Below are 105,401 nucleotides of genomic sequence, written 5' to 3'. Positions count from 1 at the left end.
TCACAGATGTTACTGCTGTCAGATGTTTCAGCAATAACTTGTAATTGAGAAAACATTCTTGTTGAATAAAACATCCCAAAATGTTTAATGACACCAGGAAAACTATTTCAAATAAAAGGAGCAATAAGATATTGAGCAAAATCTTGCTATAAAGACTTGGGTTGTAAAGAGGAAAGTGGATTCAAACAGTGAATTGTGGAGCTTGGGACTTGAAAGCGGGATGAAGAAAAGTTTGGGATGCTTTTTACTTTCCTATACCTCAACAGTAAAAGGGCAGTTAGCATCCAATTCAAGCTCAACTCTTTTCTAAGTATGGAGATCAATGGAAGTTGCATAGATGGAGAGAGGCGAAGCTACAGAGGGATATCTTTAATCATGCTGGGACCAGAATTTGGGCAAATCAAATAGCCAGGGTTTTAAACAAAATTGGGGGAGAGAGGTTTCAGTTGTATGGCGATTTAGAAAATCAAAGTGTAAGGAGAAGGTAGGATTACAGATTGATTATGAAGCTAACTGTTACCAGATAATGAAATGAAGGGACAGAGTGTTCATATCAGGGAACTGTACAAGAGTAGGACAATTAATAATGGGACAAATGTGAAGGCTTTGTATCTGCACATAACTCATTAATTTTATTCCAAATGCTAACAGTGCAGATAGAGATAAAGGGGTATGTTTGGTGACAATTATTGAGGCATTGTAACAAGGGAATAAGGTCCAGGAGTCAAATATCCTAGGGTACTCCAAAAAGATTGACAGAAAGGAAAAGGAGGTGGCATAGCTTTGTTAGTAAAGGAAGGGATCAATGCTGTTGTGAGAAATCGTATTGGCATTGGAGGCTCAATCCGGATAGAAATGAGAAATAGCAGAAGTCATCCCTGGTGGGAGTAACCTATAGGTCCCCTAATAGGTTCACAGTAGAACACAGTATTAACCAGGAAATACAGGAGCCTGTAAGAAAGGTATGGCAAAAAGCATGCATGATTTTGTTATGCATATAAACTGGATTAATTAATTTGGCAAGGGTTGCCTCAAGGGAGAGTTCATAGCCTTTCTTAGAGCAATATATTGTTGACCCAACCAGGGAGCAAGTTATTGTGTAATGAGCTGGGATTAATTAATCGTATGGTAAAAGATCCTCTAGGGAAGAGTGATCTTTGCATGCTTGAATTTTAAATTCTGTTTGAGGGCAATAGAATTCCATACTAGTGTTCTGATGTTTAAACCAGGGTAGGTACATAGGCATGATAAGATTTAAAGTAGGACAGTTGATGGACAGTAGCAGATAATTGAAATATTCAATTCCTCCCAACTAATAAATTCCAGACAGGGAAAAAGCTTGTAAGAGGAGGGACAATGCATCTGTGACTAAGCAAGGAGGTTAAAGATAACATAAGGCAAAATATAAGGTATATCACATTACAAAGATCAGTGACAGACAGGAGGATAAGAAAACTTTTAAAGACCAACAAGGGGTTACTCAAAAGTAATTATGAAACAATTCTAGTGCAAAATATTAAAACTGATAGTAAAACATTTGATTTGCCCAAATTCTGGTCCCAGCATGATAACAGATATCCCTCTGTAGCTTCGCCTCTCCCCATCTGTGCAACTTCCATTGATCTCCATACTTAGTAAAGAGTTGAGCTTGAATTGGATGTTAACTACCCTTTTACTGTTGAGGTATAGAAAAGTAAAAAGCATCCCAAACTTTCCTTCACCCCACTTTCAAGTCAAAATTAGTCCCTGAGAGGGCAAGACTGGGAAATTGATAATGGGGATCTCAGAAATAACAGAGATACTAAATCAATATTTTGCCTCAGTTTTCAGGGTGGAGGACACTGGAACTATCCCAATAGTAATGTGTAATGCAGAGATTGTTGAAAAGGAGGAACTTAAATCAATTGCCATCACTAGGGAAAAAGTACTGAGCAAACTATTGGGACTAAAGGCAGACAGGCCCACAGGGCCTGATGGCATATATCCTAGGATCTTAAAGCAAACGGCAGCTGAGATAGCAAAGGCATTGGTTATAACAGTCCAAAATTCCCTGGATTCTGCAAAGGTTCCTGTGTATTGGGAAAAGGCCAATATAACACACTTCTTCAAAAAGGAAGAAAAGCAGAAAGTGGGAATCTACCAGTTAGTCTAATGTCTGTTCATAGAATCCCTGTAGTAAAAAAGGTCATTTAACCTGCATCAACAACAATCCCACCCAGGCTCTATCCCCATAACCCCACTCATTTGGCCTCCTAATCCCCCTGACACTAAGGGGCAATTTTGCATAGCCAATCAATCAACCTAACCCACACATCTTCGAAGTATCGGATTAAATTGGAAGAAACCCATGCAGATAGTGATCCAAGGCTGCAATTGAACCGAGGCCCCAGTGCTGTAAGATAACAGTGCTAACCACTGTGCCATCTGTTGTTGGAAAACAGTTGGAATCCATTATTAAAGAATACTAACCAGACATTTGGAAAGTCAAAATGCAATCCATCAACGCCAAGATTGTTTTATAAAGGGAAGGTCATGTTTGAATAACTTGCCAGAGTTCTTTGAAGATGAAGCGGGCAGCATGGTGGCACAGTGGTTGGCATTGCTGCCTCACAGCACCAGGGACTCGGGTTCAATTCTGGCCTTGGGTCACTGTGTGGAGTTCGCACGTACTCCCTGTGTCTGCATGGGATTCTCTGGGTGCTCTGGTTTCCTCCCACAGCCCAAAGATGTACGGGTTAGGTTGGTTGGCCGTGCTAAATTGACCGGAATGTCAGGAGGATTAGCAGAGTAAATTGTGGGTTATGGGAATAGAGCCTTGGTGAGATTTTGGTGCAGATTCAATGGGCCAAAGGGGGGCCTCCTGCACTGTAGTGATTCTATGAATCTGTTAACAAGCAAGGTGGATAATTGGTGTCCTTTAGATTTAGTGTATCTGGGCTTCCAGAAGGCATTTGATGAGGTGCTGCACAAAAGGTTAATACACAAGATAAGATCCCACAGGGTTGGTGGTAATATATTAACTTGGATAGAAGATTCTAACCAATAGAAAGAAATCTCACAACAGTAAGTTAAAGTCCCAACAGGTTTATTTGATATCATGAGCTTTCAGAGCGCTGCTCCTTCATCAGGTGAGTGGAGGGTTGGGTTCACACAGGGCATATATATACATATATATATATAGACACACACTATCGTCGAGTACTTTACTGGACTGGACAAGTTACAACATCTTTGGAGCCTTCAACATGTCTTGCCAAGCCCATCCTCAATTACCTGCAGTGGGCCTACCAGTGGAAAATGATAACCCTTGCCTACTGAGAAGGTTGGTACTGTTTTGCAACTTAATGAGTAGGCTGATGTTTTATCCACGGACTACCTGTAGAAGCTTTGCGGTCACCAGTGATCCATGGGCCACAGGTTGGGAACCACTGAAGTAGAGTATAAAAGTAGGGAAATGGTGTTGCAACTGAATAGGGTATTGGTGAGACCACATCTGGAGTACTGTGCATAGTTTTGGTACCCTTGAGGACGTAAATGCACTAGGGGTGATTTAGAGAAGGTTGACTAGATTGATATCGTGAATGAAAGAATTACGTTGAGAGATTGAGCAGTTTTGGCCTGTACTCACAGGAATTTAGAGGAATGAGAAGAGATCTAATTGATGACAAAGGGATAGGGTAGACATAGAGTGGATGTTTTCCCTTGTTGGAAATTCTAGAATGAGAAACTAGTTTTAGACCAAGAGGTAACAGATTTAAAACCAAAAGGAGGAGGAATTGCTTAAAAGGTCATTAATCTGTGGAACTCTCCACCCCAGAATGCAGTGGATGCCGGAACACTGAATATATTTCAGAAAGAGAAGGGTTTTTAATTAGTAGAGGGATGAAGGGTCATCAGGAGGGGACAGGAAAGGATTTGAGGTGGAGATGAGATCAGCCATGGTCATGTTGAATGGTGGAGCAGGCTCAAGAGGCTGAATTGCCCACTTCTTTGTGTCCTTATGCTCTCTCATTGAGACGTATAAGATGATGAATGGGATGGATAGGATAGAGGTGGAAAGACTCTTCCCGCTCAAAAAAGACAGTAGGACTAGGGGGCACAGCCTCAAGATAAAGGGGGGGCGGTTCAGAACGGAGTTGAGGAGGAACTTCTTCACTCAAAGGGTGGTGAATCTCTGGAATTCTCTGCCCGTTGAAGTGGTGGAGGCTGCCTCGCTAAATATTTTTAAGAAGCGGGTTGATGGGTTTTTGATAAGAGAGGGGATTAAGGGTTATGGGGAGAGGGCGGGAAAGTGGAACTGAGCCACGACAGATCAGCCATGATCTTATTGAATGGCGGGGCAGGCTCGAGGGGCCAGATGGCCTACTTCTGCTCCCATTTCTTATGTTCTTATGTTCTTATGTTTCCATTTAACTAAGGAGGTTTCAGGCCAATCCACATCCTGCAACCTGCTCTGAAAACTTCATCTGTCATATTCCAATTTTTTTTCATTCTTTTAATGAGAGCATGGCTAATACAGCCAGCATTTATTGTCCATCCTTAATTGTCCTTGAGAAGATGATGGTGAGTCACCTTCCGAGACCCCTATCCCTATCTGGTGTAGCACTCCCAGTGCCGTTAGGAATGGTGTTCCGTGATGTTGATGCAGCGACAGTGACAAAATTGTGATATAGGATGGGATTCTCCAACAAATTCATACTGGCAGGATTCTCTGGTCTCGCTGGCAGAGCATCCCCTGCTGTGGGTTTCCTGCGGCCTGAGGTGGCTTCAATAGGAATTCCTACTGACGGCAGCGGGATCAAAAGATCCCGCCACCGGAGAACAGTATGTTGCCTCCTGCCGCTAAGCAAAACACTGAGGAGAGGCCAGTGAATCTCACCTATTATTCTAAATCATTGTGGTGTTTGGCATAGATGGAAACTCATGCAGCTATTGGTGTTGTTTTGGATGTTAAAGGCCATGAGTTTAAAAGTTGATGCTGAAGGAGACTTGGTGAGTTGCTGCAGTGTATCTTGTATTTGGCACGTGCTGCTGCCACTGTACATTGTGATGGAGGAAGTGAATGTTTAAGGTGGTAGATGGGGTGCTGATCAAACCATTACAAATAGAAATTTGTATCTCTGACATCATTTGTCAATATAGTGTTGAGAAAAAGGAAGTGCATAGTTTCAAGTGAAATAATGCCCAATGACTTGCTCAGTGCTCTGCCCATTGTGACGTTCCTGCTCTTACTACTACTATGCAGTTCTTCCCTTTAGAACATAGAACATTACAGTGCAGTACAGGCCCTTCTGCCCTCGATATTTCACTAACCTGTGAAACCAATCTAAAGCCCATCTAACCTACACTATTCCAATATTAGCCATATGTTTATCCAGTGACCATTTAAATGCCCTTAATGTTGGTGAGTCCACTATTGTTGCAGGTAGGACATTCCACGCTGTTCCTACTCTGAGTAAAGAATCTACCTCTGACATTTGTCCTATATTTATCACCCCTCAATTTAAAATTATGTCCGCTCATGCTAGCCATCTCCATCCAAGGAAAAAGACTCTCACTGTCCACCCTATCTAATTCTGTGATCATCTTATATGCCTCTATTAAGTCACCTCTTAACCTTCTTCTCTCTAACAAAAACAGCCTCAAGTCCCTCAGCCTTTCCTCATAAGACCTTCCCACCATACCAGGCAACATCCTGGTAAATCTCCTCTGCACCCTTTCCAATGCTTCCACATCAAAGAACAAAGAACAATACAGCACATCCTCCCTCTAATGCGGCGACCAGAACTGTACACAAGCGCAGCCGCATCAGAGTTTTTTACAGCTGCAACATGACCTCGTGGCTCCGAAACTCAATCCCTCTACCAATAAAAGCTAACACACCATACGCCTTCTTAACAACCCTATCAACCTAGGTGCCAACTTTCAGGGATCATGCACATGGACACTGAGATCTTTCTGCTCATCCACTCTACCAACTATCTTACCATTAGCCTAGCACTCTGTATTCCTGTTACTCCTCCCAAAGTGAATCACTTCACACTTTTCCACATTAAACTCGTGGACCTTGATGAGGTGGAAACAGTTTGCTCGCTTGTCTCTGGCTACAAGTGGGAAGCATATGCTGGTCGCCCTTGTCATGGAGGTGCCCAGAGGCTACAGAACCATTGTGCTTGCAAGGGCAGCATCCATCACTGGGTGTTGCTGCACAGATGGCCCCTCAGTCAGAGTCAACGAGGGCTACGATGACACCTTATGAGGGGTGGCACCCTTGCCCTCTTAGTGACATCCTCAGCTCTTGGCTAGTGCTCCACATCAGTGCACAGTTCCTGTATTCACTGTTGCTGCATATGGCTCTGAAGTCGGCCACCCTCAGTGGAGGAGCTCAGGCATTCAAAGCTCTGAACCATTTTGGATTGCTTCATTCTCCATCCATAATCTCATGGCAAGGAACTTCCACCCAGAAACATACTGGTTGCTGCAGGTCTAAGTAAAACCTCTTGTGATTCTTGAGACCTTCCGTCTGTGCTCATCTAAGCATGGCTGTGAGTGTCCTCTTGAGGACATTGCTCACAGTTTACACTGCCATATCCTTGCTGAGAGGTGCTCATCATCCAATACCAGCATTTCTGTGCACACAAAGATCCAGCAAGAAGACTATCTGAGCTGGTGGAGGGTATGGGTATGTTTGGGAATGAGAATACTTGATCTAGTGCAGACATAAGAATCTCTTTTTGACTTTGACATTCTAACCTGTGGGAGACACAAGAAAAGATCATGAGAATGAGCTTTGTAGAGTAATCGCCTTGTAGTATTGAGACCAAAACTGCTGAGACTTTTGCATGCTGTCAGATGGGCTGGAATGCAATGCACACCCTTAAAAAAACACATTCCAATTTCTATGCACCTTCACCACCAGAGATGTCAGTGTTGCCTTCCCGATTTGCTTATGGTCCACTATCGTGGCAATCACCATTGTTCCTTCCTCCAGGGCGCTGAAATGTGTAGATGGGAACCCTTTCTTTCAAACAGACCCTTTCTCCTATGTAGACAAAAGATTGAAAGAGAAAGTATTCTTACGTCTCCCACAGTTGAAGAGCCAGAGCAAGCGCTGTCACACCTAAGCATACTCATATCCTCTACCAGCTCAGATATGGTTACCTTAGAGGATCTTTGAGCACATGTAGATAGGATGATATAGGATGATGGGTACCTTCCAGTGAACAAGAGGTGACAGAACAGATGTCAGAGGTAGGTTCTTTACTCAGAGGGTAGTAAGGGCGTGGAATGCCCTGCCTGCAGCAGTTGTGGACTCGCCAACTTTAAGGGCTTTCAATTGGTCATTGGATAGGCATATGGATAATATTGGAATAGTTTAAGTTAGAGGGTTATTAGATTTGTTCCACTGATTGGTGCAACATCAAGGGCCGAAGGGCCTGTACTGTGCTGTAATGTTCTATGTTCTATGTTCTAGAACCAACTGTGGACAATGTCTCACAGTGTATGTAGGAAACATGATCATGTGCCCAATGATCTGATTGTGATGGAAAGCTGCATGTATCAATACTGGCAGTTCTGTAAAAATGTTAAGGCTCTAAGTTTGCTGAGGAGTCAGATTGCGTCCTGAAAAAAGCAATACCGCTATGTACAGGAGCAGCACACATCTGCGGGCTCCTCAGCCCGCAGTCCTCAGTGTTTGCTGAGGTTGAAAATTCTGAGGTCTGTCCTGGGGCCTGATGTTGTATTCACTGGAAAGAGTGAACAAGATCAGGCTTTCGCCAGACTGAATCCAGTTCCTTCTGACTAGATTCCATCTGCTCATGGTTGTCTCCACTTTGATCCAGGCCAGCTTGCTTCTCCTGTCACCCTCCAGAGAAAAGATCTCTTTCACTTCCTCTAGAAGGTTCACCAAGTCTACATCTGCAAAGCAATGAGCGACCCTAGCCTTGGTTCCAGCATTCTACCTCTCCTGCCCTGAGCAATACATCAAATGGATCAGTAGAACTGTAGCAGCAGTAATGGCTACCTTGGTCTGTTTAAAGTGGGCCCTCCTCCATACAAACATAGAAAATAGAAACAGGAGTAAGCCATTCTCCTCTTCAAGAAGTGTTTTTTTCCGTGAAGACAGGCTAAAGTAGCCCAATTGTGGTGCCATCTAACTTAGCCATCTAGTCGAATCTAACCATTAACCTTTAATGTTCAGCAGTACACCCATCGTTGAATATCTCACCATCACCATTCTTGGGATTACTATTTACCAGAAACTGAACTGAACAAGCTATCAAGTTACCACCAACATGTCTCTTGTTCCACCAGAGGCCCAAACATCCTAGACCACTGCTACACAAATATCAAGCATGTCTACTGCTCCATCACCCACCCACACTTCAGTAAATCAGACCACAAGGCTGTGCTCCTAATTCCGGCTTACAAGCAAAAACTGAAGCGGGAGAATCCATCAAAGAAAGTCGTGCAACATCAGCCCTATAGGGCTGCTTGGAGTCAGTGGACTGGTCAGTATTTAAAAACTCTGCGACAAGTCTGAACAAGTACACCACTACAGTAACTGACTTCACTAGTAAGTGTGTAGAAGACTGTGTGCCAAAGAAGCAAATCCGTGTGTTCCCCAACCAGAAACCATGGATAAACAAGGATATGATGTGGATATGCCGGCGCTGGACTGGGGTAAACACAGTAAAAAGTCTGACAACACCAGGTTTCAGTCCAAATAAATTGGTTGGACTGAAACCTGGTGTTGTCAGACTTTTTACTGTGTAAACAAGGATATCCACTGCTTGCTGAAGTCCACGTCTGAGGTGTTCAAGTCAGATGACACTGACCTGTACAAAATAGCCAGATACAATCTAAGAAGATTCATCAAAGATACCAAAAGACAATACCAGACCAAGCTAGAGTCCAGGCTAGCCGCACCGACCCCCGCCGACTATGGCAATGTCTGCAAGACATAACAGGCTACAAGATAAAGGTATGCAAAATCGTCAGTTCCAATGCATCCCTTCCTGATGAGTTCAATGCATTCTACATCCATTTTGAGCACGAGGTCAGCGAGAGCATGCCCTCCATCCTGGAAGATCTGGATGAATCTGTATCTGGGGTCACCATTGCAGATATCAGAGCAGCCTTCTTAAAGGTCAACCCATGGAAAGCGACTGGTCCAGATGGGGTACCCGGACAAGCACTCAGATGCTGCGTGGATCAGTTAACAGGGGTATTTGCAGACACCTTCAGCCTCTCTTTACAACAATCTGAGGTCCTTATCTGCTTCAAGAAGATGGCCATCATCTCAGTACTTAAGAAAAACCAAGTAGCATGCCTTAATGACTATTGGCCAGTGGCTCTGACATCCATCATTATGAAGTGCTTCGAAAGGCTAGTCATGGTATGAATCAATTCCAGCCGTCCAGTCTAACTGGATCCACTACAGTTTGTCTACTGCCGCAACAGGTCCACAGCAAACACCATTTCCCTGGTATTGCACTCAATCTGGAACACCTAGACAACAAGGACACCTGTATCAGACTCCTATTTATTGACTATAGCTCAGTCTTCAATGCCTTCAGCCTTCAAGAAACTCATCTCCAAACTCATGGCCTGTGCCTCAGCACTTCTGTCTGTGACTGGATCCTGAACTTCTGAACAGGCTAAAATCAGTAAGGATAGGCAACAACACTACCTCCATGATCATCTTCAACAGCGGTGCCCCACAGGGCTGTGTTTTCAGCTCCCTGGTATACTCCTTATACACCTATGACTGTGTGGCCAAATTCCCCTCCAATACGATTTGCTGGCGACACCATTGTTTGAGATCCAACCCCCTACAATGATGAGACAGTACAGGAATCAGAAAGAGAATTTAGTGAACTGGTGTGACAACAATAATCTCTCCATCAATGTCAACAAAATGAAGAGTTTGTCATCGACTTCAGGAAGCGTAAAGGAGAACATGCCCTTGTCTACACCAATGGGGACTAAGTAGAAAGGGTTGAAAGCTTCAAGTTTTTAGGTGTCCAGATCACCAGCAACCTGTCCTGGTTCCCCCATGCTAACACTATAGTTAAAAATGCCCACCAATGTCTCTACTTTCTTAGAAGACTAAGGAAATTTGGCATGTCAGCTATGACTCTCACCAACTTTTACAGATGCACCATAGAAAGCATTCTTTCTGGTTGTATCACAGCTTGGTATGTCTCCTGTTCTGCCCAAGACCGCAAGGAACTACAAAAGGTCATGAATGTAGCCCAATCCATCATGCAAACCAGCCTCCCATCCATTGACTCTGTCTACACTTCCCGCTGCCTCGGCAAAGCGGCCAGCATAATTAAGGACCTCGTGCACCCTGGACATTCTCTCTTTCACCTCTTCCATTGGGAAGAAGATACAAAAATCTGAGGTCACGTACCAACCAACTCAAGAATAGCTTCTTCCCTGCTGTCAGACTTTTGAATGGACTTACTTTGCATTAAGTTGATCTTTCTCTATACCCTAGCCATGACTGTAACACTATATTCTGCACTTTCTTGTTTCCTTCTCTATGAGTGGGATGTTTTGTCTGCATAGCGTGCAAGGAACAATACTTTTCACTGTATGTTAATATAAATGACAATAAATCAAATCAAATATATCGATACAAAGCTACCAGGACAAGTCAGAGGTTGGAAATTGTGCAGTGAAGAACTCATCTCCTGACTCTACAAAGTCTGTCCACATTCTACAAGACTCAAGTCAGGAGTGTGATGGAATAGTCTCCACTTATCTGAATAAGTGATGTATCAACAACATTCAAGAAGCTTGACACCATCAAGAACAAATCAGCCTGTTACACCATGCACCAAATTAAACCTTCACTTCGTTCACTACACAGTATAGAATACCATCTAAGGAGGCACTGTAGCAGTGTGACAATTTTGACAGCAGGGTGACACTTGCCACCTAGAAGAACAAAGATGGAAGGACACACCACCTGCAAGTCTGAGAATTACCATTATTCCTTTACTGTTGGTGAGTTTAAATGCCTGGGCAATTCCTTTGTTTCAGCACCGCAGACGGTGACATTTTAGAAAGGTGGTTCATTATCTCAAGGTAATTGGGGGTGGGCAATAAATTCTGGATTTGCCAACACACAAATGCATAAAAATAAATTCTCAATTCTGACATCTTCAAGTAAAGGAGCTAGTCATCCACTTCAGGAAGTGTAGTGAAGGACATGCCCATGTCTATATTAACAGGGATGAAGTAGAAATGGTTGAGAGCCTCAAATTTCTAGGTGTCCAAATCACCAACAACCTGTCCTGGTCCCTCCCTGCTGATGCTACAGTTAAGAAAGCCTCTACTTTCTCAGGAGACTAAGGAAATTTGGCATGTCTGCTATGACTTTCACCGACTTTTACAGATGCACCATAGAAAGCATTCTTTCTGATTGTATCACAGCTCTGTATACAAGTCTGAGGTCACGTGCCAATCCACTCAAGAACAGCTTTTTCCGTGCTGCAGTAGACTTTTGAACGGACCTACCTCACATTAAGTTAATCTTTCTCTACACCCTAGCTATGGCTCTAACACTACATTCTGCATCCTTTCCTGTCCTTCTCTTTGAACAGTATGCTTTGTATAGTGTGCAACAAACAATATTTTTCATGGTATACTAATACATTGACATTAATAAATCAAATCAAATCAACACTGTCAATAAAGAAAAAGGTGCTGAACGGGTGTGAGGACCATCCACAGAACATAAACTGGCTGCAAAACCGTAACAGCCAGTGTTCTGTGCATGTGCAAACTAGACCAATGAGAACTATCTTCCCTGAGTCAAGAGCAGCAGCATTTGAGACCAACTGTCCTTCCTTGGAGACTCCTGCCAAAAGCAAGAGGAATAAGATCCCTAACCAGGACAGCAGGGAGAAGACATCAGAGATATCCTTCTGACTTCAGGTGGCATGATTCTGTGTAAGGAATACCAAAACCATAAACTAGGCCTCAAAGGTTCAAGGATAGAGCAGGAAGGAAATTGAGAAAATAAAATCTGGAAGAGCGAGATAGCAAATTGAATGGGAAGAACAATTAATTATTATAAATTAAAAATAGAATTTAAATGTTTAAAACTTTAAAATGTGCCTGTAAACTCCAGAGCCACCAAGCAATGTACACAATGTAATTTTGAAGAGCTACAGTGTCATCTAGTGTTGGATTGAGTGATACACAATAACACTGAATCATTTTTCCTATAAATAAACCCGGCTTTTAAAGATCCCATTTTAATGAAACAAATGACAAAACCTGACCTTTTTCTTCAATGCTAGTCAGCTCAACTGCAACAGAACGCTTGAACAGGATCTGCCCAGCTTGGCCTGGATGCAAGAAAGGAGCTGAAGCGAACTATAGGATGACGTAATGTGAAAATCCTGCTACCTATGTAATAGCTCCTGCCAAGAGTGCATGGACTGTGGTTTTAAAAAACACAGGTGTCACAACCCAAACAACATGGATATTATTGAATGGTGGCATTGGGATGAACAGAAGATGATGAAACTTTTGGTGACAAGGATGTGATAAGTACAGAATCTGTGACCCCTTCACTGGAAAAGTTTTGGAAATCAATTGCAACACTTTACACCTGAAACTGAAGATATCTTTGGACTGGTTAACAAAAATAAAAACAGTACAAAAAAATCAATATTGTTTAATCTTTTTACAGCAGCATAAACTATTCAATTTACATTGCTCATTTATTCATTTTAATGCAGTAAATTCCAAGCATGAGTATATTATACTGAACAACCAGGCATAATGATCCTTTCTATCATTCTCAATGTATTTGCCTTGACTCTGTGTTAAGTATCACCTGGTGTGAGTTAGGATCCCCACTCTGCCATGTCAGTCTCTGCTGCATTTGTTACAAAGGAAGACAGTGGTCTGAGAAGGTGCACAATTCTCTGGCCTCTGTTTTCTCTGGGCCCTCTTCTCAGCCGGCTGACCTTTGTGTTTCTGCTTCCCATTTCTAATGCCCATCAAAACAGTCCATCCTGGAGATCAGAGCCGTCAGTGACTGTCTCCCACAGGCAATGTCCACCATCATTTTAATCAGTAAGGGAATCAAGAGTTATGGGGAGCAAAACAGTGGAGTTGAGGATGATAATATCAGATAAGTCATGATCTTATTAAATACTGGAGGAGACTTGATAGGCCAAATGGCCTGCTTATACTCCTACATCTTGTGGTTTTATCTTCATATCGTGCTTACAGGTGGCCTTACGTTGGAGGTTGTGACTGGCTTCATGTTTAGAAGTCTTTAGATGTGTGGTTTTCTCCCAGTCAATGAACCTGTCTAGATGTCATTGTCTTAGCAATGAGTGTATACTGATGGAATTAGCACAAAATAACTTAGCAGTGAAACCAAACTGTATAATGTTTTATTTTATATCGGCTAAACTCAGCCGCTATTGACATACAGTCTTGACAGAATAGAGGATCAACTGAAATAAATCATGACACAAAAGTAAGATCAATGTGTACAGCAAATAGATGCATTATTCAAGACTTGTAATGGCTTGCTATTTGGCTTGGTAATTTGATAACAACAGGGATTTCATGGTTTTGCGCAATACAACTTGCAATGCATTATTTAGGTTATTAATCTGCGGTTATTAAATTGGACTAAATTAAACTGGTTATTGTCTGCTTTACACTATTACATGATAAAGGGCTCATTTTACATCTCCCACAATTTTATCTTTCCAAATGATTATGAATCCAATACATCTGATTTGGCAAAAGCAAAATACTCAAATGCTAGGAATCTGAAACGAAATCAGAAAATGCTGGAAATACTCAGCTGGTTAGGCCACAGAATTAATGTTTTAGATTTGGGATCATTCTTCATAATTAAGAGAAATTAATTATAGTTTGTGACCAATGAAAGAGAGGAGGAGAAGAGGAAAAAGAACAAAAGGGAGTTCCTGGGTGTATAGAGTGGTGAGCAAAAAAGATCAAATAAGATCAATAAGGGGTATGTTAAGGAGAACATAGGGGTATGGCGTTGACGTGGAGGGTCATACTATGATCATATTGAATGGTGAAGCATGCTCAAAGGGCTGAATGGCTTACTCCTATTTTCTATGTTTCTATGGGAAGGGTTTAATGGTGTCAATGCCAAAGGGAGTGGTAACAGGACAAGTAAGGAAACAAATAATGTATCTAGATGAGGTGAGAATGGCAGGTGAGCAGTTATTTAAATGGAAAGTTGCAAGATTAGGAAAGAAGAGAAAAACCAGAGAAACAAAATTGGGGCTGAGGTTATGATCTAAAACTGCTGAACTCAGTGTTGAGTCCAGAAGGCTATAAAATGCTCAGTTGAAAGGTAAAATGTAACCTATGGCTTTCTTTCCATAGACCTGCTGAGTCTTTCCAGCACTGTCTGTTCACTGTTCCAAGCTGACTTCACCAACTTCCAAGCTTCCACTCTCAATGAGTTTGAACTCATCTAAATTTGTGCTGTGCGTATCCTCACTCACATTGTGTTCTATGACCCACATCGGCTCATGGACAACAAAAACCCTGATGTTAAATGTGATGATGTCAGCCAAGTCAATGAGGTTGGCTTGTTAGAGTATGAACTACCTGATGAGTCCTAATTGATGGTTAAATCAGGGAGCTTCATGCTCCCTATTTAAAGCAGGTACGTCAGACTCCCAGCCTGCAGTTAGCAGGGAGCAACTGGAGAGCTGGCTGTGTACAGATGTATGGTGTAAATAAAGTAACTTGCTGACGGAACTTACGCCTCTGTGGAGTTATGACATTAAAATTCTCATCTTCATGTTGAAATCCCTCCATGGCCTCACCCTTCCTGTATGAAGTTTAATGTGTGAGCATTATGTGTCTTCTGAAATCAGCAGGCTATGTGCAGTGTGTATTCTAAACTCAGGAATGTGAGCCCTCTGCATTTCCTAAACTCAACATTCTTAGTGCTGTGTGTTCTTTGGACTTTATGGTGCAAGCATTATAAATTCTCTGAACTCAGGTTTATGAGCATGCAGTGGACATTTTGGAGTCAGGAATACTATGCATCCTCTGAACTCGGTAGTGAGAACATTGTGCACACTTCAAGTCCATGCATTCAAGCACACATACACTTTTAAAAGCAATACTGTGCATTGTCTGAACATCATCTGATCAAATTACACATTTCAGGAGGTAGGATCAAATTACATTTTCCTGACAAACAGTTGGGAGTGGCTTATCCATCAGAGGCGATTTTTAAATTATGTACGGCCTTAAAAATATAACTAAATTGCTTGTTGATGTGCCAATGACCCAAATAATACTTGTTGGAAGCAATACAATGCATGGAGAGTGTGATTCATGCAAGATGGGGACCCCTTTATTTTTAACTAAGTTTATACGGGCAGATTTAAAGCCTCCAGCTGAATTATTATTTTGAACTCAGCAGTTCAGGATTCTGTGATTACTGGCAGTACTTGATATAGAAAGATGTGTTACCATGGTAAACATTTGTTATTTTGAGGTCTCATTTTTCCTGCTGAGAAGTAAATTTAGACCATCAACTGTACCTCAGTTCGAAACCATGATTACCTGGCAGGAGTGTGCTTCTCAGCATTTTGGCTAACTCAGTGTCAGGTCAAGCCCAAGATGGGGTGCAAAGTCTTTTGTCAGCTTGGATTTTGTACGTCTCTCTTGTGGGAACCATGAATTGGATTCATTTTGAATTGGTTTTTGGAACAAGCAAGGAGATGGTTGGCTCTGCGCATTGGCTTTGTAACTTTAAGAATGGAAGAAAACATGGGAATGGTTGTCTCTATGGAAGACATCGGCCAGTGAGGAAGAGGAGGAAATTGAGAGAGAGACGAAGAAGAGCAGGCAGAGAGGTGCAGGAAGCATTGGTGCTGCACGAATGTGACAGAGCTATAGCAGAGCAAGAAGGTAATGCAAGCCGTAATGATACATCAATGGTGGTGCCGAGGGACTCATGCTGCCGATTAACTGTATAGGCAGAGAATAAACTATCTTCACATGCCAGAGACACAATGCTGGAGCAGATTCAGATTATCAAGAGCTACAGTTTGTGACATGCTCGCAGGGGAAATCTAATGAAGTTGATTGTCACCCAATGCCAGTTGCTGTAAAGGTGACTCATTGAATTTGTTTGTATGTGGAGAACTCAGTGACATTATGTAGCTTGCTGTACATCATTACCTTCACAGGTGCAATGTTCCGGAGGCCAGGCCATTATTTTTCATTCTCACTGGACTGCCTGAATCAACTTGAACAAGACAGAGGCGTTGCGATGAGCACAGATTTCCCAAGAGTCCAGGGAGCAATTGACTGAATCCACCTTGCCATGAAAGCTCCAGCTGGCCAGCTCTATATATTTATTGAAAGGAGGGGATATTACTCTTTAAATATCCAGTTGGTATGTGACCATAATAGAAAGATTGTGCTAGTGATGCAGAACACCTGGGCAGCATGACTCATACATTTTGTGAACTCCCAGTTCCAGCCATGTTCAACAGACCTGATGCCCTGGATGGTTGACTTCTATGTAACAAGGGTTACCCTTAAATGGCTCATGATTCTAGAGAGGACCCCAAGAACAGACACAGAGAGAAGTCAACCTGGCTAAATGTGTTGCAGAGAGAGAGGTCTCCTCTTCCCACCTGCTGGCATTAGGACCTGAAGCATAGTGGAAATAACCTGGAGGATGGTGCAGAGATTCATCATCATGGGCCTGATCTTGCCCTTCTTCCCTTGTCTCATCCTCTCACTCCCTTGTCTGGGCCATCCAAGGAGGATAATATGCTCAAACTAAACAGCTCCTCAATGTTAAGATCTTGAAACCGTTTCCAAGATCAGATTGTATGCCTAGTGTGCTCACTGGCAAGAAACAACTCAAACTCTGGACATTTCAAGACAATATACAGACAAATCACACTCACCTTCAACAATTAATTCCTGATGCTGTCGCCAAAAAATAAATCCTGTTTTGGATTGAAGGTTTCACGCATTGGCTGGGCCACCTGAAATTGCCTCCGTGCAATGTGGCCTTTTAAATGAGTGGCCATGATCTTCTTCCAGATCATGACCAGCTACTGTAGATGTCGGACAACCCGTCCTCCAGCTCCAATTGGGCAGACGGGAGAAAGCCTCGTAACCTTGTAAGCCAGTCCCAGCCCTGTAATTGGCTAATTGGCTTTATTCTGGTTTCCTTGGTGGTAGGGAAGGAAGTGGGAAAGCCACCCCATTTCTGAGTATGAGTCCCCTCCACCGTGATGGGCGCATATTTTTCAGCACTTGTTCTCAGCATCTTGCCCCTCTATCAGGAAATTAACATTTCACATCTCACCTAATTTAGTCACCCCACACGTCATGTTTCCCACTCTTTGGGGCTCTATAAAATCCTGCTCACAGCGCCCACCCCCCCATCACCCCCCTCACAAGAGTGCTTGCAGATTTGCAAATACTGTAGGTGCTTTGTAGATGTTTTTTGGGATTTGTTATGCTCATCAAGGTGAAAGATCTACTTCATGGGCCCAACATTGGCATCAAGTAATTTTCAAAGTCCACCACAGCAGCCCTGTCCTCCCATCTGACCCATCCAAACAACGGCAGAAGACCTCTCATTGCTGTAAGAAATGGCAGAAAGGGGAGCACGGACATGAGACTATGTCTGAGTGAGATATAGATTAAGTGAGGAATTTGGGAATTTTGTTCCGGTGGGAATTTCTGGTGAGCAGTCCTTAACTCTAAATTTGGATTAAGAGTTGGATCCTTACTTTCAACATTGTTAGTTGAATAGCCAAGTTAAACAGCAAGCTGCCTAAAGTGGCAATTATCAATCTGCAGGAAGTAGTTGCCCCCAATATGTGTTAATTAGCAGAAAGCTGAGGGAGCTTGTGAGTCATCAGAAGCTCCACATGTATTATGCGGGGGCTTCTCCAGGTGCACTAACTCTGATCGTGAATCGCGATTGGCCAGAGAATTGTGAATCTGCGGGTTTGGCGCCGTGTGCCAAATCTGCTGCGATTCCCCCAGGCTGCGCATTTGGTGTTGATTGGCTTCCCACCCAGGGCAAGCAGGAGACTATTAAACTTCAATCCTCAGCATCTCATTAGTGGATGAGGAGGCCGACTCCAGGCTAGATTTGTATCCATTGGAGTTTAGAAGAGTAAGAGGTAAATTGATTGAAGCACGTAAGATGCTGAAGAGTATTGATAGGGTGGGTGTGGAAAAGATGTTCCCTATTGTGGGAGAATCTAGAATGACGGGTCACTGTTTAAAAATATGGCGTCCCCTTTAAGACAGGGATGAGGAGACTTTTTTTTTCTCTGAGGGTCGTGAGTCACTCTTTTCCTCGAAAATGATGAAATCATAGTCTTTGGACAAAATTTTCTCAGACATTGGCAATGCCCGATAGCGGACGTTGAAGCCATTGACAACAATCGCAGCTTTCTCTGTCTTTTCATTCGGAACTTAGGCAGTAAAGCATAAAGGGACAAGTCCCATGACATAATGGTGATGAGGAGGGTGTTGTTGAGTCTGCCCTGCCAAAAATGTAGTCCTTCAATCACTGGGGAGCGATTTTTAAAGGCCATCCCAATGCACCGGGAACCATCCCCACAATGATGCACCTCTCTTGGGCACTGTCCAGGCACCCTCCACTGGCACTTCAAGTTGGCATTGCTCAGGCATGCCCACTCCCCTCTGTGTGATGCATTCACCTGAGCTCCTCTGGGAGATTTGCTCACCAGGTGCACAACTTGGGAAACCAGTCGAGCTTCATGCCATTCTGCCCTCAGACTGATGTAAATGAACATTCTTACTGAGGGATTCAGGTGTTAAGGTTGATAATGATCTGATAATATATGGAAATGATGTTCCCAACATTGAACTTCAGGAAATGTGCCACATCACTGGTGGTGGAGAGGCAATCAAGCCATGTGTCAATGTTAGTGTGAAACACAATTTCGAATCTCTCAAGATTTTCCACTAACGTCACTGAACCCGCCCTACAAGAATGCGAGCAGAAAATCCTTGCCTTTGAATATTTTTAAACTAGAGTTAGATAGATTCCTGATGAGCAAGGGGGTGAAAGGTTATCTGGGGGAGTTGAGGTTACAATCAGATCAGTGATGATCCTACTGAATGGTGGAGCAGGCTTGAGGGGCTAACCCCTCATCCTAATTTATACCTAGGTAACATCACAAAAAGTGGGAAGATTTCCTTGTGTCACTATTCCTAACAAAAGTAACAGTACACCCTAGAGTTCCTTTCCAATTTGTTAATATGGGTGCCAGCCTCTTTCGGTGTATATTCAGCTCAGTTTAAGCAGGATACTTTCTACTGAACCATTTCCCTGATCAGCCCTACTCACGAGTTATCTGAAAAAAACTGACAATATTAAATTCTTCCAATTTTTAGTGGTGTCTCACTGGAAGTCAGACAGCTTCTTCCTTGCTGCCATCAGATTTTTGAATGGACCTACTTTAAATTAAGTTGACCTTCCTCTACACTCTAACTATGATTGTAACGCTGTATTCTGCTCTCTCTTCTTTCCTCCTCTACGTAAGTTATGCTTTATCTGTATCGCGTGCAAGGAAAAAAAATATTTTTCACTGCATACTAATACATGTGACAATAATAAATCAAATCAAATCAAATGGATCAATATTCCTTTGGAACTGTATTGAATTGCTTTAATTATTAAATGATTAATTTCACCTAGGATCTCAAATACAAATAGAATGGAGACTTTTACCCCATCAGTCAAGACGAGATTAAAATCCAGGCCTTGGATACTTCTTATAAGCAATTCACCTGGAAGGAAAGTTTTTGTTTTAGTTGACAACCCAATCAACTAGTTGATAAGCAGGTTCTCCTTGTCCATTATTTCTAATGAATTTATTTATGCTCATTTTACAAAGAATATCACACCATATTCTTTACCTGACACAACTACCATCAGAGCTACACAGCTGATATTGGTAAAACATATAAACTTTAAGAAGAATGCTAAAATGTGTATTTCTCCTTCTGGACAGTATCCTGCTATTCCAGCTATTTTTCTTTCTCGGTTATTGAACCGTATAATATTTCCAACGCTCCTCAACTGGGCCTGGCCTTCACAATACTGTGAAATCGAGAAAGAACTTGCAATTATACAGCACCCTTCATGACCTCAGAACATTCCAAAGCACTTTACAGCCAATAAGTACTTTTGGCCATGTAGTCGCTATAATTATGCAGGAAATGTCACAACCAATTGGCACACTGCAAAGTTCCGCAAATATCAATAAGCTGTTTTATTGATGTTGGTTGGGGAGTATATATTTGCCAGGAAAATTTGCCTTTTCTTCTTCAAATTGTGTTGTTGGATCTTATACATATTAAGCTCCTGGGGTTTGTGCAGGAAATTTCTTAGCCGAGCCCAATGCCTAGATTGACATGAAGATTGGTGATTTGGACAGTGCCAATGGGAACATGCCTCAATGGGAGTCATTGATATGAAGGCTGGAAAGGAACTTTAAAGTGAACTTAATTATGACTAAATCAGCCTATAGTTGTCTCTTATGGTGATTGCAACACTAGTTCCACCCATTTGGTTGTTGCTATGCTGTGTTGTTCCTGGAAATGCATAGTCAAAGTTTCAGTTTCATTTTTGCCTTCTCAGCTTATACATTAAGAAACATTCTGTTGCCGTGAGTTGCCAAACAAGCTAGGGGAAGAAATGTCTCTGTCAAAGCTCTCTCAGGACATCATCAAGATTCTGTGTTCCAATAATGGATCAATGTATTATGAGGATCTCCGCAGAAAAATCTCTCTTGGGTATGCAGTGCCTGACCTCCAACTGACTACAATTTTGAGAAGTTCCAATCTTTTTACTGTTGTCCAAGGAACAGGAAGCAAAATACCAGGATCTGAGCTGACGTTGGACAGTCAAATCATTGCCACCTCTGTTATCAGGGTCTGCAAGGATTACCCAAACAAGAAATGTCTAGATTGTGGCCAACTTCATCTGTGCAGATTTTTCATTTTTGGAAACTGCAAATACACAGAAGAAAGGTAATCAACAAACCAGTTTACTAATAAGTTACTGAACAAATGTTAGACACTGTTAAGAACTAAGATAATGGAAACTCAAGGTCAGAGAGGCAAAATTTGAACCACTATTTATAGAAAAAGACAGTCAATAGCCTGTTTCGTATTCTATTATGATTGTTAAAGAAAAGCTTTTGTTTGTTCTTTGTGTCTATGAAATGTAAAATATAAGGGAAATATCACTCAGTTGTTGCAACACACATACATCCAGGAGGGCTTTGACACAACTTGCACCACACAGATGGGGTGTAGGTTTTCCAGTATTTGCTGAAACTTCTTCCCAAACCATTCACAGCGCTGAGCGGTGTTTGTGCTGGGAGCGTAGCAGCCACTTAATTAAGGAGAGGAAATCTCTAGGGCACAGGGAGGTTTATGCATACTCTGATACCCGAGGCATTCATATTCAAAACAATCTTTGATCATGGGTTTGAGTCAGCAGCTGAAAAATCAGGAAAGCAGTAGGGAGTATGCAGAAAAAGCAGAGGAAGGGCTCCCCGGGCGAAAGCAAAGATAAACCTATCCAACTGATGTTGCACCAAAATCTACTGGCAATATTCAGATTCATCTCATTATTAACTTATTGTTAATCTATATGTAACTGATGTCAAAACCTTTCAGCAAAGTATGTATTACTATTAACATTTTAATAGAATGAGTGTAAGTTCAAGTATTATTCAGGATAATAAGATAGACAACTCAGGATCTTTTGCTTTTCACCTTAGGGTATTAAGAGAAGCAGGTGAGAGATTGCAGAGGCATTAGTCATAATTTTCAAAAACTCCCCAGATTTGGTAATGGTGCCATTTAAATTGCAAGATTTGCCATTTTTAAGAATTTGTTCCTGAGAGATGGGCATCGGTGGCAAAAATAGGATTTCTTACCCATCCCACAAGGTCAACCCATTATTTAAGAACCGAGCAAAGGAGAAACCAGGGAAGTTGATGTGTCAGTTTAATATCAGCTGTGTGGAATTTATTAGAATCTATCATTTGGTATAAACTCACTGAGCACACCTGACCTCTGAGTGTTAGCATGAATCTAGGTCATGACTGACTTAGTTGGGTTTTTTTGAGGCAGTCACAGATGTGATAGACAGATGAACATTTATTTGTTAGGGGATCATTTATAAGTTATTCCACAAAAACTGGGCTTCAAAGGCTTTAGTTTTCATGTGACTTAAGCCACTCCAAAGATGTGTGGGTTAGGTTGATTGACCATGCTAAATTGCCCCTTAAGTGTCAGTGGGAATAGTAGGGTAAATACGTGGGGTTACAGGGATAGGACCTGAGTGGGTTTGTTGTCAGTGCAGGCTGGTTGGGCCAAATGGCTTCCTCCTGGACTACAGAGATTCAATGATTTTATGATTCTATCATAGCTGGTGACCACACGTACATGATATGTAATTATACATATACTTGAGACACAATAAAAGGAATTACCACCAAATGCATTGTCCTTAAGCTTGTGGGAAATAGCTGGCTCAACCGCAAACTTCTGAGCCCACTAACTTCTCAAGATTTATCTGGAGTTTATCCTGACACTCTCTGAATTAATGACATTTCTTGATTTCTCCATCTCCTCCACCAAAGCTTCCAGTGAATTGTTGAATAATTTTCAAGACCATTATTGAGTGTTTCCCCAGTCAAAAGGGCTTTAAGAACTAATTGTATTATTTCTTCCAGCCAAAGTACACTTCTCCCATAAGAGATGCATGCTCACCTTAAACTGTGTTAGCCTCACATTATTTGTAGAGCTAGCAAAATCCACAGTGTTGTAGCATAGCTCAGTAAAATGTGTTACAAGGAGCACCATGCTGATAAGGGCAACTGATTCTTTATTTTTCATTTAAGGGATGTGGGTGTTGCTAATAGAGTTGGAATTTATTGCCATTCTTAATTGTCTTGGAGAAGCCAGTGCTGAGCCGTCCTCTTGAACTGTTTGATGAAAGCATACCCACAATGTTGTTTGTGAGCAAGTTTAGAGATTTCGGTCCAACGATGATCAAGAAATGGTAATACATTTCCAAATCGAGATGGTGTGTTACTTGGAGAAGAACTTGGAAATTATGTTGTTTCCATGCACAGGCTGCCCTTGTTTTTCTAGGTCATACAGTTTGTGGGTTTGGGAAGCTTTGAAGGAGTCTTGCTGAATTGCTGTAGTATACACTGGTACAATTAGTTAATGCATATATAAATCATACCTGTCAAACACTTCTCATATTGAATATTATTCAGTACATTAAAAGTCACATTCAAAATTGCAAAAGCTATGTGAAGATTATTTTTAAAAATAACTGTGTGCTGAAAGAGTTTCTGCAGCACATAAAGGATGGAACAAAACATTCTTGGAAGCGTATTGTTGCGTAACCTTATGTGACTTTTTAACAAGGCCTAAACACCATTATTAAAATTGTATGCTCAAACATTATAATTTCCTCTCCCATTCTCATTTCTACAATAAAACACTTACCAGTGTTAACCTGAAAAGAAAACAGTAAACTTATTTGCCCCATTTTGACTTTAACTGTCTCAACAATCCTGGGGTCACTTTTCAATGTCTTAGACAGCCTTCCTTTGCTGTTTAGCATGCATCTAGTCCTGTATTGTAGGTTCACAAATGGACTATAGGGTTTCCTGGGCATCAGCTACATATCACACTGTGGCTCACACCAGCTGCAACAAGCATCAGGATATCCATACAGTGCAATCAGATGTAGAAACAGAATTAGAACAAAGAGCATTGAGTGAGTGGATGGCATGGTGGCACAGTGGTTAACACTGCTACCTTACAGCGTCAAGGACCTGGGTTTGATTCCCAGCTTGGGTCAGTCTCTGCGTGGAGTCTGCACGTTCTCCCCATGTGGCTTTCCTCTGGGTGCTCCAGTTTCCTCCCACTGGTTGAAAGACGTGCTGATTAGGTACACTGGCCATGGTAAGTTCTCCCTCTGAACAGGCGCCAGAGTGTGGTGACTAGGCAGTAACCTCATTGCAGTGATTTACGTGGAATCGCTTTCTGACTGCACTTCCGGTTCGCGGGGTTTGTGAGAGTGCAGTTTACTTCCGTACCGGAAGTTTGGTGAGGGGATTGTCGGGAAGGGGGAGCGGGGGGTATAAAAAAGGAGGTAGCGGCATACAGCGGGCAGCGTTGGGAGCGGGCAGCGGAGTGAGTGGGAGCTGAGTGAGAAGGGCTTTGGCTCGCTGGGCTTAGGCGAGAGCAGGCTTACAGAAGGTGAATGGCAGTTTTCTAACTTTTGCCACATACAGGAGGTTGGGACATGGCAGGGGCTATGGGGAGGAACATAAGCTGTGTTAGGTGCCGCATGTGGGAGTTCTTGGTGGCATCACGCCTCCCGAAGGTCCACATCTGTGCTAAATGTTTAGAGTTGCAGCGCTTGAGGGCCCGGGTCAGGCAACTCGAGGGGCGTTTGGAGGATGCGTTTCTGGTCAGGGAAAACGAAGAGATAATGTCTAAGAACCATGAGCAGGAAGAGGTCCCAAGGGCTGAAGAGCAGGATGGGTGGACAACTGTTAGGCGGAAAAAGAGGAAGAAGAAGAGTAGTCATGGCCCCCCGGCCTCCCCAGTGGCCCCCCAAGATTCATCGACAGGGGCACAAAAGGATAGGCAGGAGGGCCAGAATGACTTAGAGGGACAGAAGGGGGCTGGCAAGGTGATAGTGGTAGGGGATGGGAGGGTCCAAGGCATTGACAGGAGGTTCTGTGGGCAGAGGCGTGACTCCAGGATGGTGGTCTGCCTCCCTGGAGCAGGGGTACAGGACGTAATGGAAAGGGTAGAAGGAATTTTGAAAGGGGAGGGGACCCAGGCAGAGGTAATAATACACATAGGGGAGAGGGACGTAGGAAGGAGAAGTAGGGTAGATGTACGTAGGCAATTTAGGGAGTTGGGGTCCAAACTGAAGAGCAGGACCTCCAGGGTGGCATTCTCTGGGTTGCTGCCTAGTACCAGCAGGGCTAGGAATGACGAGATCATGCAGCTGAATGCATGGTTGAGGGATTGGTGTAGGGTAGAGGCCTTTACTTTTGTAGACCACTGGGAGGTATTAATGAGAGAAGGGCAACTGTGCAGGAGGGGTGGAGAGAATTTGAATGGGAGGGGAACTAGTGTCTTAGCAGGGAGGTTAGCTGGTGTGTTTAGGAATGGTTTAAACTAATAGGGAGGGGGGGTGGGGATGTGGCTGGGAGACAGTTGGGTGAAAGGAAAATTATCAGGGAGAAGGAGGTTCTGAGGGACACTGATGGGTTGAACTGTGTCTGTTTCAATGCTAGGAGTGTGACAGGAAAAACGGATGAGCTTAGGGCCTTGATATTTGTGAGGAAGTTAGATGTGGTGGCAGTAACGGAGACGTGGTTACGTGAAGGGCAGGACTGGCAGCTGAATGTTCCTGGGTATAAGTGTTTTAGGTGTGACAGAGGAGGGTTGAAGAGAGGTGGAGGGGTGGTACTGTTAGTAAAGGAGAACATCACAGTAGTGCAGAGGGAGGACAATATGGAGGAGTTAGGGATTGAGTCGCTGTGGGTGGAGTTGAGGAATAAAAAGGGAGAGATTACGATGCTAGGGGTATACTATAGGCCACCCAACAGCCCGAGGTCAGTGGAGGAAGGTATTTGCAGGGGCATTTTGGATAGGTGCAGAAAGAATAGGGTAGTTGTAGCGGGTGACTTTAATCTTCCTGGAGTGGATTGGAGGGGGCCTAGAGCTGGGGGTACGGAGGGAGATGAGTTTGTAAAATGTGTTTTGGAGGGGTCCCTAGAGCAGTATGTAACTAGCCCGACTAGGGAGGGGGCTATACTGGATTTAGTGTTGGGTAATGAGCCGGGGCAGGTGGTTGAGGTTGAGGTAGGCGAACATGTGGCTAACAGTGACCACAAGTCCGTCTACTTTAGGATAAAAATGGAAAGGGATGAGTGCCGTCCGAAGGGGAGGGTGCCGAACTGGGGGAAGGCGCGCTATAGCCAGATTAGGAGGGAGCTGAAGGACACTGATTGGGAGGGACTGTTAGCTGGCAAGTCCACGGTTGGCAAGTGGGAGGCTGTCAAGGGCAAACTGAAAATGTTGCAGGAAAGGCATGTGCCGGCAAAGAGGAAGGATGGGAAAGGCAGGTTTAGAGAGCCGTGGATTACAGGGGGTATCGGAGACTTGGTCAGGAAGAAGAGGGAGGCATAGAGTTTAGAAGAATGAGGGGAGATCTCATTGAGACGTATAAGATGATGAATGGGATGGATAGGATAGAGGTGGAAAGACTCTTCCCGCTCAAAAAAGACAGTAGGACTAGGGGGCACAGCCTCAAGATAAAGGGGGGGCGGTTCAGAATGGAGTTGAGGAGGAACTTCTTCACTCAAAGGGTGGTGAATCTCTGGAATTCTCTGCCCGTTGAAGTGGTGGAGGCTGCCTCGCTAAATATTTTTAAGAAGCGGGTTGATGGGTTTTTGATAAGAGAGGGGATTAAGGGTTATGGGGAGAGGGCGGGAAAGTGGAACTGAGCCACGACAGATCAGCCATGATCTTATTGAATGGCGGGGCAGGCTCGAAGGGCCAGATGGCCTACTCCTGCTCCTATTTCTTATGTTCTTATGTTCTTATATGTTAGGTCGAAACAACTGGGTACAGAGAGTGCGCTGGAGGAATATAGAGAGAGTAGGAGGGAGATAAAAAGGGGAGTTAGAAGGGCGAAGAGAGGGCATGAAATGGCTTTGGCTGATAGGATTAAGGAAAATCCAAAGGCATTTTATTCCTATATTAGGAGCAAGAGAGTAGTTAGAGGGAAAATTGGTCCTCTTAGGGACAAAAGTGGGGAGTTATGTATTGAGTCGGAGGGAATGGGGGAGATCCTGAATGAATACTTTGCGTCGGTATTCACGAAGGAGAGGGGTTCGGTGTCGTGCGGTGTCTTGGAGGGAGCTATGGATCAGTGGCAGGAAATATCTATTATGAGGGAGGAAGTGCTAGGGCTTTTAGGTAGCGTAAGGACGGATAAAGCTCCGGGGCCTGATGGTATTTATCCCAGGCTGCTTAGGGAGGTGAAAGATGAAATTGCTGGGCCTCTGGCGCAAATCTTTGTCTCTTCTTTGGACATAGGTGAGGTCCCAGAAGACTGGAGGGTAGCAAATGTGGTACCGCTGTTTAAAAAAGGTAGTAGGGATAACCCTGGAAATTATAGACCGGTGAGTTTGACATCGGTGGTAGGGAAATTAATGGAAAAAATACTTAGGGGTAGGATGTATGAGCATTTGGAGCGTTGCGATCTGATTAGGGATACGCAACATGGCTTTGTTAGAGGGAAGTCTTGCCTTACGAATCTGGTGGAATTCTTTGAGGAGGTGACAAAAACGGTTGACGATGGGAGAGCCGTTGATGTCATCTATATGGATTTCAGCAAGGCGTTTGACAAAGTCCCTCATGGTAGGCTGGTAGAAAAGGTTAAGGCGCAAGGACAGGTAGCTAGGTGGATTGAGAACTCGCTGGGCAATAGGAGACAGAGGGTAGTTGTTGAGGGGACCTTTTCGGGCTGGAGGCCAGTGACCAGTGGTGTGCTGCAGGGCTCAGTACTGGGACCTCTCCTCTTTGTAGTATACATAAATGACTTGGAAGAGAGCGTACGTGGTGTGATCAGCAAGTTTGCGGATGACACCAAGATGGCAGGGTTGGCGGATACTGAGGTGGAATGTCAAGTGATACAGCAGGATATAGATAGGTTGGTACATTGGGCAGATAGGTGGCAGATGGAATTTAATCTTGACAAATGCGAGGTGATGCATTTTGGAAGGAATAATGCAGAGAGGAGCTACGTGATAAAAGGTAGACCGATTAGGAGTATAGAAATACAGAGGGACCTGGGAGTGCAGGTTCACAAGTCTATGAAGGTTGCGACACAGGTAGAGAAGGTTGTGAGGAAAGCTTATGGAATGCTAGCCTTTATAGGAAGGGGTATAGAGTATAGGAGCTGCCGTCTAATGCTTCAGTTGTACAGAACGTTGGTTAGACCGCATTTGGAGTACTGCATCCAGTTCTGGTCGCCTTACTACCGGAAGGACGTGGAGACTCTGGAGAGGGTGCAGAGGAGGTTTACCAGGATGTTGCCTGGCATGGAAGGACTGAGTTACGAGGAAAGGTTGGAGAAACTGGGACTTTTCTCCTTGGAAAGACGGAGATTGAGGGGAGACATGATAGAGGTATATAAGATACTGAAGGGAATAGATAGAGTCAATAGTGAGAGGCTGCTCCCTAGACTGGGTACTATTACAAGAGGTCATGATCTAAAGGTGAGGGGGGAGAAGTATAATTTGGATATGAGAGGAAGGTTCTTCACGCAGAGGGTCATGGGGGTATGGAACGTGGTACCGAGTAGGGTGGTGGAGGCAGGAACGTTGGACTTGTTTAAGGTTTACTTAGATAGACACATGAGCGAAACAAGGATGGAAGGTTATAGTAGGGGGTATTAAATAGGGTCAGAGCCTCGGGAGACACCGGAAATGCAGACTTATATGTTAACGTTTTTGTCTTTTTATTCCGCAGGTGGAGGTCCACCTTGTTGTCAAACAAGGGGCATGCACACGGTGGGTCGTGCGTGGGCTGCTCTTGGAGGTTCCGGGAGTGGCCTAGTACTTCGTGTCGGTGTGTGTGCTTGATCCTGGACCGGTAGACGGGCGCCGCAACAGCTCAGTGACTAGCACTGCTAGCTGTGCAGATACATGGATTTGGGCCTGTGTCTGTGGGAGTTTGCGCATTCTCCCTGTGGTTGCGTGGGTTTCCTCCGGGCGCTCCGGTTTCCTCCCACACCCCAAAGATGTGCTCTTAGGCTGATTGGTTTTACCAAATTGACACTATTCTCCCCTGAATCTGGCTAAGTTAGGGGTTCCACTCGCAGACACGCAGGGCAGGGTAGGTGTAGGAGGATGCGGCGGCGCGGGCTCGTTGGGCCGAAGGGCCTGTTTCCTGTGCTGGGTTGTTCTTTGTTCTTTTTGTTCTTTGTTCAGTGTTAATGTAGCCTACTTGTGACACTAATAATTGAACTTTAAACGTGGAGTCGGCAGAAGAGGATCAGGAGAGAGATGGCTTGATGTTCAATGCTAGACTATCCTCAAATGCTGTGTGATGGACAGTAATGCCACCCAAGATCTGACAATCAAGTAACTCAACTTTCAGAAGAAGATTCATTTATTGAAACATTTGAAACTGCAAAATATTTAGTCAAGCGCAACAGCTAGTATGGAACAAGTCACTACTCACACATACAAATTAAAGTCTATTTTGTAACGTACGCAGTTCTATTGACATCTATAGTGATCGTCCTCCCTTCACCAATATCCTTAAGTTATCAGTTAATTCTCTGGAAAAGGTCACCTATCATGCAATAGAGATCTTGGCCTACAGAATTCATGATTTAGTTCTTATGTTTTTTGCCTTTCTGAGAAATTGGATGGTATTTTAGTATGTCCCAGGTAGTTGGCAGAACATGCTGAGTGAGGTTCGGCAATACGGGATGTATAATGGAGTTGCTTTTTCACTGCATCTAGTCACCCTGCACCAGTACAATCAATGTTATAACGAAACCACCCGTCACTAAGGGACAATTTAGCATGGCCAATCCATCTAACCCGCACATCTTTGGACTGTGGAATCACCCGGAGGAAACCCACGGGAGAACTTGCAGATTCTGCACAGATGAACTCGGGTCCCTGGCATTGTGAGACAGCAATGCTAATCACTGTGCCACCATGCCACCCCCATGGCCATCAGTAGATTTTTAATTGCAGATATTTCTATTGAATTCAAATTCCAGCACCTGCCAGGTGGAATGCAAACCCAGAACATTATCTGAATTTCTGGATTAATAGTCTGGCAATAATACCACTAGGCCATCGCCTATCCCTCCTTTGTGCTGTACACCCCAGTGTCTATCTAGACAGCGCTGTGCTGTGGGACTCATGCAACCACCCCAACAAAGGTCCAAAGTTCGACTGGGGTGAGGTGAGGCCAGCAGGGGACAAAGACAATGGGGGCAATGTGGAAGGAGGGCTGTACAATGAATGGGGGTGGGTGGAAGAGTGAGGGCTCAGGATGGCAGGCTGAGGAACAAAGAGGGGATGGAGAAGGCAAAGAATGGAAGGCAAAGGGAAGACCAAGGGACGGGAAGCTGAAGCCTGACAAGGCTAAGTTTAGAGCTTACAAGTAAGTTGGTCAAAGGAATAATAACATTGTTTACTGGAAACAGATGGATAAAGACTCCAGATGCAGTGGGTAGAGGTCTAAATGGGCATGAGTGGTTGGGTTCAGAAGGAGGATGGTTGAATCAGGGAACAGACTTCTTCTTAAAGCTGCTAATCTTTTTCCTTTGGGTTGCATGGTTTGGTGAAGACAGGTGGGTTGGAGAGACTGATACGAGTATGCTGGATTGGCGCTAGGACCTTCAAACCCACCATCCGAGAGTGGGAGGACAAATCAGCTGCTGGCCTGCCAGGAGACCAGGAGGGGAATTCACTTGTGCATAATTAATGAGGTTCTAAAAGCAGAACCTGGCCAACATTCTGGCCTTTGGGATAGGCACCGCTGGAATAGCCCACCACCGCACCTCTTCTCAAAATGGAGTAATTCCACCCATTGTTTCTTGCTAAGGTAGTAACAAAATTCCATCGTAAGTATTTTTCACTTGATATAGTTTTTTGTTTCATTCCTTTTAGCAATGCTTGCAAATATTTCCATACCGTCCATAATATTCACAACTGGGAAATCATTCAATTTAACCAGCTGCAGGAACTGAACATGAATCAACTGCGTATTCTCTTGCTTCAGAACGACCCATCTTTGCTGCCTGAGGTCTGTATTCTAAATTCTTTGCAACACTTCCTGTTCTTGATTAATAGAACAATCAATGGCTGATTTAAAAACCCCTGCATTTACTGCATATGCTGACATGAAAAAATTTTTGGATAATTAATTAGATGCAAATTGTGACTGTAAATTTTTGTTTAATTTATTTGTATGCATATGTGTATACCCATGGGAGAAAAGAGTGTAGGGGAGGAAGATATGAGACACTCACATCAGATAATGGTGCCAGAAATATAAAAATAATCATTGCAAACAACCTTGTGATTTGTCAGATGAAAAATTTAGGAAAGAGCATAAAATTAAATGTTTACAGAATTCCCCGGCTCCAGTTTCAGAGCACATGTAACATGTCTTCAAGAAATATCTCTTGTTCCTTGTTAAGATCTGAGCACTGTTTCTCACTCTTATGCACCACATCTTTTCTGAACCCAGGTAGGGAGCAGGATAGTCACGAGACTAGGATCAAGCATGATTTGAGTTCTGAGAAGTCACGTTGCAGCCAGGATGGAGCCTTGCTAGAAGGGAGTGCAGGCCAGAGATAGAGTTGTTACATTAAAATCCCCTATTCCAACAGCATTGGAGTCATGTTAGAGGTAGATACAGGCCAGAGATAGATGGAGCCATTTTAGAGGTAGGTACAGGCCAGAGATAGAGCTTTTATATTGAAACTCCCCCATTCCAACAGCAATGGAGCCATGTTAGAAGTAAGTGCAGGCCAGAGATCGAGTTTTTATAGTAAAACCTCCCATTCCAACAGCAATGGAGCCATGTTGGAGGTAAGTGCAGACCAGAGATAGAGCTATAATGTAAAAAAACCCATTCCACCAACAGTGGAGTCATGCTAGAGGTAGGTACAGGTCAGAGATAGAGCTTTTACATGAAAACACCCATTCCACCAGTGGCAGAACCATGCTAAAGGTAAGTACAGACCAGAGATAGAACTGTAAATTTAAAACCCCCATTCCACCAGTGATGGAGCCACGTCAGCATGGGTCAGAAACAGAGCCATAAAGCCCTGGGGCCTGAACTCATCACCATCACTGGAGCTTCATGAAATTACTGCTCTTGTTTTTGTTTTCATTTTGCTACTGATGAAAGTGCTGTTTATAGAATCAGGGCTATTCAATTATTCAGCTTCTCTGAACCACATGCCTGTTTTGTGTGTGGGGCATGCCCCTTCAAGACAATGGGTCAGGTGACCTGGGACTCAAGCCTCACCTTGGGTAGAGCTTGCCTGGGTAGCTGGGTGCTGACTGTGCCTAGCGAAAGATATTTTAAAAACTGCCTCATTAATTTATGACTACTGAACTTATGGTCTTTATTAGTCTTCAATATCAGACCACCAAACATAACGATGGCCATCTAGTGAGGCTCTGAGAGAGCAGTGAAAGTATTCAGAAAGAATAAAGTAATCCTCAGAACCCAAGTCATGTTTCACCCTATATCTCATGCCAATTTTGTCTTTGATCTAATTTTTAAAAATTACTAGGCAGTCCCTTCATTAAACAGGTTTAATCCTTATTCGTTTCCTATTGATTAGTTCTCAATATATAAACAATCTAGTTCCCAGCCTTGAACTAGGGCCCATTGCATGAGGTGGCAACTATTTAAATATATCAATGATCTTAAACTTTAATTGGAATTTGCCGCCTATTCCTATTTGGTGGTTCAGTGCATTTACCCTGTGGGCATGTGACCAATATTGATCTGAGCGGTCTCCAGCCCAATGCTGAGCCATACTGAATTAATCGGCCTGAGTAACTTGCTCAATGGTTGTCCTGCTAAGCAGGTGGCATTAGTTGTATCACCTGCATGCCCGTCTTGGGCTCCCATATTGGACGTGTAACATGTCTTCAAGAAATATCCCTTGTTCCTTGTTAAGATCCATCTACATATTTTGGGAGTTGCAATGAAGATCCGAGGTAGCCTGGATTGCTGGAGGATGGATATATCATGGTGGCTATCAGGGGAATGACATAGAGGAAGCTCTTGTTGTGGTCACAGGCACGTTGAGGGAAGGAGAGTTCTTTTCCTGATGAATCTGAGTGGGCAGCCATCAGACGTTTTGATGGTTACATGGATGTAACCAATGATGCCTTGCACCTGGAGAAATGTAGCAATAGGACCAATAGCCAATGTCCTCTATGCCTGCTGTGTCTTGTCTGTCCAGCAGAGGGCATCAGTGACCCGCAGTGGCGCACAGCCACTTGTGAGATTCCACCAGAGGTCAGGTGAGTCTCAAACTATAGCAAAGGTCTTGCTACAGTGACTTTGCCAGTTGCTATCAATGCATGTCAAGTAGTGTGGTGAGGTGGGAGATCTCAGGCAATGAGGGCACAGATGTCATTGACCTGGAGAGTTGCAGTTTTTGTCAGTACTGGGATTCAATCAGCTCCAATAAGCTGTCTTCAGTGGTAGGTCTTGTGTTGAAGGCATGTCTTTGGATCCTTCTCTCCTTTCCTGTGCCTTTCTGCTACTCTGGTTTCTGGCCTTCCTGTGGAGGGCATTGCCCCCTCATGTTCTCTAGACCCAAAATCTGAAAGCAATGTCTCCATTGCCTGCTGCACTGGAGACCTTCCTTCTGGGTTAGTGGCTACCAGATTCCCCTTGACCCCACAATGTCACAATGGATATTGTCAATACTGATCAATGCCTGGATTATGACTGCCTAGTCTCTCTGATATCTGCGCAGCACAAAGTGCTGAGGCCCCCTTTGTCCTGCTGACTCTCTTATGGGGCAGGGTGATTTCCTGACGCGACTATGACTGGCACCTCACTATCTGGATCAGCCTTCTAGCAGCAGAGTTGCTTGAGGTTGTCCTCCAAGGCCCTGCTGTAAGTTTGCAACCTTTTGCAGCCATACTGCAGACATATGGGTCACACTGTAGGAACATTAAGCCAGGCAAAGACACATTGAAGATAAGCTGTTAGAGGATGTACAAGAGTGAATGGTGGTCTTTTGTACAGTATATTTAATGGTTTTATTCATAAAATTAGTTTGGAATGGTTGGCTTGTGGTGATTTTTATTTTAGCATTGTAGGTCAAGAAAATATTGTGATGGTCAAAAGCAAAGCAGGAATGGCAAAATATGAGACGATTGCTGAACTGGGATTTTAGTATGCATTTATTGGTACCACAGTGAGATGAACCAATTACAGGACAGCCCCGGAGGAAAAGAGCTGCAGTCTTTGACCCTTCCCTTCCTCTCTTCTCTTCCTCTTCCTATTCATTCCCTCCCTCCCTTCCTTCCTTCTGTTCAGCTGCCTCATACCAGACCACAAAAATATTGTGAATTGTGCTCTGGTGAATTATGCAGAGCAATGGAAGCACCCTGATGGTGTGTTTAAGGACATTTCACGTGGTAACATGGCTTTCATTATATGCATGCGGCCCCCATGGCTTGGATTGTGCACACTGGCACCGTGAGGCATGGGTTAATGACTAGCTCTTACCATCTAGTAATCACTCTCTGAATGGGCGTGGTGAATTAAATGCTGGTAGTACAGTGAACAACTACAAAATAAAAGCAATGACTGTTGCCAGGGTACTGGGCATGAAGCAAACCAGCTGGACTAGTGGAGATTTTTGCAGTTGTGGTGTACCTCCTAGCTTACATGTAGCAGCATCACATGACACGTGCAATCATAGCACCCTGTGCTATAGGGAAGTTTCCAGTCTTTGTCAAGCTATGTTATTGCTCCTTTTCTCCCCTGAGGTAAGACAGAATGGAATGTATTCCGTTCTCTTTGAATAGGGAGTATCAGTGACCTTCCTAATGTAGCAGTGGATGGCAAACTATGAGGATGTTGCAACTATCCCATGCTCCAGCCTGGAAAGAACCTGATGCAAAAATTTCATAGCTGGGTCAGCTTTATATTCCTGGCAATGCCACCCTTTCCCTGATGCACTGTAGGCCTGGCTACAACAGGTGGCAGATTCAATAAGCATCTTCTTAATGAATCAGAGTCATCACACACACTGCTCCTTACTAAGGTTAAACTTGTTTGCTGAAGACTCTAGGTGGGTAAGGCCTCCTGCTGTTAGCTGTATTCCCCTCCTTGTCCCTCTTCACATTGCATGTCCTTTTCTGCTCTACCTCTGCTCATTCTCCCTGTCAGAATCCAAGAGGGATGCAAAGTGTAGCCCCTTTGATTGAGAGCAAATGGTCTGAGCAGAATAAAGTCGCCATAGTCCCAGAGGACCATAGGCTGTTCTCCCCTTTATGGGGAATGCTGACTGGTAGTGATTTAACCTGACGATTACCACAACTCAGGTATGGGGCAACATTGAGAAGATGCGATTTCATGAATAACCTCAGACGGTATGGGAATTGAACCCATGCTACATTATGAACCAGCCATCCAGCCAGCTGAAGTGGTCACACTTAGTTCCACACCACTCTCTGTAGACTTTAACAACACCAAGAAGAGTGAAAACCTCCTAACACTCCCACTAACTCAATAGAAGCCAGTAGAAACCAATCTGCTTGAAATGACATCACTTGTGTTAAATCAGCATTACACATTGACTGATGCAGATTGACTGATGTGGTGATCTGCCTGTGCTGCATACTGGTAGTGCCAACACTAATGACCTACTTGAAATGGTGTAAAATGCAATTTGCAGCAGAAGCATGCACACATGTTGACACCATGGGAGAAATTCTCCCATTCCGATCTGCTAATTTTTTGTGGATCAGGTCGGGCAATGTGCGCGTGTGCTGATTTGCACATGCATTCCTGACACATGCGCGTCTCCCACCACCAGAAATCCGGTGCAGTCTGAACCACGCAGGAAATTAGCAAGAAGACCAGGTAAGTTATTATAATCTATTTTTAATGTTATTTGAATGTAATTATCGAGCCGGGACTGAATTCTCCAGACCCGATTGCATCTCCCACCCTGCCAGTACAATTTCACTCCAGCGGGGTTTAGAGTCACTCCCCACTTTCAAGAAACTAGTGGGAGACCCATCTGCAGTAACTGGGGGGAATCAGGGCTCCCCCAGTGGGTTGGGTGGCAGGGGATGGTACCCCTTGGGCATGGGCACCCTGGCAATGCCAAGGGGAAAAGCGCCCATGCCCAGGGAGCACCTTGGCACTGCCCACCAGGCATGGGGCAGTGCCAAGGGGGTGTGGTCTATTGGGGTTGGGGGTTGGGGACAGGGCATAGGGTTGGGGCTTAGGGGCAGGGCTTAGGTGGGGCCTATTGGAGTGGGCCCTAGAGGTGGGGCTTAGGGATTGGGCCTGATGGGGGCAGGGCCTGAGGCAATCGGTGGGGTGGGAATGTCTTACTGCCACTCTGCCATTGGGATTGGTCAGGACTGGAGGGAGGCCAATGATCAGAGAGGGCTGGGGAGGGTTCTGCCAAGGGGGTCTGCCTCTCGCAGGGTGTCTGCTGGGGTGGGTGGGTCAGTCTGCCAGGGGGTGGGGGAATCATCACTGCTGGGGGCTGGGAGTGGCTGGAGCTCAGGGCACTCCAGAATGGGAAGAGATCAGGGCTGGCCTGGGAATGCTTGTGTGGATCGTGATCGGGTCATAGTAGGAGCTGGAGGGCCAGCACTCGGAGGGATCTGGGCTGGCCAGTGATTGGGAGGATGACTGATCGGGGCCACTGCACATGTGCAGAAGTCCTGAACTGCCAGCCTCTGCTGTGAATAGGCCCTCCCCCCGAGCTTTTAATGATATTCACAATTGTGACCTCTGCATTGCACAGAGTGTGGGGGCAAATTCAGCACTTAGAATTTTTTGGGGAGAATTGCCCCCCTCCCCCCATTTTGGACTTTTCATATTAATTTATAAAGTTTATTTATTAGTCACAAGTAGGCTTACATTCTCACTGCAATGAAGTTACTGTGAAAGTTGCCACACTCTGGTGCCTGTTCGGGTACACCGAGGGAGTGCTTAGCATGGCCAATTCATCGAACCGACACATCTTTGGACTGTGGGAGGAAACAAGAGCACCCGGAGGAAACCCACACAGATACGGGGAGAAAGTATAAACTCCACACAGACAGTGACCCTAGCAGGGAATTTAACCTGATGCCTGGTGCTGTGAGGCAACAGTGCCAACCACTGTGCCACCGTGCTGTCCCCATTTATTAATTTATGGGATGTGCGTTTTGCTAGCTAAACCAGGCATTTATTGCCCATCCCTAATTGCCCTTGTGAATGTAATCATTAAATCACGGAAACCCTACAGTGCAGAAGGAGGTCATTCAGCCCATTGAGACTGCACCAACAACAATCCCACCCAGGCCCTACCCCTGTAACCCCATGTATTTATCCTATTAATCCCCCTGACACTAATGGTCAATTTAGCATGGTTAATCAGCCTAACCTGCACATCTTTGCACTGTGGAAGGAAACTGGAGCACCCGGAGGAAACGCACGGAGACTCCACACCAACAGTCACCCGAGGCCAGAATTGAACCTGGGTCCCTGGCATTGTGAGGCAGCAGTGCTAACCACTATGCCACCACATCACCCATCCCTAACCGCCTTTGCGAATGTAATGATGAGCTGCCTTCTTAAACTACTGCAGCTCATGTGTTGTATGTGCACCCAGTGCTGTTAGAGAGGCAGTTCCAGGATTTTGACCCAGCGACAGTGAAGGAATGATGATATGTATATGAACCAGCCTCCTGTCCAGAGACTCTGTCCACACTTCCCGCTGCCTCAGCAAAGCAGCCAGCATAATTAGGGACGCACGAAACCCGGACATTCTCTCTTCTGCTTTCTTCCTTTGGGAAAAAGATTCTTCCCTGCTGCTTTCAGACTTCTGAATGGACTTAACTTGCATTAAGTTGATCTTTCTCTACACTCTAGCTAAACCTGTGACACTACATTCTGCACTCTCTCGTTTCCCTCTCTATGAACAATATATGTTGTCTGTATGGTGCGCAAGAAACAATACTTTTCACTGTATGTTAATACATGTGACAATAATAAATCACATAAAAAAACAAAATATTTCCAAGCCAGGATGGTGAGTGATTTGGAGGGGAACTTCCAGGTGATGATGTTCACACGTGTCTGCTGCCTTTGTACTTCTGGATGGGTTTGGAAGGTGCTGTCGAAGAAGCCTTGTTGAGTTCCTGCAGTGCATCTTGCAGATGGTACACACCATTGCCATAGCTTGTCAGAAGTGGAGGAATTGAATGTTTGTGGCAGAGGTAGAAATCAAATGGGTTGCTTTATCCTGGATGGTGTCAAATATCTTGAGTGTAGTTGGATCTGCGCTCATCCAGCCAAGATGAGAGTATTTCATCACGTTCCTGACTTGTGCGTTGTCGATAGTGGACAAGCTTTGGGGAGGGTCAGGAGATGAGTCACTTGCTACAGGATTCCTAGCTTCTGACCTGCTTTGACAGCCATAATATTTTTACGACTAGTTTAGTTGGTTTCTGGTCAGTAGTCACTTTTAGGATGTGATAATGGGCATTGAGTAATAGTAATGCCATTGAATGTCAATGGGGTGATAATTGTTGGAAATGGTCATTGCCTGGTAGCTGTGTGACATGAGTGTCACTTGCTACATGTCAGCCCTGAAGCTGCAACAATAGCATCAAAAATATGCTTGCTCTGCAACTATCATTCTGAGATCAATTCACTTACTTTTAAGAAATGACCTTGGACCCTTTGTTGTTTGCAAGAGTTTGTAACAAACCATACAGGGTGCAGTTAGGAGAGATGTTCCCTGAGTTTAACCTGCATTCTGACTCATGCTAATGAATTAATATTGCAAGGTGTAGGGAGCCTGTATATAAAGAACTCTCATTTCACTGCAGTAATTTCCTTCAACTGAGGAGTTCAAAATGTCCTCAGAAAACATTTGTTATTTTCCTCTGTTTTGTTTTTAACACTGAATTTGAAATCCCTCCATTTCTAGGTCTGCCTGCATTACAACAGGGGAAGTGGGGATCCTCAATTTGGAAGCTGTACACATAAACACACCTGCAATAAGCTCCACATTTGCTCATACTTCATTTCAGGAAACTGTAAATTTGGAGCTGAATGTCGACGTTCCCATGATTTCCATGGCAGCAATGTCAAAACGCTTCTCAAGAAATTGAGTTTGGATGAAAATGTGGTGCGTAATCTGCCACTGATATATAAGAACAGGAACCACATTAAACAAGCACTCAGCACCAATGGTGAGCATCAAATCCCAATTTATTTCTAATCTTTCCCATTTATATTGGCCCTGTTTACATTCCTAACTTTACTCCAGGCCCCGATGGTGCCAGACTCAGTCCTGGGCCAATGCTGAGTTAGTTGAAAGTTGAATTACCATCGTAGACCAGTATTCTTTCCCAGTTTTTACTGGTGTTCCATTATGAGGTATACAAGACTAGTTTGGACCGGTATCCTTATTTCCCTATTTTTATTGTTTCTCCCATCTGGGAGGGTGCCAGTAGAAATGCTACAACTGGCCTCGGTTTCCCTCTGCTGTATGTGAAAGTGAGGAGGTCTGGTGGGTTGTATTGAGCCAGTGAGTGATATTCCCTGTAGTTAAATAGCACAGTAAATGTACAATAAGTGGACACTAGGTAATTCCACATTAGTATTGTATCAGAAAATGCAACTTGTAGTGGACAATATTTGAAGAATAGGATCTATGTTTCCCAATATTTCCATTGCTGAGGTTTTCTTTGCCTCAGATCTGGATTAAACAATAAGTATTGATTGTTATGATTTGTCAAAAGCACCATTATCATTTTATCATGCAACTACCAGAATGATAGAAATGAACTCGACGGCATATACATGGGTGCCTTATACATGGGAACATCAGTGTGGCATATAGCCACACTGATGTTCCCATGTATAAGGCACCCTCTTCCTGGCTTTCCCTGGGGATAAGTTACTACACCCTATGGACAGATGTGCTCTGCTCACTGAGTTCTGTCATTTTGAACTAGCTGTTAAGGGAACAGGTAACAGTAGCTTAATGTTACTCTCTTTTCTATGTCCCCTGAACCAAATTGCAAAAAGATTCAGGGCTGGATTTCAGGGAGGAGAAAGTGGAGGATGAAGGGGATGCTCCAGGGGAGTCCAGTGCCCCTAATAGTTTAAGGCATAGCAGCGATTGGCAGGCTGGTATTGCCACAAGAGCCATGCTGATTTGGCAAAACTTCACCTGCCTGGTTCCCAGCCCTATGGCAGTTGACTCTCATTCTCAAATTACAGCATAGCACACAAATATGGATAATCTCATTGGCACCCACAAGTATAGAGCTTGGAATCTCCAGCACCACTATCACCCCACACAACTGACCATGAACCCCATTCAAATACAGCTCATCCAACCCTCTTCCCTCTCTTTCCCTCCTTCCCTCCCCGTTTATAGCTTTCCTCTTTATCGTCACCACTGGCCATAAGCACACAGATGTCTCATCTATGTACTCAAACATTATTATTAAATTTAGCTGAATTCAGTGAGCAAACAGAAAACAGATCCAGGTGATCCAACAAGTGTGACATGTGGTGGGGTGCCTTGCTGTCCCCCACAATCTTATGAGGTGCTCCAGCTGAAGCTCAGAATGAGGTTGAGGCAATTTGATCCATTCTGTCTACATCTGACTGAGATATACATGGTTTCTATCCTCATCATGGAGGTGTCCATGAGGGTTCCTCCACTGGCTGCTGTGCCTGTGCCATTACAGGGGCAGCCTCTGTCACAGGGCCTTGCAGCACAGATGATTTCTGAGTTTCATTGAGGGGCTGAGGAGGCAAGGGATGACTCCTGTGTCCCCCAAGAGGTGGCCTCTTCATCAGCCTCTTAATTGCCTCAGCCCATTCATGCTGTCCTTGATCACTGGCCGCTCCCAGCTAGCACCCTCTCCATGGATCCCTGTGCCATCAGTGACACTGAGCACTCCACGTCACTCTTTCTGTACATGTCTGTGCACTGCTCCTGTACCCAGATGCAGATTCAGCTGTCCAAGCAGATGGCCATTCTCTGTGCAGATACTCACTCATCAAATCCCTGAGCAATGACAGTGCACATGTACTGCAAGAACTCCTCCATTGACTACCACCACCATGCCTCAGGAATTGACGATATTCAGGAAGTTATCCACACTGATTTTTCAGATCAGCCTTTACAGTCATAGCATCATACAATACAGAAGCAGCCCTTCAGGCCATTGAGTCTGCATTGACAAAACTACATTAAATCTACACTAATCCCACTTTGGAGCATTTGGCCCATAACCTTGGATGTTATAACATTTCAGGTGCTCATCCATGTACTTTTTAAAGTTTGGGAGGTTTCCTGCCTCTACTATCTTCCCAGGCATAGAGTCATAGAGGTTTACAGCATGGAAACAGGTCCTTTGGCCCAACTTGTCCATGCCTCCCTTTTTTAACCCCTAAGCTAGTCCCAATTGCCCACGTTTGGCCCATATCGCTCTTTACCCATCTTGCCTGTGTAACTGACAAAATGCTTTTTAAAAGACAAAATTGTACCTGCCTCTACTACTTTGTTTCAGACACTCACCACTCTCTGTGTATAAATATTGCCCCTCTGGACACTTTTGTATCTGTCCCCTCTCACCTTAAATCTATGCCCTTTAGTCTTAGACTCCCTTACCTGTGGGAAAAGATATTGACTATCTAGCTGATCTATGTCCCTCATTACTTTATAAGTCTCTAGAAGATCACCCCTAAGCCTCCTCCGCTCCAAAGAAAAAAGTCTCAGTTTACCCAGCCTTTCCTTATAACCAAACCATTAAGTCCTAGCAGCATCCTAATAAATCTTTTCTGCATGCTCTTTAGTTTATTAATATCCTTTCTATTACAGAGTGACCAGGACTGTACACAGCATTCCAAGTGTGGCCTTACCAATATCTTGTACATTTCAACAAGACATCCCAACTCCTGTATTCAATGTTCTGACCAATGAAACCAAGCATGCCAATTGCCTTCTTCACTACTCTGTCCACCAATGACTCCACTTTCAAGGTGCAATGAACCTGTACCCCTAGATCTCTTTGTTCTATAACTCTCGCCAATGCCCTACCATTAACTGAGTAAATCCTGCCCTGATTCAATTGATCAAAATGCATTACCTCGCATTTATTTAAATTAAACTCTGTCATTCATCAGCCCACAGGCCCAATTGATCAAGATCCTGTTGTAATCCTAGATAACCTTCTTCACTGATCACTATGCCACCAATCTTGGTGTCATCTGCAAACTTACTAACCATGCCAAGTAAATTCTCATCCAAATCATTAATATAAATGACAAATAACAGTCGAGCCAGCACCGATCCCTGAGGCATATCACTGATCACAGGCCTCCAGTTTGAAAAACAACCCTCGACAACCACCCTCTGGCTTCTGTCATCTAGCTAATTTTGTATCCACTTGGCTACCTCACCTGGATCCCTAATGCAACAACCTACCAAGTGTTACATTGTCAAAGGTATTTCCAAAGTCCATGTAGACAACATCAACTGCACTGCCCTCATCTACCTTCTTGGTTACCCCTTCAAAAAACTCAATCAAATCATGTGAGACAAGATTTTCCATTCACAAAGCCATGCTGATTGTCCCTAAATGCCTGTAGATCCTGCTTCTCGAAATACCTTCTAACAACTTACCCACTACAGATGTGAGACTCACAGCCACTAGTTCCCAGGGTTTTCCCTGCAGCCCCTCTTAAACAAAGGCATAACTTTTGCCACTCTCCAATCTTCAGGCGCCTCACCTATGACTATGGATGATTCAAATATATCTGCTTGGGGACCCACAATTTCCTCCCTAACCTCCCACAATGTCCTGGAATAGAGTTCGTCAGGCCCCAGGGATATATTTACCTTGATGCGCTTTAAGACTTCCAGCACCCCCTTCTCAGTTATAAGTACGATCCTCAAGACATCACTATTTGTTTCTCCAAGTTGCCTAACATCCATGCTTTTCTCAACAGTGAATACTGATGAGAAATATTCATTTAGGATCTCACCCATCTCTTGTGGATCTGCACATATATGACTTTGTTGATCCTTAAGAGGTCCTAATCTCTCCCTTGTTACTCTTTTGCTGTTATGTATTTGTAGAAGTTGTTTGGATTCTCCTTTGCCTTATCTGCCAAAACATTCTTGAGTCCATTTTTTTTGCCCTCCTGATTTCTCCCTTAACTCTGCTCCTACACCCTCTGTACTCTTCATTTAACTCAGCTGCCTATGCATGTCCTGTGTCCTTCTTCTTGATCAGGGCCTCAATATCCCAAGTCATCTAGGGTTCCCTACTTCTACCTTGCCCTTCACTCTAAGAGGAATGTGTTTACCCTGAACCTTGGTTAACATACTTTTGAAAGCCTCCCACTTACCAGACATCCCTTTGCTTGCCCACAGACTCCCCCAATTAACTGTTGAAAGTTCCTACCTGATACCATCAAAATTGGCCTTGCCCCAATTTAGAATTTTAACTTTTGGGCCAGACCTAGCATTCCCCATAGCTATCTTAAAACTAATGGAATTATGTCAGTGCATTCCAAACACCCTCCTAGTGAATGTCCTAGTGACTCTCCTCTCACCCTCTCATACGCAATCACATCCTTCCTATAGTAAGGTGACCAGAACTGCATACAATGACTCCAGCTATGGCCTATTTTTTGTTTTCTGTGACACCTGAATCTCAGTATCCTCTCCCTGAGGGAGACTAGTCATAGCTGACTCTATCTTATCCTCCTGCTGCTCAATCTGTGCTCCCTGTTCTAATTTAGATCAGCACAACAAACCCCATAGATGAAAGCAAACAAAGAACCACTGGGCGCATTGGGCAAAAAGTTTCCTTCATATCCTTCAGTTGGAAATGGAATTATAAAATGATCTTGTTCTGTGGAATCTCCTGTCTCACAATTGCTAATGACCTACTGGACTGGCACCCACACAAAGTCCAGCTCCAGTTTCTCCATGGATGTAAGTTAGTGACAATCAGGCTCTACTTCGCCATCTCATCCGTGTTGAGGGCTCTCTTTTATTGCAGGATGAGAAGAGAATTAACTCTGAGTCGACTGTCCCCCTCACCTCTTCCTGCTTGACGTTGACATTGTGTGTTGTGCTCCTTTGTGGTGTCCTCTTGTCAGTGTTCCTCCGATATGGGAGAGAGTCTGATATCTCGGAGCTGCAACTGGGGACTTGTGCTGACAATGTTAGGACATTGAGTCTGCTCAGCTTGAGTACCTGCTGCTACAGAGTGAGTGACCTGCCACTGGAGTCCTGTTTTCCGTTCACCATTCAAAATGTTATCAGGTCATTGAACCTCTTACTTGCTCCATTGGCAGAAACAGTTGCAACTTTATCAGTACTTCTTTCATCATCATCCCTCTTTTCTTCGTTTGTGACATCCTCAGTGACATTCAGTCTTTGGGAGACAAGGGTAACTTTTTTTGAAAGAACTTAATTGGGCAGGACAACGTGACCTTTGTCCTTTTGGTGACACCGTGACTGCTGACTTCTGCTGCCTCCTCCAATTATATTCTTTTGGTATTTTGTGGGTAGGGTGAAGGCTAGGTTGGTGGTCTCTTCTGCCCAAGGCTGAGGAACAGAATTTCCCAACCCTCAGTGACAACCTCCTCAGTAACTCTAGAGAGACGTTGGGAAAATTGTGAGGCTATTCATACTCGTCTGCCCACACCAGCATCCCCAATCTTGCTCCCGTATAGCCGTGTGCTAAATGAGCAGCAGGTTCAGTCATGGCTGTCTTTTCAAATTGTTGATGTCCAACTCCCAGGATCTGCTTGAACCATTAACTGGACATCCAATTCAACTTCAGACCAATTACCTTGTTTGTATTTCCAGCGCTGTGCTGGGATTTGAAGATGATCCAAGCACCAGGTTCATGACCCCAAATGAAAGTACATCCCCTCATTGCGATGTGATGCTGGTTTAAAGTGTGATAGGACCAGTAACTCTGAGGAGGAGAGAATCGATCATTCAGAAAGAGAATAAGGAAAATAGTTTGGAAAGACCGAGGAGAACAAAAATGAAGAACAAGTTCATGTTTGTTTATTTATTATTATCACAAGTAGACTCACATTAACACTGAAATGCATTTACTGTGAAAATCCCCTCGTTGCCACATTCTGGCGCCTGTTTGGATACACAGAGAGAATTCAGCATGGCTAATGCACCTAATCAGCATGTCTTTCGTGCTGTGAGAGGAAACTGGAGCACCCGGAGAACCTGCAGAATCATACAGACAGTGACACAGGGTGGGAATCGAATCTGGGTCCCTGGTGTGTGAGACAGCAGTGCTAATCACTGTGTCACTTTTTCTGGCACAGATTGATAAATTTAACTCTATTTTATCAAAAATGAATCTAGATGCCAAATTTGTATAAATGGATTACTCAAACACAGGCAATTGAATGCAGCAAATTCCTTTTCAGTGTGTTAATGTTCCATCCAATCATGTTAATAAATTATTTCACACACTTTCTCATCCCTGAACCAATGATTTACATTTTATGATGAGTGACCAGCTATAAAATACATGGTCACTTAATTCATTATAAACATCGATGCAGGAAACCTTCCAACTAATTTATCGCATTGGACATGCAACATTGAGCTGTAGAAGCCAGGAGGATCTCAAATTCATACATCATCCCTGTCTCTGTAACTTGTTGTTGATGATGCTAGGATTCAGTAAGACACTGGACAATTCTTATATCAATAGATTATCTTGTTTCAGCACCTTGCCTTGTTCAATACATCGCTGAAGTACCCCTAGTACTCCTGCGCACTACGTCTGTCTTAAGGGAGGCTGACTTATTTTATACCAAATTATATACGTTTTGTTTCACGGTCTACTGGAGAATAGTAATAGTAATAGGTGATTTGGCTCTCGCACCTGTCACACCAGGACTGGATTGAAACTATTATCATAGAATCATATGAGGAATGGCTGAGGACTCTAGGTCTGTACTCCTTGAAGTTTAGAAGGATGAGTGGGGATCTTATTGAAACTTACAGGATACTGCGAGGTCTGGATAGAGTGGACATGGAGAAGATGTTTCCACTAGTAGGAAAAACTAGGACCAGAGAGCACAAGCTCAAGATATAGGGACAATACTTTAAAACAGAGATGAGGAGGAATTCTTCAGCCAGAGAGTGGTGAATCTGAGGAACTCTTTGCCACAGAAGGCTGTGGAGGCCAGGTCTTTGAATGTCTTTAAGATAGAGATAGATAGATTCTTGATTAATAAGGGAAGGGGTTATGTGGAAATGGCAGGAGAATGGGGATGATAAAAATATCAGCCATGATTGAATGGCGGAGAAGACTTGATGGGCCAAGTGACCTAATTCTGCTCCTTTGTCTTATTGTCTTATGGAAAATCCTTATCAGTGTCACACAATTCATCCCATTGGCCTAGACTGGATTCAAACCTAGATTTTGGGGGTGAAGGAGAATTATTCTTTATTATTCACTATAATTCCCAGAATCTTTGGTTTCTGTTTCTATGAGAAAACATTTGGGGAACTTTTTTCCTCTCTTTTTAAAACATGCTTGTTTTCTTGCCATTTATTTCCTCCCCTTCCCTACCTGCAAACTTTGTGCCCTTTGCCCGTCTTATCTAATTGATAATTATTGGTATGGCTTTTGCTTAGTTAATTCAGTACAGGCCACATGTTCCAGCTGGGGCCCTCCTGAACGTGGCTTATTTATTTCAAACACATCAAAACTATCGTTTCATCATCCGTAACTAAAGTAACCCAAGACTTGTCAGTTCCCTTTATGTGCACAGCTTCAGCTTGGTTCAGCAAATAATTCTTCATTGAAATGGCTACCTGGAGCTATGATCCTTTGCTGTATTTTTTCAGGAAGTAACGCTGCTTGCCAGCCTCCACTCACAAGTAGCCAGAGAAATACCGCCACTGAAGAAATTTGTCTCTACTTCATCAGAAATCACTGCAGCTTTAAAGGTATCTGTAAAATTACTCAAACTTTGCCATGAATGGTGACATTCTGTGAAGCAGTTTCACTGGTTAATTTTTCCCCTTGTCATGGCATGTGTTTTTACTCATTTATTTTGTACTCTTGCTGAACTTATCCTATATTTCCTTCACAGCAAGCAGCTCCAGCTAAGAAGACAGTTTCATAAAGTGGAGACACAATAAAGTTCAGTAGATTCCCTCATAAATCCTGGAGCCTGCAGCACACTGATGTGAAGTAGAGTTGTTTCCTCTGGGTCTAGTGTATCTTTCTTGATTCAGATTCAGTCATAAAGAACAGTGATGCATTTCATTCCCTGTACTTACCTATCTTCCCCTCCCCCCCCACAACCCCATTAGCAAAGATTGACGAAAAATGACATTGTAAATTGGCAAATGTTCAAAATCACATGGAAGTACAGTTGTTTGCCTATTGTCTATTGGCTTTGGAACTGATCCTGCAGTATGAATGAAACAGTATCTACCAACCGGACAGTCCTTGAGTATAATATAAAACCAGTTCTGTAACCAGAAGAGGGCCCAAAACAGTACACTTAAAATAAGGCAAATTGAAGACTGATGTCTCCATTGATGGAGAAGATGTCCCGAGAGGATTAGTGCTCAATAGCAGTTGACCTACGGTTATTAGTTGCAATCTACAAAGGACGATATAGACATCTCTCACCAGTAGAGAGAAACACATTAGTTATATAGCTTATACCACCCCACATCAAGCCTGGGACAAGATAAGCCTCCATGAACTATTAGGTATTGATTGGATGGATTATCAGAGGCTTTTTCCCAGGGCTGAAATGGTTGCTATGAGAGGTGATGGGGAGTAGGTACAGAAGAGATGTCAGGGGTAAGTTTTTCACTCAGAGGGTGACGGGTGAGTGGAATCGGCTGCCGTCGGTGGTGGTGGAGACAAATTCAATAGGGTCTTTTAAGAGATTTCTGAATGAGTACATGGGACTTAATAGGATTGAGGGTTATAGGTAAGTCTAGTAGGTAGCAATATGATCAGCGCAACTTGTGGGCTGAAGGGCCTGTTTGTGCTGTTGTTTTTCTATGTTCTATGTTCTATTACAGTCAGCATGGGAATTGAATCAATGCTGCTGGCATTCTTCTGCACCATACTGTAGCCAACTGAATTAACTGACCCCCACATGGTTATAGGTGGTACAAACAATATTGAATTGATAATTGAATTTGGCTGTTAAATTGCCATGTGGAGTGAGATGAATGAAGTGTGGTGCAGTTGCAAACTCATTCCTGCGTAAGCTAATGTCAAATCTATGCATTACAAATCTAATATCTGAATGCAGTTAATACAGATAAGGAAATCAAACATTATGCATGAACATTAATGGGCAACATGATGACACAATGGTTAGCACTGCTGCCTCAGAGCACCAGGAATCCAGGTTCAATTCTGCCTTCCGTCTATGTGGAGTTTGCACATTTTCCCTGTGTTTGCATGGGTTTCATCCAGGTGCTCCAGTTTCCTCCCACAGTTTATAGATGTGCTGGTTAGGTTGATTGGCTATGCTAAATTGACCCTAGTATCAGGGGGATTAGCAAATTAGTAAATACATGGGGTTACGGGAAAAGCGCCTGGGTGGGATTGTGGTCGGTGCTGACTCGATGGGCCGAATGGCCTCCTTCTGCTCTGTAGGGATTGTATCATATTGTATCAGATGTTATTCATCAATGCTTTTGGTTAACTCCAGACTTGATTATTCTAATGCACCCTTTCCACATGAGATTTATGCATCACCCCTGTGCTTGCTGCCCTACAATGAATTCTGGTTAAACCATGCCTCGATTACAAAGTTCTCATTCTTGTTTTCAAAGCCCTCCATGGCTTGGCCCCACCATATTTCTGTAATCTGCTTTAGCCCTACAACAGTGTGAGATAACTTGCTCCTCTAATGCAAGCCTTTTGAGTGTCCCCAATTTTAATCCCTGGGCCCCAGATCTTTGGAATTCACCGTACTTCAGGAGAGTTTGGAAGGAATTGTCCACACTCAGGAACTAAGAAACCCTCTTATCCTCCTTTTCAAAATAAAACATCATATCATGGAGAGTAGGGAAGGGATTGGGATTTAAGTAGTTCTCTCTCACTCTGTCTATAACAATGTTATTTAGTCTATTGGGTTCTGAAGTACACAAAATGACAGCAGGTTTAAAAAAATCTGGAACCTATTTGAATGTGTATCCTTTGGTTTAATTCCCTGAGCTAACCAGTTTTGTTTTCACATGCTAAACTCAAGATCACAAGTTAACATGGAGAAGGAAAGCCATGCAATCAATTTTAATTATCTCTCTGGGGAAATCCTGAGCTCCCCCCTGCTACCACACACACACACACACACACTCACACACCCTTGTGTCATGCAGTTATTCACTCTATAGTTTCAGGACTTTTCTTTAAGTGGCAGCTTTCCCTCTCAGAGATGATGTTTGTGCCCTGATCATCAACACTGTGTTAAGGATAATCTGGTGTAGCTCAGGAACCCCACTCTGGCATGGCAGTCTCTGCCTCATTCACTGCAGAGGAAGATATTGGATTGAGAAAGTGCGCAATTCACTGAACTCTGCTTTCTCTAAACCCTCTATTCAGCCAGCAGAGCTTTTCCTTCTAAATAGTCAGCCTCCAAAGACTAATAACCCCATTCATATTTTATATTTTTACAGACAAGTGCATTCGGATTCACTTCAGTCTTCCCTATAGGTGGCAGGTGTGCAAGGGAACATGGCAGGATTTCCCAAACATGGAAGAGATTGAAATGGAATTCTGTGACCCAAACAATATCACCAGGTATCTCCCTAATGTCAGAAATATTTGTAATATATACAAATACAATACATCATATTGCAGTGTTTATGGGCTGAAGAACGAAATTAATGAAATTACAGAGCACAGTAAATCACCCGCTCTTCTAATTTTAATTTTAAGGTAATTCCAAATCCTCTTTAAAATTATTTGAACGGTCTTATGATTGGAGTCTGCTCTCTAGGATATTGGAGCCTGTTGACTGGAGTATCGGAGTCTGCTGTCTGGGATATCGGTGTCTGCTCTCTGGGGTATCGGTGTCTGCTCTCTGGGGTATCAGTGTCTGCTCTCTGGGTATCATTGTCTGCTCTCTGGGGTATCGGTGTCTGCTCTCTGGGGTATCAGTGTCTGCTCTCTGGGTATCAATGTCTGCTCTCTGGGGTATCGGTGTCTGCTCTCTGGGGTATCGGTGTCTGCTCTCTGGGGTATCAGTGTCTGCTCTCTGGGTATCATTGTCTGCTCTCTGGGATATCGGTGTCTGCTCTCTGGGGTAACAGTGTCTGCTCTCTGGGTATCATTGTCTGCTCTCTGGGGTATCGGTGTCTGCTCTCTGGGATATCAGTGTCTGCTCTCTGGGGTATCGGTGTCTGCTCTCTGGGGTATCAATGTCTGCTCTCTGGGGTATCGGTGTCTGCTCTCTGGGGTATCGGTGTCTGCTCTCTGGGGTATCGGTGTCTGCTCTCTGGGGTATCAGTGTCTGCTCTCTGGGTATCAATGTCTGCTCTCTGGGGTATTAGTGTCTGCTCTCTGGGTATCATTGTCTGCTCTCTGGGATATCGGTGTCTGCTCTCTGGGGTAACAGTGTCTGCTCTCTGGGTATCATTGTCTGCTCTCTGGGGTATCGGTGTCTGCTCTCTGGGATATCAGTGTCTGCTCTCTGGGTATCAGTGTCTGCTCTCTGGGATATCGGTGTCTGCTCTCTGGGTATCAGTGTCTGTTCTCTGGGGTATCAGTGTCTGCTCTCTGGGGTATTAGTGTCTGCTCTCTGGGTATCGTTGTCTGCTCTCTGGGTATCATTGTCTGCTCTCTGGGGTATTAGTGTCTGCTCTCTGGGTATCGTTGTCTGCTCTCTGGTTTTCAGTGTCTGCTGTCTGGGGTAACAGTGTCTGCTCTCTGGGTATCGTTGTTTGCTCTCTGGGGTATCGGTGTCTGCTCTCTGGGGTATCGGTGTCTGCTCTCTGGGGTATCAGTGTCTGCTCTCTGGGGTATCGGAGTCTGCTCTCTGGGAAATCGGTGTCTGCTCTCTGGGGTATCAGTGTCTGCTCTCTGGGATATCGGTGTCTGCTCTCTGGGGTATCAGTGTCTGCTCTCTGGGGTACTGGAGTCTGCTCTCTGGGGTATCGGTGTCTGCTCCCTGGGGTATCAGTGTCTGCTCTCTGGGATATCAGTGTCTGCTCTCTGGGGTATCGGTGTCTGCTCTCTGGGGTATCAATGTCTGCTCTCTGGGGTATCGGAGTCTGCTCTCTGGGAAATCGGTGTCTGCTCTCTGGGGTATCAGTGTCTGCTCTCTGGGATATCGGTGTCTGCTCTCTGGGGTATCAGTGTCTGCTCTCTGGGGTACTGGAGTCTGCTCTCTGGGGTATCGGTGTCTGCTCCCTGGGGTATCAGTGTCTGCTCTCTGGGATATCAGTGTCTGCTCTCTGGGGTATCAGTGTCTGCTCTCTGGGGTATTGGAGTCTGCTCTCTGGGGTATCAGTGTCTGCTCTCTGGGGTATTAGTGTCTGCTCTCTGGGTATCAGTGTCTGCTCTCTGGGATATTGGAGTCTGCTCTCTGGGGTATCAGAGTCTGCTCTCTGGGATATAGGTGTCTATTCTCTGGGATATCGGAGTCTGTTGTCTGGGATATCGGAGTCTGCTCTCTGGGGTTTCGGAGTCTGCTCTCTGGGGTATCGGTGTCTGCTCTCTGGGATATCGGAGTCTGCTCTCTGGGGTAACGGTGTCTGCTCTCTGGGGTATGGGTGTCTGCTGTCTGGGATATTGGTATCTGCTCTCTGGGGTATCGGCATCTCCTCTCTGGTGTATCGGAGTCTGCTGTCTGGGGTATCGGCGTCTGCTCTCTGGGGTATCGGCATCTCCTCTCTGGGGCATTGGAGTCTGCCGTCTGGGGTATAGGTGTCTGCTCTCTGGGGTATCAGAGTCTGCTGTCTGGGGTATAGGTGTCTGCTCTCTGGGGTATCGGAGTCTACTGTCTGGGGTATTGGTGTCTGCTCTCTGGGGTATCGGCATCTCCTCTCTGGGGTATTAGAGTCTGCTGTTTGAGGTATCGGTGTCTGCTCTCTGGAGTATTGGCCTCTCCCAATGGCCAAGCGCTGAGCTGAGAGTGACTCTCGAACATGTCAGGTATCTCTGATACCCCAAAGGGCAGACAGTGATGCCCCAGAGAGCAGACAGCGATATCCAAAAGAGCAGTGTCCTACATCCCAAAGAACAGACTGTCTTAACACATAGGGCAGACTCTTTGACCATTGTCCCACCAACAATGAACACGGTGACCCCCCCACTGTGAGGTAAGCTAGTGACACCTGACAGCTGCCCTCCTTTTTCACCGAACCACCCTTGCGCTGCTCAGTTGCCTCGGTCTTCTTGGGCTCCCTAGTGCTCAGTGGAGACAGTGGAGCTGACCTCCTACCTCCCTCTCAGAGGTCATGATGCCTGGTTCCCATTGTTGAAGAACTAAATTGATTCGTGCCAGCGTGACATCACAGCTGGTGGGTGGGGAAGATTCGTTGAGGGTGGAAGATGTGATGTTAACCCCACTAAGTATAATGATAATGATTTAACTTTGTGCATATCAGGTTTGCGCCTTCTTGGGCGTGAACCTGATCACATCATTGGAGAGGGGCTGAGAAGATTGTGATCAGAAATCTCGCTGGTGCAGATCCCGACTTTGGCCTCCCACAAGATTAAGCAGCCATTATGGGATTTACACCTGGGACTAATGGGGTCATTAGATTGAGCCCTGTGCATTTTTAGAAATCAGTTTCACCCAATTCAACCTACAAACTTCAATGATTTAGCTAATATCTCACAGTGAGCTAGTATTAGTGTAATGCATTGATGCACAAAAAGGCAGGTTAAGAAGCTATCTTCTGGAAAGGAATTATTGTCACACGGTATTTGGATAAATACTGAAATGTTGGTTTTGGTTTAATTTTAATGATTAAAAAGACCTATAAGTAAATTATATAATGGAGAAAAGACTACTCTGCCAATTCTTATGTAATTCAGAGACAATTGATCCTATTATTGACTCCACCCAAAGTTTAAGTCCCTGAATGTTCCATATATTCACTGAACGTGAAACAGCAATCTAAGAAATCTTTAGAAAAGCTAGTTTTTTCTATAATTCAATCTCATGCCTAGTTTCCTCCACAGATATCATTCCCTTACATCAGGAACACAGGAAAAATGAACATGGGATATTTGATCATCTTCATTGGTATTTCTTCCTGTACCTAGCAGTTCTTTCACAGATTCCTGGCTGCACAAGAATCTCTTGCTGAGATTACTGTTCCACAGATCCATTACTCTGTCAGGGAAAATACATTCTAATTTCTAGGCTAAGTATAGAATTAATATTAAAATCTATGTCCATCAATTCTGTGTCCAACAGTGCACCTATATTTGTCAACGTCTGCCAATATATTAGTGATCTGAATGGTATTTCTTCAAGTTCTCCTCTCCAAATTGTTTTATCAGCTCGGGACCTACTCCCGTTAACTTTGAGACAATGATGTGTGGGTCTCACCAGGTGAGGCGTCTCTCCACTGCAGCCTCAGTTACTAAACCTCCACACTACATCCTGACCACTGAATGGCTGTGGTACATGAAGGATATGTTTGGAAAGTGGACTCAGTATGAAAATCAAGTAAGTTTCATGTTCTTTTTCCTTCCTGGGATCTTGGCCAACAAAGAGCAATCCTTGGAATTCTGTAAAATGAATCAACAGCCTTAATCCGTGCAAATTGTAAATATGGGGTTAATCTGCTCGGTTAGAATGCTGACATTGCATCAAGAATAAACACCTTTAGGTGAGGAGTGAAGAAAACTGGAGAGAGAGAGAGAAAATAAATATTGTTTTAAAATGTTTTTAGGAGTAATGGAGTTCCCTTTGATGATCTGATCAATATTTGTTCCACAAGTAAGATCACAAAACAGATTATCTGATCATTACCACATTGCTTTGTGGTTGTGCTTGCTGTGTGCAAGATGGCTGCCACATTTCCTACATTTCCAACAATGATTACACTTCAAAAGTAATTCATTGGCTGTGAAACATTTTGAGACATTTGGTGGTCATGAAAAGTGCTATATAAATGAAAGCTATTTTTATCTTTAAGAAAATGTCTGATGCAATTTGAAGCCTTTTAAAGCTTCTTTTCAATAATGAAGTGCAGAAGAATGGATAATTTATGTTTCCTTTGTTACCATTCCCGTAATAAAAATAAACAATCAATCTTCCAGTTATTAGCTGAAGGAATGACCTGACAAGATGTTGTAGCAGGAAATCCGTTGCTTAAATAACATTATTTTCTTTTTGTAGGCAACTGTACTTTAACTATGGAAAGTGATATTCCTCTTGTAAACTTATCATCCATCTTCCTCCCCATGTCTTTTTAGCAAACAGTCCACACTTACTCTCAGTTTCACCTTGGTTCCTGTATACTGTTTTGCTGAGTAGTAACTTCAAGTGACTGCTTCCAGGCACCTCCCTATTCTTTTAGAGAATTATTTAAATCCACCAGTGACAGTAATGTCTATTCCAATGATTTTCATGCCAGGATGAATCTCCTGGAATCCTCAGATGACTGCAAGATGTGTCTTTTCGACTAGACACTGTCTCCTCCCAGCATCCGGTTTTGATTGTTTCTGTGTGCTGACCATCCAAAACCTCTGCTGTCTGCCTGTAGGGAAGCTTCCATAGCCTTCAGCTTCTTTTAATTATATGCATGCTCAAACAATATTCCTTTTTTCCTTCCAATATGCATGACCTCGCATTTTTTATTCAATTCCAGCAGCTGCTTCGTACCCATTCCACTATCCTGTATATATTCTTCTGAAATCTTTTACAGTACTTTTCACTTTTTCTTTGCATATAGCTTGCTTTTCCCATCCCAAAGCAAGGTGAAATCACTTTGAGTGCTCAATTTTACTGGTGCAGCAAATGTTTGTCTTGTAAATAATCTGTGATATACATATATAGCAGGAAATCCATTACTTAAAGCTATTATTTTACTGTAGCATTGTGCTGCAGTGCCTCACTTATAGACCTGTGCTATAGTCTGCTGCCCGCTCACTTGGCAGTATGCAACCACTTACAAGAGTTTGTAGAGAAAGGCAGGCCTCACTGAATCCTCAGAACTAGATGTTCATAGGCAGCAGGCCAGGACAGCAGTGGACCATGCAATGGGTTGGAAGTTTGCTAACGGTTCCTTCCTACTGGGCCAACTTTTACAACAAAACAATCTATCAGCTCCACATGTAAGTGTTCACAGGTTAAAGATTAACCAATTGTTCATGTACCCTTGCCAGGTTCTTCAAGAAACTTCTTCCAAATCCTCCAGCATCAAGATGGGGCAGAGGCAAGCCTTTTATTGATCCTGAGTTTGAGTGCATCTGCTTCTGTTCCCAACAATGTTCTTGCTGCAAATTGCACCTTCTTGCTGACACAAGAGGTGGAGACCTCAATTCTAGCCTGCCCTCAACTCTCCACCATGAAAATAGTGATTGTTAGTCAGGAGGCAGGATTGCATCATCAGGAAAACTTCTGATTCCTACCTCCAAGATGAAAATCCAGCCCCTTGTGCCTGAGATCAAATCATCTATCTATGATCATGTCTCAAGGAGTAGAGCTGCATCCATCCTCTGAAATATGTTGGCTGGCAGCATGTAGAGGGAAGCCTGTGTCACCAGAACTCAACCTTTTCAACTATTGAGAGCATCAGGATTTTCAGAAACCAGAAAATTAAGTCAACAAGCACCAGGCTTCTTCACAGATCGCAATTCTAAACCCCTCATTCAATCCATCAATTTGTGCTCTCTCCAGAGGTGTGTCTGGTTGTTTCTTGAACCCATTTATATGTCTGCTTCCATGGCTGCTCCTACTAACTTGTGTTACTGTCTACAACCCAGTGTGTAAAAAGGGCTCTGTCTGGCTTCCTTTCTTATTCTTATCATCCTATGGTTTAGCTTGCATCCACAGATATTTAAACCTTTTACCATTGAGGGCAATTACCACAGATCATCTTTGTCAATTCCCTCCCATACTTGAAACCATCATCATTATCCGTTATTGGCTTGCTTCACCTTCTTTCATAACTTAAAAGTTTAGACACCAGAGTTGCCCAAGTTTGCCCACTTCTCTATCCTTTCAAAAGCAAAAGTACTAATTGGTATGTTGTTAAGATTTGCTTTGTGGAAGAATACAACTTCATAAGTCTAATCATCAAGTTGGCATCTTTGACAGGATCAAGTGCATGTTACATCCACAGACCTAGAGAATGTCTATTTGGCCAATAACAATGCTGAAGTGAATATTGGAGAATTCAATGAAATATTAAGCTTTAAAGGTATCGTCAGTTCGTGTAACATTTTCAAATATTATGTGAAACAATCTGTATTTTTGAATTTCACGGTAACTGTACAGGAATAAATTGGGATACTTTTCAGCTCTGTATGTTCTAGTATGCAATGGAGAGAATTATAATACCTCAAGATCAGGGGGTGGGGTAATACAGGACAGGAATAGGCCATGTAACCACAAGGGTCTGTTCAGAAATTCAGTGAGATTATGTCTGATCTGAAAGCTGTCTTCATGGATCATCCTTGAGTATTAGTTTCTTAATTTAGCTCCCAGTTTTTGCTGCTCTCCTAAACTGGGCCTCTTCTCTGCTCTTCCCTATTTGTTGGTCGATTACTTGTTTACCATCACCTGAATTGTCAGTCACATCCATATCTTACACAAAAGAACCAACAGATTTTTTAAAGATTTTATTTTCAGATCTTAAAAGGAAAGTAAAGAATTGAAGATGTTTGTTCTTCTGACCATCCATAGATAAGACAAGTCATGTGAAGGAGTTCATAAATATAGAAAGAGTAACAGGTGTACAAGATTATGAAGGGCATGGACAGAGTGGATAAGGAGAAGTTGTTCCCCTGAGTTGAAGGGTCAGTCACAAGGGGACATAGGTTCAGGGTGAGAGACAGAAGGTTTAGAGGGGATGTGAGGAAAAACATTTTTACCCAGAGGGTGGTGACGGCCTGAATGTGCTGCCTGGAGGGTGGTCTCATATCCTTTAAAAAGTACCTGGGTGAGCACTTGGCACACTATAACATTCAAGGCTATGGGCTAAGTGCTGGTAAATTAGACTAGGTGGGAGGTCAGGTGTTTTTCACATGTTGGGACAAACTTAATGGGCTGAAGGGCCTCCTCTGCACTATTTAATTCTATGATTCTACGTTTGTTTGATCTTCACTCCAGAGTAATCCAAATTAAAGCACTATAAGATAAAAGGGCCCTTAATTTCCTCTTCAGTGTTTGATAATCTGAGGATTATTTAATATTTATTTGGCACTTACACAGTTCTGGGTGGAAACAGAAGTCCTCGCTTCAGTTGTCTTATGTGCTAAAGGCGATTGTGGGAAGGGGTGGCACCATTGGGTGCCATTGTGTTAGGCTGTCAGCTGTAGAAGAGAGATGTCAGTGTTTTATATGTAGACCTCGTTCCATTCCAACCCCAAATGTACTCATACGGGTGTACTTAAGCCCTGAAGAAAGTCACATACATTAGCATCACCTCCTCAAGAATGATCCCTGGTTCTTTAAAGTAAATCAGCTGTTCTTGCACCTCCTCCAGTTGCCACCTTCAACACACTAGTTTCCATCAAAATGAATTGTTCCTCTAGTTTAGTGTAGCAGCAACAGTTGCACCTCAGAAACCCTATTGATTTGTGCTGCAAAAACATATAATTAATATATTGTGGGATGGTATTGAGTATATCAGAGTAGAAGTTTTTAGAAAACTTTTTTCAAATCATATGGACACTGTTTCAAAGCTAGATCTTTATTTTGTTTGTTTGCCAGTTCACCACATTTCAAATACTATTGTTTTCCTCCTCAGAAATGATTCAGAAAGAAAAATTTTCTGGAATTGCAAGTGAAGTTCGGAGACGGCCAAAATTTATCTCTAAAGAAGATGTGGAGAATAAAGTAAAGAGGTAACTGAAAACACAATTAACCCTTAAGGTTAGCAAGAATTTTTTATTGTTCGTCCTTTGCTTCACCTTCTGCTTTCTTGGTAAGTTGTAATGTTCTCTGGGGTGATTAATGGAATGCTTTCTAGCTCAGGTAGGTATTGGAAGCAGAGTTAAAACTAACCTAAAGTTTATTTTGCACTCTCTCAGCATTGTGTCCTGATCTCATGTTTCCCAGCTTTCCCTGTTATCTTCCCTGTTTTCCCAGGAATATACCAATACAAGCAAAGTTCTTGTACATTAGTCCTTCCCAAACTTTTTCCCAATGTGATCTCATTGATGATGGTTTAGTTCTTGACCGGGGGTGATGGGGAATAGTATTTGAGATTTGAGTGTGGGTTGACAAAATGACATGTAACAGTATCCTGAATTTTAAACGTATAGGATTCTTATTATAAATGTAATAGAAGCCTTGTTATAAATATGCTAGGACCCTGGTTATTAATAACATAGGACTCTGGTTAATGTAATAGGATCCACATTATTGATGCAATTGGTCATGATTATTAAATAAGTGATTATTAATATATTTAGGCTCTGATTATTAGCGTAATAGCATCCTGAAAATTAATCTTATGATCATAACCATTGATTCAATTGGCTAAATGACTTCAATGTAGTAAGAACCTGATTATTGCTGGGAAAAGAGACGTGCTGGAATACTACCGCCCTGCCCACCATAGAATTGGAGAGGGACAGGGGTGGACAACAGAAATGTCCATTGACCTTGGGCGGGAATTTCTGGTCTCACTTAGGCATGACCATAAATTCCCAAGCATGCTGTCTAAGCTTTTTATCTTGCACTCATCAGGACAAGTTGCAAGGATACCAACAATAAAGAGAACAATAATTCATACTAAATGAGAAGAGAATGCTGATTGCATAGCAAGTGGACTCTGATCGGCAGGGGCATTGCCATGTACAGGTTCTGTATATGACTCCTAGCACTTGTAGATGAGCCACGCTGCACACCCAACTGATCTTAAATTGGTTTTCTGTGTAATTCTTAGCAGTATCAGGATTTATTGGCAAATGTTGTCCAATCACAGAATCACATCTAATTTTGGACACTATCGGCCCAATTCTCCCCCAGAACAATTCTGTTGGCCGAATTGGCAAGAAAACTGGAGTAAATCATGATTGTTTTTTCAGTGGGAGTTCAGATTCGAATCTCCCACACTCTGTGCAATGCAGAGATTACAATCGTGAATATCATTAAAAGCTTGGGGTGGTGGGGGGGCGGGGGTTGGGGGGGAGGGGGAGGGGGCCTATTGATGCCAGAGTCTGACAGTTCCGGAACTCTGTGCATACGCAGTGGCCCCGATCCATCAACCTCCTGTTTGCTGGCCAGCTAAATCACTGGCCAGTTTGGGACTTCGCAGAAAGACCCCCAGTCTTTCCACAGCTCGATTACGGCTCCCGCCACCATTCCCCAGCCTGCCCCAACCTCCACCCTCTCCACTGTTCTGGAGTGCCCCAATCTCCAGCCTCTACCTGGCAATGATGATCACCCCCACCCCCTCAACCCCGACAGACTCTCTCATCTCAGCAGACCCCTCCACTCTGGCAGGCACCCCCCTCCACCCCGGCAGAACCCCCACCCAACAACAACAGAAGGCAGATCCCTCCCTACAGAAGGCAGAACCCCTCTGGGAGGGGACCCTCTTCTCCCCCCAGCAGACCAACCCCTCCACCAGCCTGCCCCGATCGCTGGCATCCCTCCAGCCCTGATCAAATCCCAATGCAGATTGGCAGAGGGACCCCCCCACCCCCACTAGTCATTCCTAAGTTCCGCCCACATTAAGCCCTGCCCCCTTGGCACTGCCCGATGCCTGATGGGCAATGCGAAGGTGCCCCCGGGCATGGGCACTTTGCCACTTGGGCAGTGCCAGGGTCACAGCCTGACACTGCCAAGGTGTGCACGCCCAGGAGACACCACCCCACCACCTCCCAACCCCTGGGGGGGTCCTCCAATTGATCCCCCCTTTCACTCCAGCGATGTCTCCCACTAATTCCCCAAACGTGGGGAGCTGCTCTCAACCCCGTCGCAGTGAAATACTCCTGGCGGGGTGGGAGATGCTACTGAGCCCGGAGAATTCAGTCTTGGGCCCAGTAATGACATTTATGCTGCATTAAAAGCAGATTAAGATCTGTCTTCCCACCAGTTTCCAGCACGGTCTCGACTGCAATTGCTCTCCAGCAGTGGAAGACGCGCATGCTTCAGGAATGCATGCATGAATCCTGCGAAATGGCCGACATGCGCATCCCCCAACCTGACGTGCCAAAAAACTAGCACACCGCAATGGGAGAATCGGACCCTAAGTTTAGAGTTTTGCACGCACAAGCTGGTTGGATACGGTCAGCACTGTGCCTGTTTTGAACAGTCAAAGGTACGTGTCACATTTGTCACATATATTCACATATAGAACCTTGTCTTTTGCAGGCAGAAGGAGCATGTCCACACTTTGCACCTTTTATCAACTAAATAAAAGCTTGACATTCCCTGATGCATCCTCTTTAGCAATGCCTTGACCAACCAGAGTTGATCTGTCTTGTTTGAATTTGAACAAATGCTTGGCAAATTCCCCACAGCATTCCCCAAGGTAATTCCTCTACCATTCAGATTCCACTGCCAACCAATTACACCCTCCCCCCCACCTTCTCATGCGGTATAAGTTGCTGCGCCTTTACTGTTGGTAATCATGCGATTTGTTGAATGTGGGGTGAAAAACTTGGACAGCACTTTTCTTTTTTCAGTAAAACTGAAGTTCAGTACCACTGTACAACAATCAGTATTCTGACCATTAATATTATAGTAAACTGAATCTTAAAGTAATATGATTCAGAATATTAATGTAATAGGACTTTGCGTAACGATATGATGAGATGTTCATTATTGATGTGGTTTGATACTGATTTTTTGGTTATTAAAGTGATAGAACCATGATTATCAATGCAGAGTAATCCTGATTATTGATGCAAAATGAGCCTGATTATTGAAGAAAAAGGAACATCCACCTTTTTACAGGTTGATTATTGGAGTAGCAATCAGACCCCAGAGAGCAGTATGTTAAGCCATTCCCACCAACAAAATAACTGTAAGGATATAAAGGGACGTTAAAGTGGGGCTATCAGTAATCAAACTGAGCTCCATGCAGCCAATGCTACCTTTGATCTCGGACACCAGTGTCTCATCTCGCAGCCTCTCTGGGTGTCACGGCCTACAGTTTGAGAAGCTCTGTTGCATGTTTGCCTCACCTGTGCTCATCTCCCTGCAACTCTCTGAGCTTCTCCAGTCAGGCTTCCACCTCTACCGTAGCATCACAGTGGCCATAATCAAAGTCACAAATGATAGGCTCTGTAAGCAAGAAAGTACTTGTAATCTTATATGACCTCAGTGTGTCCCAAAGGAATTAAAAACTGGACAGGCAATGTATGCCAATGGCACTCAAAGTTGCTTTTTTACCATGGCTTTTAATTACTTCATGCCTGTGTGCTATCAGGTTGTCGGTCTGTCACCCAGTCTTGGTTGAACTGTGGTTTTCTCTAGTGAATAATGGGAATGCCAAAACCATTGTCTTTGACGCTATAAACTTTCCAAACATTTCAGTCCTCCTTCCCAAACACAATACCAAACAGAACCTGAATGCCAGTTCAGTGTCACATTCAAGCCTGGTGTGAGGTTCCAGTGTCATATTATCTTTAGTACAAAGACCGCTACCTTCACCCTGTTGTATATTAACCTTCCACCCCAACCCCGACTCAATTTATTGATGAAACTCTCACTCATGGCTTTGTCACCTCCAGAATCAATGGGTTCAATTTTGGTTCCAGGGTCAGATCCTGATTCCGTGCTGAATTCTGGATCTAGATGTGGCCATGGTAGGACCCTGGAGGAGATTTACTAGGAGGCAGCCAATTAAGTGTGGGCTTTTTAGTCAGGAGGCCAGTAAGAGTGCTCCAAAGCTCAGGCAGCTAGCGGTCTCAGTGGGAGAGGTACATGTTTCTGTTATAGGCTCAAAATGGAGGCATTCTCGGAAGAGTTGTAAATGATACAAATGATATTGTTGCCACAGCTGTCTTCCTGATCATAGTGAGGAGAAACCCCTCCAGAGAATGGCATGAAGGCTGCAACAATATGAGCATTAACAACATTTGCACTATTCTACCTCCCCTCTTCAAGCCCTTGAAGTTAGATGTTCAAGCGGTCTGGAGGACTTCTAACCTTTCCACATCCCATTCACCGTTCTGTCAGGGGAGTGCTCTGCTCTGGTCCTAGTTGTTGACTTGGAGGTTGAGCTGGCATTTGGGTATGGTTTCATCTATTTCTTCCATTGCTTGATGTAAAATCACATCTGCTGGCCTGGCTAGTTTGGCAGTGCATGGTTGCTGTTACCCTTCAGTATTTCTTAATGGGAGAGACAAAAATAGTATTCGCCTATTTGCCGTAGTGTCTTTTCTTTGTTTTCCCTTTAGGCCACTGGGAAGCTCACTGAGCCTGAGGAAGAGCATTCCTGTGGTGAGATGTAGTTTGAGTAGCGTTCTCACCTCTGTTGTTGATGGTGCAAGATTGCTACAAGGTTTCAACATCCCTTGTGATTCTGGCATGCTGGCTGTAAGTTGTTGTGTGCGCCCAGTGGTTGGAGTGTCTACCAAATGTCCCATCACCATAGTTGGAAGTAGACATTTCTCAGATGTTCGATTCTTTTCTTGTATCACTTCCATCAGAAGTGAGATGTAATCTTGCATGCAGTCTGACCACTGGGACCTGCAATGAAAATGGATAAACCTGCTCTGCAAAAAAAGAGATCGCAGGTGAAACCAGAGGTTAAATTACCCTGGTGTTTGAGGATTTAGGACTGTGTGGTGCTGGCTGGCTAATGACAGTATAGTCTTGACATCTTCTGCTATCTAGAGGAGCTCTAGGGATATGCAGGTGTCCCTGTTGTGAAGAGAGGTTCCTCAGAGAACTGGTTCATCAATTCTGTCAAAACGGCACTAAATTCATTTTGCCTCACATTGTAATGCTCTAGAGGAATAAACTCTGACCTCAGGGATTCTTGTGACATATGAAGGTCCTTCAGCAGGTTTTCCTTTTAAATGTGGAGCTCCAGTACCTCGCCTTGAGTTATTTAGTAATTTAGCAGAAATTGTTCTCCAGTTCTGCCATTCTGCTGTTTCAGGTATTCTTGATTCTGTCGTGTTGCCAAATGGGAAAGGATTGTTTTTGAATCTGCTTCTCAAGGACAATTAGCTAATTTTTCACCTGTTTATTTTCTTGTTCAATTCTTGTCAAGGCGTTTGATAAGGTGCCTCATAAAAGGTTGCTTCAGAAGGTTAGGGTGCACAGAGTTGGGGGTAAGGTGTTCGCGTGGATAGAGGATTGGTTGTCTAATAGGAGGCAGAGAGTTGATATCAATGGGTGCTATTCTGATTGGCAGTTAGTGACTAGTGGAGTGCCGCAGGGATCGGTGCTGGGACCTCAGCTATTTACCATTTATATAGATGATCTGGAGGAGGGGGCTGAGTGTAGGGTGACGAAATTTGCTGATGACACGAAGATGAGTGGAAGAGCAAATTGTGTGGAGGGTGTGGAAAGTCTGCAGAGGGATCTGGATAGGCTGAGCGAGTGGGCGAGGACCTGGCAGATGGAGTATAATGTTAGCAAATGTGAGGTTATCCACTTTGGCAGAAATAATAGTAGGAGGGATTACTATTTAAAGGGCGAAAAGCTGCAGCATGCTACAGTGCAGAGGGACCTTGGGGTCCTTGTGCATGAATTGCAAAAACCCAGTCTGCAGGTGCAGCAGGTGATCAAGAAGGCGAATGGGATGCTGGCCTTTATAGCGAGGGGGATAGAATATAAAAGCAGGGAGGCCTTGCTGCAACTGTACAGGGTACTGGTGAGGCCGCAGCTGGAGTACTGTGTGCAGTTTTGGTCGCCACACTTGCGCAAGGATATTTTGGCCTTGGAGGGAGTGCAGAGGAGGTTCACTAGGCTGATACCGGAGATGAGGGAGTTGGATTATGAAGAGAGACTAAATAGACTGGGTCTGTACTCGTTGGAGTTTAGAAGGATGAGAGGGGATCTTATAGAGACGCATAAGATAGTGAAAAGAATGGATAGAGTAGAGGTAGAGAGATTCTTCCCGCTTAGAAAGGATAGCAGGACTAGAGGACACAGCCTCAAGATAAGGGGGGGCAGTTTAGATTGGAGTTGAGGAGGAACTTCTTCACTCAAAGGGTGGTGAATCTCTGGAATTCATTGCCCATTGAAGTGGTGGAGACTACCTCGCTAAATATATTTAAGTCATGGGTAGATAGGTTTTTGGTAGGCAAGGGAATTAAGGGTTATGGGGAGAAAGCGGGAAAGTGGAACTGATCCGCTTCAGATCAGCCATGATCTTATTAAATGGCGGGGCAGGCTCGAAGGGCTAGATGGCCTACTCCTGTTCCTATTTTTTATGTTCTTATGTTGTCCTAATCAGTGTGTAGCTTTTTATCAATGCAGAGAACTCTGATGCAACTTTTTCTGAAGTAGCACTCGCCCTCTTTTCCAACTCCTCATGTTTTTCCAGTAGCATGTATTAGTTTGTCAAAGAGTCTTTCAAGGCAATAAGCTCTGTAAATGCCTTTCTTGTCTGCTATCACACCTGGCTGTACTTCAGACTGAGTTCATGTAACTCTGTCTTCAGACAATGATTCTCTGATTGTACTTCTGCTTGTTATGGATCCGCCTGACCCAGGGCTTTTTCCAACCACTGCTACAGTTCTGAAGAGCAAATCATTTGGGACATCCAGCTCGGGCTTCCCATATAGATAAATCACTGGGGCTATCAGAAAGTTCTGTGTCTCTGTGATACCCTGGTAGCGTGCTTCTGCCCGAAGAAGAAAGGTCTACAATGACTGTATTGATTGGTTGGCCACTGTTAAAGTTTATTTATCAATGTCACAAGTGGCTTACATTAATGCTGCAATGAAGTTACTGTGAAAGTCCCCAAGTCGCCACATTCCAGCACTTGTTCGGGTACACTGAGGGAGAATTTAGCATGGCTAAAGAACTGACATGTCTTTCAGACAGTGGGAAAAAGCCAGAGCATCAGGGGAAACCCATGCAGACACTGAGAGAAAGTGCAAACCCCAACAGTGACCCAAGGGAATCGAACCCAGGTCCCGGGCGCTGAGAGGCAGCAGTTCTAACCACCGTGCCACTTTGCTGCACTGGTTTAATTTAATTGGCTTTGCGAGTCAAGTCAGGTAGAAAAGAGCTCCAGGCTTGCTGTTTGGGAAATTGGATGGTCACAATGTACCCGAAGTGGACAAAACTAATTATTAGTTTATTTTGTTCTTCTCTTTTCCGAACTCAAGGCCACATATTGAGACTCAAAGTCAGAGATTGCATTTCTTTCATTTATATGAAGGCTTAATAATGAAAATTGGACATATAGGACATCCTATAAGCTGGGAGGGATGTGTCATGCATTGACTCCACCCTATAGTGGTGTAAAGAACACTTTGGATGTAAAAGAGCTACCAAGAAGTAGAGGCATTTTATTAAGGTATTTTCTGTGTTAGTTCTCAATAGATGTTTATGTCTGATCCTGAATTTTTATGTTTTCCCAATGTATTTGGTATTTTTTGCTTGATTGCTTTAAGTATTTTTTTCTTTTATTTGGCATTGCAAAACATTCAAATGCTTATGTGGAAAATCTTCAGAAAGTCTGCTGTTGATCAAGCATTTGTAAAAAATTAAACAGAAAAGGAAAATATAAAGCAGACAATTAAAGGAATTCTTGCAATATAAGTGTCCCCTCCAGCTTAGGAAGAACAGATGATCTAATTGGAAGCAACATAGCCTGTGCCAGTTAGCAGGAAAATTTAAAATAACTATTGTTTTTCAAGTGTCCCAATTGCATTATGTTGATGGGTGATGTGGGAGAAGGTGAAAGAAGGAATATCAGTGATCAACAACTAATAGAAGCTGGGCTCACCAAGCTTACAATGCCACATCAATTATCTGGGTATTTTTACATGAACACAATGTTGAGAAAGGGGCTTCATCCATGAGAATTGCATGTTGGAAGTGCAGGCATTCACTAAGCCACAAGTCCAACCTGCAAGTCCCTGTATATCAACCATACTATCACCAAGAGCAAGAGACCCTTTAGTCTATTGGTCAGCTCAGGGGTAGTTACACAGCTTTGACATGAGCTACAAAAGCATCTCCGACACAGGGCCAATATTGCCAATGACAGCCTTCTTTAAATATTGCAATACGTTTTGCTTCATCATTTAGATAACCTACCATGCTCCTCACCCACTCCTCTATGTTTTGATTTGCTCCTTGCAGCAATACACTATGTGTTAGGAGCTCTCTGAATAATTAATTGGTTCAATTCCAAAGACAGTCCTATAGGAAGTTGGTTGATGTTTAGCTTGTTGTTCTCTGAGACTAAACCTGGAATACAGAGCTAGTCTCAGCAATGGTGGCAATGAAACTTATCATTGATTGTTACAAAAACCCAGCTGGTTCACTCACATCTTTAGGGAAGGAAATAAATCATCCAGACTTGGTCTGACATACATATGATTCCAGACCCACAGCAACATAGTGAACTCTTACCTGTCCTCTGAAATGTTCAAGGGCAATTAGGATTCAGCCACAAATTCTTTGCCAGCGATGCTCACACCCCATGAAAGAATAAAACAATCCTCCAAAAATTACTTATTATGCTAAACATCAAGGCTTGAGTTGAAATTATAATCAGTCTTGGGAGATACTGTGCTCTGAGGGTGCATCGGGTGAAATCTGTTCAATATAATCTGAACCCAATTAATCGAGAACACATCTAAAATAGTTTACCTAAATTTACAATAAAGAATTATTCTCTGATTGTTGTGCTGCTGGCAAGGAGTCTCTCCCAATGGCCTGACATATAGAGTCCTAAAAGCTTATAGTACAGAGGAGGCTCTTGGCTAGACCAAATTCAAAATTAATCCCAATATATCATTCTGTCCACATTGTATCTATATGAAATCTTATCCACATTTCCTTTAAACGATGCAATGTTCTCTACTTCAATTACTCTCTGTGTAATGAATTTTCTCCTATTCTCCCTCCTGGAATAGAATCACAGAATCCCTACGGTGTCGAAGGAGGCCATTTGGCCCATTGAGCCTGCACCAACAACAATACCCCCCAGGTCTATCCCTGTAACCCCATGCATTAACCAGTTTGTCTCCCTGACAGTAAGGGGCAATTTACGATGACCAATCAACCTAACTTGCACATCTTTGGAGTGTGGGAGGAAACCAGAGCACCCGGAGGAAACCCATTCAGACACAGGGAGATTATGCATACTACACACAGACAGTCACCTGAGGCCAGAATTGAATGAGGGTCCCGGGTGCTGTGCCACTGTGTTGCCCCATCTGTAATAATTTTAAATTGAAACCACATCATCAACATTTCACAGACATAGGAGGTTGTCTTTCTCTATTCACTCCATCGTATCCATTAACAGGAACAGTATAATATGATAGAGTTAAAGTTCTATTGATTATCTTCTAATCCCCTTCTATTTTACATATCAAAGGAGGAATTTAAATTTACTGTCAGATTCCCTAGAATGTCCCCTCTGGATTTGTCTATAGCCTAGGATTCATGCCATAGGAATATTATGTGTTGATATCTGTTAATGAAAATGAATGTTTGGAAAATCATGGACAATGCACCTTTTTTTTATTCATTTGTGGGACATGGGCGTCACTGGCTGGCCAGCACTTATTGTCCATCCCTAGCTGCCCAAGGGCAGTTGAGAGTTAATCACATTGCTGTGGCTCTGGACTCACATGTAGGCCAGACCAGATAAGGACAGGAGATTTCCTTTCCTAAAGGACATTAGTGAACCAATTGAGATTTCCAAACAATTGACAATGGTTTCATGGTCATCAGTAGATTGTTAATTCCAGATTTTTAAAAAATTGAATTCATATTCCACCATCTGTCGTTTTAGGATTCAAATCCAGGTCCCCAGAGCATTAGCTGAGTTTCTGGATTAATGATCTAGCGATAATACCACCAGGCCATATGCAATATTCTAATATGTCTGGAGGAATACTCAATGTACGTCCTCCGAAAAGTTTTAGGTCTCAGCCTAAGAAATCAGAAGGATGATTGTTGTGGAAAATTGGTGCAGCAAAAGGTTTCAAGGTTGGATTGTGTGAAATAGAATATAAAACATAGAACACTACAGCACAGTACAGGCCCTTCGACCCTCAATATTGTGCCAAGCTACGTCCAATCCCAAGATCAAGCTAACCCACTCCCTATCATTCTGGTGTGCTCCATGTGCCTATCCAATAACCGCTTGAAAGTTCCTAAAGTGTCCTACTCCATTATCACAGCAGGCAGTCTATTCCACACCCCAACCACTCTCTGAGTAAGGAATCTACCTCGGACATCCCTCCTATATCTCCCACCATGAACCATATTGTTATGCCCCCTAGTAACAGCTACATCCACTCGAGGAAATAGCCTCTGCATGTCCACTCTATCAATCCCTCTCATCATCTTATGAACCTCAATTAAGTCTCCTCTCAACTCCTACGCTCCAAAGAGAAAAGCCCCAGCTCCCTCAACCTTTCCTCATAAGACCTACCCTCCCAACCAGATAGCATCCTGGTGTGGAAGAAGTTTACCCTATATTTTAACCAGCTTAGCACTTGACCTGAGATGGTGAAGTAGGGTAATGCATGGGAACATTCACTCGATATCTCTCCTGTCCTGAGTGTGTTTGATTAAACTGATGCCAAAAAAAATTGTTATTCCTTCACCGCTAATATCTATTACACTAGTGGCAAGATGCATAAAGCGTCTTTGAAAATTCTCTTGGGTGTAATATAAAATGCTGAAAATTTTAACATTCAATATTCTTTACTTTTACAGCAGAGTTAAACTGGGACAAGGGCAAGCCAGTTCCGGTAAACCAAAAAACATTCCAGAAAATTGGGACAAATCAGCTTTGCCACACATAGGATACATGGTAAAAGTTTTTATTTGCTACATTACAGATTTACTGAGATGCTGTAACAGCACGTTCATATATAATGCATTTGAGGACAAATTTATCAATTCCTGCTAAAAGCACTGGTCCAGAATGTGTTCTGCTGGATTAGTGTGGTGGATTTCCCAGATACTGAGAAGCCAGATCATCAATACTATTACCAGACACTTCATATAGCTTGGGTCTTACACTGGGGAATAAGATTAAGGGGCCACCAGAATTTAGTCCATAGCTCATCATTGAAGGGATATGGTTATTTAAAGGCCTACAGGGAAAATGTTGAAGGTTTGGTAATGTCCTTAAAATTATTTTGAAAAAGTTTTCAACAGTTTTAAGCACACATGGAAAGAAAAAGAATAACGAACAATAAACACAAAAGCCCAGATCTTCTGGTCTCTTGATCGTCAGGGGCTAGACATACAAGATGAATGTTGGGAGCCTTAGCTGTGGAGATCCAGGCATACTGGGGAGATTGATCTTCCCATGGGCAATTTTCCTGATTCTCAACATCTGCCAAGAAAGTTTCTAATTCTGAGTGAGTTCCAACCTGGATACCCAGGAAATGTTAAACAAAAAAGATCCTGATCAAAGTCTTGGAAAACAATATAATTGATCCTCCAGTCAGTCACTCACACTGATCTCCCCATCTACATTTTTTGACCTACAACAACCCGGAGGGTAGGTTGCAATGGAAATTGTGTCCATCAACCCCAGACACAGTTCAGAGGCTACACAGGGCTGCTGGATGAAGAGACGTTCTGGCCAAAATGCTGCCTTGGTGTTCTGGCACTTTGACACAGCTACATAGTAAAACAAAAGAAGAAAAAATAGTCCTCACCCCCTCACCCATTCTCCATGCCAAGCAATGCCATCATACGCTCCAACTCACCCTATGGCTACTCATATCTATCCTTGCCTACTGCCCATGGCTCTTCAGGCTTGCACTACCAACATCCATTTGTCCCCTTGGTCCTTACCTCACTGCCAACTTAGTGCCAATTGATGCTAACTCATGCTCCCCATACATCAATTTTTCCCTTACACACTCCCTGCCAACATATCTAGTATTTACCATGGACGGACCTCAAGACTCGTTCTTTTAAGTATCTATTGATTAATTCCCTATTTAAGATAAAGCATTTTTATTAGTAAAAAAATTATTTAACTTCCTTTAATCCCTTGTTAAACAATAATTGTATTCATAGTCTCACTTAAAAATACTTTACTAGTACTTGGACCTAGCAATCAAATTGTGAAACAGCAGACGCCCTGTTATGATAATGATAGGTCATAAAATCAATCACACATCACTAACCCTGTAATGTCAAACTTTGGGCTGATGTCAACAGACAGAGTGGAAAAGGAAGCATTGATTTTCATCATTGTAGACAGCAGACCCACTCCAAACCCCCCTCCCCACAAAGAATTAAAGTGGGATGGAAGATTTAAATGGCTGGACAACTTGACAACTCCTTTTGACAGCTCTCTCTGACAGCTCCATTGTCAGCTTCCATTCATAGTCTCCATGGTGAATTCCCTTGAAAACCCCCAAGACAATTTGAATAAATTTGATGGAGGCGATTCTCCCAAAAAAGTTCTAAGTGCTGAATTCATGGGAAACTGATGTAAATCACAATTGCCTTTTCAGTGCAACTTCACACTTGAGTCTCCCACATTCTGTGCAATGCAGAGATCACAATTGGGATGATCATTAAAAGCTCGGGAAGGGTGGAACCTATTCACACCAGAAGCCGACAGTTCCGAAACTCTGTGCATGTGGAATGGCCCCAAACTGTCAGCCTGCAGTTTGCTGATCAGCTCAACCACTGGCCAGCCCTCACACTGCTGCCCCTCCAACCCCTCCCAAAGCTCGATAGCGGTCCCCACGAGCATTCCGAGACCAACCCGACCCCATCACCATCCCAGAGTGCTCCGATCTCCAGTCTCCCCTTCCCCAGAAGTGATAATTCCTCCCCACCTCCCCGCATGAGAGGCAGGCCCCCCTCGAAGACACCCCCACCTCCCAAGAAACTCCTCCCTCCCCATGGAAGGCATATTTCCCAGGCTGAACCCCACCCCCCCAGGCCATCCTGATCGCTGGCCTCCCTCCAGTCCTGACCAATCCCAAAGGCATAATGGTAGTGGGATTCCCCCATGCCCCCATCGCCCCAGACCCCACTCCAGCAGGCCCTGTCCCTAGGTCCCATCCCATAAACCCTGTTCCCTTGGCACTGTCCCATGCTCAGTGAGCAGTGCCAAGGTACCCCCGAGCATGGACATTTTGCCCCTTGGGCAGTGCCAGGGAGGACAGGCTGAAAGTGCCAGGGTGCCCATGCCCAGGGGGCAATTGGGGCCACCCGACCCACTGGGAAGCCCCAATTGCCCCCACTTCATTCCAGTGGGATCTCCCACTACTTCTCTGAAAGTGAAGAGCTAGTCTGAACCTGCTGGAATGAAGTGGGAGGTGATGGAGTGGGAGGTGCTAGCAGGCCTGGAGACTTCAGTCCGGGGCCCGCTAATCACATTGAAATAACATGAAAATCAGATTTAAATCACTTACCTGCTGTTCCAGTTGGATATCTGGCACTTAGAGATGCATGCACGGTAGGAACATATGCACAAATGCCACAAATCAGCCCACACGCGATTCTCCTGGCCCGCCCTGCTAAAACATTAGCACAGCAGAATGGAAAAACTCCCCCCTCCCTCCCCCCCCGGAATTTAACCACTTTTCACACACATTCATGTTTACTTTTAACATCCTAAAAAGCACTTATTCTCTACAAAATGAACCTGATCTCTCCTAACTGTGTCCTGGTACCATACCCAAAAGCATGCCTTTTCTCTGCAGAAGGGTATTCACCTCTCAAATGAAGTCTGCTTTCCTAACAGGCCTAATTTGCACAAGTCATATTACACATTCCCTCCTTGTGAAAATCAAATGGGACCGAAGGTAGCTGCACTTTAACATGTGCTTCCATAAAGTGCACATGTGCAAACATGTTCCTGTCCCACCCCCCATACAAATGATGGAAGGCGGGTTTCAGATTTGTGCCTCAGGAACCACTTTCACAAAGACAGCGAGCCTCTCCATTCACATGACAATTCAGGCCATGGCATCTTCTGTGTGTTTTACACATTAAAACTGGTCCTTTACTAACACCCAAGGTGTGTATCTATCATCCTAACCCCAGTACTTTGGGAAACACTGAACATTCAGTCTTGCTTTTCTTTGTGGAAGGAAATAAAACTGGTGGCCACATTAACCAATAGTTCTGTCACCTGCTGGATCCATATGGGGATAGTGCATTAGCTGATATTGTGGTGGGAAACCTCGAAAGCCTGTGCGTTTACTATCAAATAAATCGGTTGGACTAAAACCTGGTGTTGTCAGACTTTTTACTGTGTTTACCCCAGTCCAACGCCGGCACATCCACATTGTAGTTCTTGCCAGGAAGGAACAGCAGTCTGAAGGGTAATGGCAAGAGAATAAAAGGTTGTATGCCATCATTTCCTAGTCAGACTTCTCTCTGAGAATGTTCGATTACAAACTAAATCGCACAGAATTATTATCAATATACATGTTTATGTTCTGTGTTCTTTTTGCAGCGTATTCAGCTCCCTCCGCTCTCCAAAGAATGTAGGGACATCGAAACCCTCTTCTACAAGAGCATGCCATCCAGCAAAATCCATAAAGTTGACAGAATCCAGAACCTTGGACTTTGGGAAATATTTCATTGGTTTGTAAGCTGCTATTGGAAGTGTCAATTAATAATTGTAATATCTATCTGTATGCAATACTCTTTCTTATATTAGACAAATGTAACAAAGTAGATAATAGCAAGAAAGGGAGATTATGAAAGTTAAGGAACTTTAAATCATGCAAGAAGAGTAGGGTTAGAAGAGACACTACTTAAGTAATTAAAACGAAACTGTACAAAAACAATTAATGAAACTAAAAGATGAAAAGCAGCTAGGATCTGAGAGGTATTACTCGATTTTCTCAATATCGTTGGATATTGACTATCATTTCTGGCAAAGGATTGGGGAGTGGCTAATATTACATTCTGGATAAGGAAATAGAAAAGGTATAATTCAGGAAATTATTGACAAATTGCCTTACCTCAGTTGCAGGTAAACTTTATGGATGAATTTTATAAGTTTGTATTGGACATTTTTTCTTGAATGGACACATTGGACATGTCTTTTCTTGTGGCTATCTGGAAGCAGCATTTACTATTTTGCGCTCAACCCCATTTGAAATTGTTTGTATCTTTGATGCATCTCACCTACTCTCTGGCTGTTCATTTGGTGTTGATGTGCTAAAACAATTTATTGCACTGTGGTGCTTAACCTCCATTGCTACACTTTCTTTTAAAGCTCTCTCTTTCCTTCGTTCAACCTTATAAAGTATTTTTGCATTTTCTCTTATGCATTTCATGTGTCCTGTCACCTTTTGTCCATGTTCATGGTTTCTTTATGTCTCACTTTCCCTTTGCTTGGAATTTATTTAAAGTCATGTTTGTTTGCTCCGAGCTCATTAGCTTTAAGCTTGAATTTACCCTGCATGCTTAACATTCTGCCTGTGAAGCTTTATTTTAGGAGGTGGTCACACCCCTTAGGATAGGATCTTCTGATTTGGGAAGTGATCAGGGACAGGAGGGACAGGGATTGCAGCTGAAGCTGGTGAATAAACCCAGAGGGCTGGAGGGCAGGAGTGTCAGTCTCTGCAATTGTCCAACAGGTTTTGAGGTTCTTTCAGCTTATTTGGATGAGTGTGGGTGCTGCAGTGTGAATGAGCTGAATGAGCACATTGGTACAGGGAGCCATTCAAGTCGTGGGGGGGGCGGTGGTGGGTGGGGGGGAACACATAAAAATGTAATGGCAGTAGGGGACAGTATAGTAAGGGGGACTGACACTGTTCTCTGTAGCAAGGAGCAAGAGTCCAAATGTGCTGTGCTGTGTGTCCAGTAAGAAGTCTCACAACACTAGGTTGAGTCCAGTGCCAAGATTCACGACATCTGCTCAGGACTGGAGGGGAACCTGCAGTGGGAGGGGGAAGGTTCAGTGGTCGTGGTCCATGTAGGTACCAATGACATAGGCAGGACAAGGAAGGAAGTTCTGCACAGTCAATGTGAGGAGCTAGGCACCAAATTAAGAATATCAAAGGTAATAATTTCTGAATTATTCCCTGAGCCACCTGCAGATTCACATAGGGTAAATAAGATTAGAGAAATGAATATGTGGCTTACAGACTGATGTGGGAGACATGAGGCACTGGCACTAGTACAGGAAAAGTAGAATCTGTACCATTGGGACATTCTATACCTGAACCATTCTGGGGATGATGCTCTAGCAAGCCGCATAACTAGAGAAGTGGAGAGAGTTTTAAACTAAATAGCGGGGGCAAGGGACCAAATTTGGGAAGATGTCATAAACCAAAGAGCAGAGACAAGGCAAGACAGATTAGCACTGATATGGGAAATGATAAACTGACTGACATGAAGGAACAGAGAGTACAAATCTAATAGTAAATCAGCAGATAAGGCTAGATCCTACAAAAATAATAAAATGCCAAAACTTGAGGCACTATATCTGAATGCATGTAGCATTTGAAACAAAACAAATGAACTGATAGCGCAAGTAGAGTAAAGTGCTGAGCCTGTGTAAACTCAGTGGGCCAAATGGCTTCCTTCTGCACAGTAGGGATTCTATGATTCTATGAGAGGAAAACACATTCAAGGCTAATATTTTAAACTTAAATAAGGGCAATTATGACAGCATGAAAGTGGAGGCAGCTAAAGTGAATTGGTAAATATGCTTAGGGGAAAAATCAGCAGATATTCAGTGGCAGTCATTTAAAAGGATATTTCAGAATACACAGAATAGACACATACCAATGATAAAGAAAAATTCCAAGAAGAGGACCCATCATCCGAGGTTAATTAAAAATGTTAAAGGCAGTATTAAACTTCAAGAAAAAGAATATAATTGCACAAAGGCGTATGGTAGGTCAGAAGACTAGAAAGAATATAAAGAAAGAATATTAAGCGCAAAAGGATAGTAAGGGATAAAATTGGTCCTCTTGAAGATCAGAGTTGTTGGCTATGTATGGAACCAAAAGATATGGGAGAGATACTAAATGAGTTTTTTGCATCCGTATTTACTAAGGAAATTGGCATGGAGTTTATGGAAATAAGGCAAACAAGTAGGGAGGTCAAGAAACCTGTACAGATTAAAGGAGAGGAGGTGCTTGCTGTCTTGAGACAAATCAGAGTAGATAAATCCCCAGGACCGGGCAGGGTATTCCTCGGACCTTGAAGGAGACTAGTGTTGAAATGGCAGGGGCCCTGGCAGATATATTTAAAATGTCGGTATCCACGGGCAAGGTGCCGGATGATTGGAGGATAGCTCATGTTTTCCATTGTTTAAAAAAGGCTCAAAAAGCAATCCAGGAAATTATAGACCAGTAAGTTTGACGTTAGTGATAGGTAAATTATTGGAAGAAGTACTAAGAGATAGGATCTACAAATATTTGGATAGACAGGGACTTATTAGGGAGAGTCAACATGGCTTTGTGCATGGTAGGTCATGTTTAACCAATCTATTGGAGTTCTTCAAGGAGGTTACCAGGAAAGTGGATGAAGGGAAGGCAGTGGATGTTGTCAACATGGACTTCAGTAAGGCCTTTGACAAGGTCCCGCATGGGAGGTTAATTAGGAAGATTCAGTCGCTAGGTATACATGGAGAGGTAGTAAATTGGATTAGATATTGGCTCAATGGAAGAAGCCAGCGAGAGGTAGTAGAGGATTGCTTCACTGAGTGGAGGCCTGTGTCTAGTGGTGTGCCACAGGGATCAATGCTGGGTCCATTGTTGTTTGTCATCTATATCAATGATTTGGATGATAATGTGATAAATTGGATCAACAAATTTGCTGATGATCCAAAGATTGGAGGTGTGGTGGGCAGTGGGGAAGGTTTTCAAAGCTTGTAGAGGAACTTGGACCAGCTAGAAAAATGGCTGGAAAATGGCAGATGGTGCTTAATGCAGACAAGTGTGAGGTATTGCACATTGGAAAGGCAAACCAAGGTAGAACATACAAAGTAAATGGTAGGACACTGAAGAGTGCAGTAGAACAGAGGGATCTGGGAATACAGACACATAATTCCCTAAAAGTGGCGTCACAGGTAGATAGGGTCGTAAAGAGTGCTTTCGGTTCATTGGCCTTTATAAATCAAAGTATTGACTATAAGAGTTGGAATGTTATGGTGAGATTGTATAAGACATTGTTGAGGCCGAATTTAGAGTATTGTGTGCAGTTTTGGTCACCTAATTACAGGAAGGATATTAATAAGGTTGAAAGAGTGCGGAGAAGGTTTACAAGGATGTTGCCAGGACTTGAGAAACTGAGTTACAGAGAAAGGTTGAATAGGTTAGAACTTTATTCCCTGGAGAGTAGAAGAATGAGGGGAGGTTTGATTGAGGTGTATAAAATTATGATGGGTATAGATAGGGTGAATGCAAGCAGGCTTTTTCCACAGAGGCTAGGGGAGAAAAATACTACAGGGCATGCGTTAAGGGTGAAGGGGGAAAAGTTTAAAGGGAATATTGGGGGAGCTTCTTCATACAGAGATTGGTGGAAGAGTGGAATTAGCTGCCAGATGAAGTGGTGAATGCGGGCTCACTTTTAACATTCAAGAAAAACTTGGACATGTACATGGATGAGAGGGGTGTGAAGGGATATCGTCCAGGTGCAGGTCAGTGGGATTTGGCAGAAAAAAGGGCCAAAAGGCCTGTTTCTGTGCTGTAATGTTCTATGGTTGTAATGACAAAAAGATTGATAAGGAGGGAAAGCTAGAGTATGAGAGAAAACTAGCTAGAAACATGAAGGTGGACAGTAAGAGTTTCTGTAAATACTTAAATAAGAGTTAACAAAATGAGCATTGATCCTAGAGAAAGCGTGTATCTGGGGAATTAGTAATGGAAAGTAGGGCAATGGTGAATGAATTAAATAGGCATTTTGTACCTGTCTTCACTGTAGCGGACATAAGTAACATCCCAGAAACAGCTGTAAATCAGGAAATGAAAGGAAGGAGGAGCTCAGGGAAATTAATATCACCAGAGAAGTGATATTGAGAAATTGTTGGGTAGACTGACAAATCCCCAGGTCCAGGTTGACTTTGCCCTAAGATGAAGTGCCTAATGAGATAGTTGATACATTGGTTTCAGTTTGCCAAGATTCCCTAGATTCAAGGAAGATTCTTTTATATTGGAAGATAGCAAATGTAACTCCTTTATTTGGAGAGGGAGGGTGACAGAAAGCATGAAATTACAGGTTAGTTAGCCTATGTTTGTCATAGGGGAAATATTAGAAGCCATTGACAAAGATGTTACAAGGCACCTGGAAAAATTCAAGGCAGTCAGGCAAAGTCAACATGGTTTTGTGAAATAGAAATCATGTTTAACCAATTTATTAGAACCCTTTGAAGAAGTCACATGTGCCATGGGTAAAGGGGAACCATTCAGTGTACTGCATTTAGATTTCCAGAAAGCATTCAATAAGTTGCCACATTAAACGTTATTACATAAAATGAAAGTTCATGGTGTAGGGGGTAACATATTGGCACGGCTTGAAGGCTGGCTTGCTAACAGAAACGATCACAGAATCATAGAATCTCTAAAGTCAGAAGAGGCATTTTGGCCCATTGATTCTGCACTGACTGTCTCAAAAAGTATTTTACTCAGGTCCTCTCCCACACCGTATTCCCATAACACCACACATTTAACATGGATAATCCATCTAACTTATACATCTTGGGACACTAGAGGGCAATTTTGCGTCGACAATCCACTGAATTCACACATCTTTGGAGTGTGGGAGGAAACCCACACAGACACAGGGAGAATGTACGAACTCCACACAGGCAGCTACTGAAGGTCAGAATTGAACCTAGGCCCCTGTGAGGCAGCAATAGAAACCACTGTGCCACCAGGCTGCCCTAGAAACAGAGAATTGGCATAAATAAATATTTATATAGTTGGCAAAAAGTGACGAGTGGTGTGCCACAGGGATCAGTGCTGGGGCCTCAACTTTCTGCAATTTACATAAATGACTTGGATGAAGGGACTGAAGATGTGGTCGCTAAATTTGCTGATGACACAAAAATAGGTAGGAAAGTAAATTGTGAAGAGGATGTGAGGAGTTTATAAAGGGACATAAATGGGTTAAGTGAGTGGGCAAAACTTGGCAAGTGGAGTATAAAATGGACAAATGTGAAATAGTCCATTTTGGCAGGAAGAATAAAAAATAATGCATTAGAAGCAGTTCAGAAAAAGATTTACTAGACTATTACCAGGAATGGAAGGATTGTATTATGAGGAAAGGTTGGAGAGGTTAAGGTTGTATCCACTAGAGTTGAAATTAAGAGGCAACTGGATTTAAACCTTTAAGATCCTGAGGGATATTGCTAGGTTGTATGTGAAGATAATGTTTGCTCTTGTTGGAGTATCTACATCACTGTTAAAAATAAGGAGTCAATTATTTAAAACAGAGATGAGGAAAATTTCTTTTTCTCAGAGGGTTGAGAATCTCCAGAACTCTCTTCTTCAAAAGGTGTGGAAGCAGAGTGAATATTTTTAAGGCAGAGGTAAATAGATTCTTGATGAACGGGGAGGTGAAAGGTTATTGGAGGTAGGCAGGATCGGGAAGTTGAAGTTACAATCAGGTCAGCCATGATTGTATTGAATAGTGGAGCAGAGTTGGAGGGGCCGATTAGCCTCCTCCTGCTCTTAATTTGTATATGTATGTATGTATATGTGTATGCACTTTGGTGAATTACTAGAGGAATGCCAGCACCAGTGGAATTGTTTCTCAGTATTCTGCTTCATCAGAACATAAGAACATAAGAAATAGGAGCAGGAGTAGGCCATCTAGCCCTTCGAGCCTGCCCTGCCATTTAATAAGATCATGGCTGATCTGTCGTGGCTCAGTTCCACTTTCCCGCCCTCTCCCCAGAACCCTTAATCCCCTTGCCTACCAAAAACCTATCTACCCGTGTCTTAAATATATTTAGCGAGGTAGCCTCCACCACTTCAACGGGCAGAGAATTCCAGAGATTCACCACCCTTTGAGTGAAGAAGTTCGTCCTCAACTCCATTCTAAACTGCTCCCCCCCTTATCTTGAGGCTGTGCCCTTTAGTCCTGTTGTCCTTTCTGAGCGGGAAGAATCTCTCTACCTCTACCCTATCCATCCCTTTCACTATCTTATACGTCTCTATAAGATCCCCCCTCATCCTTCTAAACTCCAACGAGTACAGACCCAGTCTATTTAGTCTCTCTTCATAGTCCAACCCCCTCATCTCCGGTATCAGCCTCGTGAACCTCCTCTGCACTCCCTCCAAGGCCAAAATATCCTTGCGCAAGTGTGGCGACCAGAACTGCACACAGTACTCCAGCTGCGGCCTCGCCAGTGCCCTGTACAGTTGCAGCAAGACCTCCCTGCTTTTATATTCTATCCCCCTCGCTATAAAGGCCAACATTCCATTTGCCTTCCTGACCACCTGCTGCACCTGCAGACTGGGTTTTTGCAACTCATGCACAAGGACCCCAAGGTCCCTCTGCACCGTAGCATGCTGCAGCTTTTCACCCTTTAAATAGTAATCCCTCCTACTATTATTCCTGCCAAAGTGGATAACCTCACACTTGCTAACATTATACTCCATCTGCCAGGACCTCGCCCACTCGCTCAGCCTATCCAGATCCCTCTGCAGACTTTCCACACCCTCCACACAATTTGCTTTTCCACTCATCTTCGTGTCATCAGCAAATTTCTTCACCCTACACTCAGCCCCCTCCTCCAGATCATCTACATAAATGGTAAATAGCTGAGGCCCCAGCACCGATCCCTGCGGCACTCCACTAGTTACCAACCGCCAATCAGAATAGCACCCATTGATATCAACTCTCTGCCTCCTATTAGACAACCAATCCTCTATCCACACTAACACCTTATCCCCAACTCCATGCCCCCTAACCTTCTGAAGCAACCTTTTGTGCGGCACCTTATCAAACGCCTTTTGAAAATCAAGAAACACCACATCCACCGGTTCCCCTCTGTCTACTGCACTAGTCACATCATCAAAGAATTCCAATAAATTCGTCAGACACGACTTCCCCTTAATGAATCCATGCTGCGTCTGCTCTATCAAACAATTCTTCTCAAGGTGCCTCGCTATTTCTTCTTTGATGACAGATTCAAGTGTTTTTCCAACAACAGATGTTAAACTAACCTGCCTATAATTCCCTGCCTTTTGCCTGCTACCTTTTTTAAACAGCGGCATAACATTAGCCGTTTTCCAATCTTCTGGCACTTCCCCAGAATCCAGCGAAGTTTGGTAAATAATCACTAAGGCGTCTACTATCACCTTTGCCATTTCCTTCAAAACCCTTCAAATAAGGTCAAGCGAAAATTGGTAAAAAGGAATCATGTGTATTTTCACGAGAGACTTATAATTAAGTGTAGATCTTTAAGGAAATGAAAATCAATCGTACAGTAAGATATAATGATCATTTTGGAAACTTACGACTTTTTAGTTCTTGTTAAATGATTTTCTGCTCTTTGTGTGTACGGCTATTCAGGTGGAAAGAACAGATGAGACAAAAGAATCATAATCATGATGTGAATGAACAGTTCCTTTTCCATGGAATCACTGATCACTCAATTGTTGATGCTATTTGCTACCAGAACTTTGACTGGGGAAGCTTCACACAGGATGGAACTTTATATGGAAAAGGTAGGCACTATATTACTAACCCCTTATTATTAAGCTTTATGAAAAAAACCCTTTCAGTCTATGTGGAAATAAAGAACCATTCTTCAGTAATACAGTGCCTCTATTGTACACAGTGTATTGACTTTTGCCCTGAAGGCAGAATAGTAGAGAAAATTGTAATTTATTTACAATATCTATGGAATTGACCATTTTTTTAAAAAATATTTGAAGAGAGTTGGAGCTAACACATAGCCCCTTTTAACTCCATTCGCAACTGGGAATGGATAAGAAGACCCGCCATTGTGCAGGACACATAAGTTGTAAAGGGACTAAATGTAATTTTCTTGGATAAAGTACTGTTGATGAGATCTAGCAACCCTTGACCTGAAATCAGTAGCACCAGGAAGGAAGCTAAGAATGAAGCCAAGTGACTGACAGAAACAAAAGTGCATTGCAAACAGAAAGGAGGGCTACAAACAGAGGAGCTGGAGGGTCAAGACAATCATGCACAGATGAAGACACAGAGGGTAGGAATCGTAGCAGGCAAGGGACAGACAATGGAAAGGTCTATTGACCTCAGGCAGGATTTTCTGGTTTTGGGGCAAGTGCGGCTGGAAAATCCCACCCAGCAAAAGCAGACATAGGCAGGAGGAGAGTCACAGAGTTCTGGTGAGGAGATGAAACAAATCACTCTCAGGAAGAGGTCAGCTTTTCTGTTTTCCGGGACTCTTGGAGAAACTATGTCATCTGGCTAAAATGTCTAAAAGCTGGAAAATTGTGTGATTAGCTCAGAGACACTGCTGGGTGTTTCCCAGATCTATAGAATTATAGAATCCCTATAATGCAGAAAGAAGCCATTTGAGTCTACACTGACTCTCCAAAAGAGCATCTTACCCAGGCACACCCCACCACCTTAACCTCATAAACCCACACATTTACCATGGTCAATCCACCTAACCTGCACACCTCTTGGCTATGCGAGGAAACTGGAGCACCCAGGGAACACCATGCAGAGACAGGGAAAGGTGTAAACTCCTCACTGATAGTCACCCAAGGTCAGAATTGAACCTGGGTCCCTGACACTGTGAGGCAGCAATGCTGACTACTGTGCCACCGTGCCACCTGTTGTAGTCAGTCAATTGAAAAGGAATTTTTGAAAGCCACAAGATCAGGATTGTTTTGACCCAGAGGTTCACAAGAATGTCATTGTTGACGAAATCCATACATGTGATACTCAAGAGTGAAAGCTATTGTTGGATAAGATTCATGACTTAACCTACATGAATAAAGAACAGTGTTGTGGAATTGTGTAGTTCTGCAGTACTTCACATCTGCAGGGAGTGATACAAAAGCTTGTGGTGATGTAAGACATATCTTTGTTGTATCGATTGTTTAGAGTGAAATTTATCTTTTACTTGAAGCATAATTTGCCTGTTAATTCATGTTTTGTTTTCATTAGTTCTGATTGGTTTTAAATTAAAAGTTAGAACATGTGAAATCTTGTTGATAATTTCTTTATTTGTGGGCCATTTGTTAGATTTGATATTCTGATTTATGGTTCCCCATGGGGATTATAACCTGTACATACATCTTGCAACAATCATAGATGAATCTCACTTCATTCCATCGCTAGCAATGTCTACACCAGAATCATTCTGAACTATTTAGTACAAAGTCTCAGCCAGGATGAATTGCCATAGAGTCAGCACAGTTTTAAAAAAAAGATGAGGAACCACAAAGATGGGATTTGCAATTAGACAGCTGCAAGAAAATTACCAAGTGCAGAATTACAACATATTTGTTGACCTGCATAACCAAGACTTTTTACATAGTTGACACTGTTGGAAGATAATGGAGGATTTCGGCCACTCTAGGAAATTCATCATGATGATTCAACAGCTTTCTGATTCCATGGTTGGCATCAGACACCAAGGTGTCTGAGGATATACTTTGCAATTTCCTGTTTACTCTCAGTTTGCACTAGTTGCCAACTCAAAGTAGGGCATGCACTTGCCCAGGATGGGCTCCAGCATGGACTTGATCTTAAATGCAGGCAACAACTTTGTGCTTATGATCAGCATAAAGGAAACTGAAGTAATATCCCAGCCTGCTCGAGGAAAGCCCTAATATGAGCCCAAGAATTCAGTCCATGACCACAACCTGTCAGCAGTGGAGAAGTTCACTTACCTCAGCACCACACTCTAATTGAGCCATCTATATTGATGACAAGAATTGCTAAAGAATGTGTGGCCTACAGCAAAATTCAAACATCGATCTGAAAAGAGCAGTAAAATTTCCTATCAAACTGAAAGTCTATAGAGCAAAAGCCCTGTACATTCTGCTATATGCAGACAAGAGACTGTGGGGGATATTCTCCCAAAAAGGTTCTAAGTGCTAAATTCGTGGGAAAAATGGTGAAAGTCATGATTGTTTTTTCAGTGGAAGTTCAGACTTGAATCTCCCACACTCTGTGCAATGCAGAGGTCACAATCGTGAATATCACTAAAAGATCAAGGTAGTGGGGTCTATTCATGCCAGAGTCGAAAAGTTCCAGGCCTCAGCACACGCACAGTGGCTCCAATCTTTCAGCCTGCAGTTTGTTGACCAGCTCAATTACTGGCCAGCACGGGACCCCCACAGTGCTGCCCCTCCAGCCCTCCCCACAGCCTGATTGCGGCCCCACGACCATTCCCAGGCCAGCCCCGACCCCACCCCATCCCGGAGTCCTCTCATCTCCAGCCCACCCTCCTTGTAGCTCTGACGAAGGGTCATCCAGACTCGAAACATTGACTCTATTCTCTCCACACAGATGCTGTCAGACCTGCTGAGATTTTCCAGCATTGTCTGTTTTTGTTAGGGAGTGCTTGTTGCTGCCTGTGGCTGAAAGAAATGTAATGCATTCCGTATTCCAACAAGAACACCCCTCATTTTGATGGGCATCATGCCGCTGAAAAAAAATGTAATTACTGAATTGCTAATGGGTTGGTGATATCCAAGACTAAATTGGAAAGTGCTAATCCACTATCTATACAATAATATAAAGAACAACACAGCACGGGAAACAGGCCCTTCGGCCCAACGAGCCCGCGCCGCCGTCCCACTGTCTCAGTGACCTATTCATGATTTTAGTCTACGCCTAATGTGCGAGGATCAGGGAGGTCCAATTTAGGGACAATTTGTTACCCAATCAATCAGCCTAAAAGCACATCTTTGGGGATGTGGGAGGAAACCGGAGCACCCGGAGGAAACCCACGCAACCACGGGGAGAACGTGCAAACTCCCACAGACACAGGCCCAAATCCATGTGTCCGCACAGCAACAGAGATAGTCTCTGAGCTGTCATGTTGCCCTCGAGATGGTCCAGTTTAAGCACACTAACGACATGAAGCAATAGGCAACTCCCGAAGCAACGTCCAAGAGCAGCCCACTACAACCTGCCGCATGCATGCCCCTTGCTGGTTAACAAGGTGGACTTAAATGCCTGTGGAGACAAAAAATTCATTATTAAACAGGCAAAGACTGTAACATCCCTGAGGTAAAAACGGAATCCCAAGCCTACAATGTTTAGTAAGGCCTGCTATATCCCCCTTTATGTAGCCCGCTCATGTGGCTGTCTAAGTGACTCTTAAACAACCCTAGCGTGCCTGCTTCCACCACCTTACTCGGCAGTGCATTCCACACCCCCACTACCCTTTGCGTGAAAAACTGCCCTCTAATATTTGTCTTATACCTAGCCCCCCTCACCCTAAGCCCGTGACCCCTCGTTCTATCCATTTCTAATAGCGGAAAAAGCTTTCCACCATTTACTCTATCTATCCCCTTCATAATCTTATAAACCTCTATTAGATCCCCCCTCAGCCGACGTCTCTCAAGGGAAAACAGCCCAAGTTTGTTCAATCTTTCCTCGTAAGACAGCCCTTCCATACCAGGCAGCATCCTGGTAAATCTCCTCTGCACTCTCTCCAGGATCTCTACATCCTTCCGGTAGTATGGCGACCAGAACTGGACGCAGTACTCCAAGTGAGGCCTAACCAACGTTCTATACAACTGCAACATCAGACTCCTACTCTTATATTCTATACCCCTTCCTATGAAGGCTAACATACCATACGCTTTCCTCATCACACTCTGCACCTGCACCGACACCTTCAGGGACTTGTGCACCTGCACCCCCAGGTCTCTCTGCGTATCTATACTCCGGATAGTTCTACCTTTTATCGTATAACTCCCCTCCACATTATTCTGGCCAAAGTGCATCACCTCGCATTTCTCAGGATTAAATTCCATTTGCCATCTATCTGCCCAATCTACCAGCCTGTGTATGTCATGTTGCATTGCCAGGCACTGCTCCTCAGTACCCGCCAATCCAACCATCTTAGTGTCATCAGCAAATTTGCTGATCACACCACCTACCCCCTCTTCCAAGTCATTAATATATACCACAAATAGAAGAGGTCCTAGTACCGAGCCCTGCGGCACACCACTGGTGACAGACCTCCAATTGGAAAAGGAGCCTTCCACTACTACCCGCTGTCTCCTCTTCCCAAGCCAGTTCTCCACCCATCTACATACCTGGCCTTGTATCCCATGAGCCTTCACCTTTTTTATCAGCCTACCATGAGAGACCTTGTCAAACGCCTTACTGAAATCCATATAGACGACATCAACGGCTTGTCCTTCGTCAACCGTTTTTGTCACCTCTTCAAAAAATTCCACTAGATTCGTAAGGCACGACCTCCCTGTAACGAAGCCATGCTGCGTATCCCTAATCAGATTGCAGCGCTATCGGTTTGACCCATTTAATTGCAATAAAAATTACTTTGATATTATTTAATATTTGAGGTTTTTCCACTGAGTTGTAGAGTCATAGAGTCATAGAGGTTTACAGCATGGAAACAGGCCCTTCGGCCCAATTTATCCATGCTGCCCTTTTTTTTAAAAATCCCTAAGCTAATCCCAATTGGCTACATTTGGCCTATATCCCTCTATACCCATCTTACCCATGTAACTATCTAAATGCTTCTTAAAAGACAGAATTGTATATGCCTCTACTACCAACTCTGGCAGCTTGTTCCAGACATTCACCACCTTTTGTGTGAAAAAATTGCCCCTCTGGACACTTTTGTATCTCTCCCCTCTCAGCTTAAACCTATGCCTTCTAGTTTTAGGAAAAAATATTGACTACCTAGCTGATCTGTGCCCCTCATTATTTTATAGAACTGTGTAAGATCACCCTTCAGCCTCCTACTCTCCAAAGAAAAAAGTCCCAGTCTAACCAGCCTGTCCTTATAATCAATCCATCAAGACCCAGTGGTGTTCTTGTAAATCTTTTCTGCACTCTCTCTAGTTTAATACTATCCTTTTTATAGTAGGGTGACCAGAGCTGCACACAGTATTCCAAGTGTGGCCTTACCAATGTCTTGTACAACTTCAACAAGACGCCCCAACTCCTGCATTCAATGTTCTGATCGATGAAACCAAGTTTGCCGAATGCCTTCTTCACCATTCTGTCCATCTGTGGCTCCACTTTCAAGGAGCTATGAACCTGTACCCCTAGATCTCTTTGTTCTGTAACTCTCCCCAGTGCCCTACCATTAATTGAGTAAGTCCTGCCCTGGTTCAATCTACCAAAATACATCACCTCATGTTTGCCTAAATTAAATTCCATCTGTCATTCATCAGCCCACTGGTTCAATTGATCAAGATCACACTGCAATTGGAAATAACTTTCTTCACTGTCCACCATGCCACCAGTCTTGGTGTCATCTGCAAACTTACTAACCATGCCTCCTATATTCTCATCCAAATCATTAATATAAATGACAACTAATGGTGGACCCAGAACTGATACCTGAGGCACACTGCTGATCACAGGCCTCCAGTTTGAAAAACAATCTTCTACAACCACCCTCTGGCTTCTGTCAAGAAGCCAATTTTGTATTCATTTAAATACCTCATCCTGGATTCTGTGAGATTTAATCTTATGGAACAACCTACCATGTGGAACCTTGCCAAAAGCCTGGTTACATATATAAGTCTATCTGATTTCACTCGCCTTCCATTGAGAAAGAAATAGCATTTATACAGCATCTTTTATGTCATCTGCATGTCCCAAAGTTGTTTACAGTCAATGATGTTTGTTTCAAAGTGTAACAACTGTTGTAATGTAAGAAACATGACAACCAACATGCACTCCTCCAATCCCCCCACCCCAACCCCAAAGGAGGGGTCCCTGGCATTTGCATTCCCACAAATGTTGCTGGGGGCAGCGCAAGGGTACTGTCCGGCATGTCCCTCTTCCCCCTGCGCTATATGATGATGAATGGGATGGATAGGATAGAGGTGGAGAGACTCTTCCCGCTCAAAAAAGACAGTAGGACTAGGGGGCACAGCCTCAAGATAAAGGGGAGGCGGTTTAGAACGGAGTTGAGGAGGAACTTCTTCACTCAAAGGGTGGCGAATCTCTGGAATTCTCTGCCCGTTGAAGTGGTGGAGGCTGCCTCGCTAAATATTTTTAAGAAGCGGGTTGATGGATTCTTGATAAGAGAGGGGATTAAGGGTTATGGGGAGAGGGCGGGAAAGTGGAACTGAGCCACGACAGATCAGCCATGATCTTATTGAACGGCGGGGCAGGCTCGAAGGGCTAGATGGCCTACTCCTGCTCCTATTTCTTATGTTCTTATGTATTTCTTATTTCTTATATGTACCTGTGCACCCTTAGCAGGTTCTTTTTGCCTTGTTCCCATTTTTAAAAAGTAGTTGTCATCCTTGACAATGTGTCAGCGGGTTAGCAAGGAGGGAATTCCAAATGTTGGGGGATGATACAGCAGGAAAAGCTTGCTAATTGCATTTAAATTTATTGAAATGACGTCCCCAACCTTCCTGTATTGTTCCTCAGATTCTGCGTCTACTGCAATGGTAGCAGGATAGTGTTATTTGCGGAAGTGTATAAAGATGTGAGGATGAATGAATATTCTGGAGTGTTACTTGATTGTCCTCATGAGTCAAAGTTTATTTGTGCCAAGCTTCCCTTCAGGAAGCTGAAAACGTGAGATGGAGATCTATCAGGGTACATTGCAAATGCTCTGACAGAGAGGAAAGAGCTTGATGACTCAGTTTTCTCCTCAATCTTTCTTACTTGGGAGAGTCTTCGAGAAGAATTTTTTTTTCCTTTTGTAGAATTTGACAAAAATTCATTTATTCTTTTTTCACAGGAAGGTACTTTGCCAAGGAAGCAGCCTGCGCCAACTTTGACTTGTACTCAGATTCTGCGACAGATCTCAAAATCATGATTTTGGCACGGGTGTTAGTTGGACAGTTTACTGAGGGGCACTCAAGCTATGATGGCCCCCCATCCAAAGATGGCAGAAGACTCAGACGCTATGACAGCTGTGTTGACTGTATCGATAATCCAACTGTCTTTGTTATATTTGAGAAATTTCAGATCTACCCAGAATACATAATAGAATACAGTAGCAATTCCATGTAGAAATCAATTTTCTTCTGACAAATTTTGGCCACGATCTTACCTTCTCGCAACGCTGGCCAATGGACCGGGCAAACCAGTAAGATCGCAAGGCAACTGATTTCTCAGCTCTTGCAATTGTACCAGCACTGGATATCCGGTGTGATCAGCCTTGCTATCATCTGAGCTCACTTGCGTCTGTGGCCACCACAGGGAAGGTTCTCTCCAGTGAGGATCATGTATGGTCTCCATCAATGGGGAACAGACATGATGGCCTTGCTGGGAGAATCGGGAGCCATTGAGGCCCCCTCGGAAGGTCAGGGGCAGGGGTTTGCCACTTGGGCAGTGCTAATCTGGCACTGCCAGCCTGGCATCCTTGCGGTGACAGGCAACCACACCCTGCATTGCTATCAGCTGGCTTTCGGGTGATTTAGACCCCATCCACTCCCCCTACTGGTAAATTTCAATTCTGTCAAGATACTTTTGCCAGAGCATGGTAAGGTTCGATTTTTAAGTCACTCAAAAAAAGGCACAATTTTCTCCTGTTTTCATGCTTGTTTGACACTTAGAATTTTTTTGGTACGATCACCCCCTTTGTCTGCTAATGATATCTAATGGTGAGATATGATGTAAACATTTTTTAAAAAACAGATACAACTTGTTACTTTTTACTTTGAATAATTAAGGGTGAATTTGGTAAGACCAGCTTCATCTGGGCTTCACATATAGCCAGTACACATGATAAAAGTGTTGCCTGCTATTTTCCAATATCAGCCAATGGTGTTTTGATCTCAAAATCTAGACCTTAATATCAGCAAGCCCTTCTTCACTCAGTTCGTATGGTCTGTCTGAACAAGAGCTTATGCTGGATCACAGGCAGTATGGTCCTGAATCATAGGTTGTAATTGCCCAAGATTCATCTGGTTTTGGATCCATGTAGGTGACGTTGTGAAGTGACTTTCATTTTACCAAATGCACCTGCACTCCAACTTAGATAACAGAAATGTTTCTCACAGGCGACTCGCCATCCTTGGCAAGATTCTAAGAAATATTCTAAACATTAGTTTAAATCCCAAGATCATTCTTATAACTCGTCTGTAGTCATTTCAGCCTTCAGATTTCTCTCATGTGGAATATTAAGAAAGCCAGAGGGTTGAAATAGCCAAGAAGTGATGGATTTATCAAACCCCATGTTCCATTGGTAACCATGCCAACCAAAACAGCTCCATCTATCTTTGTTCAGCTTGTAGTGGGAATTGTTCAGCATTTATTCACAAGTGCTGTTAAAAGGCCTCAGCTAACTTTCCCTGACAAATGTGGAGAGCCTTTATTTCCTGACAACATGCCAACAAAATTAATTTGATCTTGAATGGTTTAGCTTTTCCAGCTGAGAGGTTATATTTTTGAAGTTTCAATAATCTTTATTATTTTTTGCACGATACTGTTCAATTTAAAGGCTTGAGTGTACGTATTGGATGCTGTGGAGTTCTCTTTTCTTCACCATTGTCTACCAATAGCTTATGTAATCATTCTGCAAATGTCTGTGTTGTATCTAATAAATATTATGACTATTTAATGGAATTTATCCACTTGCATGATGTTATCATTCATAATCCTCCATTTTAGCCAGTTTATTTTTGTCATTATGCTCTCCCACATCAGAGACTGTAGCTTTAGTTAAGTTAAAGGAACATTATTTTATCTAATTAGATAAAACGTACTCTGTGGAGCAAAACATAACAAAGGAGGCCACTAATTCAAACGATGTACCTTTGATGATTATAATATTTTTAATTTGGGAAGAGGAAATCACAGCCTGGATGATACGGGCGTTTCCTCTTCATCTATATTTTTCTCATAAAACACTTTCACGCTTAAAATTGTTATTATCTGCTGTTAGAAAATTCCATTAATATTAGAGTTTCTTTAGAGACCATTGCCGGAATTTTACCACCTCGCCTGCCCAGGCTCGTAAGATCCTGCCTGAGACCAACGTAGAATGGCGTTCTATGAGCCTCGCCCATCACAATTCTGGGGTGGCCGTGTCGGTAAAAATCAGGGCCCTTGTCTTATTTGATTCGATCTACTCGTTCAGAAATCTTGAATCGATAATAATTTTCTTTTGTAACCAGAAATCTTAGACTGTTTAATTTTCTTGAATGGTGAATGTAACTGTGAGAGCAGTGAGATTATTCCTCATTCATCATACAGAGACAGAGTGACACTAAAGAGGGCTTTTATATTATTTTATACAACACTACAACACTCAATATTGTTTTCATCTTATTTTGATTCTATTGGGTAAAATCATGTTGAAAAGAGCTTTTATGTTGTTTTATATATCACTGGCACATTCATATCAATTTCATTTTGTTGGCATTAACCATATTGGAGTCGGTACAATCAGCTGTGTAATGCATACAATGAATTCATCTCTTTCCTTTCTATAGTGTTTTAAAGAACCTGATTTGGTACTGAATGTTTGGGCGACATGGCGGCACAGTGGTTAGCACTGCTGTTTCACAGCGCCAGGGACCAGGCTTTGATTCCGGGCTTGGGTACTGAGTTTACACATTCTCCCCATGTCTGCATGGGTTTCCTCCAGATGCTCCAGTTTCCTCCCACAGTCCAAAAGATGTGTTGGTCAGGTGCACTGGCCATACTAAATTCTCCCTCAGTGTAGCCGAATAGGTGCCGGAGTGTGGCAACTGGAGGAATTTCACAGTAACTTCATTGCAGTGTTAATGTAAGCCTTACTTGTGACTAATAACTAAACTTAAGAAAATAAATATACTTTAACATTACAGAAGTTGGAAAATGCTCGTGGATTAACAGCAGCACACTTGTTTGAATGTCAGCAGCAACATTTTGGAAGTTCATCATTTAATGCTTGAATAAATATATTAGAGTCAAACATGAATAAAATCTAATTTAACAAATAATAGCAAAAAGACAAAATCAAAGTTACCTTTTCTGAATATTTGGTACTATTGCATGAAGTTTTGCATTATTTTTAAATGGTTAAATATCCATTTAGTTACAGTAGAGCTCATACTGTTCAATATGTAATTGCATGATTTCAGGAGTGTGACCATGAAACCTTTTCAGGTCTGAGCTTAAAATAATTTTATTGTTGTCTGTATTTGTGCTCATTCAATCTCTCTGTCACAGAAATGGCAAGTTTTTTAAGATGAGATCCTGAATGAATTGTTAAATTTTACATTGCGTGAATGAACATATAGAGCAACTGTTATGATCAGATCATTTATTTCACCAATACAATTCATCTTTGTATTGTAATACAAAATAATGAACACATTAAGCTTCCCCACATCATCCCGTTTGACTTTGACAAAGATATTTCTAAAGACGCCACCACATTTTAACCTTCTCACAGCTTTTACTGGACCTGGTGGCTCAATGATAGAACCACACAGCACAGCACAGAAGAATGCCATTCAGCCAATTGTTGGTGCTGGCTCTTTTGGAAGAGTTATCCAGTTGGTCTCACTACCCTTCTTTTTTCCAATAACCCTGCATTTTCTTTCCTTTTAAAGTATACATGCAATTCGCAATCTTCATTGCATTTTGTTCGAAATGTTCCACTTGTCTGTTTCTCTGATTCCATTTTCACCTGCTATTTACAGCTAGAAAAGATCAGAGACTTCTCAACACAATGGGTGCAAGGTGTATATTTGTGGACAGGCTACTGAACTGTTACTTAAAGTCTATGGAAAACAATATTGAAGGTAGCTCATTAGTATTTTAATCATATATTGCCTTTTTTTAAATTTACGTGAATACATTTTGCTTTATCACACAATGCATAGAAAGTACTGTTTTTTCCAAATACTTTATTCAGGCAATTTTCAATAAAATAATCCCAAATGTGTTTTATTACTAATTCAATATTTAAGGAACACGTTGATTACAAGCCTGTCTCAGCAAATAAACTAAAACGAAACAGATTACTTTGCAATTGTATTTATTATTTGCTGCTGGCTTAGGCCACTGATCGAAATGACTTTAAACTGTAATAGCAGCACTATGAAGCAAATCAAAAGAATTCTTGGAGCATTGTTGAGTATTTTTTTTAACTTCAATCCAGCTTGTAGCAACAAATAAATGGAAGTTCATCTGAACAGCTTCTGTCATACCATTTGCCTCCAACACCTGTAAAGAATAGTAGTTGTTAAGATGGACAATTTCTTTCATAAACATGGACCAGCAATGGTTGCTTTAGGCAAGAATATCTCTTCTTAGACACAGATATTTGTCTCCTGTTATGCGTGAATACCGAGACAGTTCAAAACTTAAATAGCTGACAGCATTTTTCTGGGCTCTCCATACTTTTACCCATTGCAGAAAATTAATGTAATCTGGAGAATACTAGGGCAGATTTTGAAAAAAAAATGTTCCCTCTCCTTCTACTCTCCTGATTTATTGGAATTTTGGAACCATAATTTTCCCCAAATGCTTCTGTTAGACTTCTTAAGCTTTTTTGAAGTTAGAGCCAATTTGTATAGTTTATCATAACTGAAGTCTAATAATTTTACTAAGTCTCTCACCAAAGTTAATGAATAATCCATTTGAACCCATGAATTCATGTGATTTAAAGTCCCTTTGTACTTATCAGTTACAAAGCACAAAGTCAATCATAATAATCTTTCTGGGGTCATGACAATTATTTCTCAATGACTGAATGTATATAATACTTTAGTAAAACATTCCTGAGCAACTCACAGGAATGTTGTGAAACAAAATTTGACACCAAACCGCTGAGGGAGATGTTAGGGAAAATGGCCAAAAGCTTGGTGAAAAAGATAGCTCTGAGGAGTATCTTAAAGAAGAAGAGAAAGTTAGAGATAGAGAAGTATAGAGGGGAAATTGCAGAGTTTAGTGCCCAGGCAGCTGAAGTCAAGTCCACCAAGAGTGAAGCAGTTAAAATTTGGGATTTGGATGCATAGAGTCCAGGATTAGAGGAGCATAGACACTTGAGAGTTGTTGGGCGAGAGACTGTTACAGAATAGGAATAGGTGACGTCATGAAGGGATTTGAACTCAGCGGTGAGAATTTTAAAATTGAGGTATTGCTCAACCAGGATCCAGTATATGTCACAGGCTTGATTTTTAGACCCTGCCTGGGCCAGGAGGCAGACAAGTACTAAAAATAGTGTCATTAGCCAGTGTTCTAGTTCTCTGGCTCCAACCTGACCCAAGGCCCTTTTCCAGTAGGCAGGATAGAAGCTAGGTGGGCCAGGGCGTAGGATAGAATCAAAATCATAAGCAGGTAAGTAAACAAACATTACAAAAACAAAATGGATAAAGTGAACTGTAATTTCACCATTACAGCCAAGTGGACAATGAATCTATTCCACCTTGTCTATGGGCTCATCCTGGGTGTTGTTTTACTTGTTACTTGAACTTATTTGTAAGCCATTATATTCAGAAATCCTTCTCAACTATAATTGTTCCTGAAGGATAAAGATTTAAGCTGTGAATTCTTCCTTCTAAAACCTAATCCTAAACCTTAACTTCCAAAATGAGGTTTTTGCCTAACTTTCCTCAAAGTTACAATGGTGAACAGGTATAATTCCAAAGTAATTCCCAGTATCAGGGTGGAATCTTGAGTTGGCAACAAGGGTCTTGGCCGTGACCTCACATCTCCTCTTTCTATGAAGGCCTCCTGGTAGTGTGTGGAAATTAAGCAGTTGGCAGGCCAGCTTTGGGTCTTTCCTTGGAAGCAGGACTCCAGGGTACAAGTCCTGTCTACCAAAAGTTGCAGACCACTCAAAGGCTGGCAGCACTTTTGAATGGTAGTGCCAATGGGGAGCCAGTGTTGTAACAACACCCACCAAGGGCCATGACCCAGGCCAGAGACAATTGATGGCCGGAGGTGATTAGGTAGAGGTTGCAGAGGAGTTCACAACAAAGGAAGTTGGGTGGCTCTCAGTAGGCATCCATACGACCAGTGCTGGGTCCCCTAACCAGGCACCTCTGAGAAAGATTCCCACTTAGGTGCAGGCAAGCAAACATCAAGCTTTTCTTTTCAGGCATGCTACATGGCCAGCCCCCTACCCACTTATGGGTTAATACCAGCAGGATGAGGCCTTTAAGTGGACTTTAATTGCCCATTTATAAGCTTCAATTGGCAGCAGAGCAGAAAAACTGTCCACAGGCCTTCCTGCCAATGATTTATTCGAGTTAGAACTGGCCCAACCCACCACGCTCCCACCTGATTAAATGCCCTCCTCCCACCAAACCCACCACAGGGGAGGGAACAGGATGCCCCAATCTTCAGCATTGTTGAACATCATCTTTTGCAGGTTCCTACAGCGGGTTTGGAGAAAGAAGATAAATTTGACCGTGCTTCAATCTCCAAGCGAAGTATTCAAAACATGTCTAGTTCCATGGATTTAGAGTGTTTCTCTTTAAAATGATGATGCTTCATTTCGCAAAACACTGCAGCACAGATTAAAATAAATGGATGTTCAGATGCCTGTTATAGAAATTAATTGTCAATGATAGGTTTACAACATCATGTTCTTTAGGGTTTGGACAAGTTCCCAGAACCAATTGGAAAAAGAACAAACTCCTGCCTTATGTGAAGAATTTTTCAATTGAAGAATGAAATACTCCAATCACGGTAGAAAGCCCATTTTTAAATATTATGCTGGCAACATCTGGGGCTTTAACACTTAATAAAAAAGATAAAAATATCACCATTGTCTCTGGAAAACTATTTGGCTCTTTAACAAATTGTAGACCAAGTATAGAACATTTTTGTAACCTCAAACTACAAAGGCATTTGATAAAAATTATGAAGCCAAAAATTATTGACGTCATCACTGATGTCTGAAGGGATGGATTCATGATGATAGATCACCCTTTGAACTTGTGCAAATACCATCAAAAATGATTATTAGATGTCAGAACAACAGAGAAACCTTTCAGAATCAGCATTTATCTGAATCTAAAGCTCAATATTAAAAGGAACAGTTCAATTAGGTGTTTTCTTATTGTAATACTGATTAAAGATTCACTTTTTTGCTTTGTGGTGACCAGAATTGGGTGACAATTTACCCCATTTCATCAAAAACAAGAACTATATAGCGGAAGACAGTTTACAATCTCAGCATACCTTCAGAATTGATGTTCACACAGTTTTCTGTCTCTGCTTCATCATCAGGCTGGTTTTCATACCATTTTCCGAAATCCAACATGGATCCATCAGTCCACAGATAAGTACCCTCCTTTATCAGAAATAAATGTCATTAATGATGTCAAATGTCTATCAACATGTCAATCATATAACATCAAGTTGGAAATTGCAGTCATTGTCAGCTGTGAAGCTCTTGGAAGGTTATAATGGTGCCATTATATCTGCCACTACAAATGAAACAAAACCATGTGCTTTATAGTAATGTGAAGAAATGTTCCACAAAGTACCTATTCAAAAAAATGGATAATAAGCCAAAGAAGTGGTGATTTGGGTGAGCGAAAAGTGAGTAATGAGGACATGCGAATAATCTAAGATAAAAAAGAAGCGGAGAAGTGGAGAGAATCACAGATCACTAGCTTTAGGCTTCTGAAAGCACTGTGCCAATAATGGGGCAAAGGAAGTGGAAGGAACCACAGAAGGCCAGAGTCAGAGGTTCAAGATTGAAGACATTTATTAGGAATGGGAGTAGTAATGGGATTAGAATCTTTGGACAAGACTATGGAGTCATAAATTCAGTTTGCTCCTGGTTAGCCTAAGAAGAAGCCAGGAAGAGAACAGATGGAAAGATTACAGAATATGTGCTGAAGGGGAGAAAGAAAGAAGATGGCTTTAGGGCAGAGTTTTCCATTTTGTAGGTTTAAGCGTGGTGGTGGAAGGAAGAAAGAAATCGGTATGATTACATCTGGGTGGTAAGGTGGGTTTTCATGCCCGATTTCTTGCACTTCAGCTCATTAATTACGCATCAATGAGGATCGAACTTCATAACAGGGCAGCCAGTGATTGCCTACCTCACTGTTAACCCTGTGGGGTCAAAGGTCCTGGCAGCATCCAATCACATATTCACTTACTGAAGGCCAGGTATGTTGTCAACTTCATCACAATATCTGGCAAGGTTTCCCTGGGGATTCTCTTCCAGATCATCCAGGAAAGTTATTTTCCTCAGGGATGGGAGGAGGTGGCCCACTTACCTGACCATGCCAGCCTGGGAGGAGGTCACCAGGAAGGTCAGCACCCATGGCAAGCAAAAAATGACCACCCTGCTGCTCCAAATTCACACTCTCATACGGGCATCAGGCGGTCTAAGAGTTAGCGTCCTCAGGGATCTCACACACCATTAATTGATTGGACATTGTCATTGCAGGTCTGCCAGCCACTTTCATTTCACCAGTAATATCCTGCAAAAATGATGTTTTCATCCCTATCTGGGGAAAATTCAGTACATACAGCAAACATGAATGCTTCTGAACTGCTCTTTCATCTGTAGTGCTCACAGGCAATCCATCTGTTGTTATACAGGACAAGGCAGCCCATAAAAGAGGGAGAGACCCCATACTGGATGGGTGATCACAAACTAGCAGGACCTCTCGATCTTTGAAGGAGGTAAAGGAACTGGGTGGAATGGATTGGATTTGCTCCTGTGTGGAGGGTGGATTGTCATCCCACTACCATCCAGTGAGGATGCATCAAGTGTTCATTGCCACACATGGACAATGATTGTGAGTGATACAGAATGTAGGAGCCTGCCTAATCAATCACTAGTTACCTCTTTTTTCTGTTCCAGGTACCAGCAAGAAAGGATGGAGACAACATTTGAGACAGCAACTCAGCCCCAGGTTCTAGTCCTCCTCCAATATGGATCCATCTAAATACGAGCCATCATTGCATTCACTTAAACTAGGTGAGTCTTAGTTCTAGAGCTGGTCCAGGATCACCATCTGGTGACCACCTCACAGACAATGATCCGCAACAAGGATCTCGACTCGCTACCAAATTTGAGTCCAACAACAAACCTCTGAAATCAGCCCTAAAGCTAATTTGAGATGCAAAGACAGGCAGGGGAACATGATGTAGAGTTGTCAGAGGCCGTCGCCAGACTGGAATGAAGGATGAAGGAGTCTGACCTTGTTCTATTTGATGTCATGCTTCCAGCATGTGAGTGCATCAAAGCCTCCACCGAGGAGCCAATCCTCTTGCCTTGAAGAGGCTTAGAGATCTGTGGTGCCTGCAAGTGACTCAAGTAGTAAGAGTCATGGGGGATCCCAGGGTATCTATCACAAACACTCATGATCAGCTTTCTGTGATCACTAGACATTTAGAGAGTGAAATCCTTCCTGTTTATGAATCAGCATTGGCTGCTGCCAGGGACCTCTCAAGGTCGTGAGTGCAATGAATTCCACAGCACTGATAGCCAGGCTTGTTTCATCCATTTGGAACTGTACGTAATGCTGAGCTTTATTGAAAAGGGCATCAGTCACCTCCCTCATCTATGTATGTGTTACTGATTATGAGATTCTGCATGTTCTCTGTTGGAAGAATCCATTGGTCAATAAGTTGAGTGCAATGAGAACCTCGAGGGCAATTAGTGTTAGATGGTTTCCAAGACCATGCAGTGGGAATCCTAATGGAGAATGTGGCAAATATGAACCATCACATCCCTAGACAAGCAAAGGTGTCTTTTTCTGATCTCCATGCATGAGCTGCATCTTCTATTGACCCTCATTTAAATGAAAATTACTGGAGGGTCAGGTCCCTCCTCATCAGTGTCTGGGTCTTTCTGGGACCTCACTGGCTCTTGTATCTCTCTGAGCTGTGCCAAATGGTGATGGGCCATTCTCCTCAGTCATTCCCAAGCTATCAAGAAGACAGCACTACCTGCAGCTTGCATTCTCATAAGAACATAAGAACATAAGAAATAGGAGCAGGAGTAGGCCATCTAGCCCTTCGAGCCTGCCCCGCCATTCAATAAGATCATGGCTGATCTGTCGCTGCTCAGTTCCACTTTCCCGCTTTCTCCCCATAACCCTTAATCCCCTCTCTTATCAAAAACCCATCAACCCGCGTCTTAAAAGTATTTAGCGAGGCAGCCTCCACCACTTCAACGGGCAGAGAATTCCAGAGATTCACCACCCTTTGAGTGAAGAAGTTCCTCCTCAACTCCGTTTTAAACCGCCCCCCTTTTATCTTGAGGCTGTGCCCCCTAGTCCTACTGTCTTTTTTGAGCGGGAAGAGTCTCTCCACCTCTATCCTATCCATCCCATTCATCATCTTATACGTCTCAATGAGATCTCCCCTCATTCTTCTAAACTCTAACGAGTACAAGCCCACTCCTCTCCTCCACTCCTCCATGTATCTGTTGACCAATATATTTGAGACATCATTGCACCTTCCTTTTGAATGCTGTCCCTCCAACTGCAAGCCAGCAAACCAATATGAAGCCCATTGGCTGCTCTCAGTCAAGTCATGGCATCCTGAGGTCATCTCATGCATGGAAATACATCCTGAAGTGCCCGCATGTGCAGACATCCTCCTCCGACATGACTGCACAAAGAGGATCTGGATTAGGGTAAGTACACCCATGTATTATCATCCTCTTTGGCAAATGTTAGCTTTCCTCCATTAACCTAGACATTAGCTTGGCCTTGTTTTAGTGACATGCTGACCTTCATGCCCTGTAAGCCATGACCATTAACATGAGAATATCGACATTTGTAGTGCACATGTAGCTTCTGTCTGACAGCTGTGGCCCTTGATTGTTTCATTCTCCTTACCTTTTACAAGTCTCTACCAGGAACACATGGCTAATCAGAGCCACTCAAATCTCACTCCAAATCCACAGCTTCTCACCTGAATGCACACCATTAGTAATGGAGCAATACTCCTTCAATGGACATTGGACCAACAAAAACAGTACTCAGCTGAGCTTTGATCTCGATGTCTTTAGCAAATTATTAGGGATCCCCCTCATTCAATCTGCCCAAAATTGTAGTTGTTGATTCCTGCCATATGCTATCAGACCCTTCCCTGAGCAATTTGGTTCAACTAAGTGTTTACCCAAGTTAATGTTGGAAATGGTGCTGCTGTACATCTTGGGAGATCAAATTGCAACCTCCCCTACCATCCGCCAAGTTCATCTCATCCTCCAGCATATTCACTGCATCCAAATTTCCCTACCCGCTTTTACCCTCCAGCCTCGCTCTGTTACCTTTGAGCCCATCAGAATAGATGTAGATCTTCTGACCTTCGCTTGAACCCCTTTTCTGTTGACTTCCCCAGGCCCTTTGTAGACTTGACCCCTCCCCTTCTTGAGGCCACATGTACCCTGACGTTCTGGAACACTCCCCACGAGACTATGCAGAACCTCCACCTCCAACTTTCCAATTCCTCACTTGCAAAATGCCTCCCTGACCATGAAAAAAAACATCTGCCTCACAGTATCGAACCTCTAACCCCCAAGACCAATACCTTTTGAGTATTGACCACACCATATTGTGCATGGACAGCACTGTCTAGAGCGGACTTTCCCCACCCAAGACCAGGACCGTGCCATGCTGAGCCCTCTAGCATGACTCTTCAATATGCCCTGATTGTCCTGGGGCTGAAGCCAGGTTTTCTCTGCCTCCTCAGACAGCTTTCTAAATCTTGCTCCAGAACAGTCTTTCATTACTTCTCTCCTCACCCAAAAACTGTGTCATTGTATCTGTCTTCCTTCTTTCCCTCTGGTCTTGCCTCAGGGCCACCAGCCTTGGCACAGATTCAGAGATGGATTGATATGTCACAGCATGGCTTTTAAAGATGGGTGAAAGCAACATCAATATACCCCAAATTCATTGAAGAAATGAAACTCACCAGGTGCATGCCTTGCAAACAAAGCTTGGGGCTGAATTTTGGTATGGAGGCCAGCAGCAACCCTGAACTCTGAAACACAGCAGTGGGAGAGGAGGGCATCTGCAGGTGGCTGTTCCAGATGCAGTGTCCTAAAGAAGGTCCATCTCCCAGTCTTATTGCATCACTGAAAATTTATCTTCTTCAAGTGGACTGTTTTCTTTCTTCAATGATGGGTGAGCGATGTTGGACATGATTTCAATATGGCACCCAGATATGTCAGTGGGAAGCCTGGCATCATGCCTGACCTGCCACGGAATATGGTGCAAAATTGTTGAGCTTTGTTGGAGGTTATGGCATAGTTTCCTTCGGCCTCCACAGCGACTGACAATCCCAGTTCCTGCCTCTGCCTTAATCCCAAATGGGAGAATTCCACTCTGGGACTCAGCCAGGACTGGGAGTCAGCAGTCTAACAGCATGGAGTCATTGGAGCAGTTTATAGAGATAGTGGAGGAATGGAACTGAGTGTTGTCAATGTTTCTGTGAAAGATTCATGAAGAGGCAGCTTTTGATGAGGAAGAAAGGGGTGAGGGTGGTGCTTGGTAACTGGGTGGCATGTTAAAAATTCTAAAACAGCATTCAGATAGGTAAGAGTGGAATTGAGAAGGGGAAGTTTCAACGAATTGGGTAATAACAAATGAGAAGGATGGGAGATGAGGTCCATGGGAGGAGGTGGTGCTGTGATAGTCTGAATTATTAACCTGACTAATTATATTGCTTCATTGGTGGTAAACAAGCAGTCATTAAAAAGGTAGATTTGACCTCAGCTCTAGAAAGTGATGACATTCTTCAAAACACTAAGATGTTTGGTTAATGTATGAATGTTGCTGTAACAGTGAATATCCAGATTCCAAACATCAGCTTTACCTTGTGACAATCACTCAGACCAATCCAAGTGCTGGACTCCACTGGATTCTTCTGTTTTATCAAACTCCGAATGAACTGGTTGTGATCCTCCCCATGGATGGAGGTCAGGTGAGCACCGGGTGCATACGCTTGGCAAGACATCTTGAAACGAAAATAAAACAGTATTGTGATTTTTGTTTCCTTGATTATGTTCATTTCCATCACCTTTCATGTGATTACAGCTTCCCAGTCATTTTCAATAAAGATAAAACTAGTAATAAACACATCTCCAGCAGACTTGTTGTGAAGTGCCTTGGATCCAGAGGACTGCTCTGATTAGATGTTATTGTCAGCCAGCCCTTTAATCCAGTTCTCAAGTATTCCCCATGAGAAACCAGGACAACTTCTGCAATTGGCAGTGGGGGTTAGTTAGACCAGTGTGCTAGAGAGAGAGAGGAGTGCAGTGCAACATTCATTCAGGGCCACAATACAACCATGGAAACGCATCAAACTTACACACTATCCACAGCATGGACAGGTCATAAATTATGACTCCCATGTCCCAAAGACCCTTGGCTTCTCCCTTCTTGTCAACTTCCATTACCAGGGCCTTCAGCACTACATCCATGAACTTCAAAGTCCTCTCCTCCATGGTACTTTGCTTATTTACCTTCTTCTTGCTGATAACTGCAGTATTGGCAGTCAGCTTCTTTCTATGGGGCACCTCTCCCCTTTAAGAGGATCAAACTGCCATGGTGCAGACTAACAAAAATGTGTGCTAATAAAGCAGGCTGCTGTGCTCTCATTGTGTGTCCAGCAGCCAGCAGAGTGGGACCACACTCAGCTGAACATTACAGTTAAGCAACTGAGGAGGAACAACCAAGTTTGTGTGCTGCCCTCCTCAGACATTCCACACCCAAAAATGGGAGGAAATGAATCTTAAGCCACTACATGCCAAATCCCGGGAGATTGACCAGTATATCATCACATACTTACTGATTAAGTAAATGCTGGGAGTTCTCAGTTTTCAGCAATTTCATTTGGGAGTTCAAGTATAGCTTCGAACTCAGTGAATGCAGTTTGAACAATATAAAAACTTTATTCAACCATTGATTTTGTCAATTGGTCCTTGTCAGCACTCACTCCATCTTTTATTCTCCTTTCCTGAAAGTGCCAACTTGTACAGTATGCATCAATTCCCCTACATTTTAAATGCAATTGTTCATTCTTTAGTTAATTATCACTTGGTCCTTCATTTTCTTGCCTCCAACTGAAGATAATGCCCTTGCAGACATTAATTCTATCAGAAAGGAGTTTGAATCTGTGATCTTGGATTACTTAGTTCCATACTTAACAACAGTTACCTAGTTACTTATTATAGCCATTCTGCTACCACATGAAGACTTACCATTAAAAGTGTAGCAGTAATCGTCCAACACTATTATTTATGACTTTTTGTAAGATTTCCAAGAACCTCCATGGTTGGGCAGCACTGCTGCCTCACAGCACCAGGGACCCGGGTTTAATTCCAGCCTCGGGTCTCTGTCTGTGCGGAATTTACACATTCTCCCTGTGTCTGGCAGATTTCCTCCAGTGCTCTAGTTTCCTCTCATGCTCCAAAAATGTGCAGGTTAGTTGGATTGGCCATGCTAAATTGAACCTTAATGTCAGGGGGATTAGCTGGGTAAACACGTGGAGGTTATGGGGATATAACCTGGGTGTGATAGTTGTCGATGTAGGCTCAATGGGCCGAATGGTCTCTTCTACACTTTAGGGATTCTATTCTATGAGCCAGGGCATGTAACTCCCATATTTCTAAAATATAGCACAATATGCATCTGTGATAGAGTATATTTTTTAAACCTGAAACACACAATTATAAATCTGTGGAGCATTATTTTATCTTATTTTCTTTATTTGAACTAATGAGCTATTTTAATAAGTGAACAAATAAGTACATCTAGGCTCCTACCTCAGCTTGTATCCAAGTCATTTTGACTGGGAAAAAGTTGTAACAGGCAGATAATTGATTATTATAAATCCACCCAACTAAACAAGATGCTTGCTTGGCTTGGGGACTGGTTGCAGAGGCAGGAGATTCCTTTTGCATCTCATTCTGTGAAGAAACAGGCATTTCCTTTTCTGCGTCATCCTCTGCAGAAGAATCAACATCCTGGTCTTGCTCATCCTCTAAAGAAGGTTTCATTTCTGTCGCATTCTCTGTAGAATGAGAAGGTTCTACTTCTGACTCATGCTCTGAAGAGGGATCCATTTCAGGATAGTTAAAAGGTTGTAATTTGTTTTTGCTCAGCATGGGAAAGGAGTGAGGATAAGGATGAGGAAAAGGATGGGTCTCAGGTATAATTACATTGCCTTTCATAGGATAGTTATGAGGAGTGGGTACAAGAAAAGGACGAGGAATTTCTGGGGTAAAAATTGGCTTGTTCTGAGGGTTAAAAGGGTGAGGACGGTGAAAAGATGAATCTAGTTTGTTGTCCTTAGGAAAAGGATAGGGATAAGTAGCTATGGAGTTGCCATCAGGCAAAGGACCAGGATGGGGATGAGGTGCCCTTATATTATTATTCTCAGGCAAAGTAATGCGATGGGATAAAGGTACTTCTGGGTTGTTCTCTGACAAAGGGTGGGAATAACGTAACTCTGAGCTTTTATCAGGAAAAGGAATAGGACGAGGATAAGATTTCATTTGAGCATTGTTTTCAGATAAATGGTGACGAAGGGACTGGGCTTTCCTCTCATTCAATCGACTTGTTGACTTCCAAATACTGGCAGTTGCTGTAGAATAAATAAGATAAGCACGTTAAAATTAAATGACAAGGAGCGCCAGAAGTTTTTTTATGTACTTCTAATTAGATTCTTTATAACTCAACCAATTACAATGTGACTTTAACTGCACCATTTTTCTTTTGAATGAGATTTTAAACTGAGGCCTCATCATCTGTCCTCTTGGGTGGATACGAAAGAATCGATTTTAAGAGGTGTGCTTAGGAACTATCTCCAATGTTTTGAGCAATTTTTATTCCTCAAATCAATACAAGAGCAGGTTATCTGGCCAATGTCACTCTGTTCTTTTGGGGAATTTGATGTGCATCAAATGGCCGTGACTACACACCTCAGAACTACTTAATTGGCTGTAAAGCATATGGAACACTGTGTGGTTATGTCGTGTGATTATGTCAGGGATCGGAAAAATACAAGTCTTTTTCACAAAAGGACGGAACAGTGGAATAGTGGTTAGCACTGTTGCCTTACAACACCAGGAACCCAGGTTTGATTCCCAGCTTGGGTCACTTTATGTCCAATCTGCACATTTTCCCCTTTTCTTGTGTTTTTTCCAGAAAAGCTGGGAATCAAAGATGTGCTGGTTAGATGCATTGGCTGTGCTAAATTCTCCCCCAGTGTACCCAAACAGGCAGAGTGTGGCAACTCGGGGACTTTCACAGTAACTTCATTGCAGTGTTAAGATAAGCCTACTTGTGATACTAATAAATAAACTTTAGCTTAAAATATTTTGTGACATGTAGTGCCTCAGTATATTGTGCAATTGTGAGATTAAATGAAATAAAAAGTGATTGCAGTAACGTTAAAAATCCTAGCTACCACACTGATGAAGCTAGTGACAGAACATTGAATAAGACTGTTTACATCTTACTGTTTGGCATAAGTCAAGTTAAAACTGAAATGTATCTTCAAATTTTCAAACAGTGTTACAGTAAAATTGCAAACCGCAAAAGATTGTAAGAAAGGATTAATAAGAGAAAAATTAACAATGGGAAACTACAAATGGCCAACCAGTCAAGTTGAACCAGTTAAATGAGGGCTAGTCTGGCATTGAGAGACACTTTAAGAAAATGCGACATTAAAATCATTGAGAAATTCATTTGAACAAGAGGCATAAAAAAGTCAAAAGAAGTCTAAAGGGAATGATGAAAGTACAGGCCATTTCATAGATATCAAAGTGATTTGTCATGTGGTAAAATAACAGATCGTACATATTCTTTTAAATTCAACTTTGCCCTAAACATAGGGAGCACCTGTCAGCATTGCCCAGTCAACATTTAATATTTCTGCAGCCTGCTTATTATCATGGGACATAATTACCAATGACAACCTACACTACTCACTGGCTGCATAGGAAGCCAAATATTTGGGGAGTCTCTGGAGTTGTCATTTAAAGGCAGTCAGCATCTCTGAAAGGGAAGGTACATTCAGCCATATTTCAAGAGCTCTGACAAGCCATTAAAATCTGAACTTTGTTTTGTAGAGTAACTTATACCAGCCACAATCGTATCTTTCAGAGGAAGAAGACCAAAATGGTACTCTTGAAATAAAACATG

General features: G+C 43.2%; 1 protein-coding gene across 2 annotated transcripts; it reads left to right on the top strand.

The window, feature by feature from the left end:
- The first annotated feature begins 20,732 nt into the window (after positions 1 to 20,732).
- On the top strand, positions 20,733 to 90,074 carry LOC145344131 (protein mono-ADP-ribosyltransferase PARP12-like). Of its 2 annotated transcripts, none has more exons than XM_080191003.1 (12): positions 20,733 to 21,093; positions 30,825 to 30,960; positions 38,867 to 39,131; positions 46,814 to 46,915; positions 49,622 to 49,745; positions 53,460 to 53,628; positions 56,227 to 56,329; positions 57,881 to 57,977; positions 68,965 to 69,058; positions 72,689 to 72,819; positions 80,719 to 80,873; positions 88,067 to 90,074. In XM_080191003.1, the coding sequence occupies exons 1-12, from the start codon at positions 20,759 to 20,761 to the stop codon at positions 88,339 to 88,341; spliced, it is 1,986 nt and encodes a 661-aa protein (XP_080047129.1). In that variant the 5' UTR covers positions 20,733 to 20,758; the 3' UTR covers positions 88,342 to 90,074. The 2 variants fall into 2 exon arrangements, with proteins under 2 accessions (XP_080047129.1, XP_080047127.1); XM_080191001.1 differs by having other exon boundaries at positions 68,962 to 69,058.
- Positions 90,075 to 105,401: the final 15,327 nt, after the last annotated feature.

The sequence above is a fragment of the Carcharhinus amblyrhynchos genome, chromosome 6 (assembly GCF_965287045.1).
Source record: "Carcharhinus amblyrhynchos chromosome 6, sCarAmb.v2.hapA, whole genome shotgun sequence".
NCBI classification, from domain to species: domain Eukaryota; kingdom Metazoa; phylum Chordata; class Chondrichthyes; order Carcharhiniformes; family Carcharhinidae; genus Carcharhinus; species Carcharhinus amblyrhynchos.
Note: the sequence above shows the minus strand (reverse complement) of the source record. Positions and strands in the feature narration are given on the sequence as shown.

Bases quoted from the DNA above. Each gene is read 5' to 3' on its own strand.
- LOC145344131 (XM_080191001.1), top strand. From the start codon at position 20,759: ATGTCTCTGTCAAAGCTCTCTCAGGACATCATCAAGATTCTGTGTTCC. The intron at 21,094-30,824 runs GTAATCAACAAA...CATTCCTTTTAG, and splicing joins TGCAAATACACAGAAGAAAG to CAATGCTTGCAAATATTTCC. The intron at 57,978-68,961 runs GTAACTGAAAAC...TTACTTTTACAG, and splicing joins GTGGAGAATAAAGTAAAGAG to CAGAGTTAAACTGGGACAAG.